At 44.3% G+C, this 136552-nt stretch overlaps 8 protein-coding genes and 1 long non-coding RNA gene across 11 annotated transcripts in view; 4 read left to right on the top strand and 5 right to left on the bottom strand.

Annotated features, from left to right (window-relative positions):
* The window catches only part of LOC147221261 (granzyme A-like), a 2582-nt gene extending 277 nt beyond the window's left edge, over window positions 1-2305 (top strand). The window contains exons 2-5 of the mRNA XM_086169699.1: window positions 1-92; window positions 1362-1497; window positions 1613-1888; window positions 1961-2305. The exon at window positions 1-92 is cut by the window's left edge and continues 50 nt beyond it. Of these exons, the coding sequence (XP_086025825.1) occupies window positions 1-92; window positions 1362-1497; window positions 1613-1888; window positions 1961-2122 (666 nt within the window). The 3' untranslated portion in view covers window positions 2123-2305. The remainder of the gene's footprint in view (window positions 93-1361; window positions 1498-1612; window positions 1889-1960) is intronic.
* Window positions 2306-14972: 12667 nt separating this feature from the next.
* LOC147221262 (uncharacterized) lies at window positions 14973-20454 on the bottom strand. Its single transcript, XM_086169899.1, has 5 exons — window positions 20312-20454; window positions 19823-19987; window positions 17911-18139; window positions 17663-17830; window positions 14973-15086 (listed from the first exon to the last, which is right to left on the bottom strand). Exons 1-5 carry the CDS (start codon window positions 20346-20348, stop codon window positions 14993-14995), a joined length of 693 nt encoding a protein of 230 aa, XP_086026025.1. The 5' UTR covers window positions 20349-20454; the 3' UTR covers window positions 14973-14992.
* A 4989-nt stretch (window positions 20455-25443) lies between these two features.
* Window positions 25444-30371, bottom strand: LOC147221263 (proepiregulin-like). The gene is made up of 5 exons (XM_086169890.1): window positions 30209-30371; window positions 27862-27939; window positions 26651-26771; window positions 26407-26553; window positions 25444-26034 (listed from the first exon to the last, which is right to left on the bottom strand). The coding sequence occupies exons 1-5, from the start codon at window positions 30246-30248 to the stop codon at window positions 25968-25970; spliced, it is 453 nt and encodes a 150-aa protein (XP_086026016.1). The 5' UTR covers window positions 30249-30371; the 3' UTR covers window positions 25444-25967.
* Window positions 30372-32982: 2611 nt separating this feature from the next.
* epgn (epithelial mitogen homolog (mouse)) lies at window positions 32983-35313 on the bottom strand. The gene is made up of 5 exons (XM_086169909.1): window positions 35163-35313; window positions 34922-35044; window positions 34520-34640; window positions 34229-34390; window positions 32983-33205 (listed from the first exon to the last, which is right to left on the bottom strand). The coding sequence occupies exons 1-5, from the start codon at window positions 35194-35196 to the stop codon at window positions 33097-33099; spliced, it is 549 nt and encodes a 182-aa protein (XP_086026035.1). The 5' UTR covers window positions 35197-35313; the 3' UTR covers window positions 32983-33096.
* A 133-nt stretch (window positions 35314-35446) lies between these two features.
* mthfd2l (methylenetetrahydrofolate dehydrogenase (NADP+ dependent) 2 like) lies at window positions 35447-46146 on the bottom strand. The gene is made up of 8 exons (XM_086169910.1): window positions 45989-46146; window positions 44168-44352; window positions 43839-43961; window positions 43450-43602; window positions 41679-41786; window positions 39355-39447; window positions 38166-38291; window positions 35447-36371 (listed from the first exon to the last, which is right to left on the bottom strand). The coding sequence occupies exons 1-8, from the start codon at window positions 46129-46131 to the stop codon at window positions 36256-36258; spliced, it is 1047 nt and encodes a 348-aa protein (XP_086026036.1). The 5' UTR covers window positions 46132-46146; the 3' UTR covers window positions 35447-36255.
* Window positions 46147-51143: 4997 nt separating this feature from the next.
* Window positions 51144-99424, top strand: slc20a2 (solute carrier family 20 member 2). Of its 2 annotated transcripts, none has more exons than XM_086169984.1 (11): window positions 51144-51507; window positions 78355-78946; window positions 80522-80662; window positions 81855-81940; window positions 83355-83451; window positions 83872-83991; window positions 85792-86025; window positions 87197-87833; window positions 88997-89182; window positions 94029-94113; window positions 97971-99424. In XM_086169984.1, exons 2-11 carry the CDS (start codon window positions 78658-78660, stop codon window positions 98133-98135), a joined length of 2040 nt encoding a protein of 679 aa, XP_086026110.1. In that variant the 5' UTR covers window positions 51144-51507; window positions 78355-78657; the 3' UTR covers window positions 98136-99424. The 2 variants fall into 2 exon arrangements, with proteins under 2 accessions (XP_086026110.1, XP_086026111.1); XM_086169985.1 differs by lacking the exon at window positions 97971-99424 and adding an exon at window positions 95307-95391.
* Window positions 99425-103035: 3611 nt separating this feature from the next.
* LOC147221267 (uncharacterized) lies at window positions 103036-103670 on the top strand. Its single transcript, XR_015107887.1, has 3 exons — window positions 103036-103155; window positions 103236-103323; window positions 103526-103670. It is a non-coding gene; the product is annotated as an uncharacterized LOC147221267 (long non-coding RNA).
* Window positions 103671-104908: 1238 nt separating this feature from the next.
* On the bottom strand, window positions 104909-112021 carry LOC147221268 (E3 ubiquitin-protein ligase KCMF1-like). Its single transcript, XM_086169988.1, has 7 exons — window positions 111867-112021; window positions 109920-110087; window positions 108036-108175; window positions 107063-107164; window positions 106551-106731; window positions 105875-106196; window positions 104909-105795 (listed from the first exon to the last, which is right to left on the bottom strand). The coding sequence occupies exons 1-7, from the start codon at window positions 111880-111882 to the stop codon at window positions 105468-105470; spliced, it is 1257 nt and encodes a 418-aa protein (XP_086026114.1). The 5' UTR covers window positions 111883-112021; the 3' UTR covers window positions 104909-105467.
* Window positions 112022-117173: 5152 nt separating this feature from the next.
* lipg (lipase, endothelial) lies at window positions 117174-121681 on the top strand. Of its 2 annotated transcripts, XM_086169987.1 has the most exons (10): window positions 117174-117616; window positions 118387-118568; window positions 118647-118826; window positions 119276-119387; window positions 119471-119689; window positions 119765-120007; window positions 120200-120320; window positions 120485-120712; window positions 120796-120900; window positions 120979-121681. In XM_086169987.1, exons 1-10 carry the CDS (start codon window positions 117397-117399, stop codon window positions 120989-120991), a joined length of 1623 nt encoding a protein of 540 aa, XP_086026113.1. In that variant the 5' UTR covers window positions 117174-117396; the 3' UTR covers window positions 120992-121681. The 2 variants fall into 2 exon arrangements, with proteins under 2 accessions (XP_086026113.1, XP_086026112.1); XM_086169986.1 differs by having other exon boundaries at window positions 117177-117616; window positions 119471-120007.
* The last annotated feature ends 14871 nt before the right edge of the window (window positions 121682-136552 follow it).

Genomic DNA, 136552 nt, shown 5'->3' on the forward strand with positions numbered 1-136552 from the left:
CCTTTCATGGCTCTGCTGGAGAACAAGAAACCCACCTGTGGAGGGACACTGATCGACCCCCGCTGGGTCCTGACGGCCGCACACTGCACCAAGTAAGTCCGCACAGAAAAATAATATCCATCATAATAAAATAATAATCCATTTTGGACAACCTTAATTCGAACAGCAGCTCTTCTATCCTTCAAATAGCTTTTCTAAAGCTCGGGAAAAGTCTGGATCAGTGGCCTGGTTGCAGAAATCAGTATCTAAAGCTATAACGTACCTTAATACCTCAATAACGTGCAAAGATGTGTTTTTTTTAAACTCATATCACTCATTCCATTGTGCTGTTCGCATCATAAGAATAAGAATAAGAATAAGAATAAGAATAAGAATAAGAATAAGAATAAGAATAAGAATAAGAATAAGAATAAGAATAAGAATAAGAATAAGAATAAGAATAAGAATAAGAATAAGAATAAGAAAAAGAATAAGATTCTAATTCTTATAAGAATAAGAACAACTTTATTTATCCCGAAGGAAATTGTTATGCCAGAGTAAAACATAACAATAATAAATAATAGTAGGAAATTTTAAAAACAGTAAAAAAAAAAAGGGGGGGGAGATAAGAAATACAAATAAAACTATAAAGTGTCAAAGTCAAAGGCTATAAAGTGTTTTAAGGTCTTTTAAGGTCATGTAGAGAACTGGGGAAATTCATGTTTTTATTTGTGTCCTGTAAATGCTCCGAGCCGGCAGCTCTCATTGCAAAATTTATTACATTGAATGAGAAAAATTGAAATACAAAAAAAAAAAAAAACATGCAAAAAAAATAAAAATAAAAGGAAAGAAAAAAATGTATTAACATTAAATAATGTATTTATTCATCAATTAATTAATTTAAATATGCATTTGTCGGAACCGCTCTGAGTTTTTGTTAAAAAAAAAAAGAATCTAAAGCAGCCACGCACACACTTAGGCTGAGTGGGCGAATCGTTTTAAATGGACAAAACAAACAAACACAACACTTTATAAAGAAGTGTCTTTTGACGACTAATTTACTCATTTGATTTGTGTCAAGTTGTGCGTGTGAATTTTCCCCCAAACCCCCGATCGTTTGGAGAAAATCATTCTCGGTACAAATTGTTTTTCTTTCATCAGACCTTCCAGATCTTATTTTGAAAAAAACGATAGTTTCCGCCTTCGCTTTTGTATTGTAATTGCCTGATATAAAGTGTAATCTTAGTATTCCGAATAAATACTGTGAACTCCATTTTCATGCATAAAACCGATCCCTGGTCCAAAAAAGGTTGGGGACGCTGCCGTATAGAACCCGTTGCTCTTATATCACTTGTGGATCTGCACGTCTTCTTCTGTTCCAGCATCAGCAAGGTGTTGCTCGGTGTCCATTCCATAAAAGCGAAAGAAAAGTCCCGACAGACCAGAAAGGTCAAGAAAGATTATCAACACCCGAGCTATAAGGGAACCAAGTACAGGAATGACCTCAGGTTACTCAAGGTGAGGCGTTTCATCCGACTTGTAAAAGTGTAAAAGCGTAAAACCTGAAAATGTAACGTCCGATGACGCCCGCAAAGACGGATTAACCTGCCTCTCCTTCGTTTTCACATCTCAGTTGGACAAATCGGTGAAGAAGAGCAAGTCCGTCAACTACCTCCCGTTGGCCAAAACCATCAACAAGCCCGCCGCAGGAAGCATCTGTCTGGTGGCCGGATGGGGAAAAACCAAATATGAGAACAAAGAAATGTCCGACGTCCTGATGGCCGTCAACGTGACCGTGATCGACAATAAAATATGCAACTCCAAGAAATACTACAACAAAAAACCCTTCATTATTGACAGTATGATCTGCGCAGGCTCCAGCGGGAAAAGTCACAACGACACCTGCAAAGTACGCACAATCGGAAGGTCGTTTTCGGCAAATGTTTCCGCCGCGCTGACGTTGTCTTCTTCCTCTCGCCAGGGGGATTCCGGCGGTCCGCTGTTGTGCAACAACGTGCTGGTCGGAGTCACTTCTTTTGGTGTAAGGTGCGGCGACAGGTTCAAGCCAGGGGTCTACAGTTTCCTCTCCGAGGAGCAACTTAAGTGGATCAGAACCACGATGAAGAAGTTTGAAACTGAATGATGTCATCCCATGTGTTTACCCAACAATTTTCTCCTTTTTTTTTTAGCTAAAATCTAGGACTGAAATGGTATAAATAAAGGAAGATTTAGAAACCCAACAGGTTCAGCTGGTAGACTGGTTTTTCTTTGGGAGAGATTCTCACAGAAAATGATCGTCTTCAATAAAGGACTTTTAAAAAAGTTTTGAAAGGGGAAAAAAAAAAACTGACAAAATTCCCATGAAGTCCAAAGAAAGAATGGATGATGTGAATTTTTCAAATTTCGAATATTTCCTGCAGCCTGAACGTTTTGCAGTTGAGACAAGGAGGAATAAAGTGCATGATATATGCGTATATATATATTTAATGTGTATATATAAATATAAATATAAATGAATATATGTATGTGAGTATATATGTACATACATACATATATATGTATATATACATATATATGTATATTTATATATATATACATACATATGTGTATATATACATGCATGCGTGTGTACATATCTATACATGCACACACACACACACACACACAAACATACATACATATATATGCACACCCTCCCTATGTATATATACATATAAATTTAAATACATGTATATCTATGTGTATATAGAAACATATATATGTGTGTGTATACACATATATATGTATATAAACACATACATATGTGTATATATACGTGCATGTATGTGTACATATTTATACATGCACACACACACACACACACACAAATACATACATACGTACATATGCACACCCTCCCTATGTATATATGCATATAAATATAAATAGATATATATCTATGTGTATATATAAACATAAATATGTGTGTATACACATATATGTGTATATAAACACATACATATGTGTATATATACGTGCATGCATGTGTACATATTTATACATGCACACACACACACACACAAATACATACATATGTACATATGCACACCCTCCCTATGTATATATAAACATATATATATCTATATATATATATATACATATGTGTATATATAAGTGGATGCGTGTGCACATATTTATACATGCACACACACACACACACACACACACACACACACACACACATACATACATATGCACACCCTCCCTTTGTATATATAAACATATATATATCTATATATAAACACATACATATGTGTGTATATAAGTGCATACGTGTGCACATATTTATACATGCACACACACACACACACACACACACACACACACACATACATACGTACATATGCACAGCCTCCCTGCAATGTTTCCTTTGCAGCCTTTTAATTCATGCATGTAAGATTATTTATATCACACATCTATTTTAAGCCCATTCGTGGTAACCCTGGGCAAAAACTAAACAGCTTTTCTCTGTCAAAAAAATGAATTTTCTAGATGCTTTAAAGTAAAATAGACACTTTGCGCTTGGTGTTTAACTGTTAAAATATACCAAAAATTTGGACAGTTAATTATAATTTTACAATGTTTTCAATTTTTTAATTTTTTTAATTTTATAATCATTCAGACACTCTTTTGTGCACACGGTCATCAGACTGTACAACAGCAGTCCGAACAGCACAAAACTCTGACTTGCATCATTTTTGTCATCGTATTTGTTTCTATTCTTCTGTTACTCTATTTATTTGTGAATGTCTTTAAATCGTCTCTCTATTTGTATTTGTAACCATATTTATTGATACTGTAAATACGGTAAATAAGTCCAATATGGCCATTTTTTTTTTGTCTCAAGACTATTTGCTATAAAGTGATGATGAACAACTGTCGCGTCAGAGAACAATACCCTCCAATTTAATTCAAAATCCTGTTTTCTTTGAAGGTGAAACCAAAAAAACCAAAGTAGCATGACTTGAGAAGTCAACCAGATGATTCACCACTTCCTCCACCCAAAGGCCACTTATGACTGCATGCAGAAATCCTGTGACGGGAGTAAGACTGCGTTATCGCCGCTGTTTTTAAACATCACGTATCTTTTTCAATTTTCACTTAGGAAAAGAGAAAAGGCGACAGAATGTCGTACAATTCCGACGTCTCCTTGTGCAAAACGAATCCCTTTTGTCTTGATGTCATTGTTGATGATTCAGAAAGCACTTCCTGTGTTCCAGCATCAAAAACGCGATGTTCTCAGCCCTTCGTGACAGAGGGGCTTCACACCTCACCTCCCTCACAGAAGACCACAGAAGACAAATTCACAGTGGGCGGGTCGACTCAACCAATTACAAGAAATGTGCAGGACGTCTGTATTTTCTCTAAGATGGCTCAAGCTGCTTTTACGAGAAGAATTATATACTGCGTTTCGGTGTACGAAGCATATTTGCGTCACAAGCCCTCTGAGGTTCACACTTAATACTAGATAAGAAGGAAAGAAGTAAGAAACATCAGTTGCACCCAGTCATTTTTTTTAAATAAATTCAGATACCAAGAACAGGCATTTTCATCTAGAAAGGCAAGTTATAGCTACAGTGAGTCAACCTTCTCCATCTAACCTCTGTATCCTCCTCTCTCACACCAACTAACTTCATATCTTCTTTCGCTACATCCATAAATCTTCTCTTTGGTCTTCCTCTAGACCTCCTGCCTGGCAGCTCCACCTTCAGCAACCTTTTAGCCAGATCTTCACCATGGTTTGGACATGAACAGAGGAGTGTTCATGTCACTTTGTCTCAGTCATACATGTCCTGCACCCCTGTGACAAATTCTTCTTTTCCTTTGGGCTTCTCCCTTCAGGGGTCGCCACAGCGAAACCACCTTTTCCATCTAACCCTATTCTGTTGATCCTCCTCTCTCACACCAACTACCTTCATTTCCTCTCTCACTACGTCCATAAATCTTCTCTTTGGTCTTCCTTTAGACCTCCAATTCCAGCATCCATCTACCAATATATTCACTATCCCTCCTCTGTACATGACGCAACCATCTCAGTCTGGCTTCTCTAACCTTCACTCAGAAACATCTAACATGTGCCGTCCCTCTGATGGACTCATTCCTGATCCTATCCATCCCGGTCACTCCTACAGAGAACCTCAGCATCTTCATCTCTGCAACCTGTCTCTGTCTCCTGTTTTTTGGTCATTGTCAGTGTTTGTAGAGCATCTCACCACTGTCTCGTCCACCTTTCCTTTAATTCTGGCAGATAGTCTTCTATCTTTTCGGGCCCCTGACACTTTTCTCCACTCATTTCAACCTGCTTGGACCCGTCTCTTCACCTCTTCTCCACACTCTCCTCTGCTCTGGACTGTTGACCCTAAGTACTTGAAATCCTCCAACTTCTTGATCTCCATTCCCTGTATCCTCACTGTTCCACCCAGCTTCTTCTCATTCACACACATATATTCTGTCTTGCTATGACTAACTTTCATTCCTCTCCTTTCCAGAGCATACCTCCACCTCTCTAGATGTTCCCTCACCTGTTCCCTACTCTCAATACGGATCACAATGTCATCTGCGAACATCATGGCCCATGGAGATTCCTGTCCAAGCTCATCTGTCAGCGTGTCCATCACCACTGCAAACAAGAAGGGGCTTAGAGCTGATCCCTGATGAAGTCACACCTCCACCTTGAACTTCTCTGTCACACCTGCAGCACACCTCATCACTGTGTCATAGTGAGCATACAAGTCCTGCACCGGTCTAACATACGTAACAGTTATTCAGATAACTATAGCATAAGCACAGCATAGCAAATTTACCAAACTCTCTATCTCTCTCCATATCACTAAATCCATTGAGTTCTTCATCCCTTTCGTCACTTCTGAGCAACTCCTCTTGCTGTAGCCATCTAGCTTTTAGCCCGCAATTAGCTCTTTTTGTTTTCTTCATTGCAGTTAGAGTATCCTCCACTTAGTAGTGGCAGATACTGGCATACTAAAATACTAAAAAACAGTAAAATAACACATCTGAGATCTGAACGAATGAAATATTCTTCTGAAATACTTTGTTCTTTACATAGTTGAACGTTCTGACAACAAAATCACACAAATCACGCAATGGAAATCAAATGTATGAACTCATGGAGGTTTGGATTTGGAGTCACACTCCAAATAAAAGTGGAAAAACACACTTATGTTGATATAATGTCCTAAAAGCAAGTCCAAATGAATCACTGTTGCTTCCTAAGTGGACAGTTTGATTGACTTGGAGTTACATTGTGTTTTTTAAGAGTTCCCTTTATTTTTTTGAGCAGTATATAAGTCGCACCTGAGTATAAGTTGCAGGACGAGCTGAACGGGAAGAAAAGTGTGACTTAAAGTCTGAAAAATCCAGTATTTTGCTTTGCATGCTTTCAAAAAAACCTTTTAGGATAATTTCTGGCTCATTTTGACATCATGTATTTTTTGGGGTTGATATTTGTTAGATTGAACTTTAATCCTCTGCAAGTGTTAATTCATTTAACACTTTTCCACGAGCCTCAAGATGGCGCTACAGGAAAGGCGAAGGTGAGAAGGACCTCTAACGTCCTGCGCCCCTGAGCAACGTTCCAGCGGAGATTTCTAAAGGTACATTAATCTAAAAGTGGTGTCTGAACAAGATCGCCGCTGCTGAGCCAAAATTATCCTGCGTCATTTCACTGGAGCAGAACTCCGTTTTGCAAATTACTGTCAAATAGAAAAGTACCACTTGGCAACAAACCTGTGTGCTCATAAAGGTGAAGAAGGGGGGAAAAAAAAAATAAAAGGAACCCGGACACACCCAGGAAATTCCAGCATGTCTTTTATTTGTGCGCCAGTGAATTATCACCGGCACTGACCAACCATCCACCAGTGTTTACTCGGTTTCCATGGTCGCCTGGAAACGCTTCCTGGCCCACCTGAAACAAGGAGAAGCTTACCACACCCTTGTAACCTCTATTTTGTCAAATGGGTGCTGCCCAAAAACACTGGTGTGTTCTTTCATGAAGATCTCACACACACACAGGTAAATACTTACCTTGACTTGCATCACCTGTGGGCCCCCATTTTGAGTCGCCTTTTCTTCTCTCACCTGCTGAGAATTCCAACCACACGTTTTTAAACAGTTGTTTCTTGCACGGTGACGCACAAAAGACATGTATAAACAGATTTATGTTTAGATATGCAAATAAATATACACTATATGGCCAAAAGGATTGGCTCGCCTGCCTTGACTCGAATATGAAGTTAAGTGACATCCCGTTTTGAATCCATCGGGTTCAATGTGACGTGGGTCCACCCTTTGCGGCCCGAACAGCTTCAACTTTTCTGGGACGGCTGTCCACAAGGTTCAGGAATGTGTTTAGGGGACTCTTTGACCATTGTTGCAGAGGTCACACACTGACGTTTGACGAGAAGGCCTGGCTCTCAGTCTCGGGTTGAGGTCAGGACTCTGTCGTCCATGTCTTATGGGATCTTGCTTTGTCGGAAAAGTTCCCACAACAATGGGAGTGTGGAATTGTCCAAATTGTCTCGGTATGCTGAAGCTTTCAGAGTTCCTTTCAAATGGCACTAAAGGGCCAAAAACAAGCTCACACCATAACCTCCCCTTCACCAAACTTTACACTTGGCATACAAGTCATACAAGTAGCGTTCTCTTGGGGACTGCCAATCCCAGACTCGTCCATCGGATTGGCAGATGGAAAAGCGCAACTCGTTACTCCAAAGAACGTGTCTCCACTGCCCTGGAGTCCAGTGTCCATGTGCTTTCCAACACTTGGTGACCCGTGGCTTGGATGCAGCTGCTCGGCCATGGAAACCCATTCTATGAAGCTCACCTGAAGGCCATGTGAAGTTTCTTTCGCACTCTGCGCCTCAGCATCCGCTGACCCCGCTCCGTCAGTTTACGTAGCCTAACACTTGGTGGCTGAGTTGCCGTCGTTCCCTAAATACTTCCATGTTCTTCTAATCCAGCTGACGGTTGACTGTGGAATATTTATCACCGCTGGATTTCTTGCACGGGTGGAATCCTATCACAGTTCCACGCTGGAATTCACTAAGCTCCAGAGAGCAGCCCGTTCTTTCACGAATTTGTAAAAACAGTCTGCTTGATTTTCTACACCTGTGGCCATGGAAGTGATTGGAACAGCCATTCTTTGGATGGGTGAGCCAATACTTTTGGCCATATAATGTATATAAAACTAACCCAAGGAGCTTCTCCCCCTCTAATATGCACACCACCAACTTCTCCAACTCCATTATATCAACAAAATCAATGGTCTTCACCAGCACCTTGGCTCAAACCGTCCATGTACTCCTCCACACTCTCCCAGAAATCTCAGACCTCATCCAGACCTTGTCCCCCCCTCATCCTTGCCATCATCCTCTCCTCTTGCACCCCTGGATCTGCCCCTGAAGCCTTCAAAACTGCACCAATTGTCAGGATGCGGCGCCTGAAGTCTTTGTGCATTTCCTTTCACCTCTTGTTTCCTCACCGGAGAGGCTGTTTGAGCGGCAGCCCTGCAGGAGGCTTGGTTCCAGCTGGGGGCGGCGCACACCTGCAGATCATCAGGCAAGCTACAGTGGCTACCTCCACATGGACTCGTTCTCATCTCCGCATCCAGTATCTCCTGTTTGTTCCTGAGTTCGGAGATCGACGTCTCGCTGGTTTCCTCGCAAGTTCCTCATTTCAGAATTCTATGTTAGACGCCTCAAATTTCCTCGTTCCCAAGTCCAGAAACCTACGCCTCTTCCTTCCTGAACTCCTGAGAGTCCCGTGACGTTACAACCCAGAAACAACCCGGACCCAATAAATAAACCCCTTGCGTTTGGGTCCGGTACACCCTCCGAAAACTTATCTTAAAGTCTCGATGTCGACCCTTCCAACCTCAGCGACGAGCGTCCTATCTCCTAAATCCTTGAAAAAACAGTTGCCTCCCAACTCCGCTCTCACATGTCCTACGATACCTTGTTTAACTCCTCACTCCGAGTGTCTGACACTCGGCGCCAGCAGGCTGTCGGAGTTATCGAGTGCAATAATTCTCCGTATGTGCAATACCGTAATTTCCGGACTATTGAGCGCACCTCAATATAAGCCGCACTGGCTAGCCAGTCGCTATCTCGGGCTTCCTCCCGCGCGCTAAAACCGCCAAAGTCGTCTTCTTCGGTGTCGGAGTTGAACGGACTCAGAATTTCCCGGTCATTTCATCAGTCCGATGTGACGAGGATAAACATTTTAGCGGCGTGAAGCTCGTTAGCGTCCACCACCCAAAAAAGTCCATATATCAGCCGCATCGTTGTTTACGTGAAAAAAGTTGCGGCTTATCGTTCGGTAATTACGGTAGTTCCATTGTCTTCTGTACAATAAATGTTTTGCCGTTCAACAACCACTATTTATACACACAATTACTACATGTACTTGTTCTGATTATTTTTATTTGCTATTTTACTCTTTATTTACATATAGAATTCTATTTTTGATTCTTCCCCACTTGACTCTGTAACAGAAGCTGCTTTCAACGAAAAGCAATTCCCCCCCCAGGGGATCAATAAAGGATTCTGAAGAACAGTTCCGGTCTGGTTTCCGCCGAAGGGAAGCAGATTCTGGACTCCTCACCGTCCTGGACCTCAGTGCAGCCTGGGACATCATCCGTCCCACATCCCTCCTCACCAGGCAACATCTTATCCAACATTCGAATCCGCCGCTATGCAGACGACACTCTCGTTTATCCGCCTGGCGACTTTTATTGTTTTTATTTTCATTGTTTCTTTCGGATGTGCATTTTATGTCTGTACCCTGTTCAACAAGACGCCTTGATGTGTTATGATTATATTCACTAATTCATAATTTATGCCCAACCTTTTCTTGTACCAGGGATCGATCTGATGCATGAAAATGTTCCCGCGGACCAGTTAAAGGCTGCGGGTTTAAACAATAAAAACTTTTGTCAGTTCACAGTATTTAATCTGAATACAACCATCATACAGTGATCCCTCGCTATAACGCGGTTTACTTTTCACAGTTTCACTACTTCACGAATTTGCATTGTGTTCTGCATTCTGATTGGCTAAAAAGTCACTCCGCTTCTTCTCTACCTGTGCGTCAATAACGTTGCAGTTTAATATGTACACGTACGTAAAACAGCTTGCCAAATTTACATTACATTACAAATTCTCTTGCAATTTCGAGTTTCTCTAAAACCCATAATGTCGACAAAATGCTCTGGACCGACAAAAGGGCCCAAAAGTTAGCGGAAGATGCTATCTATCGCAGATAAAGTTAAACTTCTGGACATGCTAAGGGAAGGTAATAGCTATGCGGCTGTAGGTCGGCATTATGGAATTAATGAATCTTCCGTTCGTTCCATAAAGAAGGAAGAAAAAAACATAAGGACGACAGCAGCAATGTATAATAGAGTATTTAATTGTATAATAATTGTAAAAAAAAAATAAAGGTTTCTACCTCAGGGATTTTGCCTGTTATGGGTTCTTTTTGGAACGTAACCCCCGCGAAAAACAAGGGTAAACTGTATTATATTAGGCAATTACAATAGTGGTCCTCACTTAATAGGGTTACGTTCCAAGGGCTCTGTCGATAAGTTCGTCCAAAACACCGTTTCTACGGTATGGTATTAGCATATATGTGTATTTTGGCCATTTGTATCGTGCTATTTTACCTTTTTTTTTGTCTAATGTTTATATTTGCATGAGTATAGGCCACTTATAAGCACGGGTAAGGGTCAGGGTTAGGAGACTGAATTGCTAAGTATATCCAGTCATGCTTTGGTTCACCGCAAATAATGCATAGCGGGCGCGGAGCTTGTGTATGGAGGAATTATTTTCTTTTAAATGCAGCTTTCTTTTTGCCAGCGTCGCTTCCGCGGTCTCATCCTTTGCTGGTTTCTTCCCGAAAAAGCTCTCCGGCGACTTTTGATTCCGGCTCAAGGTAGCTAGCTTGTGGTAGCTGATGTGTGAAATGGTGAAAAGTTGTTTTTTTTTTCAGAATAAGATCCAGAAAGAAAGATTTTGTATATAAATAGCAACACATATATACTGTATGTATCCGTTCCTTCATTCATGTATCACTTGTCGTGCAGTCGGGGTTATACAAATAAAATCATGACCTTTGGATCATAGTTACTCTCTCCCAGCAAACTTTGCAAATGACACCGCCGTCTTGTTCATTAACCACAAAACAACTCCTGTTCGGGTTTCGGGCGGAGAAATCAACGTCTTGACTGACTGAAGCTAAAAGGCAAGCAAAAGCTTCTTCTTCTACTCGGACTTGATGTTCCTGCTGTTCTTCCTTTTCCCCGGCAGGTTTCTCTCAGCTCACAAAAGACCGGTTTCCCCTCTTTCTCTTCGCCGTTCTTCGCTCGCCGCCTCCGAAACATCTAATTATCTTCAAGTCTTCCAAAAAAAAAACGGCGGACACAAAATGTACATTGTACACATGACGTCAACTCCACGCCGAGATAGAAGCGCTAGAACGTAATGATAGTGTACCGCAAATAACTTTTGCGCTTCTTGAATAGCTGACGTTGCACATGTCAATCTCAACTGATTTGTTGAGAACACCCTCAGGCGCCGTCGCTTTTGTGTTGATCCTTATGAGTTGCCAGTGTTTTCGTGATGGTCCTTGTCTGTACAATCTGTCTTTGGCGGTAAAGTGTGTGTGTGTGTGTGTGTGTGTGTGTGTGTGCACACTACAACAGGTGGCAGGAATGTAAACACTTCAACAGACCACTGACACTTTTTATTCGTGACAAAAGCTCTGGATCTAAAAATAACAGCAGTGCAATAAATAAAAACCGAAGCTACAAAATATCGTGACACCGAAACATTTAGCATTTACACATAAATATTTATACTAAATAAATTACAATCTATTCAGTTCGTGTCTCTCACGTGTTTTTAATGAAGCAGCCTATGGATTCTACTTCTTTCTTGCCGTCTTCAACTCATCCTTGCAGTTTATTTTTCTTTGGATCCTGTCGGGACAAGAGAGAAAAAACAATATTATTAGTATTCTGCATATATTCTGCAAAAATGTAGCCTTATTGTAAAAGTGTGGTGACGTTTTGCGCTAATGCTCTGCAGCGGTATCATCTCACAACAATATCACTTTCAACTTGGGTTTTACTTATTTTATTGCCTGTTTATATATTGTATGGTTATTTTATTGCCTATTTGTATATTTTATATATATTGTCTATTTGTACAGTTCTATATTTGTATTGTCTTCCCAGGACTACAGATGGATATTAGCTATGAGCTACAATCTGGTACAAAACATCTCTATCTCTGTGCTTAATGTGATTGTTCACTGTCCAAATAAACTTTTTAAAACAAACTAAATTCTAAATCACATTTTGGTCGTTTGTGGATTACAATAACTGGTAACACCCAAATGACAGTTGACATTTTAACCTTCCTCCTGTGTTAGCTTTCTGGTAGCATCCCCGGTGTTAACGGGTCGGTTTCGACCCGTGTCTTAAATTAGCTTTAAAATACACTAAAAACAAAAACTTAAATTCCAATTCTTTTTCTCATCTCTTGGTTACCTCGTTAGGCTTCCTTATCCATGAAAATATTGGGTTTAAAAATTTTTGTTGTGGTTCTCTGGGCCTTTTTATTATTAGTATACCTCTCGATTTCAATAAAAAACAGAAAAATGAACCTCAAGAGAATAATATAAATACGTGTCTGACGTGTCTGGACGTGCTCATTTTTGTTTTTTTTGCAGCAATCCTGGACAAATGAGCATCCCCAGAAGCTCACATGAGTGGGGGAGGAGTTGGTTGTCATTGTGTTGGCTGACAATACATTTAAGATTTAAATTTTGACTCTAATTATTGCTTTGTAATCTTATTTTTATACCCGGGTCGAAACTGACCCTAACACTACAAAGGACATAATTTCAACTGGAGCATTTTATAATGCAGTGAAAAAAAATGTTTTTGTTGAATTTTGTTAAAATCAAGGTTCCTTACAAAGTCAAGAAGCCTTGATGCAATAAAAAAAAAAATTTAAGTGATTATAAAACGGGTCGGTGGCGACCCGAACACAAGAGGAAGGTTAAAGGAATTCTGATTGGCTTAAAATGAGCACAATTTACGTTATTTGTTTTGGAATAAGGTCCAACTCTTGCAACTACCGACAAATTTATCAATAACACCGAAAATCTGCAGGATCAGAATGACGAAACATCTTCATCGTGTGTCTGAACACGCGAGGCCATTCACATGCATGTGTGTGTGTGTGTGTGTGTGTGTGTGTGTGGTCTGTCCAGCTAAGATACATTGAGTAATCAAGCCGTGACACTGAGGTGATGTTATGGTTTAAGTGCACGCATGAGCGTGACAACATTGCATTTTCTTCTACGCTGGTACGCGGCGCGGTGATGAAACAGGCCGAGGCGTCTAAAGTTCAATCAAACAAAGCTTAAATCCTGAAGTGGGGATTCCTCTTGGCGTGACGCAACCCTCCAAAATCAATAACAATTGCTACGTGAGGTGTTCAGTGACGCCCTGCTGTCACGGCGAGCGATGCCTTCGCTATCCGCCGGCTCTAGATTCATTTCCTGTGATTAAGATCATATTATAAAAGTTGTGTGTCAATATATACAAAAATATTAATTCATGTTAATATGTGCAAATACTGCTGCGCCAATGTGCTATTCCATGAAAATGGGCAAAATTCAGATGATTTGATTCACTGGATTATATGTGGAGGTTTTAAGCATGTCTCTTTATTTGAACTCTGTGTGTGTGTGTGTGTGTGTGTGTGTGTGTGCGCATATGCAATCGAGAGTCATGTGTATGTGCGGAGTGTGAGAGTGTACGCGCCTTAATTTCTTTAAGGCGTGTGCTTTACTAAAACAACAGGGTTAACCTGTTCGATTCGATACGATTCAATTCGTTTGGATTTGAACGGTTCGATTCGACGATTCTATTTGATTCAATTCGATTTGATTCGATTCGATTTGATTCCAAATGATTCGATTTGACTCTATTGCAGCGGTGGGCAAAGTACGGCCCGCGGGCCACATCCGGCCCGTTGGTCTTTTTAATCCGGCCCGCTAAAGATCGGTACAAAATTCATACTTGATGTGAATGATTAAATGTTTTTATTAATGAATGTTGGAGCAGGAGATAAACGGGGGATTATTTCAGTGTTGTAGCTACTTCAGAACACTTGAGAATCTTCCTGAGCTGAATGACACAGATGGGCTTTGTGATTTAGCCTTTACGTATCTGACACACATGAACAAGGTGCGCTTGAAGCTACAAGGGAAAAAAAACGGTTTGTGCATGAAATGCAAGCCAACGTCAGAGCCTTCAAAACCAAGCTGGTTTTATTTTCAAAGCAAATGTCAGATGAGTCTGATATGTACTATTAACAAATGCGTTTTTTTATTTTTATTTTTTTTTATGTGTATCGTATCCTTTGCCGACCCGGCCCATCTGTTACATTTTAAAAGTCAATGTGGCCCCTGAGCCAAAAAGGTTGCCCACACCTGCTGTATTCCATTTGATTTGATTCGATTCAAATTGATTCGATTCGACTCTATTCCATTTGATTCCATTCACTTAGAATTGATTCATTCAACTCTCGTTGATTGGATTAGAAATGATTAGATTCGACTGTGTTTCATTTAATTTGATTAGATGATTCGATTGGACTCTAGTCCATGATTTGATTCGATTCAATATATTCAAAGTGATTCATTTTAAATCTATTGTTTGAATCAGTAGATGATTCGTTTCGACTCTGTTTGAATCGATTCAGTTAGCAATGTTTTGATCCGGCTCCATTTGATTCAATTCGATTTAACTCCACTCCACTCCATTCGATTCGAATCCGATCCGATTCAATTCGATTCCGGACGATTCTGAGAACAAAACTTTTGCGCTGACATTTTTAAAAACATATTTACGGAAAGCGAGCTTACCTCCGATGCACATTTAGCCTCACACCACGAGGTCACCAGCAGGTTTCTGCAGCTTCTCCTGCTCAGCCCAGGTGCCCAGATAGGAGGCCAGGAAGTTTTTATGAGTCTTGTAACTGCGAAGGATACGTGAAAGCTGAGTGATCGGGTTCCCTCCTCTTCCGAAGCACTTTGACCCCGTCCGAATGTGAACGAACTCAACATGTGTGTGTTTTCTGGTATCCAAACCAGGACTTGCGTCACACTTATAAGCGGGGATAAAACTACACCGCGCTTATTCTTGACTTATCAACTTTGTGCCACATATTTGTCCTGGCGTGACCTGGTATCTCAGAGACTCCAGTGACACTTCTTCTCCCTTGATAAAAAAAAAGTGAGAATGAGTTCTGGAGTCCAACTCGTAGCGGAAGTGAGCAACACCTGCATGGAGTGGGTGCGTCCCGGCACGTTGTTTGCTTTTTGGATGTGTCAAGGGGAGGGCTGTTGGTTTTTTTTTTGTTTTTTTTTTCCTGTTTTGGGCGCAGTATGCCTGGCACGAGAATCCGTTAGCGGCTAATCTGATTCACGCTATCTCAGCAGCTATAGCAATCGCTTTTTAGCGGTGGTTCCAGAAGAAAGTAAAGGAGAGGTTGGGTATGTGCACGGAGTGATGATGTCTTTGAGCGGCGTAAAAACCAGGATTAAACAAAAAAATAGACAAATTATTTCTAATTTTGTGTACTTTTGCAATGTGAGTCTTAGAGAAACGCTATTTTAGCGCTCTGTATGTGTGAAGGGAGGGGATGGAAGGGGTTGACGTGACGGAAGCAACCCAAAGGAGAAGAAGAAGAAAGAAGAAAAGCTGCCGCAGTCAGACATTGAGTCAACAAAGATATCGCAACCCGTTTTTAATCTTATAAGTCGGACGCTGTCATTAAATGTTACTCACCCTCCTGCCGGGAAGCGACTTGTGTCATCATCTTTAACTACTTTATCTTCTAACCAAACATTCTGAGATCTGCTGACATCAGCATCGTATTCCGTCCCGCACAATTACGACACGTTACACCGGCGACTGTTTCCATGGTGATTTTAATCTCTGACCTAACTCTATTCTCTGGATCCTCCTCTCTCACGCCAACTAACTTCATGTCCTCTTACTATGTTCATAAATCTTCTCTTCGGCCTGTCTCTCGACCTCCTGCCTGGAAGCTCCACCTTCAGGAACCTTCTACTCAGATCTTCACCATGGTTTGGACCTGAACAGAGGACTGCTCAGGTCCAAACCACTGCAGTCATCACTCTGTCCTGGTCATACATGTCCTGCACTCCGGTGACAAATTTTTCCCTTCAGGGGTCACCACAGCAAATCAACCTTCTCCATCTAACCCTATTCTCTGGCTCCTCCTCTCTCTCACCAACTACCTTCATATCCTCTCTCACTATGTCCATCAATCTTCTCTTTGATCTTCCTTCAAGACCTCCAGTTCCAGCATCCGACTACCAATATATTCCCTCTCCCTCCTCTGTACATGACCCAACCATCACAGTCTGGCTTCTCTTATCCCTGATCCTCTCCATCATGGTCACTCCCAAAGAGAACCTCAGCATCTTCATCTCTGTGACCTCCAGCTCTGTCTCCTGTTTTTTGGTCATTGTCAGTGTTTGTAGAGCATCTCCCCACTGTCTCGTCCACCTTTCCTTTCCTTCTGTCTGATAGTCTTCTATCTTTTCGGGCCGCTGACACTTTTCTCCACTCATTTCAACCTGCTTGAACCTGTTTCTTTCCCTCTTTTCCACACTCTCCTACGCTCTGGACTGTTGACCCCAAGTACCTGAAATCCTCCAGCTTCTTGATCTCCACTCCCTGTAGCCTCACCGTTCCACCCGGCTTCCTCTCATTCACACACATATATTCTGTCTTGCTATGACTAACTTTCATTCCTCTCCTTTCCAGAGCATACCTCCACCTCTCTAGATGTTCCCTCACCTATTCCCTACTCTCAATACGGATCACAATGTCATCTGCGAACATCATGGCCCATGGAGATTCCTGTCTAAGCTCATCTGTCAGCGTGTCCATCACCACTGCAAACAAGATGAGGCTCAGAGCTGATCCCTGATGAAGTCACACCTCCACCTTGAACTTCTCTGTCACACCTGCAGCACACCTCATCACTGTGTCATAGCGAGCATACAAGTCCTGCGCCGGTCTAACATACTTAACAGTTATTCAGATAACTATAGCATAAACATAGCATAACAAGTTTACCAAACTCTCCATCTCTCTCCAAATCGCCTGTCCATCACCACTGCAAACAAGGAGAGGCTCAGAGCTGATCCCTAATGAAGCACCAACTCCACCTTGAACTTCTCTGTTACCCCTACAGCACACCTCCCCACTGTCTCGAGCATACATGTCTTGCCCCGGTCTAACATACTCACTAATGGTTATTCAGATAACTATATCTCCGATCTTTTCTCCAAAACTTCTTCATGTACTGCCCCTGATGGACTCATTCCTGATCCTCTCCATCCTGGTCACTCCCAAAGACAACCTCGACATCTTCATCTCTGCGACCTCCAGCTCTGTCTCCTGTACTTCTCAGCATTCAGGTGACAGCAAACATATGTTCAGTGACACGTATGTCCGCCCGTTTAGCTCACATTCACGCACAGGTATTCAGCTGATAGAAGTTGCGCAGATACTCACTGGGCGCAGGCCATGAGCAAGATGGCGGTGCAGCTGATGACCGACAGCACCACGGCGATGACCACCAGCACCGTCTGCACCAGCTCCGCATCGGCGCCGTGCTCCCTCTCCTTCTTGGTCCCCAGGGTTTGGATCCCGCAGCGCTCTCCGTAGTAACCCTTCATGCAGCTGCGGAGCGAACGGGCAGAGGCGTCAACGTGACGATAACTCGGCGGCCAACTCGCCATCCCGCCGGGCTCCGTACTCACATGCACACCGGCTCCAGCAGGCCCTCTATCTGCTTGCAGTAGCCGTGAATGCAGTAGGTGAGGTGGGTGGAGGCGCAGGGGTCCTGCGTGGTGCCGAGGGCGGAGGCGTTGACGGCGGTGGAGAAAGCGTGCTCGGGGTTGAACGCCGTCGTACTCTTGCCTTTGTGCTTGCTCTTCTTTTTGCCTTTGCCTCTCCGTCTCTTCTTGTCATCTTTGCTTTGATGGAGGGCTGTGGAGTACAGGAGATCAGTCCGGATTGCATTCATGAAGAAACCAGAAATTAGAAAAACTGTGTTTTTTTTATTTACTATATTACTATTTGTTGTTATACACTGCTAATAAAAAAATACTGGAAATACAAAAATAACACCATCCTAGAGGTGAATGAATGAAATATTCTTATTAAATACTTTGTTCTTTACATAACTGAATGTGCCGACAACAAAATCAAACAAAAATAATCCATGGAAATCAAATGTATGAACCCATGAAGGTCCAAATGAGAGTGGAAAAACACACTGACGTCGATGTAAATGTTCTTTAAACAGATCCAAATGAATCAGTGTTGCTTCCTAGGTGGACAGATTTCACACAAGTGTGGTTGACTTGGACTTGCATTATACATTTATTTTTTTGAGCAGTATATATTATTCATTTACATATTCTATTTGTTCCAGGGGGGCAACTAGGGGGAAGATGGGGTAGCAACATTGAAAAATTATATAAATATATACACATGCATTTTTATTTAATTATTCTTTTTTGTAAGATATAATTTTGGCAAAAAAGGTAACACTTGAAGTTACATTGTGTTGTTTGAATGTTGCCTTTTTTCGCAAAAATGTATATATATATATATATAATATATATATATATATGTATATATATATAAACAATATATATAATAATAAATAATAATAATATAATATAATATATAAAATTATATATATTATATATATACATATATATATATATATTAAAACATAGATTTTAATACAGCTTTTGCAAAAAAATGTAGGTACCACTTGGAGTTACATTGTGTTGTTTGGATGTTGCCTTTTTTCGCAAAAATGTATATATATATATATATAATATATATATATATATATGTATATATATATAAACAATATATATAATAATAAATAATAATAATATAATATAATATATAAAATTATATATATTATATATATACATATATATATATATATTAAAACATAGATTTTAATACAGCTTTTGCAAAAAAATGTAGGTACCACTTGGAGTTACATTGTGTTGTTTGGATGTTGCCTTTTTTCGCAAAAAAATATATTAATATTTATATATATATATATATATATACTCACTGGGCGCAGAGATATATATATATATATAAACAATATATATAATAATATATAATAAATAATACGTTGTGTTGTTTGAATGTTGCTATTTTTTGCAAAAATGATATAAATATATGTTTGAATATTGCTATTTTCTGCAACAATTATATTAATATATATATTAATATAATTTGTGATATATATAAAAAAATATATATAATATATATAAAATAATTAATATTATTCATTTATATAAAATAATTTTTTATATATATACATATATATATATATATAAATTTCTCGACAAAATTGTGCAAATTGTAGGTAAGCTCGCTCTGCATTTATACAATAAATAAATGATGAGCAGCCTTCCACTCAGCGGGGGGATTTAGTCTGGCGTGGTGATGATGGGTTTGCAAGGTTGCTGGAAATTGAGGAGTTGAAGAGTTGGACGTCTCTGGGGACAAAGGTTGCCCTCCTTTCTCCTCCGGGTTTTTCGAAGGCCCGGTTAAAGATGAGGAACTGATGCGCGAGGATATTTTTTTTTGTCTGTTTTTAATATTCGCAGAGCTGGGACGGGAGGGATTCCTTACAGAACAAGTTGACGTTCTCTTCCAGCCCTTCTTCTAGTTCCGGCTCCTCTTCATCGACGGTCGAACCGTAGAGGCCCTCCCCCGAGGACGAACCCCCGCTCGCTCTGCTCAGCTCACCCAAGGACGAGGCCTCAGCGCCCCGGGACCCCAGGACTCTGAAGACGACTGAGAGCGAGAGCCGGAGGCGGTCAAAGATCACGCTTTCGATTCGGAAAAGCATCAAGCGGGCGGCGGAATACAGATGCCGCGGGCGCTAACATTCCCAAACCGCAGCCCATTCACCTGTCACTCATCCATTCATCTCGCCGTTTGAAGCCGGGCCTGAAACCGGAGCGACCGGTTCGCGTAATCACCCGCGGCCGGGCCACGATCCAACGCCATCGGAGGAGAACACACACACACACACACACATCCCTGCTGTTTCACCCTTTCACCCCATCTGTCTCACAGATCCACAAAAGTTCAAGCTTAAAAAAAGTCAAGACTTACCGAAGCACAGGAGACAGGTGAGGATGAGGAGGTTCATATCACAGGAGGCGATTTTGTGTGTGTGTGTGTGTGTGTGTGTGTGTGGGAGGGGGGTTCTGCTCTAATCTGAGTATTTGTGTGTGTGTGTAAGTAGAGATTGAGCTTTGCTCCCTATGCTCTCTGGCAGAACTCGATGCCGCTTTTATAGACCTCTTGGCGGAGAAGGAAGGGTGTGTGTGGGAGAGAGATAGCGATAGAGAGAGTGACAAACAAGCTAGGAGTGTGTGTGTGTGTGTGTGTGTGTGTGTGTGTGTGTGTGTGTGTGTGTGTGTGTGTGTTTTCCATTATTAATCCGCCTCGGGCGACACATTTTGCATCTAATGTTCTCATAGATGCCGAGGCCCCTGCAGGAAAAACAAGATGCAGGTCATTTATTCAGACCTGGTTATCGTTAGCGTTCTTAGAAACGCTCCTTTCTCCGCCCTTTAAGTGTTATTGCTTCCGCCTGTCGCACTTTTAGGGCCACGAGGAAAAAAAATCGACTGATCGTTCCCAAGAAAGATTGAAAAAAAAAAAAAAAAAAGTAATTTAAAAATGTGGAAGTGGGCAAACGTTTATATCATTAAAAATGTAGGAAAAAAAATGAGAAGGAAAATAAAAAAAAAAAAAATTAAATTGAATTAAATTAAATTACATTAAATTAAATTAAATCAAATTAAATTAAATTAAATTAAATTACATTAAATCAAAATAGAATAAAATAAAATAAAATAAATTAAATTAAATTAAATTCATCATTACTCAGGGCAATCTGTAAAATATCATAGCATTATGTGATTCAATTAATACACTCTACTCTTATTATTGTGTATGATACTGGAGATATGCGTATTATGGCTGGGACTGAGATTAAGAAAGTGTCGTAAAGCGACATCCGTCATCCGTCTCATCCGCCCAGGTGGATTTTTACCCGCATCAACGCGTCCCGTTTCCGTCACGTTTCTGGTTTGTTTTGCCGGACCCGAGTCTTTTTCTATTTGTGTTTCGATCGGAGGCGTCCCTGATGTTTCTATTTCTGGAGTCGACAGCCTGGGTGGAGATGCTGCGGGAGGGTGTGTGTGTGCGTGCGTGTGTGTGTGTGCGTGCAGGTCGTGTTTTGTCTGCAGGCGGAGGCCGTATCGCTTTGCGTTCCGCTGGAATCCCAACAGAAGAATCGCAAGGAATGCTTGGAGCATCTTCCTCTGGCACGTGGACAACCTCTTGTTTTTGTTTATGACGGCCGTGGAAAGAAAAATGTCTGGATTATGTGTGACGGCGTCGGGAAACACAGCCTTCAGTCGCACGAAAGATGAATCTGCAGGAAAGGAGGGTGAATGGCTGTTAATGAGAGGGTGAATGGTTGCATGTCTGTAAAGATGTTGTGAATGAAAGAGTGAATAGTGGGGAATTTCAACCACTCGCAGCAGAAAGTGGACAATGCAAGAAAATATAAAAGATAAGAATAAACAATAAAGACTCTTAAAAGTATATATGAACAGGTAGAGATTGTATTAACAAGCTGCACCTTAACAATATGACAATATATAATCAGTAGAAACGTGCAAAAGCTGCAACAAGCGGCGTAAAACAGCAACACTTGCAGGCAAGTTGTGTGTATAAATGACGAGTGGATGAGAGGGTGAATTGTTGTATGAATTTATACGATGTTTGAATAAAAGAGTGAATTATTGTATGAATTTATACGATGTTTGAATGAAAGAGTGAATTATTGTATGAATTTATACGATGTTTGAATGAAAGAGGGAATTGTTGAATGAATTTATACGATGTTTGTATGAAAGAGTGAATTGTTGTATGAATTTATATGATGTTTGAATGAAAGAGTGAATTGTTGTATGAATTTATACGATATTTGAATGAAAGAGTGAATTATTGTGTGAATTTATACGATGTTTGAATGAAAAAGTGAATTGTTGAATGAATTTATACGATGTTTGTATAAAAGAGTGAATTGTTGTATGAATTTATACGATGTTTGTATGAAAGGGTGAATTATTGTATGAATTTATACGATGTTTGAATGAAAAAGTGAATTGTTGTATGAATTTATACGATGTTTGTATGAAAGAGTGAATTATTGTATGAATTTATACGATGTTTGAATGAAAGAGTGACTTGTTGAATGAATTTATACGATGTTTGAATGAAAGAGTGAATTATTGTACGAATTTATACGATGTTTGAATGAAAGGGTGAATTGTTGTATGAATTTATACGATGTTTGAATGAAAGAGTGAATTGTTGTATGAATTTATACGATGTTTGAATGAAAGAGTGAATTGTTGTATGAATTTATACGATGTTTGTATGAAAGAGTGACTTGTTGTATGAATTTATACGATGTTTGAATAAAAGAGTGACTTGTTGTATGAATTTATACGATGTTTGAATAAAAGAGTGACTTGTTGAATGAATTCATACGATGTTTGAATGAAAGAGTGAATTATTGTATGAATTTATACGATGTTTGAATGAAAGAGTGAATTATTGTATGAATTTATACGATGTTTGAATGAAAGAGTGAATTGTTGAATGAATTTATACGATGTTTGTATGAAAAAGTGAATTGTTGAATGAATTTATACGATGTTTGAATGAAAGAGTGAATTATTGTGTGAATTTATACGATGTTTGAATGAAAAAGTGAATTGTTGAATGAATTTATACGATGTTTGTATAAAAGAGTGAATTGTTGTATGAATTTATACGATGTTTGTATGAAAGGGTGAATTATTGTATGAATTTATACGATGTTTGAATGAAAAAGTGAATTGTTGTATGAATTTATACGATGTTTGTATGAAAGAGTGAATTATTGTATGAATTTATACGATGTTTGAATGAAAGAGTGACTTGTTGAATGAATTTATACGATGTTTGAATGAAAGAGTGAATTATTGTACGAATTTATACGATGTTTGAATGAAAGGGTGAATTGTTGTATGAATTTATACGATGTTTGAATGAAAGAGTGAATTGTTGTATGAATTTATACGATGTTTGAATGAAAGAGTGAATTGTTGTATGAATTTATACGATGTTTGTATGAAAGAGTGACTTGTTGTATGAATTTATACGATGTTTGAATAAAAGAGTGACTTGTTGTATGAATTTATACGATGTTTGAATAAAAGAGTGACTTGTTGAATGAATTCATACGATGTTTGAATGAAAGAGTGAATTATTGTATGAATTTATACGATGTTTGAATGAAAGAGTGAATTATTGTATGAATTTATACGATGTTTGAATGAAAGAGTGAATTGTTGAATGAATTTATACGATGTTTGTATGAAAAAGTGAATTGTTGAATGAATTTATACGATGTTTGAATGAAAGAGTGAATTATTGTATGAATTTATACGATGTCTGAATAAAAGAGGGAATTGTTGAATGAATTTATACGATGTTTGTATGAAAGAGTGAATTGTTGTATGAATTTATACGATGTTTGTATGAAAGGGTGAATTATTGTATGAATTTATACGATGTTTGAATGAAAAAGTGAATTGTTGTATGAATTTATACGATGTTTGTATGAAAGAGTGAATTATTGTATGAATTTATACGATGTTTGAATGAAAAAGTGAATTGTATGAATTTCTATGATGAGTGGATGAGAGGGTGAATGACTGCATGCATCGATTCGATGTGTGTCTCTATGAGATGAAAAGCGGCGACCATCTCTTGGGAACGTCTTCATGATGGAAGCCAAACCATGGCAACGTCTTATTATGCGACGTAGGAGAGCGTCCAGAACCCCAAAACCTCCCCCTGGAAACGCCGCCGTTATCGAACGACCTGAAAACAACCAAAGCGTTGGACGATAAACCGAAGACGCCTCTGGGATGACGGCTGAAACATCTTCAAGTGAAGAAACTCACGTCCGGTTGCCACCCGGAGGACCGAGAACCTCCAATGACACGACATCGGAAGAACATCCATCCACCCAATCATCCAAAACAAACAAAACGCGCGTCTGAATCTGAAAAACAAAAACAAAAAAACGTCATCGCTTACAAAAGAAGCATGTTTTGCCGATGAATCTAATTGCTGCTGAGGTGTGTTACCAGGACGCTCACGCAAGGAGGCTCGGATCAATATCTAAAACAAAACCGTGCACGTGAGAAACATTAGGGTTTCTGTTCACGCCCAGGAATGCAGCCCGAACTGAGACCGCATTGCATGAGTAACACCAAGACACATCCCACGCTAATACTTAGCGCAGAACGGGTCTCTTTAAAAGAAAAAGAGAACAGCGCCGGCGGGCGGGTTAATGTTTGTGCGATATTCACCGCTCGCTTTCACCCGGAGAACCCATAAAGACGCTTCGATGGCTCGTTAACAGGCGCTCCGTGCCTCGGACGAAGTTCTAATGGGAGCGCGGCGGGACAAACGGCGTTATCGATTAACTCGCCGCGCTGGAGTTTAAGGCGTCGAGACACGCGACAAACGCGTCGTGATCGTCGGGGGTCATGCCGGGTGAGATTTGGGACGGCTGTTTAGTTGAGTTACATAAACAACCTCCCACGTTCCCGCCATCATGTGGAAATCTCGGTTTTGGCTCTTTATATCCCCAGTTTTTGTTCTTATTATTCGAGATTACGATGCGGATTCCACCCGATCGCCGTCGTAAAAGCCCTACGACCACGTCTGGTGTCGTTTTCGGTGTTTCCGGAGCCTCTGCTCGACGTCGTCATCATCTTCCATCTTGAATCTTCCTGGCATGTTTTCGGCCGATCTGACTCTTGGTTCGACCCGTCTTTTTTTCTGTTTTTTTTTTTTTATGGGCGCCATTGAAACGTTCGGACTCATGCTATTAAATAATAAAGACTTCTCGATTATTTTATTTGGCGTCTGAGTCACCGGTGCGATAATTGTCATTTTCAATGTTGCTGAATATTCGTTAATTTATTATTTCTAGCGCTTCTGCATCGATCCCGGCTGCCATTGGGCGACGGAGGGTTCGCCAATCGATCTTTGACTCGGAGACAAAAAACATCCACTTTCTGATTCATATCGTCTTAGAGACGCGCTGGTGACGTGAAAACAAGAAGAGAAATGAAGGAAAAAGAAGGAAAACACTTGTTTAAAACACCAAACCGGCTGTATTGTTGTTTTGTGTTTTTGAAAAGATCTAAAAACATGATAAAACGACGACATTATTTCAACGGAGCAATAAATTATCAATCCAACCCCGATGTCAAACTGCAAGTTTTTACAACAGCGAATAATAAATTAACACTAAAAATGAAATATATAGGTATAAATAGGAAAAAAAAATAAAATAAAAAAAAATTTTGTAAGCGTTTCAGGTTCGTCCCGCGTCATCCTTCGACGCCCCATGTCGAAAACGTGAAATGCACTTTTAATTTAAATCTCCCGGCTGAGTGAGTCAGTTCTCTGGAAGCCGTTCTCGCTGCTCCTCCTCGGCTCGTCCCTGCATCCGGACAAAAAAAACTCCTTTCACCTTCTGAACATCTCCAACCCGTCGGTGCATCTCTGCCTCCCGGACGCCGAAGTCCCGGGACGTCCCGCGGTCTGAAATGTTCGTTTGCGTAGCGCTCCGCTCCTCGCGAAGAGGCCTCCGCTCGCAAGCCGGCGTGAGCGAGGCCTTCTAGACGTCCTGCACTCCTTTGTAACCCAGCTGCTTCTGCTGCGGCGCAAACCTGTTCTTCTTACACCTGCGATCACAACGAAGAACGACAGGATGAAGACACGTAGAAGATATTCACTCTCTCATTCCTGTCATACAGGGATATGTAACAATTCACCCTCTCATTCACAATTCCTGACAATTTAGGGTCTCTTGCATGTGTGAGGAACATGGAGAACATGGAGACTCCAACTCCGAGGACCTCTGAGATCAGCCTCGGACGGTTGTGAGATTCTAATCCCAGTTTAAGCCTGGATTTGTCTGAAGATGAGTCAGGATGGGAAAAAAACCCGACCTGCATCAAATGATGGGCTATTGTAGGACTAGGGATATCAACACCAAGTCCTACACAACAGACGTTATGACGGACACACACACACACACACACACACACGTTTACCATTTGTAGCAGAAGTAGAAAAGTCCAGCCAGGCCAATGATCAGGAGGGCGACGCAGAAAACGGTGACGACAATCTGCTCTTCTCCCGAGGGTTTGACCACCAGCTCCACTTTACTGCAACGGTTCCCACTGAACCCGATCCGGCAGCTGTGTGGCAGTGAAGAGGAAACACATCTCAGCACACACACACACACACACACACACTTGGAAATACGTGCAAAAAACACATGTAAAGGGGTCTCACGTGCAGTGGTGCTCCTGCATGTCCAGCAGGAACCTGCACTCGCCGTCGTTGAGGCAGTAGTTGTCGTAGGCGCTGCCGCAGCTCGTGGAGGAGCGTTTGGCCACAAGGGGGCGCTGTTGAGCTGCAAGGGGAACGCGCAATGACAATCATTGGGATTATTATTATATTATTATATTTCATAACAAATGTTTTCCACACAAAGTGTGGCGGCGGATTTCTTTAATGGATTTCAATGAAAGACACTAATTTACACTTTACAATTTTGATTTAGATGTGTTTTAACGATTGTAATTTCCTTACCGTAAGCCGCTACTTGTTTAACACGCTTTGAAACGATGATGAACAATTTATGCGAGCTTCACGCCGCCAAAATATTTAGCATTGTCGCATCGGAACAATGAAATGGCCGTGAAGACGACTTTTATGCTTTTAGCTCGCAGGAGGAAGACCAAGAGAGCGATCAGCTTGACAAAGCGAGGATAGAAAATGGATGGACTTCTCAAAGTGTTATTTACATATTTTTCATCAGTCCATGTTACAGCACTGTTTGGAAAAAAAAAAAAAAAAACATTTCCAGTATGTTTTTGTGGATGTTACCGGTAGGTACTTAATTAAAAGTTTAAAAAAATATTTCTGTTTTACACCATGGACATCTGTGGCTTGCAGACAAGTGTGTCCTATATGTGTACACATAGATTTATTCAGTTATTTTTAGCCGGTGTGGCTTATATGCAGATGTGCACAATAGGCCAGAAATGACGGTAATAATGAAAGATGTTACATTCAAACAGTGCAAAAAAAAAAAAAAATTATGGAAAATTACAATTTGGAGTGAGCATTTAGATCGTTTGGAAATTCACCCATTTCCAGATTGCTAATGAATTAGCGACCTCCAGCTCTCGGGGAAGGTTGTGTTCAAATCATGAAGATAAATGGTGTAATATTATTAATGGAAGAGAAAAATAGCTGCCACTGTTTCACGCAGAAATAACGTCAATCTAGAATCCAACAAATATTTTTATTTAAGCACGTCTGTGGAGGTTCTCCAGGTCATGGTGAATTCTTTTCATCATGGCAACTGGTCTTGAATTTCTTCACACTGGGATGAAGGTTGAAACGTCTTCAAGTGAAGAAATTCAAGTCCGGCTGCCACGACGAGAAGATTTCGACAAGAATTTTTATTTAAAAGTCAGCTTCTGGCGGATGGATACCTGCCGACAAGGGGTCTGCAGGTTGCGGCGTGGTCGGGACATTCTTGGAGAAAACGCCGGTCCAGAGCAGTAGAACACCTGAAGGGCAGAGAGGATTCGTCTGGATCACAACTTTGCATAAGTGTTTTTAAAAGGAAGTAGCAAGGCCGCGCCCGGACCTGCGTGTCTCAACAGATTCACCCGCCGCAAATCTTTTGCACCATTTAATGATTTTTAAGTCCCAAAACAACAGCTAGTATTCCAACAAACGTGGCGGAGGCTACCTGCCGCGCAGGCCTGTACCAGCCCACTCTGATTCAGAATCCACGGCGCCTGCAGACGCCCACATTCCTCGGGGCAGGACAGAAACATACAAGAATGTTGGGTGTTTCTGGCCACGGCTGCTTGCGGGTAAAGGCCGGAGCATTGTTGTCGTGGCTGAGAAGGGAAAGACTCCCGCCGGCAGGGAGCAACCGTTGAACCGCCGGCTCTGACGTACCAGAGTCCCTTTATGACCCGTCGTTTGTTCATCTTTCACCTCCTTCGGAACATCAGCGAATGAGTCACCGTTACCATCTTGATAGCTGACCATGCTGGCTGCGTTTTTTTAAGACACCTTTTGCCCAATTCATTAAGTCCCACATGCTTTTATACAAATATCGCAGTGCTGGTTTGTGGTTTTCACCGAAACCCAAACGAGCGGTGGGCGGAGGGTTCACAAGCATCAGTGATCGTACTGATTGTGCAAAACAGGCAAATGAACGGCAGCGGTGAAGATGAAGAATGAGAATTTTTTTTACAAGTGGTTCCAGGAAATGCTTTCATGTAGGTAAACCTCAATGAAGTAGGGTTTTCGTCATTTCAAACTCTGTTTTGTGTCTGGCTGTGACCCCTGAACATGTAGGTCGCGGTTAAAGAAATATTCTCACCCTGTTGGTCACAGGAGATTGAACATAAAACAGAAAAACGAATTCAGTAATTATTTAAGGAGACAAACAATAATTAATTTTTTAGATACTCTTGATAAATAAGTAGCGTTTTTACAACTATTGAGTTGTTCAAAGAGTTATTTTACTTTGAGAGGATATCGAGTAATTGCCATTTTTTATTTTAGATCAAGTATTTGTAGGATTCATCAAAGAAAGAAAGAAAGAAAGAAAGAAAGAAAGAAAGAAAAAAGAGAGTGAGAGAGACAATCTACTATTATTTATTGTTGTTATGTTTTACTTGAAACTCTGGCACAACAATTTCCTTCGGGATAAATAAAGTTTTTCTTAGTAGTTCTTATTCTTATTCTTATAATCATTTAGCATGTCAGCCTATCCCCATGAAAATCTGAGTTTTGGCGACACCTAGTGGTGAAACTTGGTATTGCACCCAGAGTGGCCCTCTGACCCCTCTCCCTCACAGCTGGCAGGGAGGCTCTCCTGCTCGGCACCTCAGATCTCCATCTTTCACCTTTCAAATGTTCTCCACCTGATTTTGTTTCTTGGTTGCTTCACCTTCCTCACGGAGGAGGACTCACACATCGCGTTTCTTGCTGCAACCAAATCACGGTCGGCTGTTTTGGCTGTTTGCAGCTTGGAGCTCAGAAGACCCGCTCTCTCTGTGACAGGCACAAAAACTTCATTTACCTCTAACAATTTGGTAGTCTTCTTGTTCTTCAGGTGTCAAACCCAAGTGTGTCCGAACCGTGTCAGAGATAATTAGCCTGCTGAATGTTTCTGGTAACAAGGAGGGAACCCGAGAACCCGGGGAGAACATGCAAAAATGATGAAAGTGCCACAGTTGGAGCTGAACCAGAGGACTTCTAGCCGGGAGGTGAGAGTGTTCGGCACACCCGAGAGCGCAGAGGATCGCTTTTTTGTTGGGACAAGTTTATGAAAAATCTAAGCTGAGCGTTTAAGCGTTTCGTCTCCAGCACCGGAATCCCTCCGACGCTGGACTGACTGACATCTCTTTCTGAATTAAATCCCCAAAACAGGCTCAAAATTTCACATTGGATGTATTTTACGCAGACATTTTAGACATGCAACGCTTGTAAGCCTTAAGGTCCTTTAAATGCAATTAATCCAAATGACTGCTGTGAAACACAAGAGGAACTAAAGACTTTATTTTCTAACAAACCCCCAACCTGCTCCAGTATCACACATTGTTATATTTTCATTTAAGTTAAATATTTCTTTTCCGAGTTGCAGACATGCTGCAGGAGGCCGGCCGTGGGATCATTTAAATAGAAATAACCCGTCAGAACCCGTACTTATTCGTCCGTCTCAGGTAAGAGTGAATTGTTTGCACGTCTGTCAGAAATTGGAAAAGTCTTCCAGATGACTCCCCGCTCACGCAGAAGAAAAGAAAAACAACTCACTGGCGAGCGAGAGAAACGTCGAGGGCTTGCCGGTCCGCATTTCTGTGGCTGCAGGGGGTTTCGACGAGGCTGAGAGGCTCCGGACGACGCAGGTAAATCGGCCCACCTGGACGAAGCGCCTCCGACTTGTGGAGATAAGGATGACAACCGGCGAGGGGGGAGGCGTCAGAGGGCGGGAGGGAAGGCCAATGGCTGCTCCACGTCTGGGGTGTGGTGGCGGTTTCCTGGTGTTTGGACACTGACACGTATCAGAGGAACGGAGCCTGCAGGCTGGAAGGAGTCATCGGAGGCCGGCCTGCATCCACCTGCATCCGATGACCTCCACCCATCCGCTGACGCATTCTGTACAACACAGCTTCTGGAGAAAAAATTAAACAAAAAATAAAGATCATTATAGGCGTAAGCCTGCATAAGTGTGTGAGAAGAACAAACACGCATACAAAGACACACATGTATACAAATAGAGTAAGTCATATTAAAAAGACATATATATATATATATATACACAAATATACATATATACATGTGTATGTATATATAAATATACATATGTACATGCATACATATATACGTATATATGTATGTATACATGTATGCATATATAAATATATGGTATATATACACATAAACACATTTATGCATATGTGTGTACATATATGTGTATATTTATGTATATATAGATACATATACACATATATTTAGGTATTTATGTGAATATACCAACATATATATGTATACACACATATGCATACAGACACACATAGATACAAGCATACATACATACATATATGAGTGTGTCTATAAATCTATGCATGTATATATACATAGAGATTTATACGTGTGTATGTATATATAAATATATATATGTACATGCATACATATATATCTATATATGTATGTATACATGTATGCATATATAAATATATGGTATATATACACATAAACACATTTACGCATATGTACATATATATATACACACACATATATATTTAGGTATATATGTGTGTATACCAACATATATATGTAAACACACATATGCATACAGACAAACATAGATAAAAGCATACACACGTACATATATACGTGTGTCGATAAATCTATGTATGTTTTTATACATATATATTCATACGTACATATATGTATAAACATATACATGTGTATACAGGTATGTATATGTACATACCCATTTACATATATACATACATATACATGTATATATACACATATACATGTATATATAGACACATATATGTGTGTGAATGTATATTTATAGATACATGTTTGGCCGTATTTTCATTCATTCATTCATGTATATATACACATATACATGTATATATAGACACATATATATGTGTGTGAATGTATATTTATGTATAAATATTTGGACGTATTTTCATTCATTCATGATCTACAGCGGTTGCAGGGTTGCTGAAGTCTGTCCCACCATTCAGCCTCTCATTCACGTCATACAGATAAACAATCATTCACGCTTTCATTCACACGTCCTATAGACACATATCATCATTCACCCTCTCCTATAAAGTTGTAAACACTCCTGAAAGCCTCCAGAATGTGGCCTGCTAATGAAGTTGCCGACTGATTTTTTGATCTTTTTAATGCAACAGGGTGCCGGACAAATAGACAGTCTGTCAAATGATGATCATTAGGAGTCGAAATATCGGAATTATTATCTCCTGAACGTGATGGACAATTATGGACGCATCGAAAACCCATTTCCTCATTTGTTACGCTTTTTAACACTTCCTGTTCTACTGCTCATCAATCAGCATGGCAAGGAAAAAAAAAAAAGAGGTCAGGCCTGTTGGGCCTCTTAGAAAGAAACAGAAGAGAAAATCCCCATTCTTTGAAGAACGTCTTCCGACAACAAGTTCTGGACAAACATGTGGAGAAGAAGTGGTTGAGTCCAGGCCATCGGTGGAACTCTGTGGACATTCAACGTGCAAATTTAGGCCACTGCTTTAAACCACTGGCCTCTCTTGACTGAAATATGTGTGTGTTTTTGTAATATCCGCTGTTGCTTTGTGCTGAGCCCGCAGGGAAAAACGCAACATTCCACAGAACCCATCTAACGAAACACAACAATGTGGAGAGCTCAAGTCACCGAGCCCAGGGAGCGCCTGCGCTTTCGCCGACCCGACTGACTTCGAGCTCGCTCGTCCGCTCTCCCCGGTCGAGAAGGACCATTACTCGTCAACGCCAGAGTTGCCATGGTAACCAACAAACCCACATATCTGATCTACGTGACGGCGAGCTCACGTTCCCTGCTGGAGCAGGTGTTCCTGCACGTCCAAACCCCGAGCGCCAGTGAGAGAAGGCACGTTTGCGTCTCTTTCACCTTCAAAACATATATCAATATTTGTTTATCCTTCAAATACTGCAAGTCCTATAATACTTCCTATAAATGAAAAAAAATCCATTTGCTTCCCTTTCTAAGTAAAATAGCTCCTTTAGATAATCAGTACTTGTCAGAGCACCACTTATTTACAAAGCATATTCTTTAAACCTTCGCCGTTTGGCGTCTTTTAATAACTTCTGATTTCTTTTATTTTTATTCCTGTCTACCAGGTGTGTGTGTGTGTGTTTCATCAACATGTGTCATCAACGTGTTTGATCAACATGAAACAAGAGATTTTTTTTTTCCCCTATTCATTTTATTACAAAAAAATTAAATAAATGAAAATGATTTAATTTAACTAGCGAACCGTAATAAATAATGAAATGTATAAACAGTTTTGACCCCCCCGCCCCCCCCAAGAGGATAACAGAATCATTAACATACAGGAGTGTTTGGTATAAAAAGCAATTCTGGTATTATGTTTTACATGAGGATCAAAACTGATGGTCAAGAACACACAAACTACAAACGCTCATACTACTGAATACTGGTATCCGTGGAATTGATGCTGCTGCTGAGGAGGAGCAGGATCCAACACCCCCGACAGTTTGGATTTCTCTAGCGAGGCAGATTTCTCACACCTGGAGACAAAAAAAAAAAAGAACATTATGTTGTTGGCAATACATGAAATGCTATAATTTTTGAAATATCCACATGACGAGCAGATGATTCATTTTGAAGTGCTTCTTGATTTCCCTTGGTTCACTGCTAATACATCATGGTGGGACTACTTACTGACTTTTGCACTAAACTGTATACAAAGAAACCCTCTGCTGCTGCTCCCCATGACTCCTACCTGCCAGAAGAACCTTTTAGCTGACTCACTTATTCACTTACATAAAAAATACACTGTAAAACGGTTGTTGCAACTGCACTTTCATACTGCTATGACTTTGTTTGCAAATTTATTCCTCTTCCCTCAGCCGCAGGGAATCTTCAAATCTTTGTAGTTACAGTTAAGACAATTTATATTTCATTGTATTTCTTATTCTTCCTCCTTTCTACTATTATCTATTATTGTTATGTTTTTACTTGAAACTCTGGCACATCAATTTCCTTTGGGATAAATAAAGTTGTTCTCATCTCTGATCTCAAATGCACCTTAGCACTCCTGTCACTTTAAAAACCAAACCCTAAAAGATCTACCTCAGCATAACATGTCATTGTTCTCTGTGACAAATTATTTCAAATTTTTTGTACTTTTGCAACGCGGGTCTCAGAGTAACGCTATTTCAATGCTCTGTATGTGTGAACATATGGCGGTATTGGCAATAAAGTTGAATTTGACTAGTTAAAGTCAGTTACCCGTGTTATGATGCCAAATATCACTTTGTATCTGTGTGTACTTTATACTTCATTGCTCATAGTTTAATGTTTACTGTTTAATGGAAGAGTGCATTTTACTGCTAATTTGCAACCTATTGTTATTGTATTTTGTTCATATCATGTTACCGTGAGAAACATCTTCTCCATTCTTGTACGTCCATGACGTGGAGAAACTGACAATAAAAACCGACTGTGACTTTAATTTAGCAAATGAGTGCGCACGTCTATACGTTGCTAAAAAAACATTCGAAATAGCAAAGCACTGTTTGACAACCGACCTCCTCCTGATGATGCAGATCACCAGGAAGGCCAGGAACAGGAGGACGACGGCCACCCCGAAGATGATGCCGATCACCTCCTCCACCTCCAGCTGGTGCCGAACGTGCCCGAGGATTTGCTTGTCCATCATGCAGCGAAGTCCACTGTACGAGGACGTGCAGCTGCAGACCGAACGGAGAAGGACGTGAGCGCATTCCGCGAGCTAACGTGAGCCGACACGCGGGGGAGAGGGTGAGATCGGGCTTCACCCCCGGCGTGTTCGTGCATGTGTACGAAATGTTATATCTCACATGCAAAAGGGCTTGTTGTTGTCTTGGGGGTACATGCACTGTCCGCCATTTCCGCAGTAGAACTGGTGTTCTTCTCCGCAAGGCCTGTGCGACTGCAGGGCCAGGGGTTGTAAGGCACTGACTGCAGAGGGAAGGAAGGAAATATCAGAAAAGCGGAATACACTAGGGGGTAGTATTGTGATATCCTATATACTGAGTACATCAGATGTGCTTAGTACTTGTCAAGTTCTTCCTGTACTTTGTAACATTGCTTTGAACTGCTATATCTTTGCAGTTTATCGTGTATTAGTAGTCCTAAGGGATGACAGTGTTTTAGCAGGAATAGATCCAAGTTTTGTCAGATACCTGCATCTAATAGATGCATAGGTGTGCAATATTCAAAACCTATTTTTGTAGACTTACTGTTGTACTGTTGTGTTGTCGTGGGACTGACTGATGGTGCAGGCGGTGTCGTGGATTTTGCGGGTTGTCCTGATGTGGTCAAGAGGAGCAGAAGTGCCGGGATGACGCCGGAGACGCATCTCACTGTGAAAAGAGCATTTTATGTTCCAGGTGTGCATTGGTTGTGCATTGGTTTGATAATTTAAATAATGCAGAAACCATATATATATATATATATATATATATATATAGCAGAACTCACCCCTCTTCAGATCGTTCTCTCTCTGTGCAAACATTTTGAGGCTCAAACCTGCCGCGTCTGTGCTACGCTACTAATTTGCAGTGCGTTTTATAATGCCACATTAACAACCGGAAATGCTTTGGCAGCCAATCGGTAATCCAAAAGGCCTTCATAAAAAAAAAAAAAAAAAAAAAAAAAAATTCCCCCCTCAGAAAAAAAAAACTCTTATTATCTTAACCCTGCATGCAGAGACAGAGTTAAGAAGTAGCTTCTGGTGGTGTGATTCCACGCAGGCTTTCCTCGGATTTTTGTGAACCCACGCAGGCCCCCGGCAGATGGATAGTTAATTCACATGCCTCAGTGGCAGTCAGGAGGTTACTCCATTGACGGCTACGGGTGTTGTGAAAGCCGCAGCTTTTGTCGCAGGGAAACGGTAAACGTGAGGGCCGACCGCACCTGGCAGTGATGATGACACAGTGAAACACATGGCGTTTGCAGGTGATCTTACAAAGGCTATTGAAGATGAAAGAGCAGTTTAAATAACAAGTAAATGGCCTGTTTATGCCTCAGAAATGACACCAAGTGTCAGTCATTACATGACGGCCTTTTTTTTAAAGAAAAGACTATTTCATTGTTTGTTATTATGATATAGACAAGTATTATTATTTCCCAACGCATTGTGATGTGATGTCCTTGAAAACGTCATCACTCCATCGGGCTCGCCTTAAATCGGACAAAGGCAAACAAACAAACGTGAGAAGGTTGCAGCACTGGCGCTGAAATCGCTTATTTATTTTAACAGCATGTTTTTCCAGCGACTCTGGATTGCGCAAAAAAATGGATCAAAATGACTAGTAGAAAAAATATTGATCTGAATTCATAAAAAGTGAACTCTGAAATAAATAAGCACGTGAAAATAAACAAATGAACAAAAGTACATCGCAAGTAACTTCCCCCGGGGGGGGGGGGGTGTCCAGTCTTGATGCTTTTGTTTTATCAAATAAAAATGTGTTTAAATATGCATACCTAACGGAAGTAATATCCTGTATGCGTGGTGATGCATATGCTATGTGTGTCATTCATCAAACCTAAGGGCTTTACGATGAGTGTGTGTTTAATGCATCAGAGCGTTTCTGGCAGCCGTCACAGTGTTCTTCATTAGCATAGCCACAGTCATCGGACCGACACCTCCGGGGACAGGTGTGATGAATCCCGCTTTCTCCTTCACGCCTACAACAAACCCAAAATGGGGGGAGAAACAAAAAAAAAATTGTGTCAGGACAGGTTATATTGTGATTATTTTTATCTGACAGTGATATTACTGAGCCTTTATGACAAGAGCTGTAGTCAGGCTTGGGCTGAATATGAGCAAACTCATCAAGTACGTTAACCTGGAACCACGGTTAAAAAACATAAATACTACAAAAAGGAAGTATAACAATGCGAAAGCACTTAGAACTTAGATTCTGGATCAATGAATGTGTGACGCGTGATAATAAGAATTCACCGGGACGTATAAACAGCAGCCCCTCCGTACAGAGAGCAGTGCAAGGGGTGACAGGGAGCGCGTTAATAACAAAAAAAAAAGTGGAATCTTATTTGTTTTGTTTGTTTCCAAGACATTTCGACAGACTCCTGTGCCCTTATGTAAGACGGTAGGTTGTTTTGGTTGGACCAGAACAGAGCGATAGCCTTCCACTGTGCGTCGGGCCAAAGGAATGGCTGACGGGTTCCGACGCGGAATCGAACGGAGACGCCAAGAAGGGCTGATCCCTTATGGACAAACTGGGTGACAGACACACTTCACTTCATGTGATTAGATTGACCTTAAATGCACTGTTATGCGATCCACGACTGTTGTTTGGGTGAGTTTCCAGCCGCTTCATGCTGACAAGCTGCAGACGTGCTTGGGCAGAGTGGGCAGGACAGGTAGAGATGAGGTTGGAGAAATCCAGACGGCGAAAAAGCAGGGTGTGACCAACAACTTAGAAATTCTTGGCCAACAATGACTGTCGGATTACTTTGATTTTGAAAAAAACACAATTAAACAAGTTCATTGGCGTATCGTTCAAATTTTCCGCATGCTAAGACACTGCGCTGCCTGCGTTGGGATGCTCTTCTGGCATGAACATAGGGAAGCCGATCCTCATAGCCGGTAGCCCTGTGGGTTTATGACTCCACCTTGCTTTGCTTTGCTGACCCCCCACCTGGCGTGAACCTTGCCACACATTTTCCTGAGATAGCTCATTGTCCAACAGGATCAATTATCTGGTGCTTTTCTGAAGCGGAGGTCGATTCCCCCGACAAAGGAGATGAGCTTGTTGTTCAAGCTAAAACTCCCAGTCCACAAATCTTCCATGCTACCATTAGCTCCAGGAAGGCGCCTGACACGAATGGAAGTGATTTAATTTACTTTCCTCTGCGGGCTTGACGGGACATTAGCAGGGAAGCCCTTGTTTGTGATGCTAAGAGTCCTCTGGGATGTTTGAGGTATCTCGTATAATTGACTACCGTGTTTCTCCCCTTGAGGGCAACGCCGCAGCTCAAGTAGGTCACCGGAGACGGATGTGTGGGTCAACTAATTCAATCTGCAACCGCCGAAGCTAGGTTCAGTTAAACACATGCAAATAATTGGTGGACTGACTCTCACATTATTTCACTTGTATTACTCATTAAGTATACTAAAATTCTATTTGCTTTCCATTTGGAAGCCATTGAAATAATAAGACTTTGTGAATCAGCCACAATGACTGGTATACACATTAAGTCGGAGTAAAACATGTGATGTGCATCCAAGTTTATCAAGAATCTTCCATTGATTCTGATTCTACATGCACATATACATACATGCATATTTATCAGAGCCGTGATTGGCACCATAACTGAAAAATAGATAAAAGAAAACACATCAGATGAATTGTGTTTCTACGTTTCAGCGTTATGCTGTCTGCGACCAGCTCATTCCTAAGTGTTCGATCGCTGCCGCCACTTGTTTGAAGTGACGATATGCGTCCGATGATTTACCCTCAAAGTCCACGTCCCCGATGAGCCGTAGTTTTCCTGTTTTCGGGTCGTGAATGCGGTTTATGCCCACGTCGATGACCGCCGCGCTTTCTTTGACCATATCTGCTGTGATCAGCCCGGGAACACCTACGCAAAGGCAGAATCGGATGGTGACTTAGAAGTACTGTCCACAAGAGGTGCGACAACATTTCCACATTTATTGGAGAAGAACTCCGCGTGGGAGGCGGAAGCCAGAAATTCAATTTCTAACTTTGCAGATGGCAACGGTTAGTTACCATCTGCAAAGTTAATTAAAGGTAGTTAACCACAGTTAACGGTAGCTACAGACTCCACCAACCAATTACCAGCCACCAACCAAAAGACCCTCAGAATGATGGAAGTGATTGTTTTCATCAACAACAATACACCCCCTTCAACATATAGCTACTAACAGGCTCCAGACAGAGATTTGAGCTCTGAAATCTTTGGCTGCCAGGATGTGATTACGCTGAACCACGTCACTTCATAGGAAATCAAAACTAAGGCTGCGAAAGGAGCGTTCTTGGTACCACCCAGCTATGTTTCCTTCTGTCTGTTAGCCAAACGACGATGTGGCATTCCTTTTATCATGAAAAAGATGGTACTTTAAATGGAAGGCTTCATCACTGCAATCAGAATCTGTTATCTTTATGGAAGTATTGGTGGTGTTGATAAACTGTATTATCCTGCAAGCATTTCCTCCCGTGTGAAACACAGCGTTCAGAGAACTCTCTTAAGCCTTCAAAATGCTCCAGTTCCATTAACTTTATTTCCAGGAAGATGAAATTGGATCTCGCATCCGCTATGCTTATTGTACATTTAATTAAAATGAATCATTGTGACGTATTTCCAGCAAACTTTCACACCGCAGTAGAATGCAAGTGTTGCAACCGAGATGGGACGATCAAAGACCGCAAACTATGCACGCTTTCTTCACTCCGTTCGTGATCACTTTTGATATTTACGACCACAACGAAGCAGAAAAACATTTCTGAATATAAAATCAAATGAAAAGCTCCCAAATTAAAAATACAAATAAATGAATTCAAAAAAAAAAAAAAAAAGATAGTTGACAAATGTCCATAAATTGCATCGCGGAGAAGCGGATTAATGTTTGATAGCTTCAATTGTAACAGAACTGTGGCGGAGGTGACAGAGGTGGTAAAGTTACCTGCAGCTGCAATGATGATGTCTGCCAGCCTGGTCAGCTCCTTCAGCCGCTCCCTCGGAGTGCATCTGTGAGCGATGGTCACCGTGGCATCACCTGAGGAGGAAAAAAAAAAAGTTTCTTTTTCAGCCCCTCAGACTCAGGTCACAGCGGTTTCAGCCACAGTAATACCTATGATGTTCATTTCACATTTTTTCTACTGTTGAATCATTTCATCTATGACACCTCTGAAAAAGTATGTTTAGTACTGAATGGTAAGGGTTTAATCTGTTACAGTGATCAGAAAGTTTTGGGGAGGATGACGCGAACCGATCTTGGTCATCATATATCTAATTAAACAAAACCCAGTAAGCTGTATGGCACAGCTTTCTGAGAAGCTACACGCTAAGTGGTATTTACTAGTCCAATACCATTATTTGCTTCTCAAGTATCTTTACAGGTGTAACTATTCCTTTGCGTAACTTGAACTAATGCTGCTTACATGATGGTTTGCGCAATATCCCCCCCCCCCCGTGCATTGAGTGGAAGCTGGTGGTGTCCAGGAATTCGACATCATTTCACAATAAGGGAAAGCACCGTGAAGATCGTTATCTTGAACATTTAACTAAAATTCTTCCTGCGCCATCAGTGCTAAACAGTGACAAAAGAAAAGGCGTGGACAGGAGAGACGTCACACACAGAGTCGGCTTCATAGAGGAATTACAGGGGCGGAAAGACGAGTTGTGGCACATCCAGCCTCCGCATACCAGGCGGATACATGAATGTGTGTGTGCATATGTGTGGATGTGGGTTTGATTTTTTTTCCTCCTCCATTAGGGACATACTAACCCTGTTAAGACAAGTCGTCCTCATGATGTTTCTGGTGCTATTGTATTACACGCTGAGACCACAGGTATGAATTAATGTTGAGGTTACAGTTTAACCTGAATAAGTTAAGCTTATGGTAAGGTTAAAATAGGCTGTCCATCATAAATGGAAGTTGAAGCAATGTCTTTGCACGTGCAGAGGGGATTCCAACGTGGAGATGTCCTCTCCAGCCTAGACTGTCCCTCAGGGTCGTCCCTCAGACTGGTGGGAAAAGAGGCCTGTTGTTGAATCTCTGACTCAGCAGATTCCCGGCAGGAATGTGTCTCGTCCAAACTGCGTGTGTTTGGTGGACATTTAAGAGGAATGACCGGGCGCCCACAGGTGTCCCGAGGGACGATGAGGGAACGGCTGGACGTCGGGCGCCGATGACTGACATGATCTTAAGGCACAGCTGGAACGGCGTGTGGGATCGCTTCTCTGTTTTTTGCAGGTCATGTGTTTCTGCTGGCCTCATGAAACACTGATCTCCAGCGGGCCTGCGGACAGTTTGGAACTCGGCGCTAAGCTGCCGGGATGAGTGACGGCACCTCCGGGTTAGAGGCCATGGCTCCCTTGGGTTTGGGAATGAGTTGCTGATCCCCGTGACGGAATTTAGGAATTTTGGAGTCTTCATTACAAGCAACTTTAACATGGCGCTGGAGTCAGAATGTGTTGCGGCAGCAGCATAGCTCGGTGATGGGGAGCAAGTCGCACTATTTGAGTTTACCAGCGTGTTTGTTCTGCAAACCCCCTACTTGTGGTTATATGGGCAGAGAAGTGACCAAAATAAAAAGAAATTGGGTTGAACTAACATGTTTCTTTTCTACATTTAAGAGGAAAACAAGGTGGAGGAGCTGCCGTCAAGATAAGGATGTGGTTTATTTCAACCCAACTCATTCCTAGTGCGGTGTTAAGGACGCACCGGTCCTTGCCAGAAGGAAAACCACGTGGCTTTCTCTGCTGTGGGCTTGGAATGTATGCCTTTACATGCAGGTGCTGATTCCTAGATATCATTGCACATACAGGCATACCTTATTGCTTCATCTACAGCGCAAATTCAGTGAAAATAACCTATAAAACCCTAACTTCCTAAGTCCTTATAAGGAGAGCTGATCTGTCAAGCAGTGGTGCACACTGCCAGCAGTCTCACCCAGTGCTTTTCCTCCACACACCCTGTTCACCCCCCACTTTTGCACCTCAGCAAGGACGCACGCAGCTTTTGTTGCTGAATAAAAGGGCCAAAAAGTCATCCCTACCCCGTAATGACAGGCAAATAAATCTTGATGAATGTCAGATTAATTAACAAGGCAAGCCATGATGAGAGAGTAGGGTGTAGCAATACTCCATCAAACACTGACTCAGTCATATATTAACCAAAAAGTGATTTATGTTTCGAAAATGCACATGTTTTCTCCGGACCTCAAGCACAGTATTTGTTTCCCAACATAATGATTGTGTTATAGTATTACAAGTACACTTACCCCCCGGGCGCTCATGGTTCCGATCAGTGTGCAGCAACATTGCAATGGGCATTCCCACATTTTTGGAGCGACCGGCAACCAGCACATTCCTGCCGACAGTTTCGATACCTGCACAGCACATTATCAAGGGTAAATTGAAAGCGTGACTGAATGCACGCCGTATATGCAAAACATGACCATGCAAGAAGGAATCTGCAAAGGTTATATTTTTCTCGGCATATCAGCCTCCATTTCAATGGCAGTGGAATACAAAGAGGCAAGCAGGGACAAAGCGGAGTGACCTGCAATGAACCACTTCTCTTTAGTTTAGCTCGACACACTTTTAAATTAAATGCTGTCACGTGGTTTGTTAAATCAATACCGAAGAAATCGGTGATGAAAGGTTCTTTCACCTCGCTGAAAACTCAACAAGATGTCAAATAAACTTTAGAATCTTTAGTTTATGAATGGGAGGAATTATATACGGACATTTCTCAAACAACATCAAGCAGAACTGTTGTCTCTGTTAATTTAGGAATTATAAATAAAAAAATAAACAAACACTTTTTCATTCTTCAGGTTCCCAGGAATACGAATAGTGAAACATGGTAGCTGGGCTGTTCAGTGCACCGGCTTTGTGAGAATTGCAAATATGCTCTGAAAAAAAAATGAAAACAGCCATCAAGGTCAGTCTCCCACCTCAATGGAGGCCAGATATTCAAACTATTTTCATACAAAAGATTCAGATACCAGAGCAACTCTGACCCCCTATGGGCCCAATATATATATATATATATTTGTGTGTGTGTGTGTGTGTGTGTGTGTGTGTGTGAGTAAAATTCTGTATGTTTCTAATCTAAAAATCTAATTTCTAGAGCAGGTTAGCATCAATCCCTGGTGTGTAGCATTGAATGGTTTAGCCATGCTCAAGGTTGACGCCATCAAAAGACAGGCAGTAACATCTGGGAATGACGCATAGCATTCTGGAGAAGAATTGACCTTTTGACTCCAAATTAACGGAAAATAAAATTGGGTGAAAGGTGGACCAATCTCGCTTTTGGATAAAAGGTCAGAGAGAGAGAGATGGCTGGGTCATATCCAGAGGAAGGATGTTGAATATGTAGACGGATGCTGGGGTTGGAAGTACAAGGCAGGGGGACAACAGGAAAACCAAACAAGATTTATGGAGGCAGTGAAAGAAGACACCAGGTTAGGTGATGTGAGAGAAGAGGATACAGAGAATAGGGTTAGATGGAGTAGGTTGATCTGCTGTGGCCCCTGAAGGGAGCAGCCCAACGGAAAAGAAGAAGTAGACTGATCTCGCTGCTGCTTCATTTTGAGCATATATTAAACCTGAGGTTTACTAATTGTGGATCTACTGTATGCGTGTCACTATGCGGGATGTCATTCTGCTAACATGTCCTCATTAAAAATGATCCAGTTATGAGGATTATAACATATGTACATCTCCCCACTTTACATTTGAACCCATTCTGCTACCTTTCATCCCTGCTCCAGTATTTATGTCAAGTAATGCGCTGCAAGCTGGCCAATCAATGTGACGCACTTGTGCACGTGCGCGGTCGATAGAAATGAAAAATGACTATTGACTGCCATCTTCTGGGCAATGAGGAGCAGAGCAGCCACTAAAGAAAGAGCGGACAGAGTCCACGTTTACTTCTTTATAGGATAAGATGGGGATCGCATTAACCATACACAGTGACAGCACAATAACAAAGTTGATTAAAACCAAGCTTTGGAGGACACTGATGTGAAATTTCCATCGCTTCACCTGTTCTTTTGATGATCTCCCAGACAGCAGCAGGGGTGGCAGGCACCATGGATCTCTGGTCAAGACACAGCTTACCGATATTCACGATATGGAACCCGTCCACGTCCTTCTCTGGAGCAATGGCATTACACACTGCTCTTTCGTTTATATGCTCTGCAGTGTGGGGAAGGAAAGCCGGATGTTTAGAAATACAGTGAGGAGTTCAATTTAGTTTCAGCCCTCAGTTTTAACTCATAAGGAAATTTAGCCAAATATCAGGACAGGACTTTTTGGCTAAGAAGCTAATGCTTCTATGCATAGATTGTGGATGGCAAGTGATCAACTGTAGATTTCAGAATTATTATTTTATTGATCCTACCATAGCCGATGAAACTGATATTTGAATTTACCAGGGAGAGGAAGCTGCACCAGCAGCCCGCTGACCCTCCAGTCACGGTTCATCTTGTCAATGAGATCCAGCAGCTCCTCTTGTGAGATGGAGCTTGGCCGCAACACCGTGTCACTGGAAATACCTGGAGGGCGCACACACACAACACGCACAGGCTTCATGGTTTGGAGGAAGAAATTACAGAATTTGGGTTGTGAAAGGAGCATATGTCACATTAGATTAACTTTATATCACGGTATTTAAAATAATGAACAAAAAAAACTGATCATTTTTTTGTCCATCATAAATGATATCCATGATTGAGAAATGCATGCCATGCTCATATCGCACCCAATATGCTGGCAGCCCGAGTCTTGTTCCTAACGTAGGTGCGACTGGCCGGGTCGTCCCCGACAAAGATCACTCCGAGGTGGGGTCTCATGTTGCCCTGAGCGACGAGCTCTTCCACATCCCGTTGGATTTCGCGGTGGAGCTGGCGAGCCAATGCCGTCCCTGAAATCACCACGGCGGCATGTCTGGACGGACAGAGGAATGAACGAATAAACGCACATGCAGTACCTAAATATACCATTTACTTTAATATACAACTACAAGGATATACAGGTGACGGAAATTAAAGACTGAAAAAAATGATGCCAAAAATTATTAACTGATGCCTGAATTTTAAATTTGGACAATTAGGGTAGCAGTGTATGTATTCGTATGCGTGAGGATTGATCCGCACGGCCATCTGGAGAGCGACAAGAGTGGCCTGACAAATTTACGTCAGCCTTCTCTGGTATTAACTAACTTACCTGACAAAATAAAGAGTGTCAGGAATATAATTGATGCTATATTAGAGTTACACCAAAAAGACTCAATGAATGTTGAGTTTTGACGATGGAGTTTGACTGTACTCTGCCAAAAACACTATCTGATGACACCATTTCTAAATAAAAATATTGCAGTTTCTTATCATTAAAAAAACAGCAGTTAAGAAACAGTAACAGCAGTCAAGTGTCATTGGCAGGCACGGGCGATGGTTGAATATATCTGTGACAAGCTCCATGAGGGCCGGGAGATATGCGTGGTTTCCACCCTCTCTGGTTCCAGCAAAGTCAAAACAGTGCAGGAGAGATAATTAGATTATAAATATTGTAGCCTTTTAGTCAGGGAAACGCCCGGGTGACGATAAAACATCTGTTTAATGAACAATAGCCATTGTTAGCCACAGCCACACCAAAAAAGCCTGCATTACAACTAACTGTTCCAGTTCAATTCCAAGTAAAAACAAAAACAAAACCCAAAATTGATTGCACCCCAAATCACACCCACATAATTCCCAGCAACCCCCAAATCACACAGAGAACGAGCATCAACATAAACCCCAACATTCGAGACTCACTACAATGTCACAAGTTAAAAATAATAGAAAATAAAAAATATAAACATTCATGTGCAAAAAACAGAAAACTACCAGCAGACATCAGGTCAATGAATGAATGAATGAATGAATGAATGAAGGCTACTGGGAGCAGCTGGAAGGGCAAAAATATATATAGAGACACATGTGAATGCCCAGTATATAATCACCAATATTACCACAATGAAAAAATACGGATACACGTTGAAGAGGGAATGTGAAATGAAATTAAGATTTGATTTCATTGAAACGTGTTGTTTTTAATTTCCCCATAGGATATATCTTTAAGTCGCCCACCAACGTCGCTCCCCGGCGGCTCCGCACGGTAAACATGGCCGCCGGGGACAAACAGACAGATTTATGGAGTGAAATCTTCACCGGCGGTTTGATAATAACTCATCGTCTTCCTGTTTGACGGGGGAAAAGACAGTAAATCTAACCCCAGCATCATCGCTTGGGGGATGAATGACCGTGCCGTCCCGTGGACGCACCGGGGGTCGGAGTGGGGTGGAGAGAGGAGAGCGGCGGGTCGTTGTCCGCCCAGCCGGGATCCGACGCTCCTCACCCGGACTGAGCCGACAACACCTGTCGGTCCTTCTACCCCCCGAGAACCGCTGTCAATCACCATCCCCCTGGCACGTGACCCTAGCAACGGCTGCTAGCTTAAAACCCACCCGCAAACTAATGTCCGGTTTCATTAAAATAAACAAAAAAAAACACCGAAGTCCCACTCTCCCCGCGCCACTCGCCTTGTCTGGGACTGGTACAAGTGTCTCCGCTGGCCGTCGCATTTTCTGTGTATCCGCAGTTTGGCCCGGCAGCCGGGATGGTCGTACACTAGCGGGCTACAAATCCTGAAGGAGGAGCGTAGCGGTGATACAGAGGCCGCCATATTTGCGCGCGTGTGTGCGTACGTCGCGCGCGTGCGTGTACGTCAAGGAGGTTTGGTTTGTTTTTATTTTATTTATTTTTATTTTTATTTTTATTTTATTGTATTTTTTATTTTCAAGACCTTTGGTGTTATGTAATTGTATTAAAATGAAAAATAAAAATAGGAAAAAACAAATTATGTAGTGTTTGGAGAAAATTTATTTTAACACAATTATATAGGAAGGTAACGTAAAGTTGACGCATTTTAATTGTTTTCCGTATATTTCACCATATGTTTACTTCCTATTATTAAAACATGTGATATGCCGACATTTCCAACCATTTTTACAGACAAGTATGATTTTCCCTTAAAAACGAGAATTGTGTGATCATTATTGCATCACTATCGCACATTTTAAACCAAATGTGTTACTGTGTATCATGCTATTATACAATATCTCTCCCCTTGAACCAAACGGGTACTTTACTTGTCGTAATCTGCCTCAAGCCTATTAAATAGATCGATTTAAATCCTATATAAAAGGGGATTTGTGTTGTCTGACGATAGAAAACAGTGGAAAGCATGTCTCTTGGATGATGGAGAGATAAAGCGCAGCATCAATGCTGTTGTTCCCTATTTGCCACTAGATAGCAGCAAACACCGGAAATGCCATGGGCCTTCCTTTGACAGCTTAGTTCGGAGAAATTTGGAAGTACACAGAGAATAAAATCTCAAATTAGAATATGAGCCTTACACCACCGCCATCTGCCTTCTGAAGCCCACGGTGCGGGGCAGTTTCCTTGAGACGTGCAAAGTTCAACTCTCACCTGTCCAAGTTGAAATGTAAAACAATTTAATGCCTCAAAGCTCACTTGGTCATCAGAATCAGAATTGTTTCATTCGCCAAGTAGTTTTACAACTACAAGAAAATTGCTTTGGTTTACAGTGCTAAACAAATAACATGTAACAGGCATTAGATAAAGTGAAAAGTGAAAGTGTAATCAGGGCGATCATGGTTGGTTGTGCAAAATGGCAAGTTGTGCAAAGTAGTGCAATAGAAGGGTTGGGACAGCGTCAATGGAGACCGGGGCATTATTTATGAGGTAGGCTGCCGATCGGAAGAAACCGTTTTTGTGGTGAGTAGTTTTGGTCCTGACCTCCTGCCTTAGGGAAGTGGTTCAAAAAGTCCAAGTCATAAGAATGATAGGGGCAGGATGAACGAATGGAGATAGGACAGGGAGTCAGGAAAAGTTACCTTTGCAATCATTCCGAACACATCACTTTCATACAATGGAGATAAAGTCCTCTGAGCTGGATGACTACACACATGTGAATGAATGAACATGATTATAGGAGATTATAGGATGAATTATAGGAGTGCTTCCATCCTCGCACAAACAGAGGTGCCGCAAAGAAAAATCTAAATTAGACTAGAGAGCTTAGCATTTCAATTTAATGACAGATTTTTTTTTTTTATTTAATTCCATTCCACAACTTCTCTGAAGCTGAAACTGCCCCCCTTATTCTTCAATATGTATTTATGTAACAACTGTTCATGATACCTTCAAATATTGAGTTAGTGGGAAGCATGTTAAACTTCACATTGACCCCTTTATTGGCCCTGATGTGTTTGTGTCATGTCAGTGTTTCTGATCTTGATGTGCTGCCAACAGTCATAATCAAGTTACAAAGGTTCACTAGTTCACAAATTAGCAGGACCCAGTGATTTTTTACAGTCATCATTAGAACATGGAGGCTGAGAGGTACATGCAGAAGAGAAAGGGGGTATGGAAGCTGTGCTCCTCTGGTTATGTAATGGCATTCTGGCGTGTCAGTGTTGACCAATTCAACACAGAATGTAAGAAGTATCCAGAGGAGACATTGAGTTAATTTGACAAAACCGCATCCTTAAATAGACCTCAGAAATGAAATAATTCTCTTATCGGACCCTTGCATGCCCCTTCCGTTCCTATCTCCACTCTGGGAAAACAAGCAGCTGATCTTATGAACCCTTGAAGATTATAGAACATATGACTGACAGAGTTTGTTTATGTGGCGAGGTTTAGTCAGAAAATGACGTGATAAGCGCCACGCCCAGCCTGTCTTGTCTGGACAGGAGAATGTACGCTTTTACCGAGCCGAGCTGCTGTTTACTAACTGAAAGACGTCTGCATACAAGTTCTGTTTGCAAAACTATTAAGTTATGCTGCAAGTTAAAAAAGACATTCATATGTTCTACACTACTGCATAGATTAAAAATACTCACATGTGATGTTTAATGACATTGAAAACAATCTTGGGACATTTGCAGAGGTGGTTTTTACAAAAATAGGGACCGTAATTGTGACCTGGCGGCCACTAGGGAACTCAGCGTTGTATGAAGACACTCCGAAAAAGGACGAACAAAGAAGATCAATTTCCTGTAACTGTGATGAAGCTGTGATATTTGTTGTGTGACTGCGAGAGAGTGTGAGAAGGACAGAGCAGACTGTTCATCTGAGGCACAAGATGTTGAACCGTCAGTGTTCTGTTGACACATAGTCAAAGTACTGTGTATATATATATCATAAATACACATGAATACGTTCTTTAGCGGGAGCGTGAACATGAAAGTGCAAAGTCTATTAACCAAAACCGCAGTGAAACTGTCTTTCAAACACTTTCTTCTCACTGTAAACACGCATGACTTTCGCTTATGTGAGCACGCGACAAATCCGTGTTCAATTAAACGTAGCTCCGTGATTATAATAATATCTACGTTTTAACCAATGTACATGTGGTCGTATGATCGCCCCCCCCCCCGCACAATCACGTGCGGGCTTATCACCGTTATGATTCTCTGCTCTCGTTGTGTTTGGCGGGGAAAGCGAGCACAATGTAACTCTCTGTCAAGTATTAGCAAATCAATCCTCTTTCGAAGAAACATGTCAGCTGAGTAACATTTGGCTACACAACAGTTGTTTTGCCTGGAATTTGAACAGCCAGGCGGGAACACTTTGACCGATTCTTCTATGTTTTTTTTTTTTTTTATTTTTCTAAAGCTTCTGTGGAGCTTCTGTCAAGTCCTCAATCTGAACCAACAAAAATACAGACCGATTCACCCCGGATTAACTATCAGGTGAACCTCACGTAGGATTTTTGTTTGGAATAGAAAAACAAAACATGACTAGTTCGTGCACTTATGCAACCGTGATTGCAGATGAATCCTCATGACCACGAAGAAAAGAAAATTCTCTATAAAGAGTCACCATTATCAAACTTTACAACTTTAAAGCACTCTTGTAATAAACCAGATTTATGATGCTATCACGAAGAAGACAGTCACTCACAGTCACTTTTTGACTTTGGACGAGACATTTTTATGCTGAAGGTGCCGTTCGAAAACCGATCATTTCCCCACACTTTCCACTGAGCTGCCCAATAACGGGCAGCATTTTAACAGGAAGGTGAGCTGCCCCTCCATGGATTAATAAAGAGCACAGGACAAAGCAGCGCAGGTGGGGCTTTCAGTTGGCAAGAGCTCTCTGCATTGTTTGACATTCAGAGAGGGCAATATAGAAAAGTGCAGATAAGCTTCAAACCTTTGTTAACTGGAATGGGGGTAAACTCATTTGATGTTAGTTCAAACAGCAAGAAGGTGTCTGATTGGATTTTGACTGGGGGCCTTTCTGTGTGGAGTCTCCGTGTTCTCTTTTTCACTCCCAGTCTAAAAACATGCAGGAGGTTCATCGGAGATCCTAAATTGGCCAAATAGTTGTATGTCTCTATATGTGGGCCTGCAATTGGCACCTGGGATTGGCTCCTGGTAACACTGAGTGCAGGATAAGTGGATTAGAAAATGAATGAATGTGGTAGGAATTCTATTTCAAGACACTAAATAGATTGATTTATATCTACTTTTAAAGCATAGATGTAAACATAATGTGTGTCTATCAGGAAGCTTGGAGGGGAGCCACTGCAGCTTTCCACACTGGACTCAAGCGACTCAGCAGCGCCCCTTGTGGTCAGATGTGGAATTACGTGCATGATCCGGTCGTTAAATAAATACTTGTAGCTTGAAAATAAAGGCATGTTGTCATTTCGGAAGACTGGTGCATAAATATTTAACCAGGGACTGAACAGCATCGTCTGAGAATGATGATTTTGGACATATCATACAAACATTATGTGCCTGTGTGAAGAGCAGTCCTTAAGGGGACGAGCACCCTCACCCCCCACACCCCTTTGCAGCTGTAGCTTGCAAAAAACCCTACGCCGCTTGATCCTGTGTGGAATTACAGACAAAAACAGGCGTGGGTGAAAACTACAGTCACTTCTTCCGACCCACCACTGAATAGTGCGCGGAGTCGTGTCTCAACAGGACAAACACACACCCTGAGCAAACAAACGCGTCCCTTCTTTTGTCTCGACGTCCTAAAGTAAAAGTGCATCACGTCGTGGAGTTGTGTTGGATTACCCTCCGGACGAACCCTCCCCGGGATCCGGCCCTCCCCTCCCCGGGCTCCAGCCACCCCTCCCCGGCCTCGGGCCCCCCTCCCGCCGCGGTTGTTGACTGGCTCCGCCGGTTACGTAACCCGGTTGGTCGCAGAGCACGTGGCCGCCCCACAATAGACGGCAATATTCCGGCGGATTAGACATCGACGCCGAGCAGCGAATAAAATAAAAATGTCCGCACGTAATAAAAAAATAAAATCATTAAAATGACAACTTTTCAGTGTAAAACAACAACATCCGGTCAAGTGGAGACGCATTCCTTTACGCCGGCGCGTGCCCCCCTCCTCCGGTCCGCCAGCGCGAACCACCGCACAAGACGATGTGGACAAATAATAATAATAATAATGATTTAAAAATATATATATATCAAGCGGGGGTTGAATATTGTGAAACGCAATTAAAAGTTAAAAAATGTCGAGATTGTGAGTGCTATTTTGTGCCAGAGGTTGTAATGCGTAATTAAGTAATTAACCCCCTCCCCCCTACGGAGGGATGTTCCATCTCTGATGTTTATTGGATTAGCCCGGTCTCTCCCGTTCGGTGTCACCCTGCCCTCGGCGGACTGACCACGGCTTCTCTCTCTCTCCCTCTCTCGCTCTCCCACCTCTTCCCCTCCACTCCTCCTCCATCCCAAAGCTGTCATGCCGAGCGGCGCTCGTATCAACCCATGAACGCCCGGGAGGAGAGCGGCAAGAGACGGTCGTTGAACGCGGTCGAGTGAGAGCGAGTACCGAGACGCGGGGGAGAGGGGGCTGTCGACGAGAGCCACCGCTGGAATCCGTGACATTTTCGACGCAACCCACGGGAAGAACCGGTCGGAGGGGGGAGGTGGGGAACACGGAGCGGCGGTAGAGGAGAAACACGGCGGCGTATTTCTTCCCCCTGCGGTGTCCTATTTCGTCGGTGAGTACATTTTGTCTGACTTCCCCCGAAGCCCTTTCACTACCGACCACGGGAGAGAAGGTCTATTTAGCTTCTCCCCGGGGTATTTCTTTGTAGCGCTTCCTCCGGGAGCGCCGCCCCCCCTTTCCTCCGGCGACTGTACGCGGTGAGACCGCGACGTGTCCCCGGTCAGCCGCCGTTCCGTGGGAAGCGAGACACGCTAGCTGGCTAGCTAAGAAACAGCCTGCTAGCTCCGGTGGCTAGCGCCGGTGTCGCGTGCGACCGGAGAGAACGACGGTTTAACGGAGCGTCGGCCCCACGTGTGAATTTCGCATCACGTTTCGGAGGAGTGACAATAGCGGCGGCGGAGAAATCACCGCCTCCGGTTTCCGCCACAGAAAGAGAGACAGAGAAAGAGAGTGTGTTCTTCCGACGACGTCTTTTCCACGGACGTCGGCGGTGAATCACGCGAGTTCATTCCACTCGGGTGGGCTTCTCGAGGCGCGAGCCCCACGGTGTTTGACGACAAGGCGGGCAGAGCGACGCGCATGCGCACTGAGTAGCGTCCGCTGCCCAAAGGACCTCCAGCCGTGTGTGTGTGCGTGTGTGGAGGTCTATATTAGAGCCCCCTCCAAAGTTCAGGGGTCGAGTTTCCTTCTTGATTTGCAGGAATCGGAGGCCTTGGGTATCATCCATAGTGTTTGCAGAGTTTGTCAAAAGAAGTCAAACCTGATGCTGCTGTTGTTGTTGTCGTGGTGTCAACATTGCCCCCGAAGTGACAGGCAAAGAATCAGGCTGTACCAGATTGCTCACAGAGTACAAACTAGCTACATGGCTCTCTTTTGACATTTTTTTTTTGTTTGTTTGTGAGGAATCCTTTTAAAGTGGACACTGGACTTGATTTGTCCGGGTGAGAGCCTTCAGGTGCAGCAGGTCTTCTCCCATGTTCTTCTGATTTAACATCGCCGTGTCTCTCTGACCTGCACGTTGCCTGCTATTTACATCTTCAAGCTGTCGTCTTATGTGAGCTAAGGAAATAGGATGGCATATGGATGATAAGTAAGGGACACGTCATTCTGGCTTGGATTGTTCGAATGGGAACACCACCCAGTATACTTTACAATCAGGCTGGGATTTTTCTTGGGCTCAGTGTGTTTACTATATAGCCAAGCCAGGATTCCAGTAGCTTATTTTTGATCGTGCAGCAGGAGGGCCATAATGTGGGATTTTTATGAAGAAATGTTCATGATATGAGCACACAGTAGTGTAGTCAGCTCTATCATAATTTGGGCACATCTTTTTTGGGAGTGTCCAAGAAAACACTTGTTCGATCTCAGTATCTATTTGAGTAGTTGCAACAAAGTGTCAGACCGCAGGTAATTGCAATACGAACTGCTAGCCTGCGATTTAAGTAACTGTGACTCTGAGTTGACCTTTGCTTGACTGATGAATGCCAGGATACATTCTTGCATGAAGTGGGATTGTTCAGGCCTACACAATGAAGATTTATTTACATATGGACATATTTAATGGGTGTGCAGACTGACGGGATGGAAAATGTATGGCTTTGAGTTTGACAGTTTAATTATTGTATTCTCTTGTTTTTTGGGTTTTCTCTGACAAGTGAAAGACAGTGCCGTCCTTTTTTGGGGGGGGGTGTACTATGTAGTTCTGGAAGTTGAGAGTAATCAGAAATCAACGTGAAAGTGAGTGGCTATCATAGAGAAGTTACTTCTTGTTTAATTCTAATTGGCCGAATTGCAAGTAACAACTTTGGCTGTGTTAGTCATAGAAACAAAGAGTCATTGAACAAGATTTTCTCTGAAAACAGGTGGTGACTCGGATCTGACATCGTTGATTGTTATTTTCACATACATTTATATAACCCTATACCATCGCTTCTGCAGTCGCCGAGAGTGTAAATATGGGTGTCACAAGATCCAATTACTTGTTATATCATCAGCATAGAATAGAAGTTTCCTCTAGTAATATAACTATTTCATGAAAACAAGGCTATGTCTGCTGTGACAGGTTCTGTAACATCCTCCATCACAGAGGCAATGGAAGTATGTAGCATTCAACTGTCCAAAGTGGGTTTTAAAAGTTAATGATTTATCTTTGTATGATCGAGAATCGGAAGAATGTGAGGGCCCATCCCTGCCTTAAACTGTTTTCTCTCCTAAAACTTTTGTGGTAAAACCCATAACTTCATGCCTTTTACTTATCTTCTAACTCAAAGAATCATATACACTGATTGCATAATCTTGTCTAGCTTTGAGAGGTGTTTGACAGATATGAAAGCATTTCATGATAAGATAGGCAGATTAATGACTTCCCTGTTTTTACCCACCTTTTTTTTTATATTCATGGAAACGCATAGACGACACTGCCTGAACTTCTGTTGACCGAGTGCAGTGATAAGGACTGTTGCCAGCCTCTCCTTCCCTGTGGCGAACATACATACCTAGCCATCTATGAAGAGCTGTTAGGTAATAACGCTGTGGAACAAGAGTGGTATTTTGTATCCTCGAGCCTGCGCTCGCAAACCGGAGATACCCCGTCTGCAGTGTAGCTCATCTCCAAATTTTTCAGAGGAGCTGATCATGAATTTCAATTTGATCGGAGTCTTGTTTCAAGGTTAAACTAAAGAAACACGGAATTTTTTTTATCTGACTGTGATCAGCACACCACCTTCTGACACCGAGGTCTATTCGGATATCTGTTAGCGGTGTTTAACAACAGTGACTTTAACATTTAGCGAATGAAGATGTTTCTTGTTGGCTGTTAAACCACTTTTTCATACATCCTTTCTTCTGTTTTAAATAGCAAAGGGCTGTTTTGCCAAGTTGAAGGCAGTATTGACAAAACAAGTCCTATGCAGTGCCAGCAAAACTATTCCAGATTGAATGTTTAATCACCGTCTTGTTCGGTATACGTGGATTCGGTGTCTTTAGGGACAGATTGGATTTGTATTTTGACCGCACTTCGACCGGCTCTTTGTGATCCTTGCACAAACAAAAACACCACTGAGGCCAAGTGGCTCGCGCCAAACTGCCAGCCTCGTGGCGGCAGGGTTCAGTCACAGCTTCAACCGCACCGTCGAGGCTCATCTTATCAAATAAATGCCGTTGATTCATAACACAGACGGCAGGGGTGTTTGGAGCAGCAGTCGCGTCGGCTTAAAGCCGTGCCCGACCCGCTCGTGCGAAAAGCAGGGGGAGGAAAGCGCCACGAGTATACAGTACATGGAAGAAGTATGTGTACATTGTGTAATGTTTCCATGTGAAACAGCACTCCAAGAGTGCAGCGTCAGACCAGTTTTCACGGAGGTGTGCTTTCCCGGTTCGCAGCTGTAGTCATTTTACATGTTCCGGGACATTTTTGCCGTCTTGACAAGTGTCGGGCTCACAGTCACACGAGAATGTGCTTACGAGTCGAGAGGTCAAGTATAGCTGATTACGAGTGTCAGGGACATTGAGGTTATGAAATGAAGGACAAAAAGGAATTCCTATTTTATTCAAAGTGACTTAAAACATGTAATCTGAAAAGCTAGATTTGGATTTCTGTGGCTTTAGACCAACAAATGGCATAGACTGCTCTTTGTTGAACAAACTACGGTTTGTGGTTACGCTGTCCATGTGCAATCCCAAACAGGTCGGATAGGTCTTGCTCAACCCTCCAAGTCACCTCCTCACAACATAAAAACTGCTAGAAGCTTTTGTCATGTGAGTCATTGCTCTCGCAGCTGTCGGTTTGACATAAACACGTGTTGTGATTGTGTCAGGTTGTCCCAGCGGAGCCTTCTCTCGTGTCCGAGGGGGAACCGATCTCTGTATCGGGCTTTGCGGTTTCTCATCGGGATCGATAGGTATTTTGCGGGACGACAACGATCAGATGCCCATATTCCGGCCGCAACGATCTCATACGCAAACAGTGCACTTCCTGTTTCAACCCTGTTGTTTCATGCAAGCAGGTTATTTGAAATTCACAAACAAGAGTTCAGACAAGCTTTTCGTACGAACCATCCATGCTCCATTGAGCGCAGACTAGCCAGTACAGTACACCCTTGTTTTTCGCGGGGTTACATTCTAAAAAGAACCCATAATAGGCAAAATCCATGAAGGAGAAACCTTTATTTTTTTTCTTACAATTATCATACAATTAAATACTCTTATTATACATTGCAGCTGTCGTCCTTATGTTTTTTTTCTTCCTTCTTTGTGGAACGAACGGAAGATTCATTCATTCTGTAATGCCGACCTACAGCCGCATAGCTTTTACCTTCCCTTAGTATGTCCAAAAGTTTAACTTTATCTGCGATAGATAGCATCTTCCGCTGCCTTTTGGCCCTGCCGCAGGTGCTTTTGTCGGTCCGGAGCATTTGGTCAACATTATGGGTTTTAGAGAAACTCAAAATTGCAAGAGAATTTGCACGTACGCCATGTAAATTTGGCAAGCTGTTTTACGTACGTGTACATATTAAACTGCAATGTTATTGACGCACAGGTAGAGAAGAAGCGGAGTGACTTTTTAGCCAATCAGAATGCAGAACACAATGCACGATGCAAATCCGTGAAGTAGCGAAACCGTGAAAAGTAAACCGCGTTATAGCGAGGGATCACTGTAGTTGTAATCGCCATGAATCACTGAAACTGTCTTGTTTTTTAGTATTTGGCGATGTTGGTTGCTCCAGTCTGTGGAAATGGAGGCCACTGACCGTTTCTGTGAGGCTTTATTTGTTGTGGATTTATATCCCAACAAAGGGGGAAAGGAAGTGACCTTGACAATAAAGAGGAAATGTATGGAAAGCGCACCGGAGCAGAGTGTGGTTTCCATGGCGGTAGGGCTACTAGCTGCTCGGTGCCTCTGCCATTTGGTGCGTCTGTCTCTGTGGGTGGAAGGGCAGTTGGCATCATGACTGGCAGCGTCACAGTCAGAACAGTCTGTCTCACTGATCAGCCCACCTTGCCCTCAGAGCACAATCACACTGTTATGTCTTAGCCCTTCTTCGCCATGGTAACATCACATGATAGCACAGAAACAGTGGAAATTTTCACGATGTGCGTGTTTGTTTGTTTGTTTGCTCGCTCATTTGTACCGGCATTTCTTTTTCATCCACGCAGCTTCAGCGAAGCTCCTAGAGCATGTCACCTATCACGTGAACCCGCCGAAAGAGGTCTTTAGTATTTCGTTGTTATTCACAAAGCTGAAAGCATCAATCATGTGCGAAAAGAGGTTTCAAAGCCAGATGCTAACGGTCTGTGTTTGGGGGAGAAGCCCAAAACATCGGAGTGAGTTCTTCAGACGTTGCAGTTCTGTGACGCTAATTCCTGAATTGTTTCAAAAACAGGCATCCCATTAAAACTTGTCAAAACCATTTCAGATAATGTGAGTACTTTACAACCACTGAGTTAGCTTTACCACAATATTTAACCAGAAGTGGTAAGGCTCTGAAATTCTTGAGGTGGAGTTTTACACGCTTGGGTGATTGTGGTTCGTGTACTCATGTATATATTTGCAGTTTCTCTTAGGGAACTCCCATGTTTTGTCAAACGACTAAACCGATAAAATTGCTCGCATCCAAACATCTTTGTTTTCCTCCAGGTTCCCACCGTCATGTAGGCCTTGACTCCCCTTAGACTCCAAACCAAAATCATAATTCAGACATATCTTCGCATAATTTGTGGTGGTCTTGAAAGTGTCTTTTGAAATAATGGAGCTATTAGTGCGAAGAATTACTCAGTTTTTTATTCAGACTGGCGTCAGGAGGTTTCCTGTTAGTTTCCTATCATGTTGCTTTGAAGCAAGAGACCTTCCCTTAGTAGGATGGGGGCGATACTTTTCCAGAGGATTTCTATTGCTGGTAGGCATCTCACTCAACAAACCTGTGCCGTCAGGCCCTCCTCGCAAAGAAAGTGTCGTTATTTTTCACAGTAAAAGTGTAGCTTGGGGCAATGTGCAAACAAAAAAAAAAAAAATCAATATAAAGGCTCGAACTAACACATTATACCTTTTTTTTCTGTTTTTAAGTTGTTTGTCATAACTTTTTCCTACAACTAAATCGCATCTCTGGTCCGCCTCATTCGTCACTTTCAAGTGATTCTGAGTTAAAGTCGTCAAGCATGTGTCAAAATGTAGGAACTTGGCTCGGGTCTTTCGGAGTTGTGGCAACCATTAATAGACAGTTTGTCCAAGCCGGGTTGAATCAAGGGCATTTGGATTTGACTGCAGAAACCCGAAGACCCCCTCCCCACTTAGGGCTTCCTTTAGTTTCAGACCGAAGTTCTCAGGAACACAGCAAACAAGCACAGCTAGTCTTGTGTTTGCCATTGGACAAGCACGACCTGGATAACTTCGAGCTGCGCTAATAGCGTAAATGCTCTGCATGCAGGTACGGCGACAGCATGTTTTTCTTGTTGCAGTGTTGCTTTAGACTCCAGAAGGTAGATCTTGGCAACTTCTGACTCAGCGCATACGCACGCACACACACACACACACACACACACACGCTTTCTTTCCACACCAAACACCAGCTAATATTTCCCACTGAGCCTGTTCATTGACTGTGTGTGTTGGAGTTGTAGCATGTATTCATCAACAAATAGCCTTAACTGTAAACACACAGGTCTGTGTTTGGCAGGGTTTTCCAAAGAAATTTGCTGATTGCAACCCATATGTTTTAAAAGCTTGACAAAATACTAAAAGCTACATACTGGCTGCTTTTTAATGGGTTTCTAAATCGCTCAGCATATGACTGCTGTACTTATTTAATAGTTTCACCTATTCAGTGCTTAAATTAAGTAATGATAATGATTAGCTTATGTCATCTATAAAATAATTGAGTAATGTGTATTAATAATTTACTTTTACATGTTTGTTTTTTTTTGATAATGATCTGTATTACATGTAGTGTATTTCAAGTGCACATAAACTATTTATACTTTATAAAGCACTCCAAAGCATAACTTGTTGTGTGTCACGAGCTACATAAATATATTTGTAAATAACTGCTTGTGAGAAATTAAGAGCTCACAGCATACCTTAAAAACAAACTCACCATAAAGCTTTGCTGTTTGTAAAACAGGTAAAAAATATTTATGCACACGTACACAAACCCTGCAGGCTTAATGGGTGACTGCTTTTGCCCATCACATCTTTTTCACTGACCTGTTGTGTGTTTTTGGCCGTCTTTGTCCTCTCCACTTGGGCTACGAGAGCTGTTTTCAGTGTTTACTGGCGGCCTTCTGTAAGCTGCAGGGTCCGTATCAAAGCGCCGTCACACAGAGCGCCTCTTGTTTGGGTAGCTGGCTTGGTGTTAACTATGCTAATGACAAGCTCATCCTAAACTGTGAGCCATTGTGTTTTAATATATGGAGGGCAGAATAGGCATGATCCCGTCTCTTTTCTCTCAAGTGTAGTTGTACGGGACTCACGGAGGGTTGTTTGGCATTAATAAGTCATAATTTGGTTCCTGTAGCCTGGGGTCATTCGAGGGATTTGGAAACCCTTTGATGGCAATGCATCATAGGAAACGCTTAGTAACGCCTGGGAAATGTTGTTCTTGGCGAGTCAGGTCACTGACAAATTTTCTCTTCATGTGCTGCGGTGAGAATCTCGGTCCATTTTATATCCATCCTATAATTTTCAAAGCGGTCCTTTTGTTTCTTTTAAGAAAGGACTTGTAAAACCGACTTATTTAAATATCTAGATATGATAACCTTCTTCCACCGATGACAGTCTGACAACCATTCAGTGATCTTCACGCGATGTAAACTTTGTGAATTCTATCCCGTCCGAATATGACACGTCTATTGACGACACACATGTTTTCCATTCTCCCTCGCGGGGAAAGAGCCTCTTCCGCTATTTGAAAACTTCTCCGACTTTGGTGTTTGAACAGGTGGGAGCTCACGTGTTCATCTCGGCTGCCGGCGCTTGAAGCTACGAGGGGCAGCGGACGGCCGGTCGCGACAAGGCTGCACGCGGAACGATCAATCTGCCCACATCGGTCCATACCGATCAGATGATAAAGTTACCTCCTGCTTGTGTTTGATTGTATGCATGTGGCAGTGCTCCATGTAAGGATGAGCAGCAGGATCACTGGTCACAGCTCGCACTCATGTGACACTGCTATTTCTAGCCAAATCATTCCCCCTTCCTGATGGCTTTAGCAACAAGAGCGAGTGGTGGATATGTGACACCTCAGAAAGCAGCAGCGCTGGAAGGTGGGGCAATTCATCAGATAGAGTCCGGTGGTATTTATCCCGAGGCCACCTTGGAGGTTGGGATTAGAGGCACAGAACAATGGCGTGTGGGACAAGCGAGTGGAAATGACTACGGTCAAGAAATAAACGCCAAAGTTATGTGAGACGAGTTGTCGTCACAGTTTGTTTCCACAAAACCGTCGTTTCTCAATAAAGAAAGGTCCGTGCACCTTTCAAGGCGGCAGACGGGATGCCGGGGGGGGGTCAGGTGATAGCGATCCAGAGGCAATTGTGTTGCAGTGCGGTGGCGTGCTTTGTAAACAAATTCTCCCGTCCTTCAACCCAGTGTGACGGGAATGTGGTCGTATAGTTTAGTATTACTTCGCCTGTCAAACAATCAGAGCTGCAACCCTTGGGAATCTCTTTACTCCTGTTTTCCCTCACTGATCTGAACCGCTGCTTATTTTAACTGCTTATCCAAGTCTCCCCACAATGTCCCTGGACTACATTTGTTGTGTGTTTTCTGAAGCGTCACCGCGACGGTTACCGTTTCGACGTGCGTAGCGGCCGAACAGTGAGGCGGCATTAATATCATTCACTGCCAATAAACTTGACTGAATTTCACACCTTAGATTCTTCTTTATCTGTGATGCATAAAGTATTTAAAATTCAAACATTTTCATCGAGTGTGCAGCAAATTGAAATTTTATTTACATATTTAATAGGCACTAGGGCCTGCCATTGTGAGCAGACATGATTACTGCATTAAATCATGCCATTAAGCATTAACAAGCAGTCTCCCTACTTATGTGAGTGCTTTTTTTCATTCATAGTATTAATCAGGGTGTGATTACAGGTCTTATGTGGGTACGTCTGTTGTTAATGGTGAATTACATAATGATCCCTTTCAGATCTCTGATATTCTAAACAGAGAAATGAGAATCATTTGGAAGGGAGTCAGCGAGATGTACCGTTACTCAGAGTACTTAACCACGATAGGAGACCCCGGAGAAACCGCCAAAGAGTGTGTGCCCGGGAAAAAAAAAAAACCCACAGGTCTTCTCCAATAAGTAAAGGTGCTATTCTTAGAAGAAGCCATGCCATGTCTGTAAACTATGAGAGACGAGGATTAAATGACTTTTAAAAATCTCCAGGGTTCCCTGTACTGAACAGGTGATGACATCTTCATAATGTCGCACACATTCCAGCCCCGCGATGGCTGGTCAGTAATTGACCCCCACCCCTCCACCCCAGTAATGCTGAGAAGGCTTACCCAGCTTCAGTCTGAGCTGAAGTCAACAAACCTGTCAACATACACTCACTAACGCTTGTGTTCAGGATACTCATAAACCAGTAATGCCCCGCTGTGTGTCTGAATTAGCTGAACCGTCTGATTTATCTTTTTGTCCGTAGACTTTTTCAGTGAAGCCTTTTTTGAATTAGTATGAATCAATCAAGTAATGGAGTGTTCTCCGTTAGGGATTCCAGATGCACGGATTGTCTTCATCTGCTTTGCCTTGCCTTTCACCGCAGAGGAGAATCAAGTCTTTATAAGCTAATTCGCTCGTGGCCGTGACCGTTGGAGAGTACGTCTTGATCCAGCGCGTCCTCAAGATTTTGATTTTGGATCAAGCTCTCTGTTTGTCACAGACCAAACCATTGTTTTTGACCATAGTTAAAAGTATGGTAATAATGATAAATCTGGATGCGTGCAGGTGCAATTGCATTCTCAGATCAACATCTAGGTGACAACACAATGTTTAGCTAGTTGGCTACCTCTGCTGTGTGCCATGTGAGGCCGAACATTCGCTCAGCTTGCTTGTGGAAGCGTATAAGTACTCACAAGGCTTTCAGTCTACCTTGTTTTCCCATGCAGAAATTTAAAATGCTCATAAAACAAGGAACAGGAAATGCAGTTTAGCGACTTCTCTCTACACCCAATTGATACCTTTTCATTTCACGGCGCAACACATCGGCGTCAACTCCCCCCTTAAAGGACTTCATTCAGTCGAAGTTCTTGTGGTATGCAAGTGAAACGGGTACAATTACCTTTCACTGTGCCCCCTCCTGGCCGCATATGACGTCTTGATTAGAGATGATTGGTGGAAAAGTGCTCGGAAATGAGCTCTTACAATAGGATTAGAGGTGACCAATGCAAATCCAACCCTCCCCATTTACCCTCCATCACCGGAACACCAATAGACCACTTGTCACACCGAGTTTCCTTCACCGACAGGCAAGCTGTGACAGCACTCAGACCCAAGGAAGGTTGCACATGTGACACAGGGCTACCAACTATGTCCAAAATACCTCTCCCCAAAGGCAGGGGAGACAGCTGCAATTAAAATGTTGTTTTTATAGCGCCGGATCTGTCGGTGTCATCATGCATTTTCAGGCCAATACAAGATTTGGTGCCATCTTGACACCCAGGTGCTGATTTTACTTTTCATAGCATGTTGCACTTTGTTTTGGTCAACTTTTTCCTTCGTAAACTATTGGAGACTTGACCCTCCTGACCCTTCTGTCTTCAGCCATTTATTTCCCTTAAATGCTGTATGTGATGGAGGGCAGGCGTGTTTATGATGCAGCCCTTTGAGCTTTTCTTTCCCCCCCCCCGCAGTATCTTAATTTTGCATATCGACCTTGTTGGCTTAGATTACTCACTTATTTATTTCAGTGTTTCTTTTTCTTTTCTTTTTGATTAGACAAGAGGATTTCGCTGTCACTCGCTTGTCAACTCAGAGCATTTTTTTGTTTTTGTGTTGCTTGCTTTACGCTGTGTCTTGGCACCGCACAGGTATTTTGTCTTAGAAAAAGGTGCACATTTGAATAAATTGATATTTTACGAGTAACAAAAATGTCACGAGAAAAGATTTTGAGAATCCAGTCGTTTTGTGAGTGAAAGTATTGACTCTCAAAAAACAAACCATAGCCATTCCCTTGCAGGACCCCTTGATGCGATTAAGGCCTACTGCTGAACTCGTCATGTGAAATTCCCCTCCCTATTGTGACCAGGGCAAGTGCTGTTCTTGCACTTCTTACTGCGGCTTAGCTAATGCTAGCAGCACGTTCAGAGGCATTACTCTTAGTTTTCACCTAGAATAACAGCGCGGGTAATCCGCTGACTCACTGACTTGCAAACGTAATCCAGCAAGCCTCGTGTCCCTCCTTCCGACGAGGGTATACCATGTGTATGTTGAGATTACGTGATTTCTAACGCGGCGTGACCGTCTGTCTGCGCAGAAGCGTGGCATTCTTGCAGAGCCGCGGACGCCTTGTTTCTCCACCGGCACTAGGTTTCCCACTACATGTGCACAGCGGCAGGCCTAATCAAAGCACTCCATAATACTGTTAGCTGGGTCATGTGCTGGAAGCCAAGATTAAGAGCAAGAGGGCACAGGCCATTGGATCCAGCTTAGGAGAGAGTGTTTCCTCTCCCTCTCGGTTTCTTTCCCCATCAGTCTACGTTGCTCTTTCTGCACCCCCCGCCCCCCCTGTCCGAAGCATTAAAAGTAAAATTACTCAAAGCTGATATGAGAAAAATGATTAATTTTAACATTTTGAAACCTTCCCATGTAACTGTAGAATAAGACTTCTCAGGTGTATAGTTGTTAACGGCAAAGCGGCTTGGTGACGTTTTTAATAATGCATTTATTTGATAATACATGCATTATTAAGTTCTTTCCATCCATGGTGGGGATTCCGTTTAAATATTATTTAAGGTCATCTGCTGCAACAACTGCGTCTCTCTCAACAAAGGGCACCTCTGCCCAGGGAGAGCGAGTAAGTGACACCAGCTAATGGAAATCAGAGCAAAAAAACTTGTGTGAGAACAAATGAAAATGTCAAAATGAATCCAGCGGGCGTCCCTGATGCCGGTGATGTGGACTAGATGATGAACCTAAACAACTCCTTTGAGCTTCTGCCAGAATAGGTCCACATTCTGCGGCGGGAAGGATTTTTGGAACCGGATTAGATAAAAGCCCAAATCATGCAAGTGCCGTTAGTCTGCCAAGAAAATATCAGCATAAGAAGTCCTTGCTGCCAGACCATCGGCCTGTCAGCGAGAGAGGACGGGAGATCCGAGTTGATTGTTTGCATGTCGCCTGTCAAATTAAGCTAAAAACCGGAGCCATCGGTTCGTGCTGTCCAAGGTCGATGTGCTGCTTCGATTGTCAGGCGTCATCTTAGTCCACATTTTGTTTTTTGGCGCATCGGAGTGCCTCGGATCTTTGTAAGATGATTAAAGAGAGACGGTTACTTGATTTCTAGTCGAGAAAAAATGTGATCTTTCTATGTAGCCGTGCATCCCCCCTGTAATTTACAATACCCTCGGTTATTTTGCATCTTAGCTCGTATGAAAGGACTAAATGCGTTAAACATCCTGAACATCCTCTGCCTACTTTTTGTACGGAATTCTGTATGTTTTCTGGGGGTTGTGGAAATGCAGCAAACTAAGTAGCACCACCAAAAGTCTAGGGAGGGGCGGCATTGTTGCGCAGCTAGCTCAAGTTCGACCGACGGAAGTAACCGAGGGACAAGAAGACTCCATGGCATCGGTAATACCTGGGAGAAGAATTCTCCCAAGTCGCACAGGTCACCGCTGTCTATTGCGCTACCTTTTTGCATCTCTTTCCGATTTCTGAAACAGAATGCGGAATTTAGAAGTGAACCTTGAACTCTGCACTGCCCTCTTGTGGATTCATTGCTTTACAAGCATGGCGATGTAAAGTTTGACGTCCCTGTTTATGGTAATGAGCAGGTGTTACACGTTTCCACCAGTGTGGGATAAAACATTATCTCTTGTGATTAATTCTTTTACATTGCATTTTCAACACTCACTAACACTGGCAACCATCTTGCCCCAGTAACACATTTTAATACCAACCACAGCAACACAAGATTACCAGTCTCAGCAGTGGGGAAAGAGCTCGGACGACTGTGCTGGCACCGCTTTATGAGCACAGAGGCAGATTAACATTTCGCTGTTTCTGCGTCCGAGAAGGTGAGGTCAGACACACCGGGCTGAACATTCGTTACTGTTGCCGATTCGTGGAAGGGAGTCGGAACTGTCCGGCCAATGCAAAGGAGGTCATGGCAGAGTAAGATGGCTCCGCTCTGCAGGAACATGGAGGCATTTGGCAGAACAAGATGAAGCTGGACTGCCACCTTTTCAAATGGCACCATAGCTGGTAGGTACAGATCCTAATTGTGTCAGGAGTCATATGACAGGGAAGGCTAGACAAAAGATCCCCCCTTCCACTCCTCCCCGCGATAACATACTTGGCCCTATATTTGTCTTTGGGCAATTTTATACAGGTCTATTTGGATTCTGGTTGGCAGCAGGGTTTATTCCTGGAAGTGGCTGTCATGGTTATGTGTCCTCCATCCTTTTTTTTTTTTTTCACGTTTCTTTTTTCCATTTCAAATCCGCCAACTGCCAACTTGCTGATTTTCGAATATCGAAATCTTTTTGTTTTGAACGATACCTATTTGTGTTTCACGTTTGCCCTATCACCATCTTTAATCGCTGTCCTTCGTCGGGTCATCTTAAAACTCCCGCTGACACACACACACACACACACACACACACACTGTGCTGTGTGTCTCAGTTACTTTAAACAGACAGTCAAATAAGGAGGCGTCTCTTTAGTCACTTTGCCTTTTCAGGGCGAGGGAGTCAAACCTGGGCTCCGGTCTCCACTGAAACCAGAGAGAGCTGACCTTAAGAGTATTTAAACATAAGGCTTACCCAACACTGTGAGCCAGAGGGGGTCTCGATTGTTTGCTGTTGTAACATGGCTCTCATTGCTGTTGCCAAAGGCTCGGATACTTGTTCAGTCTATGAGCCGTGAGACTGACAATAAACACACTGTTTTTCATCACTCAACAGTTTGTCAGTTGTATTTTTTTCTTTTCCTTTCATCGCCTGAGTTACGTAGCGGTTGGTGGAGAGATGATGGAGAAATCGAGATATGGGCAATAACAAGCAGTAAAGATACCCTGCCAGATAAAACTGTGATTGTGTACATGAACTTTAAATAAAAATGTCTCTCGACTGGAACGGTCTCATTCCGTTAAACCCCGGGGTCATCCTTTAAATAAGCTAGAAAAAGAAAATAAATATTCATTTATACAATTTCCCTTTTAAAAAAAAAAGGGGGGGGGGCGTGCTGCAAGATTTTCAATTTTTGCCTTAGGGTTGCAGTGATGTTGAGAAGACAGCTGGATGGTACCGTCTCATCTCAGCTATTTAAAATTTACTGACCCAAAAAAAGGATCAGGGAAAGCATGGCTTTTGCTGCTGGCGCAGAAGAAGTTTTAGCAGGTTTCCCGTGTTCTCGTAACGGCGGTCGGAAACAGTCCAAACGATTAGGAGTTTTTCCGGCTTCAGGACAAGGGTCGACTGTACAAGTGATCCTGCACCATATGAAGCTAAAAATAGGTGTGTGTGTGAACTGTAATATCCATATCTTGTCACGGTGGCAAACAAATAAGGAGTGTGACAGAATTCAGCCTGGAAGAGGCCTCCATTGTGTTTTTCTTTCTTCTGTTGTTTGCCAACAGTTTGCTCACGCGTAAAGTCAACAAAGATAAGAAGCTAATGTTAGCTAGCAAAAATATAGAAAGCACGGACCGATGTCTAAAAACGGCCGCGTGACGGAAACGGATAGTTCTGAAGTTGAAACCGAGGAGACGAGGTCGAGCCGGCCTCCGGGTCAAATAGGTGGACAAGCTAAGCTACGTTATGTAATGCCATCTTTGTGCGCTTGCTATTACTTGAAGATCAAATGAGCAACAAACCGAGAATAGGAAATCATCCGAATTGCGAGAGGCTGCAGACGTTTTCCTTGAATGGGTCAGTCGATGAAATGGATCACACGGTAATCATCCTAAAAGCTCAATTCCGATGAATAACAATCTTCAGAAAGGCTGCCCACACTCTCCTGAGATTATCCTCTCAAATCCCGGTCTGATGTCAAAATTAAAAATAACCCAGATTTTGCCTGTACATATTAGTTCACATCCCCCTTCTTTCGGTATGTCACCCATATCGTGGCTCCCATGAATTTGAGCTGAGAACCACATGTGTTCTGCGGGGGGAAAGAAATTGCTTCGCCCTTCACGAGCGTTACTGGTGCTGCGATGCAGAGCTGTGGGCTCGGAGGGGGATTTATGGAAATTTGTTTGAGGAGCCTTCACAAAGGCCGCTGAAACCGACATGCTTTATGCAGTCATGTGTGCTCTTGTTGTCATTCTTGAGCAACCACCCACCCCAGCCCCCCCGCCCACGGAGTCCGACTGATCCCAACACTGAACAGTCTTGTGCATGTGTGTGTTTGGGTTTTTAGCGGACAGCGCCTCCCCGCTGCGAAGCCGAGAGTCAGAGGCAGCAGGTGCAGCTGACGCAGATAGGGCTTTTTAGCAGGCAGAGCCAGTTGGGGCACAGAAAGGGAGTGAATGTGTGAGAGATGATAAGGGAGAAAGCCGCAGGAACTCAAACAAACACCGGATCAGACCTGCGAACGGCGCCCGAACAAATTAATTTACCCCGAAGAGTATGTGAGGGGGGGAAACCAGCCGATTTGGACGGCGTCGGGACCGCACCGTCTCTTCGGGGGTGCGTGTGAGTAACATCTGTTTGTAAGAGACTCCAGAAAGTGCACATATATACTTCGTCGGGGGCAGATTTGTTGCTTCGGATTCCTTTTTTTAAGTTTGAAGCTCGCGTTGCTAATTCCCAGGCTGTTTTTCCCCCCAAGACTCCACCACCTGCGTTTTTTTTTTTTTTTTTTTGCCCGCGAGTGTTAAGGAACTGCTGAAGGGGCCGGGACTCAGGCGGGGCTTTGTGCATCGAGAAGCAGTGACCCTGCAGATACTCCGGTCCACACGCTTCACTGGGCTGACGGGAGCCGCTGCCTCGCTCCCTCCAAAACCAAGTGACATAAAGGCATACTGTTCAGCATGTTTTTTGAAAGGGACAATTGTGGCGGACGGAGAAAGGCCGAGAAAGTGACAGATGGCTGGCGGCCAACTTTGCCAGATAGCGTGAGCTCTCGCGGGTGGTGTTGATCCCCTATTACATCGGGGAAAAAAAGGCCAGAAATCGGATGCTTTATTTACTTTGCTCTTTGTGCCTGGCAGTAACAAGCATCATGGGCGACCGTGACAAGTTTTTTTTTTTCTTTTTTCCCCTCTCAACGGAACACCCGTCCGATCCCGTAGAGGTCACATCGACCCACGAAAGCGTCTTTTTGGGGTACATCACGGTGTTCTAATTGCCCTTGAATCTTTGACATGCTTTATCTCCAGCTGTAAATCTGGTCCGTACACAGATTGCGTCCTCTCCTTTTCGTCCTGCTCGGCAGCGATTGGCTACATCGCCTCCGTCCGTCCGGTCTCTTCGCATGCTGACATCCATTCAGCGCGACACCTCAGCCGCTCCAACATTTGCCATTGGCTGGCGTCTGTTGTGAATGCGGATATTTTCCTTTAAGAGGCAGTCTAGACTCCTGGCTGCGCTTTTCCCTTTCTCTCTCGCGCGCCGTGTCTCCTTCAGCACTACCACAACCTGCTGATTTCCAACTAAGCCGCTCCTGCTCTCTTTCCTGTCATCGGCCATTCTCCTCCGCTCTATTCCCATTTCATTTCCCGTCAATCACGCGCTCGAGCTCGTTTCTATTCCCGATCACATTTCCGTCGTCCTCCATCTCCCCAATTTTTATCATCCGTGTTTGTCATTCGTTCATCTCCACCACTTTTCCCTGCTTCCACTGATGTGAGGAGGCATGAAGGTGAGTGGAGTTGATTTCCAGGCTTACGGGATTTTCCGACTCACGTGTCTCCGTCAATGTTTTTTTTTTTCTCTTCCCTCAATAATCATGTGTTTTTAACTCCGTAAGCCAAACCGTGCAGACGTGCTGCCTCCGTGCCCTTGGAGGCACGGTCTGTAGTTGCGTATGCTTCAGGTGTAACAATTAGCCAGCGCTGGCAGAACACTGTTGTGACTCATCATCTGATGCTGCATGTATGTTCCAGCTTTTTCAGCATTCGCCAAGAGACGGGTTAGTTGACAGGGAAAGGAGGAGGAGGAGGAGGAGGGGGGGGTTGAATCAGTGCGTGGATAGTGCAGCCGTGTGTCAATGCAGACTGTAGCTCGTGACAGTGTTTTTGCACCAGCTGTGGTGCAGTGGCATCTCGGGCAGATTAATGAGCATTGTACGGCGACAACGGCCGAACAGTTCGAGAAGTGATTACAGCAAGTACTTTTGCAGACTCTCCACAGCTCGGGGGGGCACGTCACGCGCTTCTAGAGGCGGATGCCGTATCGGGGAAATGCCCAGTTCGGGAGATGGAAACGATGACGAGCGGACGAGCGGCGGTCTGTGAATACGCCGCGTTTGTTGGCCGAGAGGAGAACAAGGACGCCGACAGAGCCTTGTTTCTCTACATCGTATCCTTTGTGTCGGTGTCCTCATTACTTGTGCTGCGTGCCACCTGACACCCACAGGAAGAAAATGTGTCTGCCAGAAATAATCCCCAAGAGCGCGTTGCCCTACAGAGCCGAGCCCGTTTGATTTGGCGGCGCTATCTGCCACGGGACAGCCGTTCACTTTAAGCCCAATATGTGGCGGTTTAGGTCAAGAGCTTTTACATAAGCTGGAAAAACAAAAGTTCTTATTTCATTGCAACATCTCCAAGTCAACACAATTAAAAAAAAACAAAACAAAACAAAACAAAACACACTGGAACTAATCCAACTCTATTATATGCAGCAGGTGGAGCTGCTCTGTATGTAATGAATAACAACTCGCTGTCACCTCCAAAATCTGACATTCCTGCTTTAAAAAATACTTTGTAAAATATTAATAACACAGGGATTTTTGCACAGAAGCTTAACAAAAATCCCAAAATGACTGAGGTCATTTGCTATTTTTTAATTGTCTCTATTTGTATTCATTTTTATTTATTGACTCTATCGCTGTTAAGCTTCTATGGGATCAATGAAGTTTCCTATGTCTGTGGTTGGATTTGGGAGTCTCTTTGTTGGGTTCCTCCGGGTTCTCCGGGTTCCTCCCACAGCCTAGAACCATGCAGGAGGTTCTCTGGAGACCTACAGTTGTGAATGGTTGAATGTGTCTATATGTGGTGATCATCCCGCCTCTCAACCAATGCCAGCTGACAACAACCTTTTTGACTGAAAGAGCCATAAAAGCCAAATATTACTTGACATGTTTCATCGAGAGCCATATAGTACTTTTAACACACAAAAAATGAAATACGTCTTACTTTTAAATGCGACCTCTGGTGCTGCAAGGATTTGCTCGAAGCGCTGTTTTATATTTGACCGTTTCGTCGATGCAATTTTATCATAGCATATTAGACGTACCGCGGATCGTCTTTTTTTTCTTTGTCGCCATCTTTTCCGTTACGAGGGTTGACGTCGTTGGCTATTTGATAAAATTAATTTCTTCACCTTTATAATGACTCATGACTTTCTGTTTACTTTAAAATCACACAGTATTATTATGAAGAAATCCTCTTCTTTCGGCTTTTCCCTTCAGGGGTCGCCACAGCCAATCAACTTTCTCCATCTAACCCTTAAATTATTATGAAGAAATATCACAAGTATTTTAAATCAGTTCCAAACTGATTTTTTTCTTTTTCAACTCAAAATTGTCTGGGAGCCATATGGCATCACCAGAAGAGCCATAGGTTCCTGACCCCTGCCCTTAGCGAGGCTTAAGCGGTCCAGATCATCAATGATTGAATGAATAAGAAGACATTTTATTGCTTCTCTGACTTGTTAGCCAAAGCTCTTTTATAGTTTCCCTCCTCTTTGCTCTAAAGCAGGGGTCAAGAACCTCTTTGACTGAAAGAGCCATAAAAGCCAAATATTTCTAAATAGATTTCATTGAGAGCCATATAGTGTTTTTAACATAAAATAAACGAAATACCTTACTTTTAATGCGTGCTGCATGGATTTGTTCGAAGTGCCGCTTTATATTTGACCGTTTCATCGATGCAATTTTATCACTGCATAGTAGACATACCGCAGATCTAAATGCAAATTCCTTTGTCCACGCAGCCTGGAATGCACGGTAATCATCGTCTTTTTTTCCCTTCTCGCCATCTTTTCCGTTACAAGGATAAACTATCAACTAAAATTGATTCCTTCACCTTTACGATGACCCGGACGTGCATGGAAACCATCGGCTCCCGAGCCGACTGACGGGTGACCCGTGAACTTTACCTTCAAATCAAATTTCTGTTTACTTTAAAATGACACAGTATTATGACGTAAATCACAAGTATTTTAAAATCAGTTCCAAATTGATCTTTTTTTTTTTGACTCAAAATTGTCTGGGAGCCATATGTCGTGACCGGAAGAGCCATACATGGCTCACGAGCCACAGGTTCCCGACCGCGGCCGATTCACCGGCTGACAAACTAGCTTCCATGCGTCGTCTAAATGTTGAATAACTTGGACGCAGTCAACGAAACTGATGCCATGATAAAGTGACGTATCGGTAGAACATGAAGATCTCATGTCTGTGGAGATTCTCAGTCTTCCAGGTCGTGGTGAATTCTTATCGAAATTTTCTTGTCGTGGCAACTGGATTTGAGTTTCTTCACTCGGAGAAGGTTCACGCCTCATCCGAGAGGCTTCTTCAGCTCAGAATTGAAGAAATTCTGTTGTCATGACAAGATTTGACAAGAACTAAGGTCCTAATGATGGTCTCTGCGGTTTCCAATCATGGTATATAAATGTCAGAATCCACGATGAATGCAAAGAAACTAAAATATGAATCCCATTTTGACGCCAAACACAGGGCTAGTATGCCAAAGTTAGTCATCTGGAGAAACACCAAATTGATATTGATATAAAATGACATTTTCCTTATTCACTTGGATAGTTTGATCATTGATTGTTTGATCATGTGGCTTTCTTAAACCTGACAAAATAAAAGGATTCATATCGTGACAGAGCAACAAGTAAACGTATATTTTTTGACATCCATACAAATGCATATGTAATATTTTAGATTTGAATGAGTAATAAATTCAGAGTTATTTAAAATGAAGGAGTAGTTACATTTCTTTTAAATTTATACTGTTACATCATATGTGATACAGAGACGTCAGACCGTGCACTCTCATTCACACGACCTATTTAGACATAAAATTTTTCACCCTCTCATTCAAACATCTGGACAATTTTGGGTTTTTTAATGGAACCTACTGCATGATTTTGGGCTGGTGGAGGAAACCCTTGCAGACAACCAGGAGACTCCAATCAGGGAGGCGCTGACCACTGTGCTGAAGAATTTTAGATTGAAAAGGTTTCCAAAAAAAAAAAAACATAAAGGGAACTCCAAGTCACTCACACTTCTATCCACTTAGGAAGCAATACGGATTCATTTGGACTCGTTTTAAGGACGTTATATCAACGTTGGATCAGCGTTTATTGTGTTTTTCCACTTTCATTTGGAGTGTGACCTCATACATTTAATTTCCTTTGTTTTTTTGGAGCAGTGTATAACTCGATCGATCATTTTAAAAAACAGTTGTGAATACATTTAAACGTTGTAAAAGTGTTAAGCTCAAGGTTTTCTTTTTTTTTTTTTCCTCCCCCAAAATAGGCCAGAGTGCAAACCTTCCAGCCCACTTGCATATCAAAAATACGACCACAGGTAAACACACATCATTGTGACTTTTGTTTTTTTTTGCACTTTTAACTCCCCATCTGAGTCACCGGGGGCTTTTCTGTCCGCGTTCCCAGCCCACAATAGCCATTGAGGTCTGTGTGAATGGTAGAATGTACCCCCTTCTCTCTTTTAAAGGCCGAGCAGCCTGGAACTGGTTGTGACGATGACCCGCGCTCCGGCCGACGAACCCCTGACTCATGCCGTTTCACCGGCAGAATTTTTCTCGATAACGGGATGGAAACATTGCTTTCTTTTAAATATCCCCAGCGGTTACCGCTCACTCGGAAATTTGCGGGTTCAAACGGATTATTTTTACATTCTCAAACCGGCCGTATCGCAACAGTCGCGTCTTCCAGGGGTGGTTTGCCATCAACAAATGGTAGATAATCGGAGTTGAAACGACATCTGCCTCCTTAAAAATCCCAAACGTGTAAATGGAATTGTGCTGGAGGGTCTAGGTTTCCACATCAAATTTACTTTTAAGAGCGCGCAGGGCCAGCGACGGCTGCCAAACTGGCCGTGATGTTGTAAATCAATATCTTAGGTAGAGTTCCATCACAGAGGTGAACGTGTGAACGAACCGATTTGCGCACGTGCACGCACGGTTCCAGACGGGGGAGGGCGGGAGGAGAAAGGCAGCCACGCTGCCGCTCCAAAGATTGAAAATGAGCGTGAAAAAGTAAGAAGTTCTCAAGGGCGTTTTGTTATTATTGAGATGCGGACAATAGCGATTGCCTCAAGCGGCTTCGGGGCCCTGGATCAGCACCTTGGACAGTGACCGTGACAAGCGCCGAGCGTGGATGGTAGAAACGTGGGAACTGAATGGGGTGTTTGGTAGATTGTACTCCTACAGACTGAGCCTTGGAAAGCATTTTTTGTCTCTGAATCAGCTTTTGAATCTGTAAAGTTCTCACTCCAACATATTAACCTGAGCTTCTGCCGCTCTGCAAAGGAATGCCTTCGCCATTCAGGGTTTCTTTTGTGTTTTGCGCGAGCGTGGGAGTGCTTTTGATTTTGCATTCAGCATCACCTACGTATAAGGGGATGCTCCCACTTCCTGTAGTCATGCTTTGTCCTTCCTGATTTTTCTGACTCTGATACATTTCTCCTGTGAGATATCGATGGAACGGAGATGAGTGTTTTTAAACCTCACATTCAATTCAGCAAAGCCTCTCCCTGTTCGGTTCTTCTCTGCGTTGAGCTGCTCGGCGACTAGATGTGAATTCATTTTTAAAGCTAGTGAAAGTTTAGTACATCGCTGGTGATTCATGCACCTTTTTTTTTTTTCTTTTACATGTATAAAATGCAGGTTGCGGCAAGCGAAAAAGTGTTTTTTTCTCTATTTATTTATTTATTTATTTATTTATTTATTTATTTATTTATTTATTTATTTATTTATTTATTTATTAATTAATTATTTTCTGCCTCAGGAAGGTGCAACTTTCACTACAAGATTTTGTTTTCAAATTCATCACCTTTCGGTGTTTTCATTCAAAACAGCCGAGCTCTCTGCAGTAACAAGATGTCACTAAATTCTTTTTTTTTTTTTTTTTTTTTTTTTTAATGCCAGAACGGCCCCGACCTTGTGCCTAAGATAGTTTCTTCTAACATATGAAACGCCACATAGCCGATCCATTATGTAGATCAATTTAATCCGTGGACCACATCACTTGCACCGCACACATTCATCTGTAACGGGATCCCTGGCAGACGCTGTATTCTGAGTGCGTGTGCAGTCTATAGCAAGGCACGGTGGGATTGTTGACATTGTATGCAAGGACAAAAGGTCATGCAGTTCTTTATCCGTGAGACTGTGCTAACACTCCGACGTGGTCCTTTACCTCGTGAAATAGATAGTTTGATCAGTTTCCACATTTCAGAGAGAGCACACCACACGTCTGCACCTGTCATGTAAATCAACAGACATGTTTGACACTCAAGTTTACTCTGGACATGCAGGTGTGTCTCTTTACAAATGTCTAAGTGCAGATACTGTGTGTGTGTGTGTGTGTGTGTGTTTGCATGACGTCTCCCCTGACTTGAGCTGGCTTCTACCAGTGGAAGCAGCGCTCTACTGTAGGTTTGCTGTTGTGCCATGTTGTGCTGAAACAAATACTCAGGCTGAGAAAAGGGACTTTCAGGCATTTTTCTGCTTCTCATCATAAAACAAAAACAAACAGTGGAGAGTGTTGTTTTTAATATTTCTGGGGGGAGGACCCTAAATATTTACATCATCCAAGGGCTAACTACTCACGACGGTATGAGAAATGATCAGACACTTGAGTTAAACTCTGTATTATCTCATGTGTTTTCACAAAACTGAGGTCGGCATACATACCGCACAGCGCTGTCTGAATGCTCTCTGTGCCCTCAAGGCGTTTATTTTAGATTTCACTGCATACATTAACTTTATCCTGTAACCCTGACAACGGCCGCTGAAGAAAACATTATTAATATTTTTTTCTTCTATTTCCTTCACACTAGTTCCCGCATTACACTCTGAGTTTGTTGCTCGAGAGCTAATGAGGGAACTGCAGGGGTTACCGCCATGGTTACATAATACATATGTTTTGGCAGTAGAGAAAATAGATTTTATGAGCACTGGGAGTGACGGTATGCACACTCGTATTTATGTGTTACATACAGCCTGACGGGTTCTTCAGAATGGACGGTGTTGGATGCAGCTGCCAGGGGCTTTTCCTGTTTAGGAAATCTTAGACCGGAGTACTAGAGCTTAGTACTTGTGTGAACGCCGAGTCACTTGCTGTCATTTCTCCTCTCGTCAGTGCTTGTACTTGCTGTACTGTCTGAAGTGTGTGTGTGTGTGTGTGTGTGTGTGTGCGTGTGTGTGAGACTAAGGCCATCAAGGTAAGAGGGGGGAATGAAGAGTGACCTTGCCAGGATAAACTGCGAAGCTCAAATCGACATTCTGTTCGATAGCAATCGACACCTATATGCTACATTTCTGTGCAAAATGTTTTTTTTTTTCATCTTCGACAAAAATGTTTACTGTGTGTGTAAATCCACGGTCTGCAGACGGGCGCGTCATGTGTTCGACACAAATAACCCAGCAGACCTGAGAAGACTCAAGGACATCTATGTGCACAGAAACCCTTCCCCCCCCCAATGACACACAAGATGCAACAATTGATACACAAAATAACTGGAGTTGTGTGTCAGGGGTCGCTTGGCTCTCGCTGTATTTTTATGCTCAGGGAGGGTGAAAATCATTTTGCCACGAGAGCATAAACGACTGTTCACCAAATCCAGAATAATGCAAAAGGATGAAGCGGGAAAGTTGCACTCTAATGTAATGTTGTTCATATTTGATCGTAATTCCAAATGTCTTGTTTCATGATGTAGTTCGTCTGTGATCGTAATTTCAAACCTCTTGTTTCTCCCTGCCTGGGCGTCCACACCAAGCTTATGAGTACCTGCAGAAGTGGACCAAACGCCAACATTGACGTTTTGAAAATACCCGTTTATGGCTGAAGCCTGGAAGAGATGAAGATCTTTGGAGCTCTGGAGGAAGAGCAGTGAGGAGATTTACGGATGGAAGGAAAGAGGACAGAAAGTTTGTTGTTGCGAGAGGAGAGAGTTTGATGGAGGAAACTCCTGCAGGGAGCAGCCCGAAGGAAAAGCGATTTCAAAACCCAGGAGCGCTTCTCTCTTAATACCCGACTTCAAGTCGTCAAACAGAAATAAGAGCCGACAGTTTTCACGGTTGTTTATACATTATTAAAACAGTTTTTGTCTCCCTCCGGGGAAAGGGGGGGGGGCAATTACCAGGACGTAGCGCGAGCGCGTGACATTGATTTCTCTCCTTTGCATATCGGTTGAGATGTAGACGGATTCCAGGAGGAGGGATTTACGCGTGAAAGCCAACCGCTGCACGGCATTAGGTGCATCTGCTCTGTTAATAAGGAGCGAATCCGACCGCACAATGAAGATGGAGAACCGTGAATATCCGTGCCTGGGGGGGATTTATTCAGATCAACTGCTGGTGCTTATTAGACAGCATTTAAATAACACGGCCTCGGGAGACGTTTAGTTGGCGGTGAGCAATTCATTGATTTGTTGTGGGTTTGGATTTTCCCAGCTCGGACCCACGGTGTCGTTTTGAGCCCTCCCAGCCCAGGTGTTCTGATTTCAGTCTTTTGTGAAAATGTAATAACAACAGTGAGGCGTCACACACAAATTTATATATAAATATTATTATAATTTTTTTTCTGTAATCCCCGTGAGAGCATCTTCTCCCTCTACATTCAAAGGGCCGCCCTGTGGTCTGTCGAGTGATACGTGAAAAACAAAACATCAGGCATTTAAAATGTAGCACGTCAATTTCAGCCTTGACACAGGGAGGTCTTTCCTCCAGGCAAATTATTCCAGCTTTTTATTGTTCGCTGTGGTTCGACCGAGGCTGACGGATTGTCCGCGACCTCAGCTGTTCCGGGAGGTGTCGGTCAAGGGAGGGGTGGCTGCAGGGTATTTACAAAAGATCTGTCTGTCCCCACATCGTGAGCAGCGTGGCGGGTTCACACGGACGCTCGTCTTGAAGCTGTTTGCATGTTCTCCTCCCATTAACAATTATCTTAACCATCCCCGGGAATTTGCTGCCATCGGCTGCTTTGAAACGACATCAATTACGCGCGACAAAAGAAAGGACAAAGACACGCCGGATGAAATATTTCGCGGTTGAGGGCCACCGGCGTTGTCGGTTGTTGGTGGCCCAAACCACGTGTTTCCAATAACGCCGTCGCTGTAGGATTTAGCCAGCCTGGGTTTGAGGCGGTCGCCATTTTGAATGGAATCCGTTTTCGAGTCGCCTCCGCGGCTTGTTCTGATCAGCTATAAACACCTCATTTGAGAGGGAACCCATCGGCCTGCAGCTTCGGACGCAAAGAATCATGGCCTCATCGGAACTGCGGTGACTGCTCATATCACACACACATGTGTGTGTTTGCGCCGGCTCTGAGAGAACGCTATCGGCCTGAAAGCCTTTACATGCTGTCCGGAAAACAGTTTGCTTTTTGTGAGGAGGTGTTATTTGTCCCGTCAGCGGATTCATTTGACAAAGCTAAATATCACAAAGAATTAACTGATGATTGTGCCTACTTTTTCGAAATGATGAAAATGTAAGCCGGGAACCCAGAATGCACTACTTAGGTGCATCCGGTGTCATTTTGAAGGACGCCGGATTAAATGTGACTTCTAAAAGAGAGAAAAGAGACATGAATGCCACAATATTTCCTGAATAACTTTCACAACCCCCAACTTTCCTACATCAGAATGCAGCAGCAGCATCCTGATGTTCTTGCTGCAATGCAGCGCCGTTCCTCATTTCTTTTCTTTTTTTTTTTTTCTCCCCTTTTTCTGCAAAGAACCCTTTTTGGTTTGGTTTGATCCTGCACTTTTGAAGCATGTTGCCGAGGAAAGATTAAAAAGTGACTGCAACGCGATCCGTCATGCAAACGCGCAGCTGCACCGTCTGCTCGCGTTTTTTTTTTTTTCACAAGAGCCGCTACTTTTTCATGACAGAATATTAAAACGTCAAAGATTAAAACCCCGTTTGATCCTTCCGCTCATCGCTTTTGGCATCTGTTCGTCAGCCACGGCGCTTCTAGAGAATCACCATGACTCTATAATATGGCCACTTAGTAAATCACGCATGTGCGGAAGAGGGAAAACCCGCAGAACAGGAGCGAGTTTTACAGATTCCCTGTCGCGCTGTTGTCTCCCGTCTACATCTCCTTTTTCTTTTTGTCAACGTACCGTGTTTTTCCAGTCCTCCATCGCTATGATCACACCCCCTCCTTTTACAGGCACTCCCCCTTTCTGTGTCCGTTATCTGAAGAAGCCACGGGAGTTTGTTCTCAGACGGGACGGTCCCCGACATCGTCTCGTCCCGCTCTCGTCCGTATCTGCCGTTCTGATTTTGTTTCTTTCTCCGGCAGGTGAGGGAGCGCGCAGACAGACCGCCTGGCATTGAACTATGGAATGCCCCCTGCACCCACCATCACTAATCTCCAATCTTTGGACTGAGCTCAAGACGCTTAGTTAGCGGCTGTGCTTCTCCCCTCGAACTCTTTACAACCAGGGGACGAAGAAAAGGAGCGGGCCGGTCAAGTCCTCCGCATCGAAACGCACAGAGCACTTCACTTTTAGAGTATTTAAGCTAGTTTTTTTTTTTTTTATTTGAATTTTTTTTTTAACGCTTTTCCCCTCTTGGTTTTTTCTTCGCGTGAAACCGTATCAAAATGGATCTGGATTCGTATCTGTGGATGGTGATTTTCGGATTCATCATCGCCTTCATTCTGGCTTTCTCGGTGGGCGCCAACGACGTGGCCAATTCCTTCGGCACGGCGGTGGGCTCGGGCGTGGTGACGTTAAAGCAGGCCTGCATCCTGGCGTCCATCTTCGAGACCCTGGGCTCCATGCTGCTGGGGGCCAAGGTGGGCGAGACCATTCGGAAAGGCATCATCGACGTCAGCCTGTACAACGACACCGTGCCCGTGCTCATGGCAGGAGAGGTCAGCGCCATGGTCGGTAAGTCGCACCTCGGTTTCTCACGGAAATGCCGAAAATTCCCCGTCTATTTTAATTTTCCTAATCGCTCCGTGACTTGGAGTGTAAAGCTGAAACAAACCGGATGATGGTCACGATGAAAAGGTGCGTATCCAGTTGCGTGTTTGGGTTTTTCCTTTTTCCGGCAGCTTCCCCTGTTCTGTTTGACACTCCGTTCGACCGTATTAAAAGAGCAAAATTTAAATATTTTATATGACCGTTTCCATTAAAATCATCCCTGATGATGTTGTTGTTGTGGTTGCAGCTGTGGATGTCTTGCTATCTTCCGTCTCTTTGTTTATATTCATATTTATTTGACTTTTTTTATTTTTTTGACATAACTGTTACACTTCTCTGACAAAGGAATTTCCCCTATGGGGATCAATAAAGTTTATCTTATCTAAAAAAAATAAAACAAACACCAGTGATTTACATTTCCCACAAGGGCAATAATTGTAAATGAGGGTCATTTTTCTTTCTCTTCTCTTCACAAAAAGACGAGAAGTTTTTTTTCGGGTGCATAAAAGTCACATAAAGGTCTAATTAATTAGAGATTCAGTTGATTCAGACCTTCATGTCATCGGAGTGTGTCTGGGAGATGTGTGTGGGCATCAAGGAGGAACGTCGGGGAAGAAAAGCCAGATGTTTCAGAAGGACGCTCCTGGTCGCTGCCTGGAGCGTCATGCAAACATGTAACACACGCATGTCACACACATCGCCGCCCACAAATCCTTGCAAGACCCTTTTTTTTAAGACAAACCAATTGTTAGCTAAATAAAAAAAATATCCAGAAAATATCCAGAGCCCAGTTGTCCCAGTTGTCTGGGATTCGGGTAACGCAGGTTAACCGGGAATCCTTCTCTAATTTGAATTCAAACACACCAACGGCAACACACACACACACGCTCATGCACACAGGCAGGAAATTGTTGCACATATCAGCCCTCGCCTGTAAATAAAGCTGACACGGAAAACAATCGGGCTCCTGGTGAGACAATGGCTGTTTAATGACGGCCTGATCACCGGGACGCAGCGATGAACGGCGTAGCAGAAGATTCTCTGTTCACGGCTCTCTGAGATGTTTTCATGGTTTCTGCATTGTTTAAACTTAGCACAATCTGCTAGTGGGGGTTAAAAGCTCTTTTTTTTTTTTTTTTTTTTTTTTGCTCAGAGGCCACATGAGCTACCTTTTTTTTTAAATTTAATTATTATTATTATTATTATTTTTTTAATTTTCATTTAAAAAAAAAAAAAAAAAATAAATTTTTTAATTAATTATTTTTTTATTTTTTTTATGCAAGGTCGATGTCTCACAGCAAAACAGTAGTTTTTTTTTTAAACAATTAAAATGGAACCGCCTTTTCAAAAATGTTTATTATTATCTAGATCGATGACGTCATGCATTGGTGAGTCATTGTTGCCAATCGCCTTCTTAAGATTGAAGTATGTTGAAAATAAAACATCGTCACTTTGACATGCTTGCAGACAGGACAAAAAAAAAAAAAAATGTGATTCAAAGACCGTATTAATGTAGTTTTTTCTCTGTTCTGGTCGTAGGGTCTGCGGTCTGGCAGCTGATCGCCTCCTTCCTCAAGTTGCCCATCTCTGGAACTCACTGCATCGTCGGCGCCACCATCGGCTTCTCCATGGTGGCCATCGGCACCAAGGGCGTGCAGTGGATGCAGCTCGTAAAGATCGGTGAGAAACCACAGTTTGTGTAAAGCCGCCACGTCCGTTTGTGCCATTTTGTGTGTGTGTGTGTGTGTGGGTGTGTGATCACAATATTTGTATATTTAATGACTTGAGAGTACATGTGCAAATCCATTACAATCCGAAACAGGAGCCAATAGGTTGGTAAATAAGAAGGACACTAAATGTCAACAGCGCAGGACTGCAAAAATTTTTTTTTTATTCACAAACTGTAGACCAGACACACTATTAGCTAATACTGATCTCCAGACCACTTTCCCCTCCTATGGGTTTTGTAATGACTCTGACAATAAATGCTAAGCAACAACCTTAAATGCGCGTGAACGACCGTGACCTGTAATTTGTATGGATGAAATAAACCCAGGACAGTTTTTTTCTCTTTGAATGTCAACATAATATTATCGAATATATAATACACCGCTCAGAAATATAAAGGAAACACATGCTAGATCTGATTTGATGAAATATTCTTATTGAACACTTTGTTCTTTACATGTGCTGACAACAAAATCACACAAAAATGATCAATGGAAATCAAATGTATGAACCCATGGAGGTGTGGATTTGGAGTCACACTCAAAATGAGTGGAAAAACACACGACAGGCTGATCCAACTTTGATGTAACGTCCTTAAAACAAGTCCAAATGAATCAGTGTTGCTTCCTAAGTGACTTGGAGTTACATGGTGTTGTTTAAGTGTTCCCTTTATTTATTTGAGCAGTGTAATTAACGTCCGTTTACCTATTCTGCCACAGGTTTTGCTATTTTCATTGTCTCATTATGATAAAATCCATTCAGGCTGTATTATTTCCATCTAGCTATCATGCACTTGTTGCTATATCTGTGTGTGCGTGACTATATATATATATATATATATATGTATGTTAACCATGTGACATTTTAACCTCTTCATTTCCATAATTATTCATGTTAGTTTTGGAAAACACACACAAGGCTCACCAGCTGGTCACCATAAGCGTGCCTTGGCGCCCACCTTGCCCAAACTCTCACCTGGACAATAGTGCCACCTCCTGTTTATCTCATTTAACAGGCTGCTAATATCCGCGTAACGGATGACAACAAATAAATAAGCAAACTTTCCTTTTCCTGACAAAAGGGATGTGAGGAGAGGATAACCTGACCGGAGTTTGTCTCGCTCTCTCTCTTCCTACGTCCCCAGTGGCCTCCTGGTTCATTTCCCCGCTGCTCTCCGGACTCATGTCTGGAATCCTCTTCCTCCTCATCAGACACACCATCCTCAACAAGGTGGGTGGCGTCACCGTCACACGTCCGGGCGTCGCGGGTTATAATTTTTAAGTTTATGTCTGTCAAACGTACACAAACATACCTGGCACGCGCAGACGTTTCCAAAGTACCTTAGCAGAGATAAAAATCCATTTGCTTTGGCAACACCGGCAGATGGCTTACGTAACAGGCAATCTCTGGCAGACGAGGAAGAGGAGAGTGTTGCGGATCATCCCGAGGTCACGGGTGCAGGATGGATGACTCACGGGATGATTTGTTATTCAGACTAGCGTTTTGTGCTCTGGGGTCAAATTTAGGATGAGTTCATCTCCGCCTCAGTGGGACGCTTACAGCATTCGAGTGGAACAAAGATGCTTTTATGGCTTATTGAATACCTGCGTTTGAATTTACCACACCGGCTTGATTGTGCCGTAATTTCCGGACTGTTGAGCGCACACGAGTATAAGGCGTGCCGGCGAAAAATAGCGAAATAAATATATGTGCACACAAGTAGGCCGTACTTGTCTATTAACCACAGGTGTCCATGTTGTAACATGAAATATTTAACAGAAAGATGTTACACAGACACGTTTTTTAGCTGTCAGCTGATCGCTACGTTTGTCTTCCTCTTGCGCACAAAAACCATTTAAGTCGTCTTTTTCGGTGTCGGAATTGAACAGCCTAAAAAATATCTCTGTAATTTCATCCGTCCGATGTGACGAGGCCAAATGTTTTGGCGGCATGAAGCTTGTTAACCACCTAAAAATCCATAAATTAGCCGCATCGTTGTTTAAGCAGCCGTATTCAGAGTTTTTTGGGGGGGGGGGAGTCGCGGTTTATAGTCCGGCAAATACTCCACTTCCTTTCAGCTTATGCCTCGACTGACTTTTGATGAACTGTTGCATCCAAATGCAGTGCATACAAATATTCCCCCGGACTCGTGAAAAATGTTTCCGTATCAAATGCGTCACGATTGTATGAATAAACCTTCCACACGTGGAGCGCCCAAACTTCCGCTGCGGCGCAATCATCGTCCGCCCGTCTTCCCCAGACTGCAACTCTGGCCATAAGCTCTTCACGCTTCGGTGGCGTCCCTAAATAAACATTCTCCTGCAGTGGACCTTTGCGTTTCGCCGCAGTCACAGTCCAGACCCCTCGCCTCCGCCGTGAACCCACTAAGGTGGCGCCGCTGTTTTTCCTCACGGAGTAATTAGAAGGTCACGCCGACTTTTACTCTGCAGCTTGTTGGTACAAGCGCGGTCAACGCCCCATCCAACGGATTTGGCCATTTGTATTCCCACCTGTTGTCCCACTTAGTAATCTCCACATCACATGGTTGTCACCGCACGCACGAAACACACTGATATAGTCGGGTCTCTCTTTTCCTGTAATTGCATCCGAGAACGCTCTAAAAGTCTACGTGTTCCTTCCGCAGGAAGATTCTGTTCCCAATGGCCTGCGAGCGCTGCCTCTCTTCTATGCCTCCACCATCGGGATCAACACATTTTCCATCATGTACACTGGAGCTCCGCGTAAGTGCTAGACGACCGCTGGCCATCAGGGACCGCTCTTATTTTTTAGACTCTCTCCTCAGCCCTGAGGAGTGACAGCGACCGATAGCAGTATTTGTGCAGGTTTAATGCCGGAGTTTGCTTGTGTAGGATGTAGAATATGTCCAGAAAGCTGCATTTCACAACGATTATACTTCTTTAATTATGTCGTAACTCCAGCGGCACCTCACGCAGTCCTTCGTTCTACTGTTTCTCAAACGGTTTACAAGCAGTACAAAATGTCAGCTTCCAAAATGTCAAGCGTGTTCGAAACTTGAGTTCCTAAATATGAAAAAATGTAAGACAGCAAATAATTGACTTTGAATGTTGTGTGAGAAAAGGACATATAATGTTCTCTCCAATGTGTTTTCATATGAACCTCTGTGTGTTTCTCCACTGCAGTGCTGGGCTTAGAGATGCTACCGGTGTGGGCAATCTTTCTCATCACATTAGCTGGTTCGATAGTTTGTGCAGGCGTGGTTTGGATATTCGTCTGTCCCTGGATGAGGAGGAAAATAGCAAGTAGGTATTTTGCGTGTGTGAGTGTGTGTGTGGTCGCACCCAGGCTTTGTCGAACCAATTGAAAGCCCAGTCCTTTGACTCCGGCCAAATGGGTCACCTCTCTGTTTGCTTTTGTTGGCCTCAATCATTTTTAGGGCATTTCTTAACTAACTTCTAGCTTCCAGCGAGCTTATTTCTCTGGCGCTGCTCCGGCCGCTTGTTAAAATAGCCGATTTAGATTTCTGGGGCGAGAAATCAAGTTGAACAAAAAAGAAACATCGCTAATAAACCAAGAATTGCAAGTGAAAGATAGAATAGCATGTGCCTTTATTCGTCCCGCAATGGGGATATTTCAATTCATGCAGCAGAAAATGGAAAGTGCGGTAGAGTTAGTTGAGTGAGAAATAAAGCAAAGCAGTAACATAGACAAATATCAGGAAAAAATAAGAAGTATAAAATGTAAAACTGAAAAAAAAAAAAAGTTTGACGGCTTATTGAATACCTGCATCAAAATTTACCGCACCAGCTTAATATTACAGTAATTTTCAGACTGTTGAGCGCGCCTAAAAATAACTATAAATGTGTACATTTATAGGTTACACTTGTCTGTAAGAAGCAGTTGTCCATGTCGTAACATGAGATATTTACATCGAAATATGTCGCACGGAAACATTTTTTAGCTGTTCCCTGATTGCTAACTTTGTCGTCTTCCTGCGCACGAAAACCGGTGTCAGAATTTTACGGCCTTAAGATTTCACGGTCATTTCTTTGGCCCGATGTGACGAGGCCAAATGTTTTGGCGGCATGAAGCTCTTTAACCCCCCAAAAATCCATAAATTAGCCGCATCGTTGTTTAAGCGGCAGAGTTCAGAGCGTGTGGAAAAAAATCCACACGCTCACAAAGCCTTTCAGCTTTGTGATAAATATCTTAACACAAAACAGTCACAGATAAATACCAGGAAAAAATAAGAATGACAAAATATATAAAAAACAATGCCTCATGCAGACAGAAGAGAAAACGTTATCATCATTTCCCATATAAAAGAATCCACAGCAGGATATTATAGTCCACATAAAACATCCCGCTATCTAGATTTTTGAGCATATTGATACTCAACTTGATGCCCAAGGACTTCCTCTTAAAGCTGGCGATGTGAAAAGCCTTCACGTGGAGGTAAAGCAGTGGCTCCTTAATGGCAAACAAAGCCCAGGGCGAAAAACCATGAAGCCTTTTGGGGAAAAGCCAGAAAAGAGAAGCAGGAGTGTCCGGAAAAGACGAGCCGACCGTCCCTCAAAGTCAAACAGTAACAGGTTCAATTTTTGTGATGAAGTTTCAAACTGAAATTCTTTTGAGAAACGGTCGAAAAAGGGGCGAAAGAAGATGAATTTACGCCTCCGTCCATCTCTGGACGAGTCGGGCCGGGCTCTCGCTCACATGTCGCAAACCCCGAAATGCCGGGAGGGATTACGGTCGATGTTATCGCTCTTAATCTGGACGTCGCTGCATCTGTCAAAGTGAAAGCGGCAAATGACCGCGTTTGTTTGTGTTTGCTCCGGGGGTTTGTTTGTAACGGGTGGATTAGTTTGCTCTGGATCAGCTGACGGTTATACGTGTCCAAGTGCCGTTTCAGGAACGCCGCCGCATACCTTTCCTTTTTCCGACCCCCTTCCGGGAGGCCTTCGCCTCTCCAAGCATGTTAAAGCCCTTCGCAAAGAAGGCCCATCAAGGAACTTTTAAAGAACAAGACGTTTGAGAAATATTGTCGCGCCGATGCGATGACGATCGACCCGAATCCAAAATGCTTTTTTCAACCCGCGAAGGTCGTCTGAAGAAAGAACAGGCTCTGTCCAGAATCTCCGACGAGAGCCTGGACAAGATCCCCGAAGAGGAGGAGGAGAGCCCCGTCTTTAAGGAGCTGCCGGGGGCGAAGGGCACGGACGAGGCCGTGCTGCCGCTGACCGGCGGCGGCGGCGACCGAGGCGCTCGCAACTCCAGCGGAGAGCTCACCAACCTGGCCAACGGCGGCAACGTCCTTCCAAACGGCCGAGTCTACGGTAAAAACCTTACTTGTCCTTCCTGGAAGTCACAACTGATTTTGAGGTATGTAGTTCACGGCGGACGTTTGACGGACGGACCGGAAACCTTGGTTTTTGTTATCTTCTGTGGAGGACGGCAGGAACTGCGGCTCCGCGGGCTCTCCGGGCTAAATTACAGACATTAATGGTGATTGAAACAGATTTTATGAAAACGAGAGGGGCCGTTTTCCAGTCCATTTGCGTCAAAATAAAACGCCTCTTCAGCTCGTTCGACTTCTCTCGGCTGCAAAATATTTTATGCCCTTTTTTAAATTTGTCAGAGACTGATTTCGATGGTATTTATGAAGAATGAATGAATCCACGGTATGCTTATATATATATATATATATATATGTGTTATTTATTTCCCAAGTATAATTACAGTAATACTTTGACTTATGAGTATAATTTCTTTCGTGACCGAGTTCGTAAATGAATTCGCTCGTATTTCAATTTATGTTTCCCCCGTTCAAATGAATTGAAACGCTATTAAACAGTTCCAGCCAGACAAACGTACTTTAAACATAAAAATAAAGCACACAATGAATCAGGCATAATAAAACAAGAATGTAAAGAAGTAAACTGAACCTTGAAGATCGGACGAAGATGCCAGCGGTGGCACAGGAAACGGTCGAAGGAGTTTTATCTCTATGGCTTTATCACTTAATGCTGCAATGTGATGCTAAATGTAACTCGCACACTTTGATACACTTTATGGCTAAACCTCTTTAGTAAATATCCCTCCTTTTGTTAAAACCATCAAACCGTCCCCGACCGGCATTGAATGACTCTTCCAATGCCGTTGACGTATCTACACACACACCTCACACGTTTTTTCCATGATTTTGGCTGGGATACCTAGTGTTGGGCGGCGTGTCCCGACTTTTTAAACGCCACGTCGGTGTCAAACGCTCATCTTGCTCGCTTCTAACTCAGATCTGGGGTTGAATCACAAAGAAAAAAAGTTCAATGCTTGGAAAATTCACAAGTTGTAAGTCGAGGTTCCTCTGTAGTTGTCATCCAGTGAAGGTACGCAAAAGTTGTTGATTATCAGGTAAAAAGGGAAATCCACCAGCACATTCCTCCTCTCCTGTATCCTATAAGAAGTAGGTTTAATTTCATGCTAGCCAACCTCCTCTCCGCGCTGCAGGGAGGACCCACTCAATGACCAACGGCTGCCTGAAATCCCCGGTCTCCAACGGCAGCTTCAGCTTCGACGGCCACATGCGCAGCGACGGCCAGGTGTACCACACCGTGCACAAGGACTCGGGCCTCTACAAAGACTTGCTCCACAAAATCCACCTCGGCCGAATGGACGACAGCGAGCGCGGCGCCTCGAACGCCGGCCCGCCCGACAACAACTACCGCTTGCTGCGGCGCAACAACAGCTACACCTGCTACACGGCGGCGATATGCGGGATGCCCGTGCAGCCGCTGATGCGCACGGAGTCCCGCGACGACAGCGAAAAGCTGGTCGGCGAGGGAGGCGGCAGGAGCAACAGCGTGTCCTACTCCAAAAAGCGGGTGCGCTACGACAGCTACTCGTCGTACTGCAACGCCGTCGCCGAGGCGGAGATCGAGGCCGAGGAAGGCGGCGTGGAGATGAAGCTAGCCACGGAGCTGGAAGGGGTGGAGGAGGAAGGGGCGCCGGCGCCGGTGCCTCTGGACGACATGGCCGAGGAGGATCACGAGGAGAAGGACAAGTCGGAGGTCTTCCTGCTTTTCCACTTCCTGCAGATCCTCACCGCCTGTTTCGGCTCCTTCGCTCACGGAGGCAACGACGTCAGGTGATCCGGGCGGGAATGATATCTCAGTAGGATCCAATTCAAATCCAGATTTTTTTTGTTCCATTTGAATTCCTAAATAATAACAACAATGACAATATTATTATTTTTATGATTAGTATTATTGTTATTTACAATTTTGTATTATTGTTATTATTTTTTATTTTCAATTTTGTAATATTGTCATTATTATTATTATTATTGTTATTATTATTTACAATTTTGTATTATTTTTATTGATTATATTATTATTATTATTCATTGTCGTTATTGATTATAATATTATTATTATTATGATGATCCAAATCAAATCCAAATTTTTTGTATAATTCTAATTCCTAAATAACAACAACAACAATATTATTAGTTTTATGATTATTATTATTGTTATTTTCGAATTTGTATTATTGTTATTGATTATATCATTGTTATTATTCATTGTTGTTATTGATTATATTATTATTATTATTATTGTTATTATTAATATGATCCAAATCAAATCCAAATTTTTTTGATTCCATTCTACTTCCAATATCTTTTTCATTTTAAAGTGAATACGCATGAAGTGAACATCTTTAATGACCCTTCACTTTGGTCATACATTTTTTTTCTGGTTGTGTTTGCAAGATACACCCAACTTGTCATTCCACCTGTAGTCAAGCCCAAAGTGAGATTAGATTCAGCTTTATTGTCATTACAAATATACAAGTAGACAGTGAAGAAATGCAGTTAAGCATATAAACAGAAGTGCAAAAAGAAGCAGCAGGTGCCGATATAATAAATAAATCAAGAGTACGTACATGGCATATTATGCCAATAATTTCCATGTGATTTTCCGACGGGGTGCGATGAACTTATTCTACAGATGAACTATGGACTTCATTTACAAGTAGAAAAGTTCAGATGACCATGCTTTACAAAAATACAGCTGAAATAGACTGTAGATAGCCCACTCAGCCAGGTGCAGTTGTTTTTCTTTCACTTTTGTTATATGCTTTTTAAAAAGACAAACACACACCTGACTTTTACCCACGTTTAGGCTAGTTACATATTATCTCACCAGTGCGATATAACATAGATCATCTACTAATTAGCCTTATTATTTCGAGTTTATTTTCCGAATTGGCTGGAAAGTAACTCCGTCATCTCTTCTCTCACTCCGGCAGCAACGCCATCGGCCCCCTGGTGGCGCTGTGGATGATCTACGACCAGGGCGGCGTGATGCAGGACGCCGCCACGCCCATTTGGCTGCTGTTTTACGGCGGTATAGGTATCTGTGCCGGCCTGTGGGTGTGGGGCCGCCGCGTCATCCAGACCATGGGGAAGGACCTGACCCCCATCACCCCCTCCAGGTGAGAGGCCGCCGGTGCGGAGAAGCGGGAAGATGTCTGTCCGTCTGTCCGTTACCAGATAGAAACGAGGAATCGGCGAACATTTAAATGTGCCTGATTTTTTTCAGCGACCTCCCGCCTCCCGAAGCCTTTAGATCAGTGGTTCTTAACCTTGTTGGAGGTACTGAACCCCACCTGTTTTACATGCGCGTTCACCGAACCCTTCTTTATTGGATGGAGGATCGTTTCGTGGATGGGTACAAAGAACAGGCAGAGTAGCCTTTTCATGGAATCTGGCTCCCTTCACCTTGAATCCAGCAAGCGCTATGTTCTTGTAGTTCCCATCTCCATGCAGCTGAAGGAAGCCTTCCTTTAGTTTTGCCGGTGCCGGACTACAATTGCTCATCTTGTCTTTGCAAATCATGCCGTTAGGACATCGATTCCAATCACGTTCCGTCATACATGTGAATCCGTATTGTACGTGTTCTTCCGACCGCTTTCTTCTTTTGCCCGACATAATTAGTATGAAGGGATTAAAATATTAAGAAAGAAATCACATGACGTACCATCACGACAGTCACAAGTTACTACAACCGAGCGCGCCAAAATCCCCGCAGCACGGATAGGCCGAGCTATGTAGCGTGATCACCTGCGGCCAGTGATGTCATCACCAATGTGTGTCTTGACCTCCGCCGAACCCCTGAGACTGACCCGCCGAACCCCTGGGGTTCCATCGAACCCAGGTTAAGAACCACTGCTTTAGATGCTGATAAAACACCCTCCCAATTCCACCGCTCTGACGGTAAGCGCAAACACATACACACGCTATAAAACACCGTCATTTGTCAAAATAACACAACATAATTAGCGCTCGGGCGCTTCTTTTTTATCTTTGTCAGGCCCGGCGTGGCGCTCCGTGTACATTTCCCGGAACTGTGGAGCAAAGTTTGATTTAGTTTTCATTTCAAGAAGCGGAGAGAAGAATCCATTCATTATTCATTTGCCAATCATCCTCATGCAGTCCTGCTTGAAGTTCTCTCACTGTAGCGGCCCCGCAGAATAGAAAATAAAGCACAATATTCTTTTTAGTCCTCCACTTTTAGGCTTCTTACATAATAATTATGCTCAACTTGCATTTTTTTTTTTGTTTGTTTCTTGAACAAAACACACAAAGCCCACAGGCACACTTAGTCTTGCATCCGACGACACGCGTCCTCGGCCAATAACCTCCTCTTCTGTCCTCGAGATCGGTGTGTCCACTGCAGTGCTCTCCCTTCCCTGACAGTGTGTCTGTGTGTGTGTGTGTGTGTGTGTGTGTGTGCCGGATTTGTGAATGGCGTAAACTTGAGAAAGCCAGGCTTTGTGCCTGCGGGTCACTATGCGAGTTTACATGCAGGTACATCAAGTTCAATGCACATTTTTGTATGTGTGTGTGTGTGTGTGTGTGTGTGTGTGCCTTGCAGGATCTTTATCACACAGGGTGACAGGAGGTTTTTTTTGCCATTGTGGACCGAGAGCAGTCCTGCAGGAGGGGTGGAGGGGGTGGCAGAGCCTCAGTGGGAACCCTGGCTTCTCCTCTCCAACCGCGAGGAGAGACGCCAGCCTGACTCGCTCGCTCGCACTTCCCTTTTTTTTTTTTTTTTCCCCCCCTTCTGTCCTCTTCTTTTTCTTGCATATCCCTTCATGTCCTCGCCAGTAAATCTTTTGTCTTTTGTAGTTAACCCTTCTTTTTTTTTTTTCCACCCTGTTTTCTAAGCCTCTCGCTTCTAAATCTTTTTTTTTTTTTTTTTCTCTCTTCCGTCTAGTCCCCTCGTTCGTTCTCACGGTCAGTCCGTCTAATTATTTTCCTCTCTTTCTTCATTTCCCCTCTTCCTTTGGCACGTCTGCCTCTTGTGTGCCGTCTTTTCTTTCCTTAAGCTGCCCTCTTTCCAACACCAGCGCCAGCCTTTTTGCCAGAGCTCAAAGACAAATTTGCTCTGGTTCGCTCCTGCTAAGGCTCTTTCCTCCAGCGTCTGTTTCCGTGCATCACTCCCGACAAAGACGTCTGCGTGGGAGCAAAGACGGGACTGTGTTTGTGCGGCGCCGTGTCCTCGGTGGCCTGACATGTGTACGCCAGGCACTGCGAACTTAAAAACCGTGATGGATGTCAACAGCATATTTGAGGCCCAAATGTGGATTTTCATCATTCTGTCAGGCTCCTGCTGGGATGCCGCAGCCGCAGATCCAACTGGACTCGCAAAGCTTTTGTCCTAAGACGCGCAAAAATTGCTCCCGAAGCGCCGCAGGAATGGTCCAACTTTCCAGCGCTGTTTGCTTATCAGCACAGTTTCATAGTTTATTTATCCTTCTAACTACCAGAGCTGTGTATAAACAGCCCAACGACACCACGGTGTAGAACAGAGAGCTCCCAAAGTCCTTATCTGTGTCGGCTTGGTGACAAAATAATCTCGAGAAAGAGCCTCCACGTTTCCCTGCGCTCGTCCTCGCTTGTCTGACAGCCCCGTGCTTCACCTGCATCGCGTTTCTGATCGCTGTTGCCACAGTTACAAGCAGATCAGTGTGTGTGTGTGTGTGTGTGTGTGTGTGTGTGTGTGTCGGTTGAGCCCGGTGCCCTCGCTCCTCTGCTGGGCCTCATTAGGACCCATAAGTTTTACCCAGAAGTGAAGAAGGTCAGACTCAACCGCTCCCAAATGCCACCTTCGCGAAACCCTGAGCATCACACACTTTGTCTATTTAACACGTGCGCGGCCACGAGAAGGGTTGAGTTTCAGCAGCTTGTTTGCAAAACCTGGCCAAAACTGTCAGTTTCGAACGTGAGAAACACAGATCCTGTTAAAATATTTTGTTCTGAAAAAAAGCAGCATCTGAGTGGTTCAGTAGTCAAGGATGTTAAGTGTTTACTGACATACGCACTTATCTAGCTGTCCGTCGCAAAGTTGCATTGGTGCCAAAAAAACAAACAAAACAATAAAAAGTAAGAATATTTTTGCTGCAAGATGTAAACAGTGCAAGGAAATGTCAACATTGTAAGCAGGATGTGCAAAGAATATGGAGTTTTAAACCCATGCAGGCTGTTCGGTGTGAGACTCCGCCACGTCGTCCTGCGTTTAATCCCAGGCAGCTCGGAGGTTGGAGTCGCAGTCCAGACTGCGCCGCTGTGAAAGTGACTCATTTTTAAATGCATCCGGATTGGGAGGCATCCTTCATGCTAACAAAACAACACCCTGACTTCAGCTTCTGTGCTGCTACACAGACTGCAGCACAATTCATCAACTTGTTGTTTCGTCTCCAGCTGTCTGCCTTTCTCGTGAGAGGCAGGAAGGGCAGCTCCAGTACCCATTGCTTTATTTCCCGCCATCTCCGCTGTAAAAATTAACCCTGCGTTATTTTAAAAAGTGACGTGTCCTCCACTTTGAAACAGCGAACTCGCTGTACATTCATTTTGGCACCTTAACACTTGGAGGTTGAAGTCTAGTTTTTTGAGAGCAACCGTCTGGTTTCATGCCTAGATTTGTGAGCAACAGCATGGTTTTATAGCTAGAAAGAGTCCTATAGATGCAGTGTTTGCCTTTAAGAATGCTGAGATGTACCCAGAAGATCAGGGGGAGCTACTTTGAGCCTCTGTAGATCTAGAAAAACCATATGACAGGGTGCTGAGAGAGGAACTACTGTATGAGGAAGACTGGAGCGATGGAGAAGTATGTCAGACTGGTGCAGGACATGTATGCCCGCTGTGATACAGCGGTGCGGTATGCTGTAGGTGACACAGACGTTCAAGGTCGAGGTGGACATCAGGGGTCAGGCCCTGATGAGGATGGATAGAATCAGGAATGAACCACACATGTTAGAAAGGCCAGGCTGAGATGGTTTGGTTGTGTACAGAAGAGGGATAGTGAATATGTCGGTAGAAGGATGCTGAGATTGGAACTGCCAGGCAGGAGGCCTCGAGGAAGACCAAAGAGAAGATTTATGGATGCAGTGAAAGAGGACATGAAGTTAGTTAGTGTGAGAGAAGAGGATACAGAGAAAAGGGTTAGATGGAGGAGGTGGACTCGCTGTGGCCCCTGTGGGGAAAAGCCGAAAGTAAAAGAAGTAATCTTATCGTTTCCAAGAAACCAACCTGTTTTATCTGCTCGGGCTGCAAGTTAGACTGAAAACGCTGACATTAATGTACTAGCGGTTAGTACAAGGAACGGGTTCTGCTCTTTATGGCAGCACAGTTCTGCACCGCAGAACCACAGAAGCACCCACCCTGGGCAAAGCAGCCATCTGTTTCCCCACGAGCTTCCCGAGCTCTGAGGAACCACGACCTCCAACAGCTTCCCGAACGTCGGTGGTCCTATTTCGGTGGAATAGTCAAATAGGAGTTCTTAGCGCTGCCTGACAGAATATTACAGAGGGAGCAGCAGTCACTGGGTATGAAATTGTCATCGCTGTTGAAAGAGATAATAGCTCATTAAATCAAAGCACACACACACACACACACACACAAACACACACATGTTGCCTTGTGGATGTTTAGAAAAACAGGAATACTGCATACTGTATCTCCTCGTCTTGTAGCGGTCGTACGACATTGGAGTGACTCATTCGGTATCAGGGTGCAAGTGGGATTGGTTGCACACAAAGTGTATTACTGACACACACACACACACACACTTTTCTGTATTGTGTGGAAAAGCGTTGAATAGCCAGTGTGTGTGTGTGTGTGTGTCATGCATCATTTGTGGAGCTTGCTATTGTTTGCCATGCTGTGTTTCTTGTGTTTGCTGGAATATGGTCACACGATGCCATCAGCAGCACATCCGGAGCATTACAATGAAGAATGTCTCTTTGCTCCCCCCTTCCTCCCCCCCCTCCTCCACAGTGGATTCACTATTGAACTGGCGTCCGCGCTCACAGTCGTGTTGGCTTCCAATATCGGAATCCCTGTCAGTACCACACACTGCAAGGTATGACTGAGTGGCCCTCGCGTCCGGCCACTCGACCACCCCCGGGTATCTCCAGGGGACGGGGAGCTCGCGCTGCCGCCCAGGGGGCCAAAATCACACGGCTTGTTTTTGGTGCTGATTTGTTTTTTGGATTTTATCCCTGTCATCTTTTTTTTTTTTTTTTTCAGCAAGACAGGGTACGGCATCTTTTTTTTTTTTTTTTTTTTTTTGCATGTTTATAACGATGCCTTTATGAAATCCATCAAACGGGTCACGGCGAGGGCAAGGCTCATGTTTGCGTATATATTGCAATTGGGGTTTTCTCATTTCGGAAACGATTACAGTAAATCACGACTATGGACGAGCAAATTAGAAAAAGTACTAATTGATAATAAGTCCCACCCCCCATAGTATTCTTTATGCTAATCGAGCAGCGGCGGCATCACGCATTCTCTTAAAGGAGTCCGTGAAAACCGTCAGTAGTCCTATTTATTTGCAGATTCAAATAAAAAGATTAAACATTAAAAACATTATTTGCACAGCAGCATGACATCAACCAAGAGTTATGTAGCATTCGGTTGTTACCCGAGGGAGGAAATCACCCACCCGCTAAACAATAATTTATGTTTTATCTCTCATTGTGGCGATAATAATGATTATAATGACGAGCTAAATCTCTCCCTTTGAAAACGCCACCTCCCTCCGTACCTTCTGTTAGAACTGACAGCGCAGGATTAGCCGGCGGCTTTTTTTTTTTTTTCGGGAGGGCTTTTTCCGAGGATAAATTTCTAAGTGGTGTTCGGGGGGGATGAGCGATTCAATAAAAAAAAAAAACCAAGAAAGACGTGATTTGGCCCGTGAAGGCAGCAGCGTGCAGCCTCTCTCCCCGGAGCTTTGCAGGAACGACGGATCCAGGAGACAAGATAACGTGGTCCTCCTCCTCCTCCTCCTCCTCCTTCCCATCAAACACGATGTCTCGTCCTCTGTTTCATTCCCACCGATTCTCTTCCATTTTGCCCTGTCGGCACTGGCATGGTTTGGTGTGTGGGTCCTCCCCTCCCCTCCCCTCCCCTCCCCTTCCCTTCCCTTCCCTTCCCTTCCCCGCCACCGTCCCGCTCCCGCCTCACCTGTCACAACTTGTATTCCACTTTTTTTTTTACCCTCTCCCTTTTCTCCATCTTTCTCTGTGTCTCTCCACTCATCTGTCTTCACAGCGGATTTTGCATTGAAGTAATGAGTGCGCTAACAGTGCTTGTTGCGTCAAATGTGGGCATCCCAATAAGCTCCACCCACTGCAAGGTATTGGAGTCGTTGGTAGTGAAGCTGCGCTTTTTCTTTCTTTTTCTTTTCTTTTTTTTTTTTTTTTAAATTTCCGAGCTTTTCCGGAGCTCCACTTCATCGCTTCACCTCTAGCTGTCAGTTGCCAAATCAGATCTCAACTCCGGAGTTGCAAGTTTTGATCGCTCGTGCCGTTTTCCTTCGAAAGAAAAAGTGGAAGTGTAGAAAATCAGGGGGGGGAAACTGATAAGAATATATTGCGTTTTAATCCGCGGAATATGTGTGGAGGAATCTGTTCTATCTTACTATCATTTCTGACTGATAATAATGGCAAAAATATAGAAAAAAATATATAATTCACCTTTTTTTTTTTTCTTTTTTTTTTATCAGTAGTTAGATAAATACTGCAGCGGCGGAGACAGATATCCCAGAACTCGGGAACTAAAATGAACAACCACGTCGTGGACGATTGACTCGCTCATCAAGTCTGATAAAAGATCAAATCGCATTTCCAGAGATAGTCATTAAGAACTCTTTATATTTTCAATCGCTGCGCTTTTTTTTTTTTTTTTTTTTTTTTGAAAGATAAATTAGACTCTGACAAATTAAACTACCTTCCACTATGAGAGCTGTATCAGTAGAAATCAGGGGTCACGCGTTAAAGCCGTTCCCCTTCCTAAACTCCGACCATCCACTCGAAGGGAAACCGCACGAGACCGAAAAACTGGAATTTAATATCTGATCATTAATTGTCAAAAACATCAGCGTCGCCACCCATCGCTCTCCTTTTCTATCCTCCAAATACCCTGGTTTCCTCCCTTAAACCCGTTACCATCAACTGCAATGCTAAAATCTAAATCCACTGACGTTTAAGGGTGTGTGTGTGTGTGTGTGTGTTTAATCGATGCAGTGATTTGAAGGTTTTCTGTCCAGAGAGGCTGCAGACGTTGTTGGATGAACCTCAAATATGGATACACTTGCTAAAACATTTTAGGCTGTTTGGAATCTCCAAAATATACATGTTAAAAATGTTCACGGAAAGAATCCAGCAGCGTCTGCTCGCGTCTCTCAGATGGAAGTGTGTTGGTGTGCAGCCTCGAGTCGCACCGTGGTGTGATTTTGTGCAGCGACTTTTTTTTTTTTTTCCTCCTCCGACGGGCGGGAGGAACAACTCAGACGCTCCAGAGGTCACGCAAAGTTCAGCTTGGTTGCTGCTAGCCTGAAATACCTCAAGTTGCTAAATGCGAGGTTCAGATGATCTCCAAGACAGACATAATCTGATAATCTGCGGTTCTCCAACCCGTCAGCTAAATGTAGATTTGTATCTGGGTGATTGATAGCGAGCCCAGAGGGAATTTATGCATTTCCACCCAGTCGCTGCACATGTTGGTCACGTGATCTCGAGGCTGCGACTTCCAACCCACCGACGTGTTGGATATAATTGGTTTGTTTGTTTGTTTTCCCCTGATTTTGATTTTTTTTTTTTTTTTTTTAATTATCACTTTCCTCCCCCTCCTTGGATGCAAGGTAAGTAAATACCGCCGGGGTGGAAGTTTAAAACGAGCAGGCGAGAAAACACCAATTAAAGAGGTGTGAACACGTATTTTGTAAAAATTGACCCCATTATGTAATGCGCCCCTTTTTTTAAAACACAAGTCACACCAAATCAAGCAGAACATGCATATTCATACAGACACGTCACACTTTGGATTATTTTCAGTAAAATAAACTGGAGCTGACAGAAAAACCTGCTAGGAGGCATGAAGAAATTGTGTTTGATAATTTTGCAAACAGAAACAGTTTATGATGAAGATAATAGAAGACAACGTTAACCAATGTAAAAAGAAATAACATCGCGTAATAAATCAGCCGCACTGTTTTGTGAATAATTTCAAACAAAATTCAGGCTGTTTTCATTTTTTTTTTTTTTTTTTTTTTTTAAACTATTACATTAAGTCAAGTCCGATTTTATTTATTCAGCAGCAAAACCAAGCCCAGATGTCGAATGACGCTAAAAGCAACACGCTAATAGCTGGAATGATACAAGGGTAGCTTGAATATTAGCCCGGGGGAGAAGATAGGAGGTTCCTGTCATGCAAGGATGAAGACACACGAGTGCAAACGGAAGACGAGGAGCAGGAAGAAGGAGAGGACGCCATCATTACACATTTACGTCGCACATAATTCCATTTCCATGCTATTGTTACCTGATGGGTCGTGTTCAGTCAGACTTTTGACTCGGGGTGTCGCACCTGCTGACCTTAGACTTCCACACGCTCTTCTTAACTCGGTGATGCCTTTCAATCCGCTTGCTCAAACCTAACACCGACATTAGCGGACCCCAGAGGAGTCTCAGTCCGGATCCAGGCCTTCCCTTTTGCAAAGTTAATCTCTCGCCGTTCCAGCGGGACGTTTAAATCCTCGCGGCAAACTTGACACGCCGCGATAGTTTCCAGCTAGCTGTTAAGTAGCTCACGCCGGAAGCGCTGACTTAATGACGTCAACAAAAGTGACGGAGGGAAAGCCTGATCCGCCTGAAGCTCCTCAGAACGACGTGATGTTCCGTGCCGCCACTGATTGTCCCCCCCGCCGTTCTCCAGGTGGGCTCGGTCGTGGCCGTGGGCTGGATCCGCTCCAGGAAGGCGGTGGACTGGCGTCTCTTCAGGAACATCTTCCTGGCCTGGTTCGTCACGGTGCCGGTGGCCGGCCTCTTCAGCGCCGCCGTCATGGCCCTGTTCGTCTACGGCATCCTGCCCTTTGTGTGAGGCGGCTCGGTGCGGTGGGAGAATCGGAGGGAAGGTGGGAGAGAGAGAGAAAGAGAGGGAAGGTCAAAACGATCGCTTGAAGGTTCGGGTGCAGGTAAAGGAAAACCGAGAAAAAGGGAAGGGGGACGAGGAAGCCGCAGAGCTTTACCGAGGGACTTGGTTGTACTCTGGTGGTGAAGAGGGTTGGTTCACCCGCTGCCTGGCTCCGCAGGCAATAATAACAACAACAACAACAACAACAAAAAAAAAATACAATTTTCTGATCCCCCCTTTTTTTTTTTTTTTTTTTTTTTTAAAACCCGCATTCGGTCGCTCTCCAAACTATTCGACCCGCTCGACCGCGAGCTTCGGCTCGACTTTAAACGTCGAAACAGGGAAACCGCCCGCGCTAAAAAAACAAGCGACACCCTCCCGGGGGTCAGTCGCTATTCCCAAAAAAAAAAAAAAAAAAAAAAAAAAAACACCCCAAAAAAGTACCTGTACATATATCTAATATTTCATTCAGTAGGATTAACTGTTATCGCGGCTTGCTTAAGAGAAAGAAAAAAAAAAAAGTGCATGTGGTTAACCAACCCGTCCATCATCTCATTTCTTCCATCCTCGCCAGGTGCAACTGGGGCCAAAGGAAAGAGAAAGAGAGAAAGAAAGAAAGAAAGAAAGAAAGCGAGAGAGAGAGAGAGAGGAAGGGTAGGCCGCCACTCTTTTTATTTCCCACCTGATACCATAGAAACCTGATTTTGGTAAAGAGTTGATTTTTGTCCAGAGCTCTTGTATGTTTGTATGGATCTCATATTTTTAAATGATGTATTATACTGTAATTTGTACTGTAAATACTGTCCTCGGAGTGTCGGGGGGAGGGAAAAAGAGGGGGGGGGTCATCTATTTTTTTTTTTTCTTTTTTTTTTTTTTTTTTTAATGTCGTCGAGGCGGTGGGGGGGGGGAGACGGGGGTCTGCACCTTTTCATGTTTTTTTCGTCCCCGTTGGGATTCAAGCGAACACACCGGCAGGCCGCTGTTTTCCTCAGAGGTCGTCGGGATTTAATTGACTGGAAAATGGCGTTTCGATTGGACGCGGATATAATCTCAAAAAAGGAGCGGGTTGTTTTTTTTTTGGGGGGGGGGGGGGATAATCCCGCTAATTTCATCACATCTGCCAGCTTCGACTGTTTTTATTACACGGAAAACGCCCTCCTTCTTGAGAGAAGCGTTTCCAGGCGGTCTGCAGGTGGCTCCCACGCCGGCCCAACATGCCAAAGTAAAAAAAAAAGAAAAAAAAACAACAAAAAAAACCTGTCGCCATAGCAACATGCCAATTTTTCATTCACTGAGAGAAAAAAAAATGCAGTTATTCACCGTGTAAAAGTCTTACTGACTTTTTCCTCGGGTGGGGCGGCGGTGGGGAGGGGGTTCCCGCAGCCGGAACCGAAACACGACGCTATCGGCGTGAATTACCTTCCAGCCAATCGGAAACCCCCGCCCGCCACCAACGCCACCCTGGATATTTCGGACCTCATCTTTCGCGGCCTGTTCTGGTCTCGCCGTGTCATATCGAACCCCAAAAAATCAGCGTTCCAGGGTGCAGAGGTGAAGGGCTGAGCCCGGCCTGGACGTGGAAATGTGGAAATATCATAGGACTTGGGATGTTTGCGTTCTTAATGATATCGGGGGGGGGATTCTGATCATCACCAGCTTTTTAACAAGGTCACCTGACCTGTAGATGAACAAAGTCTAAGCTTTTTTTTTTTTTTTTTTTTTTGGTTTGAACAAACTGGATGCCTGGTGTTGAAAGATTTTTTTTTTTTTTTTTTTTTTTTTGGTTCTTGTGGTGTGTTTTCACAATTTCTCTTTATTTTATTTTATTTTTTTCTTCTTCTCATGAACAAATCTATGCTTCAGTAGCCACTTGCCTTGTAACATTGTGTTTTTATTTCGTGCAGAAACGGTAAATAACTAAGTACTGTGGTGTTTACATTGTAACCATATTGTAGAGTATCGGAGAAAAAAAAAAAAAAACGTTGCCTAACGATGCCAATGACAGAGGAAACATTAACAAATTTAAAAGTGTGTGTTGGGAGAGACGAGGAATGACCAGGAGTGTGTGTGTGTGTGTGTGTGTGTGTGTGTGTGTGTGTGTGTGGGGAGGAAGACGAGGAGCGAGCGTGCGAGTGATGACTTCAGTTTCTTAGCGTAGCAGCGGCGTCGACCACGACCCCTTCCCTCCCGTCACTTTACACGTTGACACGGCGTGAACGGGTCGCCATGGGAGCGACCCGGAGAGCTTCATCCAGACGATATATATATTTTTCTACCATATCCTAGTTTTAACCTGGGCGGGCGTCCGGACACGCCGGGGGAGGCCTGGCGTGGGCCGCGCTCCTCCCGACATATCGATTGCCGTGTCGGTCACCATTATATCAGATTTTTTTTTATTTTATTTTTTTTTTATAAACTTCCGTTTTTTTTTTTTTTGGGGGGGTTGGGGGGGGGATTTCAGATGAAAAATGCTTTGTAATTTTGTTTCCCTACCGCTTTAATCGTGGGTTATCGGGGGCGTCTCCCTGGAAAAAGGTCAAATCCGACCGGTAAACTTGTCTAAGGCCTTCAGATGGAAACTTAGAAAGCGGTTACTTGAGGACTTCAAGTTTCCCCTCCGGGGCAGGCGACCAATCCGAGCTCATACTTCCCAAATCCCGCGCGTGTGTTTGGTGGCGAGGTGCGCTCGCACTTTTTGGTGTGTGATCGTCACCTTCTCCGCTTTGAGATTGGCGTTTATTTATTTTTTTTTTGCAGTTTTCCGGAGATTTTTCGCATGATGCAACTCTTACCCGAGCCCTAGTTTGGCCATTCCCCGTCCGGTTTTAACCCAAAACTGCGGTTTTATCCGTGGAAGCTGTTGCAGAGAATGCGGCGCGTTAGTGGACCGCGGGAAGTAACTGGACAGTAGAATCGGGCCGCGAGCGGCGGCCGTTTCCGCCGTCCGTGCTCATTTCCCCCTCCGTCCCTCCCGGCCCAAAGTTAACTGCCCCGCTGTCATTATTTTTATTTTTATTTTTCTATTTCCACGCATTCTCAGTCCTGATAGGCCAAACGGGATGCACTGCTCAAGATGAGGAACGGAAAGTGACAGTCGCCCCTCTGGTGGCAACATGTGACTGACAATAAGTTTGACAAAAATGGGTTTAAATGCATGTAAATTGAATTTGATTAACCCTCGTGCGATCTTAACATTGTGTTTACTCCCCTTGTCCTACAGGTCAAAAATGACCCATAAGACAATCTCTGTACCCTAGTGGTGTACAGCCCACATGGAAACATAAACAAAAAAAAAGTATCACCTTTTCTAATTATGGGGTCTCTTTACGAAAAGTCATGAAATTTCAAGTTGGAAAAAAAATAGTTCAAGGTGTTTTTTCGACAGCTTAACATGGTCGTGGGTCACTTTTGAGCCGCAAGACAACACAAGGGTTAAATGACTTAATTACAGATTTGACTGAAGATATGCATTAGCAACCGTGTAATGCACATGTCCTGCCACTAGGGGGCGCCGTTGAGCACCTTCCTCTCCCCGTAGAGGGACAGCGTTTTTCGACCGGCGTGTCAACCGATCGTGAAAAAAAATCAGTTCAATCTAAATTGCCATCTAGGGAGTCGCTGTTTGATAGCATTTTATTCAAAAGAAATAGACGCCAGAGAATCAAAACGTGCCATTTTCTTCTCCCTGAATGTGCAATACGAGCTGTTACTCTGTAGCTCCGCCCACCCCGAGGTGTGTGTTAGCGCCCCCCTGCCGCCCGAGCGCGGAACGGCCTCGCCGAGGCGGAGGGGGGGCATCGGGTCGGATCTTCATCCGGACGTGCTCCTCGGCTGGCCTGCAGGCTTCTCGCGGCTTTGTGTTGTCTTCTTCCTGTTAACTGCTCTTTAACTGTCGGGTCCTTTAAATAAAAAAAAAAAACAAACAAAAAAACAACGTAGGAACAAAAGAAATAGACGAAGAAACCGTAGCCTGCTTCTACACACACACACAAAAAAAAAAAAAAGATCTTAAAGCTCTTCTGATTTGCATATATTGTACTGTAATGTTTTATTTAAGATTTTAGTGAAAAACAAATGTCTGCATTTAAAGTAAATTATGGGAATTAAAATTACAAAGAATACCTGCATCTCACCGGCTGCTGTGTCTTATTTCCAAAGGATTCGCGTGAACAAAGCGAAACAGTACTTCTTCTCTGACGCGTCAGAATGTACATTTATTACAACCTTTGCAAATCCCTTTATTTATCACGTGTTCTTTGCTTCCGAGGAGCTTCTCTCTCTCCGCGCACGTGTTCTCCCCAGTGCTTCAGCTGCTCGGCTAACGGTTTCTAACAGCAACCAGGACTCTGTGAATCTTCCAAGTCCTTTCAGGCTGCAGTTATTCCGGGTTTTGAACCCAGATAATAAGTCACTGACTCTGCACTTCGGGTTCCCGGCACCGCGGCCGCTTTAATTTTGCAGAGTTGCTCCAGTAACGCTGGGAAAATGCCGGCTTTTTTCCCGGCGGCGCGCAGCGAGTGACACCGTCGGGCCAGACGGGATAATGGTTTCCATTTCTCCTCGGTTGAACCAGTAACATGATTGGAAACCGCCGGCTCCGCGGCGAGTCTGAGACCCAGACGTCTCTCTTGTCTTTCGTTCTTTCTCAGGGGGATTTTGGAAACTTGACCCCAAAGATCACCCGATGAGCGTGCAACCGAAAAAATTTTGGACACCGGAGCCCGAAAGTGTTGGGGTGAAAAAAAAAAAAAACACAGTATTTTCCTTCTTTACAAATCCTTGTGTTTGGGGGGGGAAGCCGAGGTTCGTTTGCTCTTTTTGCTTCAGTTCCAGATACTAAAACGACCATAGACGTTTCACGCGGGGACGTCTGGAGGTTGTTCCGAAGCAGCTCGGGGTCTGCAGACGGACTCCATCACCTATTATTCAAAACGCGTGGTTGCACCACCTGACATGAAAAGTCACGGACTTTTTCAGGAATTACAATGTAAGACTTTCGTACACTCGATAAGCACTGCACTCTGGGTCGCCGCAATATTTACTCTTTCACACATCTGGACAATTTAGGGTCTCCAGTGAACGTCCTGGGTGAACATGGAGAACAGGAATCCCACCAGGGACCTTCTCGCTGCGCCGCCCACATTTAGAATTAAGTGTAAGACTTCACATTTTCAATAACGCACAAACCGATATCCAGATCCGCTTGTGTAGAAATCATTTTCTCAAAGCGATAAAACACAAATTCACAGATGAATTTGACGGATGACTTTTATACCTTTTTTTTTTTGTTTGTTCAGATTTTATTTGGATATTATGACAGTTAATTTTTTTTTTTTTTATTATTTTGACCACAAAAGAATGTAGTGACAACGGTCGTCTGAACGTCTGTTCACGGTGAAACCCTCAGCGGCGGCTGTGAGATACAGATGACAATGTGGACACTTGAACGTGCCGTGATTGCTTTACATCCACTCGAGAAGCAGGGAAATCACAACGTCGGGGAGAGAAAGAGAAGTGGCTGAAAGCGCCGACAAAGTAAGTGGATTTGTTCTGTCTTTTACCGTCGCGGGTTTAAGTGTTTTATAAAAGCCTTCCCAGCTGGTCATGTCAGAATAACCTGGCAAAGAGACAAATTTCTTTCGATTTCAACCCCGATATATGAGATTCGATCTCGCCAAAAAATCCAATTTGTCTGATGTGTTTGCGACAGCGCCGGGCGAGACGCTAATTGGGACCTCCGGTGTAGCGTGACGCTCCGGCGTCTCCGAGCAAGACGGACGTCAAACCGGCCAATTGGGAGTTTAACCAGATCTTGCCTGCCGCCGTCGGGCCTGGAATAGCGTCCTCTCTGATGCCACCGAGTGCATCTGATGACAGAACCAGCTGGGACTACCTTGCAGGACTGATTTTAAAAAAACAAAAACAAAAAATAAACAAAACAGCAGGATTGGGTTCGATCATTTCCATTCAAAACATTTTATTGTCCCCCCCCACCCCCCCCCAAATTTAAAGATTCACCCTGTCATTTTGGCCCTGTTTTCAGGTCCAAAACACACATTGCACTTCTTCGGGTATCGTTGGAGGCACACCGAGATCTTTTTTTTTTTTTTGGGGGGACCGAGAGAAAGTAATGGATTCCAGTCCTTGTTTCGCTTCGTATGAGGGGGAGTTTCCAAAAGTCTCATCCGGTCGTCCAAAAAGTGAGGGGGGGGTTGATGACCGTGAGAGAACAGGGTTGTTCCCTCCAGGTCATAAAAGGCCCAAAAACGGTCAACGCTGAAGATCCCACCAATCTCCGTTCTGTTTCTCCGTGATAAGAGCATCTGTAGTGTACGCCGACGGACAGCGGATATGCCATTCAGAACCAAAGTGCCCACAGTCGATATAAAGCAAGGTCACATGACCCAAAACAGGAGATGTCACACAAGGGGAGAGTAAGGGGGGGGGGGGGGTTGGAGCTGGCGGTGAATGGAACTGAGCGTGGCCATCAAGACGGTGTGTGTGTGTGTGTGTGTGTGTGTGTGTGTGTGTGTGTGTGTGTGTGTGTGTGTGTGTGTGTGTGTGTGTGTGTGTGTGTGTGTGTGTGTGTGTGTGTGTGTGTGTGTGTGTGTGTGTGTGTGTGTGTGTGTTTTGGGGCGTGGGAACGTCACTGGTGTAGCCCGGCCCCCTTCCAAAGTTACTCAGGTGTCGAAGGAAAGGCTTCCCTGCCGGTGACTGTGCAGTTAAAAATGGGCACGTGGTGTTTTTTTTTTTGTTTTTTTTTTTTTTTTGAAGTTCATGCTTTCGGTGGTGGAGAACCGTCCCGTCTTGAATTCATCTCTATAAATACACAGCAGCGACGGCGCCGGGGGTCCCTGTCCGCCTCCTCCCCTCCCCCGGGGCGAGTGTGTGACGTCTGTTCAAAACTACGCTCTGCTCGTCCGCTAAGAGGAAACACCGGTTACGTGGAATTGATTATCGACTTTCATATAATTTGTTTTTTTTTTCTCTATATAATATATAGATATTTGTCTCTCGCGCACCAGGCTCGCTCGCTCGCTCGCTTTCACATTCTCTCGTCTCACTACTTTTATTCAATGTACACCATGTTGTGAACGGGGGAGGAGGGAGGGAGGAGGGAGGGGGCGAGAGCTGAAATGACAAATCACTGAGAGGAGAAAAAAAACAAAAAAAAAAAACCAAAAGCCAAAAAGAACTGCGGTCTCTGTCGTCGTCCGTTGGCGTTGGGCCGGACGCTGCAGTCGGCCAGATATGACGGTGGCGTGGGGTCGGGAGGGGGAGGGACGGGGGGCCGTGTCATCAAAGGGACGGCGCCGGGGGCTCTTTCTTCGTCGGTGCTGTTTTAGTCACGGTTTTCGTCGTCTTAGTGGCCGGGGCCGTCTCCTTGAGATTGAGGTTCTCCAGCGCCACGTCCAAGGTCATGACCTCTACACAGCCCATGGCCTCGAAGTCAGCGAAATTCCGCATCAGGCCGTGACAGTCATCCTCGTCTTCCGAGGAGGAGGCGGAGGCGTCGGCGTCGGGCAGCAACGTGGACAGCAGCAGCTCCGTCACGAACAGACTCCGGTCGGCCCACTGGGCCTCGCACACCTGCCGCTCTGCCTCCGACAGCCGCGGTTCGCTCAGCCTGCGGGGGAAGGATTCCGCGGTGAGGCCGAGGAGGCGACGGCGAGGACGGCGAGGACGGCCGAAGCGGCGGGCCGTACCTGCTGAGTAGAAACTGGGAGCTGTGAGCGGCGTGCTGCGTGTTCGCCTCGGCCGGGCCCGGGTTGGGCGCGGGGTTGGCGTTGTGGTTGGCGCTCTGGTTGGGGTTCGCCGCCGCCGAATTGGTGTTCAGGATGGCGTTGGCGCGGCCGCCGCCCCCCCGCGTGGCGTTCCTGGCCGTCTCCAGCTGCTGCCGAGCCGCCTGGGCCTGCTGGCGTTCCAGCTGGAGCTGCATCTGGAGCTGCTGGAGCTGCGAGGCGGACGGGCCCGAGCTGAGCTGGCCGCCGGCCGAGCGCCGAACCCCCGACAACTGGGATAAGAGCTCTGGAAAGGGGAGCCGGACGACAGACGCACAAGAAGAAAAAAAAAAAGTGAACTAAAAATGTAGTTTGATATTAGGAATCACAACAAGGTAGTGGGCGGAGCTCCGACTGACAATCGGGAACACGCGCCAGAGCCGACATCAGAATGTGACGCAGGAGGCGCGGCGTCTCCGCCGGGGTGAAAGCCAAGCAGACGGATCGAGGATCCGGCAGGAGCCGTCGGTCTCCGGAGGACGGAGCGAACACGAAAAGTCACGGACACCGAACTGAAAGGCCGACGTCCGCGGCGACGTTCGTTCCGCCCGCCCGACGTCCTCCCCGCGCCCCCGGCTGGGCGGCTCTACTCGGGACCGACCTGCTATGGGGTCCATGGCCTCTCGACTGTAGTTGGAGCTCTGCGAGGAGCTCTGGCTGGTGGAGAGCCCCCCGGTGGTGCTGCTGGTGAAGTGCATGTTTGACCTGCGGGCCCGCGGACCCCCGAGGCCGCGGCCGGGGTGGAACATCCTCCTCACGTGCCGCACCCCGCTCGACTCATCGTGATGGCGCCCGTTAAGGATCACATGACATGGAGCTCGCCGACGACCGGTCGCTTCTGTACCATCGGTTTACCGCGACCGCGTCTCGGCGGCTAATTCACTCGTTACGACTCGATCGTTCCGACTCGTTTCGCTTTCATTCCGACGGCAGGCCGGGGTCGAGTTCCCGCTGAGGTCTGCAGCCTAACCGTCACTCTGGAGGCCCCACGCTCGAGCATGAAGAGGTGACGCCTCGTGAGCGCTCACGCCGGCAGGCCGGGAACGGAGCAGACAGTCTCCCTGTCTGAGTTTAAGGTGTGTGTGTGTGTGTGTGTCTGTCTGGAAAGGATATCAAATCTCTGGGCGCTCTGTGTTCAAGTGTGAGATGAGCAGCGAAGTCGTCCGTCACGTGGTTGGGGTCGCCACCTGGCAGCGCCGCACATATCGGGCAAATCTGTCGGACGACGGCAGAGCAGAGGCGTCAGTGTCAGCCGGCCGTCCGGCACAAACACCAGAAATACAAACAGAGGAGGAGGAGGAGGAGGAGGTGACGTATGCAGAGCTCAGACCCGGAAGGGAGGTGGGACACAGCGGAGCATTAATTTTTGCACAAACACAAGCATGCATGTGATCCCGGGGAGCAAAGAAGTGACTTAGTTCAGTGTTTGTATTTGAGACGGCTGTGAAAACCGTCTGGCTCGTCTCGCGGGGTTTATTCGGTCGAGAGTGGAAAGCCAAACGTGTCCGGTTCGGTCTCAGACCCGAGTCAGAACCGCAGTTCCGCCACGGGTTGATTCCAGAACACCTCGGCGGGGCAGAGTGTGTTTGCGACGGGGTAAAACACAGTTTCCGCGGCCAAGGAGACGTTGGAACTGTCACAGCGGCCGCACTTGTTTTTGCAGCGGAGGATTCGTGGGAAGATATCGGCGATGTATCTCAGAGAGTTTAGTACCTCCGGAAACAACCGCATCTTCAAGCAAAACAGCACCTATGGTATTATGTTAATTATGTTTCATGCGAGTTGTGCGGTCGGAAAACAAAGCTCTCTTTGAGGCTGTCGAAACAAAGCCTATAAATAGTGCTGCGGTCCGTCTACCTGCCACCGCCGGCATTTCAGTTTATCCGCTGCGGATTCAGACGCTGACATCGAGTATTAGGCCGGACTTTGACATCGCCGGATGCGACAGCGCGTCAGGAGCAAACGCACAGCGGACGGCGGCGCCGCGTCGAAAGAAGACATTTCACCGGTCGGTACTTAGCGTGTCCGAGCCCAAAGACGCGGACGCGACGTCAACTATCCGGCGAGCGGACCGGCGCGGACCTACCACTTCTGTCGAGGTCTCTGTGTGCTCTGCGGCCACGTGCTCCTGCAGGGAAATCTCCGTGTAGCCCATCCTGCCGCAGTAGGGACACGTGAAGGCCTGGGGCTGCTCCACCGAGAAGGCTTCGCCGCCGTAATACAGGTCTGGAGGGGGACCAAAGTCGACACATTCGGCGTCACAATCTTTTCTCAAACACGCAGGTGCGTCTGTGTGGAGGAGGGACTCCTCGGAACATCCGTCTCCGCGCTTCCGTCGCCCGATTCGACCGTCGCCAGTTTCCGAAAGCCTTGTGGAAAAAGAAGGGTGGTGAAGAGAGCCTGCGAATCCAAGTTGTGATACGTCCATCCGGAGAGATCAACTCAAGTTGGCGAGATCCGCTTTCATCGAGCACGTCTTGGCGCAGACACATTATTAAGAAACAATTCTAGCGGCGATAAATCAAAACGGCGACCCCTGACCGTCTTGGCAGCGACGGAGAAATGCCGACACGTCACCTCACAGCCACCAGAGATGAACATAAACCAACTGACTGGGATCTTAATACAATATGGAACTCTAGAAGCTACAGATAAGTTACAGCACAAACATCAGTTGTCGCTTGACGACGACAAATCTGCAAGAGTGCACTTTCTCACACTCACACGTATGCAATCTTCAGTCCTTTTTTTAAAGTCAATTTTTGTGTCACCGAACAGAAAAGCATAAGCATTGAAACCCACAGTATTACTGTGGCTCTCCGTTTCAGAACACAACACAAAATGCAAGGGTGGGTAAGCTTTTTACACGGCCGATCGGCGGACTATTTAAACCGGGCGGTGTCGCGTCTTCTCAGAGGCTGCGGAGCCTGGCGGACACTCCCTTAAAGTCCCATCCGTCACTGCCGAGCCCGCTGGGAGGGGCATTCCTGTCCGAGGCCGAAGCGAAAGGCAGCAAAACAATATGTTAATAAAATGACGCCACCGGAGGATGGTGGAGGGTGGAGGGTGGAGGGTGGAGGCGGTGAGTCAGGACGTGCGGGAGAAAAAGTCAGATCCTTCCAGCGTACTTGCCACATCAACAAGTGTTTCGAGACGCAGCGCTTTCACTCAGCCTCTAATGACGTCAGATGTCGGGAGAGTGTCGGGGTCGGCCTCTCAGAAATAAGGACAGCGGCTACATCACTATTTCTGCTGGGCAGACGGGAGGCTCTGCCGTGACGGCGCACCGTCCGATTCAAAAACCAAAGCGAAGTTTGACGATGTGAACAGGGTCGGCGCGCGGCCCGGCCAAAACGGCGGATTAGAAACCAACAGATTTCGGCTTTGTAATTTCGTCATCTGAATTAGCGCTTGGGCCCGGCGTGGACCCCTCGACACCACCGCTGCTGATGGGAGCATCCACACTCCTGCTCCGCTGCCCCAGTACTCTGAGCTCACAACACTTTCCACCAGAATGCACGGACGTATTCGGTATCCTATTGCAAATGACGATGGGTGAAACTGAATGAAACAGACATTTGTGAGGCAAAGACCGTCAGACCAGCTGTTGTTTCAGCAAGGGGGGCGAGTTATGAGACATTTCAACCCATCAGTCTGAATTTGGAGGGACGGCGTGGCACGTCAAGGCTCTCACACAGGGGGCTGTTTGTTTTTTCCTCAGAACGATACCGGAGAAGAACGTCAAGGAAAGTCAGTCCGAGAATGAGGACAAGCAAATGTTGTGGTTTAAAAATTAAAAAACACCTTATGAGTAATTTACAACGTAGCCGGTCGTAGAGGCATTAAATACACTTCCATAACGATGTTGTAACCTTATTACGGTTGACACTCAAAACCTACTGATACATATCCAGTCTATTCATGATCGATCTCACAGTGTCAACAAAAGGCGAATATCGGCGCTACTTACCAAAATCAACTCGAGTCAGTATGCACTGCATGGGATGCTCTGTGGTGTGTCTGGTCGTGGTCGCGCCGCTCTCGTAGCACGATGCGCACAGATCGTAGTCGTAGCAAATTAGACATTTGTACCGTCGACCTCGGAAGTTGCCCTTCAAACACGCATCGCAGCTGACACCTTTGGAGGGAGGGAGGGAGATATACAGCGTGTTACATTCAAACGTCTCACTTTTGATCGTCCAGGCAAATTTTATTGACATGGCGCCGAGTCAAAACAGAGTTGTCTGATGGCACTTCCCGTGTAGACCTGGTGTGACGTGCACTCTTCAAGATCATCTACAGCAACCCGACATTCCCCATGAACACGCACTTGGCGACAGTGGCGAGGAAACCCTGCCTTTTACCCATGAAGAAACATCTGAGCTCAATGCGCTGCCTCGACCGGTTGAGGTAGAGAGAGCAAGAGAGGACAGAGCCAGAGAAAGCAAGAAGGTTGGGAGGCACTGAGGATCTCATACTAATGATAATATTAGTGAAGACAGTTGCATGCTTCTGGTGATGTTATAACATAATGGTTTCAATATTAATTAGAGATATGATAATGACAGACGTGTTATTAAAAGCCCGCTTTTCTTCTTTGGACCACCTGATCTGGGTCATTTGCAAATGACCGAGGTGAACGTTGCCGCAAATGACAGACGTTCTTGCCCGCTTTCTACAAAACAGTGACACTCCTTTGTGGGAATACCACTCCAGCCCTACAATCAGAGGTCTAAAAATAACCCCCCATCATCATTTCCCCCTGGATTTAAACAAGTGTCACCAGATTTGCATGTATTGGGAGACCAGTGCTGCTCCTCGGGAGCTCCTGTCCAGCAGCAGCAGCCGCTGCAGCAACAGCGGCAGCCACGCCATCTCCGACATTGACTATGTGTTTTCTTCTATTTAACAAATTAAATAATGTGCACAACTTAGCGAGTCGGGGGTTTGGAGGGGGTGGGGGTTCAAACATGCTCTTGACAGACTCGAACAGTCGTCCTGGGTATTGAATGACAGCAGGCAGCCTGAACTTCCCCTTCGCATCTCCATCCCTAGCTAGCTCAGCGTCAAGCCGATCCTGGACGGCCAGCCTTTTGACAAGTAGCCGGCGCGGCAGCGACTCCGCTGAGACGTCAGGGCGAGAAAACACGTCACGCCAGCGTCTTCTAGCTAAATCGCCTGAAAGTTTAAGTTTGTAGCCACAGGGACGTGGAAATAAAGAGGCCGCTCAGGCCTGACTAACCTTCGTTACAACCCCTGGCCGTGTAACGAATAAACCAGCTGCCGTTAGCCGCTTAGCATGCGAGCTAGTCGGCAGCCGCTAGCATAACTTTCAAGGCAATTCTGGGTCGAAAGCGCGGCGTTCGTCGGTGTAAACAAACGCGACGGCGGATTTCTATCCCGGCAAGGTTGGCCGCAAGGACGCGGTGGATGTCGGTGTGGCTTGTCGCGTAACTAGAATTCGCAGGCCAACTTTACACCGGGAAGGAGGCTAGAAAACTGGTGATCGCCTCATCCGCCCCCCCAACCCCGGCTCACCAACGTTAACATATATAACCTGGCGCCGGTTAGCTCTAAGCTAGCGACGGGGCGAGCAGACGTTGAGCAACGTTAGCTTCTTCCGCTTGTTTTGGGTCAACTAACAGCTAACCCTCGGGTGTCGTACGGCTGCGAAAAACGCTCGTCAACCGCGGGGAGCGTTAGATTAACCGCCATTCACGTTTTAGCGGTCGCCGTGACGCATTCCCGGCGAGCCTCCCCCCTCCTCCTCCCCGCTAACGTTAGCTAGGATGAGCCGCAAAATAAGACATTCCTGGCTAGCTCGGCTAACGTTAGCTAGCAGTTATCTTGTCAACGTTTTTTTTTTTTGGTCCTTTTTCCCGGAACGCCGTCGGTTCCGCGTTGAGGTGGGCCTTACCTTCATGACGGGACATCCTACGGGTACTAACGCAGCCCCTCGTTCGGGCTCCCTGGCTTGAAATAATAGGGTATTATGAGTGGAGAGAGGAGAAGCCGGGGCTGGCTGGCTGTCCCTGGCCTCTTCCCTCATGAAGGATCCGGTGCGCCCCCCGCTCCTCCGCCTCCTGCTGTGTCACCGTTCCAAGCGTAGACCGCCAGGCCACAAGGGGGCGCTGTTTCCCAACTTATCGACTTGTCCCCCCTTGTGGTAACACAGGACCTCCAAAGCAACACAAGTAGTTTACACTTTTTTTTTTTTTCTTTCTAGGCAGTCATTTTATTTACTGTTTGACTCTTTAATTCCTCTTCCTTCAGGCACAGGGAATATTCACATTTTTGTACTTTTTAAGACCTTAAAACACTTTATGGCCTGACTTTGACACTTAATAGTTTTATTTGTATTTCTTATTCTCCTTATACAATTTCCTACTATTATTTATTATTGTTATGTTTTATTTGAAACTCTGGCACAACAATTTTCTTCGGGATAAATAAAGTTATTCTTATTCTTATTTGGATGTATTGTGGTGTTTTACGCAGGGAAACACCTGGATGACGATAGCCGTTGGTCGGTCACAGCCACCCCACACAAGCCTGCAAAACAACTAACTGTTGCTGCTCAATTCCAAGTAAGAAAAAAAAAAAAACCCAGAATTAATTGCAACCCAAACCACACACGTATCATTCCCAGCGATCACACAGAAAACAATCAACATAACATCAACATAAACCCCGACATTCATGACTATTTTTGAGGAGGTGTAGGATTTTAAGTACCTGGGGTCAACTGTCCTGAGCGATGGAGATTGTGGAGAAGAAATGTGAAGAAACAGTCCAAACTGAGATGGTTTGGTCATGTACAGTGGAGGGATAGTGAATATATTGGTAAACAGATGCTGGAATTGGAGGTCTAGAAGAAGGCCAAAGAGAAGATTTATGGACGTAGTGAGATAGGATATGAAGGTAGTTGGTGTGAGAGAGGAGGACATGGAGAATAGGGTTAGATGGAGAAGGTGGATTCGCTGCGCACGGTTTCATAGCCAGAAAGAGTTCTATAGATGCAGTGTTTGCCTTAAAGAATGCTGGTAGAGATGTACCAAGATGGTCAGAGGGAGCAGCTTTGTGCTTCTGTATCTCTAGAAAAAGCATACGACAGGGTGCTGAGAGAGGACCTTCTGTATGAGGAAGTCTGGAGTGACAGAAGTATGTTAGACTGGTGCAGGACATGTATGCCAGCTGTGATATAAGTGGTGCGGTATGCTGGAGGTGACACAGACGTTCAAGGTCGAGGTGGACATCGAGGGTCAGCCCTGAGGTCCTTCTTGTTTGCAGTGGTGATGGAAAGGAGAGGAATGAAGGTTTGGCACCGCAATACAGAAAACGTGTGTGAAGGAGGAGTCCAAGTGGAATGGAGAGGCTACGGGGAGTGGAGATACAGAAGGTGGAGGTTTTGAATTACTGTGGATCTACTGGAAGGTGGAGGGTGTGGAAAAGAGGTGAAGAAACAGGTTCAAGCAGGTTGCAAGCGGTGGAGAAAAGTGTCAGGGGTGATGTGTGATAAAAGAGGAAAGGTCTACAAGAAGCTGTATGGTTTGGATACAGTGGCGTTGAAGAGAAGGCAAGAAGCAGAGCTGGAGGTGGCAGAGATGAAGGCGTCGCGGTGTCCTTTTGGAAAAGATCAGAGTCCATCAGAGGGTCGGCACAAGTTCGATGCCTTGTAGATAATATCGGAGAAGCCATGGAGAGTTAGATGGAGAAGGTTGATGAGGTCAGAGAAAAAAAACAATACAAAAAGCCTGTAATACCTGTAATACCGACACGATGATTCCCAAATAACAAGTGAACATGTAGTCGAACGACGGAACACTCATTTTAAAGCACTAAACTTTTTTTTTGCTGCGTATGAAGCCTGTCAATTTATAAATTTTCCTCCACGCTGATGCTGTCACAAGACAAGCTCTTTGAAGTATAATTGTACGTATTAGGACGGCGTCTCAGATGACTGCATTTTTAAAAAATTGAGAAAAAATAGCAAAAGATACGGGGAGGTTCTAAAACCCTCCACAACAAGAAATCCCTTTGTGGCTTATTGTTTTCGTAAGAGGGGAGCCAGGTGACAGCAGATAAAGGGGCTGAAAATTGCACCCCTCGTGCCTGGAAACCATCTTGTTTCCATTGAAAAGCTTGTGCAGGTTTTTCCTCGGGTGTTTTAATATTTCACAGTGCCTCATTGTTGGGTATATTTAGGCAGAGCCACGTTGGACCAAATCAGGGCAAGTCAGCACGATGAGGATTAAAAACCGGTGCTCCGACCAGCGGGCGAGTGGATGGAAAGAATAACAAAATAAAATAAAAAGGTCTTCCACCTTGACATAAATGAAAGTGCCAATGTCTGACGGGAGTTCATCATTCTGAAGCTGCTTTGTATTTCACTTCAGTATATTTTGGGACGTGCATTTTCTTGTTCCTTTCTGAAGAATTCTTGCTTCCATTAAAAGGGAACAGAGATTTAGACTAAATTTACGCTTTTAATCAAAGATGCGTCAGAGTGCCTCACAGAATCCATCTCTCCACCCACATTAGCATGACCTGCATCAGTGTACACTTCCACAGAAATTGTGACATATTAGAGATACAGTGGATCCTCCCTTTTGCGTGAGCGATGTTCTAAAACCCCCCCCGAAATGGGAATTTGCACCAAGTAGAGACTTGATGATTTTGATGGTATTCACAGATTATATCGACCCTCAACGAATGTCACTCGACCCTTTACTAACTGTCCGCAAACTGTTACCAACCCACCATCGACACTCTTATAAAGTAAATGAAACACTTTTGGATATTTGTTTTATTTTTTTATTTTATATATTATTTATTTATATATATATTTATTATATATTATTTATATATCATATTATATATATATATATTATATATTATTTTATATATTGTATTAAGCTCTTTCTTAATGTAACGAATTGTAGATTGGTCAATGCTGTAAATAGCACAAATTGGACAGTATTCACGTTTAGCCAAGTGGAGCAGGACATGTATGCTTGACACAACCTATGAGTAGATCAGACGCTTCTCGCCATGAACCAATCAACACGAGAAACTGAACAACATGCTCAATAAGCCAATAGCATGCAAGTACAGATCTGCTTAGCCAATGATATTCCGTATTAGAGGGGTAGGAGCGAGAGTTCACCATGCTGAGTGTCCTTGTTTAGCAAAGGAGATTTCATTTTTTCTTCTTAGGCCACAATATGGCTATTTCATCACGGAAAAAATGTTAAAATCTGCGAAGTAGCGAGGGTCCGCTGTACCTCCTTTAGGTTCTGGGGTCCCTTTTCCTCTGCATCCTCTCCACTCAACTAACTTCCTGTCCATCCTTAACCTCTCGACCTCCTGCCTGGCATTTCCGACCTCCTTCCACCCAGATCTTCACCGTTCCTCCTCTGCCCCCAAACCATCCCAGCCTGATATATATCTCCAAAACATCTGACTCCGAGGGACTCGTGCCCGATCCTCTCCGTCCTCCTCGCTCCAAAAGATTGTCTCCAAACCAGACAATAACCCTAAATCACCTTAAAAAAAAAAGGAGCTCACAGGGTTCAGTCGTCTAGACGGCTGGAGCTTTCCCAACCTCTGGCCCGGCTCGCTGGATGTCACCTCCCTCCCCCTCTGGAGACCCTCTGGAGTGAGGACAAGGCGCTCCACTTCTCTCCGGCGAAGGAATCCGAAGCAGTAAGTCTAAATCTAATCGCATTCCTTCGCCGATGTCCATGGAGGAACGCCACTCTCGGAGAGAGGAAGATGGATTTCACGCCACGTTTCCATCGCGGGGCCCAGTCATTTTGAACTCCAGTGCCCTCTTTGAGATTCCGCCTCGTGCACCTTCTGGTTTCTTCTCGCGCCCGTTCACGCGCAGGCGTCCGACCTCCTCGCGCTAAAAACAGAACGGGACGATCGTCTCCGCTCCCGGCTTTCGGTGAACCTACATATCGCTAATTTGCACGGCACAGTAAGTCAGTCGCTGCACGTTCGTCATCCCCATGTAGCATCATCACCGGGGTGTGTTATTTCACGCACGCACACACACACACACACACACACTCGGGGGTTGTGTCGTGCAACTGGTGGTTTAATGCGGTGTGTAATGCTCTACGTCCAAGATGTGCCCGACTGCGACACACACACTTGCATGTACAGTACATGGGGAATGTGTTACATAAGCTGGAAGTAAAGCAGGGGTTTCTCTTTTCTATTTATTTACCCATCAAATTGTGCACTTCACGTGCACGCCGTCTGACCCCGTGCACGGCAGGTTCGATGAAGGTGAACACACAGTACGGTGGAGAAGGAGTGAGTGGGTCGGGGGGGGCTTTCTGCAAGCTTTTCATGCACACACACACACACACACACACACAGTGGTGTTATAGTTGCGCCCCTTGTGTGTGTGTGTGTGTGTGTGTGTGTGTGTGCTCCTATTCTTCACCCCATCGGTGGAAAGTGGCCGGCGAGCTAAGCTGATTGACTGGCCGAGGGCCAAGCAGGAGGTGGACTGGGTGTGTATTGAGGAGGGGGTGTGTGTGTGTGGAGGAGGGGTCGTGGCGCGTGGAGGGGGTGGAGGGGTGTGTTGAGACGGAGGGGGTACTTCGGGGTGTGTGTGGAGGGGTGTATGGAGGTGGAGGGGAGGCATAGGGGTGTGTGTGGGTGGATGGGGTGTGTGTGGGCGGTGAAGGGGTGTATGGGGAAAGGGGGTGAATGGGGTGTGTGGGGAGGGGTGTATTGAGGCTGAGGGTGTGTGTGGAGGGTGTGTGTGGAGGTGTGTGTCCACCACCACCGGCCTTTTAGATCTTCATATCAGGGTGATTTGGAGGAAAGTGAGATTCTTAATTCGCCCGCTCTTATCCGACCTTCTTCCTCGTTCCCACGCTTTACCATCTCAGGGGGGAAAACAAACAAACAAAAAAAAAAATAAATAAAAAATATAAATAAAAAAATAAAATAAAATAAATAAATAAAATAAATAAATATAATAAATAAAAACAAAAAACAACCAAATCCGCGGAGCTTCGTTCGCGGTCCTGGGGAGGCGCTTTTCTTCTTCAGACGCGCGTCGTGCGTCTCCCACTAGAGCCTCCATTCACGCGTCGCCACGCCTTTTCAACGTAAACAAACGAAGGTTTGACCAATGGGAGGCGCGGCAGATCAGCCGATGATCAGATGACTGAGGGGGGAACTATTTAAAACTAACGAGGGAGCCGGTGGACGGAAAGACGCGGGTGTTTTGTCCACGATTACGCACCGGACGCTCTTCGCCACCGGCGGATCTAAGAACTTCCCGGCGGACGCGGTCCGGTCCTTCTTTTTTCCATTCTAATCCATTTACGACAACCATTTAAAACACACACTCACACTCACACACACACACACACACACACACTTGTTCTTCCAATCCACGCACGTCCGTGTGAAGTGGAGCCATGCACTTTGTAGCCGTGCACCGCGGAGCCACGCAGCGCAGAGCCATCCGCGATGGAACGACGCACCGCGGAGCCATCCACGGGGGAACCACGCAGCGCGGAGCCACGCACGGTGGAACCACGCACCGCGAAGCCATGCACGGTGGAATCACGCAGCGTGGAGCGGAGCTGCTGTGGATCCTCCTCCCGCTGCTGCTCCTGCAGCTGCCGGCCGCCGAAGGTAAGACGCGGCTCCGCGTCCATTGTTCATTGACGGCCGCTCCGCTCCTCCGGGCGCCCGGATCCCCGCCGCCTCCCTTCACACCTCCGCTTTTATTTCTAAAAACACAAAATGACATAGAGGTGCAATAAAAAAAACAAAAAAAAAACGGGGGTGGATTTTTTAAATGCCGAGAAGGCGACGTGTCCTTTTTTGGATGGGTGGAAGAGGAGGAGGAGGAGGAGGAGGAGGAGGGTGGGGGCGCACGGAGACGCCACGTCCGACCCACCCGTGGAAAGGGATGTCCTGCCGAATCCGCATTTTCCTGCAAACCTTTTTTTTTTATTATTATTACTGCATTTATTTATTTTCTGCTTGCAGTCACGCCCCTCCTCCTCCTCCTCCTCCAGGAGCCGCGTCTGCTTTTTTGAATCCCCGCAAAAACACGTGGATTTGACTTAAAAAAACAAAAAAAAACCCGTGTCTTCACCCAAACCCTCCTTCCAAAAAAAAAAAAAAATAAAACATCTGCCACCCCCCCCTTTTTTTTTTTTTTTATAACGCGTAAAATTGCGTCTTGCATCAGTCATGTGAGTGTGTGTGTGTGAGGATATAATTACACGGGCTCAGGTTGCAGCTGTGTGAAAGCCATGGAGTCAAACGAGATGTGACACTTTGGCTCCTGGTCTTGGGAGCAGATGTTGGAGCCGCAGAAGCCGGACGGACGGCCTCATCCTTTTTCCCCCCCCCCCATTTCCTGATTCCCACCCTCTTCTTCTTCTTCCCGCCAGGAACGGACGCGGGGCTCAACGAGCCGGCGACCGAAGAAAACGCCATCGTCAAGTACAACATGAGGAAGAGCCTGGATCTGGACCAGGAGGGCTGCTACCTGCAGACCGGGAGGAAGGAGTGCCTGGCGGAATGCGGTTTCAACGCCTCGGCCAAAACCATCTTCATCATCCACGGCTGGACGGTGAGGAGGTCGATCCGGGGAGACTCCGGGTTGGAAACGAACGATCGGAGCTGATCGGTCCCGTCGTTGTCCCTCCAGATGAGCGGGATATTCGAAAGCTGGATGCACAAGCTGGTGTCGGCGGTGATGCAGCGAGAGAGCGAGGCTAACGTGGTGGTGGTGGACTGGCTGTTCATGGCCCAGCAGCTCTACCCGGACGCCGTCAACCACACCTACAGCGTCGGCGTCCACATCGCCGAAATGCTCGACTGGCTTCAGGTTCGCTTTTCTTCTCCTCGCCCGAACCGTCTCGGGAGGCGTCCGACAAAAAAAAAAAGACACCCGCTAATCCGCGGCGTTTTCAAAGTAGCCCTTCCAGACCGGATGGGTTTTTATTTCTATCCTCGCCGGCGGGCCGGAAATAGACGTCGCGAACCGAGGCGCCCCCCCGCTTAGCCCGTGCCGCCGCTGAACCGGATCGGCGCACGAATAGCAAGCGAGAAGACGTTCGGGCCGCCTGCCACGGAGTTGTAAAGATAGACAAAGAGCGTTTCACGGAGACAAACCGAGACAGATGGCGGAGGTGATGTAGCATGGAAGGGCCTGTCAGTAGATTCAGTGCGGGGTTAGCGGACTAAGGCTCGGTTCAGGCATGACTGATCAATCCTGGCCGCGACCCAGCGTTTGTTCGGCTCGGTTGATTCACCCCCCCACCGTTTCCCCGGCAGGACGAGCAGCAGTTGCCCCTGGAGAACGTGCACCTGATTGGCTACAGCTTGGGCGCTCACGTCGCGGGTTACGCCGGGTCGTACGTCCGAGGGTCCATCGGCAGAATCACCGGTATGTTTTAAGAGGACTCGAACAGATGGCGCGGAATTTAAAGTGGTCTTAATCTGTTTTGTTTTTTTTGGCGCCTCAACCAGGCCTGGATCCCGCCGGGCCGATGTTCGAAGGGGTGGAAGAGGAGAACCGCCTCTCTCCGGATGATGCCGACTTCGTGGACGTGCTTCACACCTACACCCGCGAAGCCTTGGGCGTGAGCATCGGGATCCAACAGCCCATCGGGGACATCGACATCTACCCCAACGGGGGCGAAGTGCAGCCGGGCTGTACCATCGGCGACGTCCTGGCGGTGGCGGGAAGTGAGTCGGCCGGAATCGTCTCGGGGCGACTCGGCGGTCGGTTTGGTTTGTCTAATCGCCCCCCTTCCTCTCCAGACTTCATGGAGGTGATGAAGTGCGAGCACGAGCGGGCCGTACACCTGTTCGTGGACTCCTTGATGAACAAGGACCATATGAGCTTCGCCTTCCAGTGCACCGGTCCGGACCGCTTCAAGAAGGGCATCTGCCTCAGCTGCCGCAAGAACCGCTGTAACAACATCGGCTACAACACCAGGAAGATGCGTAAGAGGCGGAACACCAAAATGTACCTGAAGACACGTGCGGACACTCCCTTCGGAGGTGAGTCACCGAACCCTTTGACTGCAAATGTGCTTTTCCTTCTGACCGTAAACACCCATAAAAATGAAGCCCCCATAAAAACCGATAATCTTTAGCTTCCGCGTTGTGACGTTTTCCTTTCTCCCCCCTTTCATCGCGTATGTTTTTACAACCGCGTCCTGTCAACCATTAACCGTCCGACTCCTTCCCAAGGCTACCACTACCAGATGAAGATGCACGTGTTCAACAGGAAGCAGTCGGACAACGCGGATCCCACCTTCTACGTCCAGTTGTTCGGCGCCCACAACGACACGGAAAGCATATTTGTCGACGTGTAAGTATGAGACTTGTTCCCTTCTTCAGTAGCCCGATAGCTTTGGCATCTCTTTGCAGAAGTTCCCAAATTTGCCAATGTACCTTTTGTATCCGCGGCTTTTTGGGATGAAGAAAATCTGTCCGAGAGCTCCACTCATTGATTCTCCTCTCCTTTCCTTGCAGCTACGAAGAGACGGTCGGTCTGAACTTGACCAACACCTTCTTAGTGTTTACCGAGCAGAACATCGGGGACCTCCTCAAGATCCACCTGACCTGGGAGGGAGAGTCCGAATCCTGGAGCTCCGTTTGGAAGAACATTAAAAAGACCTTCTGGGCTTGGAATGTGAAACCTCCCAAACCTGTGCTCGAAGTCCGGCGGATTCGCGTGAAAGCTGGTGAAACGCAGAAGAAGTAAGTAGGAAGTAGGAAGAAGTCGGTCTGTGGCCACGCCGTTACGCCGTCGTTCCTCAACGTTGACTTTTCCCGCCCCGCAGGTTTACCTTCTGCGCCCAGGACCCGTCGAAAACCGAGATTTCTCCGGGAGAAACGATAACTTTCGTGAAATGTCGCGACGGCTGGGAGGTCAAACCAAGAAAACGGTAAGGAAAGGCGTCCAAGGAAAGCATACCGAAAGACTCCGCCCGGCCTCATCTGACCGCCCCTTCCTTCTTCCGCAGGCTACCCATGTAACCGTCGGGCACTTTGGACGACCGATGCACCGTCACCATGGGGACCCGGCACGGCAAAGTGAGAATCACCGCCATCTCCGTTATGAGCACTTTTCATTGGCGCACGGTGGGAGGGGCTTGAGGTCTCGGACGCCACACCTGGACGCTTCCACTCGGGTCCTCCACGGCCAGAACTTTGGGTTTCCCCCGACGCCGGGAGGCCGGGCTGCGGGTTGCGCGGCGTTCTTCGTCGCGTCGCTCGCCCGAGGAGGCGCCAAGACGCTCCCCTCTTGTACGGACTAGTGAAGTAGAACCCGTCGGCCGGCAAACACCAGCATTTCTAGTCGCGGTACTGTAAATTTTTTAACTTTTTTTTTTTTTTTAATTTATGGAAAGAGATACAGAAGCACTGCAAGACCAATGTTATTTATCAGAGCACATCCCATAATTTAAGCGTTTCGTCCCGTAGATTTCTCCTCTGCAGTTCTATACATGTGACTGTTGTGACCAATCAGAGTGCCTTCCTGCTGAGTGAGATTACCGATACACTGTATAACTGAAGATGCCGATCTCATCGCACACGGCTTGTTCTGTACAAAGTGTTACTGTAAGTGGCTTTTTTTGTGGGACTGTGTTTTATGTACATTATGTAAATAGTCTTTTTGGGGCAGGGGGGGGTTAAAAAAATAAATTCACGTCTTTATTTCTAGTACGTCTGGTTTCGAAGTTCATTTTTCCTTTTATTTGAAGCGGGTGTCATCTTAACATCGAGTCCTCGAGGGACTCGATGTTAAGATCTGGAAAGTTAACGTTCTACAATCCCGATTGGGGTTGATAGCAGTTTGAACTCTTGAATATCCATCAGACAGTGATAACTTTCAACGACAAAACTATATAATGTGCTTTTTAGACCAAAAGCATACTGCTAGCGCTCCATACCGTGATCTTCTGTGTCCCTGGACCATCATTCAGCTTGATGAGGTTGATTTACGTCAGCGACGGTCATCCAGGTCACGGTGAATTCTTGTCGAAATCTTCTCGTCTCGGCAACTGGACTTGAATTTCTCGACTTGAAGATGCCTCACCCCTCTTCCGAGAGGCTTCTCCGCTAGGAAACACCCGCCACCGGAACCGTCCATGTAGACGTCGCGTTTCCTAGGAAACCCAAGGGGAGAGAACAGGAATTCGATGTTGATCTATGTTCTGGTAAGCGCAAGTTCCTGGTTTCACGGCGCCGAGGCGGCAGGTGATCGATCCGGACAGCGGTATCCCTGCGGGTCCAGACTCGGCACTGCTGATCTAAACCAGATGTTCTCAAATGTCAGTGGGTTCCTGGTCCAATTTGAAACGGGAATTTCAGCAATCTGCCTCAATATCGCCGATATCTTTTGATTTCCTCCACAAGATCAATGTCTGTGCAAAGCAAACAAAGAGGCGTCCCGTCCGTGGGTCGGCAGCGAACTCCCGTCAACCGGATATTGTCGTGCGAACGGAGCTCCACTACGAGTTTCCCAACACGTGAAATCCGGGTTTTTGGTCTTTTCATGAGTTGTTGTTTTTTTTTTTTTTTTCCTCCCCCCCCCCCCCCAAAGCTGACAATGCTCTCTATTGTCCGTGTTGTGACCTGGGGGGGCTTTGAGTTTCCACTTTGCACCGCTGACTGCTAAATACCACGCCGGTATTTACATTTTCTTTGTGTGATGTCGGTAATGGTGCCAGCGAACCCCTTTCATACCAGAGATGACGTCTCCTATGTGCAGCATCACGTGCCGATAGACCACGTGATTCCCAATCATCTGTAGACTCCGAGGACTCCGGGCGACCGCTCGGTTTTGGTTTTAATCACCAACTTATCTGCATTTTACCGGCATGTGTCTATTTTCTCCTCGCATCCCGGCACCGTTTGGGCTTCGTCCTTCCCCGTGACCCATTTTTCCCCCCAAGGAGCGCAGAGACTCTTTTCCCAATCCAGTGCCGGTTTGGTGACTCACCGCTTCGCAGTCACCGGGTATCGTAACCTTGGAGTCGGACGCGTCCCAAACCACAAGCGTAGCCGTCATCGCCTGCTTTTAAGTGGCTATGTGGAACTTTTCTGTGTAATGTCTTGGCCGCAATTTTTGATTGAACCTTTTCTTTTTTTTTTTTGGGTGCCTCAGCGCTGCAATGGAAAAGAAAGGGCTTGAAAGGTTCTCCCTTTTTTCCCGTCAACGTCCCGAAAGAGGGCGTTTCCGCCTCTCAGCAAGGAGGTCGTTGGTTGTATTCCCACAGTGGCCAGGCAGAGTTTCCCATGTTCTCATTGTGTCTGGGTGGGGTTCCTCCAAGGTTCCTCAGTTCAAAAACATGCGGGAGGTTTCGGACTATTCACTGGTTACCGGAGTTGTATGCCTCTAAGTGGCCCCCTGATCCATAACGTTCCTCTGGCCTTCCCAAATTAAATCATTGCTCCTTTAAAAAAGAATTTATTATGCTTTAGTCTTTTGAGAAGCAGCTTAAGAAAACTGAAGTTGAATTAAAGTGCTTTTATTAACAATAAACCAGAGCTGGGAACACATGGAGACGTACAGTTTGAGCTGCCGTCGCCCCGGGTTTCCAGGTTTGTGTACATGGGTCACATGCAGATGGGTTTTGGGCGGGAAACCTAGACCACCTTTCACTCAACAGCTGAAGAGTTTCAGAAAAATACATATCCATGTAATAAACCTGTGTGTTTGGCCAAACAAAGTTGTGAATAGAAATGATTGGCGCTGCGCCTCTGGTATCTCGTCCGGATCGTTGGAACCGAGCACGGATTATCCACCGGGACGACTGGACCGGATCCCAGAGGCCTCTGACCTCTCGGGGGCCCCCCAGAGATTGGCCTCATTCTGTCTCCTTGGTGCTTCCTTAACTTGTCCCTTTGCATCTCATCAAGAAGAGAAAGGTGGGGGCGCCATTTTCAAAGAAAGATATGTTGCAGGTTAGAACCCCTGATTTTACCGTTGCCGTGATCGAGTATGGAGTCGTCTTCAGCATTGGGGTCAGGGTTGGAAGTATCTCTGATGACCGATGAGTCCCATTCAGGGTCTGAAGAGTCGTCATCAGCCATCCCGTGCTGATGGGGTCGTTGCTGCTGCTTTCCTCGCAGCCCAAATTGCGTCGACTTATTCTCGTCCTGTGTTATCGCGTCACGATGGTCAGACTCCACTTCCGTCCAGTCAGCAGCCTCCGCTGGTTCTTCCCAGTTTGCATCAGGGGCATTTTGAGGAGATCCTTGAAGTGGTACTCCAGGTGGTGTCCTCCATGACGAAAGCTCAATAAAGAGAATTTATTTGGGGAGGTGTTGATTGAGCATACGAGTCTGGAGCCTGGACTGATGGAGGCGATGGCACATTGAGCATCTATTTTTGCACGGAGGAGTACGCCATCATTTGAGACCTGGTTCTACCAGCTTGCGAATGTCCTTACAGTATCCTACCCAAGTTTGCCGCGCAATCGGCAAAGTAGAGCCGACAACAGCCCAAGAGACCATTAGCTTGGCGGTTCGAGTCGAGCTGTCAATGTCGCTTGCTATCAGGATACCACATGAGCTGAGTCGACTCTGCTTTTCGACGTCCTCCTCAGCAGTTGGCCGAGACGTTAGGACGCTGCTGACGTAAGGGTGTGATTCCGCTGGCTCGGCTTCGATTCTTGTTATCCTGGGTTCGGTTTGGTATTGGAGACCTTAATGGACGAATCGAATGATTCATGTGCTTTTGAGTTCTCCACAGAGGCCTGAAGGTCCACCGGTTCACGGGCTGGGCTGTTATTATCAGCGTATTGGAATTCATCGACTTAGGTGGTAGAAGTTCATGACTTGACAAAGGTTGAAAAGTCCACTGTTTCTTTGGAATTCGATTCCTGCCATGGAGTTTTTGCAAATCCTTCCCTGTCGCTCTCGGGATTTTTCTCAAATTTGACAGGCGCGAATGTTCGTATCTGTTGGAAGACACTCCAGCTTTCGGGGAGTATAGAAGTATGTCTTCCCCGTGGTCGAAAACGAGGAAGATCGCGCGTATTGGGTTTGGCATTTAACTCTTGGAGATGGCGATGCATCGGGATAAACCATCCAGCTATTCCAGCATTCATTCCATGGATTAAAATAAACATGAATAGTAAAATAACCTCCATTTGATTTGCAGGGCTGGATTAATTTCTTCAGAAAAGCGAGGATTCTTTTTCGCGGCGTGGATTAACGCGAAGAGAAACCAGGTTGAGTATTTATCTCTTCTTGGGGGGCTTCTAAGATCCCGTGCCCGGGGTCCTCCGTGACTTTTAATCCACGTCTGCCGGTGCCACGTGCGCGACAGATTACAGGGTGGAGTCGCGCAAAACCGCCGCATGTTAGGACGCTTCTCCTCGGATCAATTGCGAAGAGCGGGCGGGAGGTCACGTGATCCCAGCAGATGTTTTTTTGCGGACGTCTTGATCGGTTCGAGGAGCCTCTCGAAGGATGTTTCTCCGGGGTTTGGCCAGAGCTGAAAGCACCGGGGTCACATGGTCGGACCGGCTTTTCCTAGAAGAGGGCCTGCAACGTTTCCAGGAAGGTGAAGGTCCTGAAGGTGGACCCTGCTGTTTTCAGGCTTACATATGATCATTTAAACAAATAAATCGCTGGATGTTTGAGCGGAGAGGCTCGTTTTAGACGGTAGGGTTGCAGGATTACCCCGAATTGAAGGTGCCTCGATAAGCTCGGAGTTCTTCTCGGGATACAGAAGTCAAACGGAGTGAAGCTGTGTTTATTTTCCAACCGGCTCGGACTCGTCTCGCGCGCCGTTCGCCGGTGCCCTTGTACACCCGTGACGTGTCGGCGTCCAGGAATGTCATGACGTCCAACGGGGGCAAAGAATAGAAGGGGCGTCATAAAACCACAACAAGGAAGGTGAGGTATTATTATTATTATGATTATTATTTTAGCCCTGTCGTAAACTAGCGGGTCGTCGCGCTCGGCCAATCGGAGGTCGCGGGCGTCGGCTGTGTTTATGTTGTGAAAGGAAACACCTGAGGCGGCTATAATTACTCGTGTACGGTACATTCAGTACGTAAGGGCTCGCGTATGTTTGAGGGCGGCTGACTTTCCGATGCAACCTGACACTTTTGTTCGCTTTGTGCATTTGTTGGTGTCTCTGTTTGGGATTGGTTCTGCAGGAACCCACATGGGATGGTTCTTATGAGATACAAAATAACTTTTGATATGATCAAAATCGTGTTTTCGCTCCATATCTTCGAGGGGTTCCTCCAGGTTCAGGTCCAAAAAACACCCAAGAGGTTCATCGGCGGCCTTAAATTATCCAGACGTATGAACGAGACCGTGAGCGAATAGTCAAATATCGCCAAATATTGACAAATATTGTCAATCGTCCGAAGTCAATCGTCTTTGGACCCGAATATTCCTGGTTTGATTCCCTTTAGAATAAGAATAAGAATGAGAACAACTTTATTTATCCCGAAGGAAATTGTTGTGCCAGAGTTTCAAGTAAAACATAACAATAATAGATAATAGTAGGAAGGAGGGAGAATAAGAAATACAAATAAAAATATAAAGTGTCAAAGTCAAGGCTATAAAGTGTTTTCAGGTCTTAAAAAGTACAAAGATTTGAAGATTCCCTTCGGCTGAAGGAAGAGGAATTAAAAAAGTCTGATAGCCTCAGGTAGGAAAGCCCTTAGCTTAGCTTAGCTTAAATAGCTAGCATCAAACGTGTTACAAATTGTGATTTTTAAAGAACTAACAATTCTTCATGCCGTTTTAACAACACATTCTAGTACGAGACGAGCATCTAAGCATGTTCATGCCCGCAAGTCCTCCATTTGGACTAAACACTGGGAGCCGCAATTACTTTTTGACGTCTAAAATAAAGGTACCACTGTATAAATTGCTTTTAATTACCTTTACACTTTGTATAAACAAGTGTGTAGTGTGTTGCTTCTGTAATTCACAAAGTATTACGGAGAAAATTACATTTTATTTATGTGATGAACTCATTTCGAGCTTTGGGCTTTCAGAGCGTGTAGCGGAGCCTTGACCTGAATTTTAAAAATAAATCGGGAAAAAAAATCACTGTGTCAGTAAACAATAAAAAAAATACATTTTTGCAAAATATCGTCATAAATATTTATTTATAATATTTATTTATTTATATATAAATTTAATATATTAAATTATATTAAAATATAAATATAAAAATATAAATAAATATTTATTTTACCTGGTTTATGAGAGCATCTGCAAATCGCGACTTTACCGGCTCCCGCGAGTGTGAAGTTGTTTTGAGCAGCGAAAAATGATAAATATAATTTTATTTAATATTTCAAGATCACAATAATCTTTTAACTTAGAACTAAAAATTGAAAAAAAGGAAGTAACACAAATGAAATACACTTCAATTAAATATTTATAATATATTTTCCCAAGCCAACCGGAGCTGCAGTCGAAGTCATGTCGAGCGAGACACTAAACGGTTCATCCATGATGGATAAAATGCAGAGAACGAATTTCCCCATGATGGATTTATAAATTATCATCATTATTATGACGTGCGAATGGTTGCGTATTTCCAAATGTGGCGGCGAGTTTCATGACGAAGCCGCCGCTGGAACCCTAAAGCGAAAAGTTTAATTTCATTCCCTTTAATGTCCTGTTTGAATAATGGAGTCACGAGCTTCTGTTGCACAGCCACCGCTTTGTTTGTGTGATTCTTTCTGCTGCGCTCTTATAAAACCGGGCTTCAAACCGCTTTATCAAGCAGAAGCCTTGAAGGGGGGAGGTTTTTGCTCGGATGACGACGGGCCAAGTTTATGTCAGCGACCCGATGAGCGTCTCGCACAGCCGCCCCTCCACGCCGTCGCCCGTCTCACAAGGAGTCGCTTGTGTCCGTTGGCGTTCGAGTGACGTCCGTCCGGGAAACGCAGCTGCCTCCGTTACGATGCGAAGCCGCATCTGCGGATTTGGAGATTTAGCCCTGGATGGAAATCACTATCCGTTGTTTTTCGGCACCGCTCCACCTCCTATCCATTGACGATCATAACGTTTTGAGGATATTTCATGTCACTCTTTATCGTTCTTTGAGAAACTATGCTTATTATCTGAACATGTCTTTCATGGACAAACACACACACAAACACACACACACACTGATAAGTCAAAATCGTAGCTGTCCTTGGCCTCGCTGAACAAGATGTCCTCGCTTAATCAACTATCCTTCTTTATCCCATAAAAAAAACATGTAATCACAAAAGCACACCTCCTAACTGATGGAATGTCCTTCGTTTTGAGAGCTAAAAATAAACACCCAAAGATCATTCTGACCCTTCTTTGTGACTCGCCGACTTTCTTAAAGAAGCCTTCAAAAATAGTCCGCAACAATAACATGTCGAGTCTGATAGGATTTTATCGAATCACAAACCGGCTGATGACGCGTTTGGCAGGTCTGGAACACAACTGTTTGTCTTGTTTGTACCAGCTGTAGAAAACGCTAATAATATATTTCAACATATCTCAGTTTGTATAAAACTGTATGTTTCCGTCGTACCGCCGAAGACAGAAGTCCAAGTGAGCTTCGAAAGGACGACGAACAAACGCGTGCGGCGAATTGCGTTGCTATGCTAACAGCTAAAGCGACCGCTGTGAGGAGCTACACTTTTTGTCATGGGTTGTAGGTGACTCGTCAGCTTCCTCCATGTTGGTCTTGCGTCATCAGGTGCTACTTCTGCGTTAGCGTGTCGTTGATCTCGTCTCAGGAGAACGTCCAGGGTCTCCTGCCTGTGGCGGGATTTCCAGCGGGCTTCACATGTTTCCCGAGGTCCTGTCATATGCTTGTGAAAGAAAACTGTCTGCGCTGCATTTCCTGTAAGCGTCCGCTTAAAACCAGCAGTAGCCGTGAGCTCTTTCACCAACTTAGCTCAGCTCGGCTAAACACGGTGAATAGGACGTGAACGTCCACAAGCAATGTACGTGTAGCCTAGCACCACTCCCTTTGTTTGCCTTGGACTGGAGATTGCATCCAATAGCAGCGCAGTGGGGCGTTATTACCGCCGGGCGAAAGCTAAAACTAGCAGAAAGCCAAAGCTAACACAATGCAACCATTGTGCTAGCAAAACAACGTCTGCGCCCGTAGCTTAAAACGTGTTACCAATTGTTGACAAACATTTAAGCATACTGTATTGATGCCCTTTAGTTCTCCCGAGCAAGTTCCCTTTGAGATAATCTACAGAAACCCCGTGAGCGAGCGCTCGGTGGTAGCGTCGAAGGAACGCTGCCTTTTACCGGTGCAGGAATCTCGGATGGATCCGAGCTCAACCAGGACGGCCTTCTGCCTCGGCCAGTCTGGAACCCAGAGAGATAGCTAGCAAGAGTGTGATAGAGACCCGCTAACGATGTCATGCTAAGAATAACAACAGCAGCGCTAACAGCTAGCTCTGGTGACAATAATACCGTCAATATTCATACCTGAATGAACATGTAGATGATTTTGAGAACACGTTATTGATATTTGGACTTTATGCAAAAAAGGGAGTTTTTCCTCCAGTTTCTTCAGCGCTCCCTCTGATCCAGGACCCGAACCTGGACTCTGGCACCCGGTCTGGCGGTGAAAGCAGGACAAACAGCTGGCGACGGATCAGACAGTCATTTTACGGCCATGACTTGTTGTGCGACCTGACTGGAGGTCGGAGGTCAGAGATAAACGGCGGAGTCACTCGGGGTCCCCCCCCCCCCCCCCGCGATCCGTCGATATCTGACGTCGGGAACGCGTCCAGAGATGTTTCCAGAACGATCCGTGAACCTGCCGGTGTTTGCTCTGCCTCGGAGAAACGCCGGAGGATGCGTTGAACCCGAGATACATTCAGAACGTCGGGCGGCTTCCTTTTTTTTCCTTTTAAAATATTGACTGTTCAAATAGAAGCGCTGAAAACATTTGATTATTTTATCATGGAGAATAAACTACTTTTACAAAAGTTTGCTGTTTATTCATGACTTATGTTGATAAGTTTTTTTTCCTCTTCTGGTTATTAGATAATACATTCATTTAATTATTTTGCCTGCCGCTAATCCTGCAACCGTTCAAGACTTTTTCCTTGTCACTGTGTAAACGTAGTGAAACTCACCGAAACTTACGGCTTAAAGCGTCCATGCAAAGAGGAAACAAATATTTAAATAGACAGAAAATACACCAGGGGATAAAATATATTAAAGCGGCATATAAATATATACACTCTGTTTATGTTCCTAAACAGAGTAACTATATGTTCATATTCAATTCTATTATCATATTTAGAATAATGTGTACACTCTTCCTATCAGCACATAGCCAAATGCACTGCGGACAACTAAGTAGGAATTTCACTGTAGCGGGAAACTGTACATGTGATGATCTTCTTCTTCTTCTTCTTCTTCTTCTTCTTCTTTCGGCTTTTCCCGTTAGGTGTCGCCACAGCGAGTCAACTTTCTCCATCTAACCCTATTCTCTGTATCTTCCTCTCTCACACCAACTACCTTCATATCCTCTCTCACTACATCCATAAATCTTCTCTTTGGTCTTCCTCCAGACCTCTTGCCTGGCAGCTCCAATTCCAGCATCCGTCTACCAATATATTCACTATCCCTTCTCTGTCCATGACCCAACCATCTCAGTCTGGCTTCTCTGACCTTCTCTCCAAAACATTGAACATGTGCCGTCCCTCTGATAGACTCATTCCTGATCCTCTCCATCCTGGTCACTCCCAAAGAGAACCTCAACATCTTCATCTCTGCAACCTCTAGTTCTGCCTGCTGTCTTTTGGTCATTGGAACAGTTTCTAGTCCAAACATCATCGCTGGTCTCACCACTGTCTTGTACACCTTTCCTTTTATTCTGGCCGATAGTCTTCTATCACATAGAACCCCTGACACCCATTCCAACCTGCTTGGACCCGTCTCTTCACCTCTTTTCCGCACTCTCCGTTGCTCTGGACTGTTGACCCTAAGTACCTGAAATCCTCCAGCTTCTTGATCTCCACTCCCTGTAGCCTCACCGCTCCACCCGAGTTCCTCTCGTTCACACACATATATTCTGTCTTGCTGCGACTAACTTTCATTCCTCTCCTTTCCAGAGCATACCTCCACCTCTCTAGATTTTCCTCTACCTGTTGTCTGCTCTCACTACAGATCACAATGTCATCTGCAAACATCATGGTCCATGGGGATTCCTGTCTAACCTCATCTGTCAGCCTATCCATCACCATTGCGAACAAGAAGGGGCTCAGAGCTGATCCCTGATGGAGTCCCACCTCCACCTTGAACTTCTCGATTACCCCTACAGCACACTGTACCAGTGTCTCACAGCTAGCATACATGTCCTGCACCAGTCTAACATACTTCTCTAACATAACATAACATAACATAACATAACATAACATAACATAACATAACATAACATAACATAACATAACATAACAGAACATAACATAACATAACATAACATAACATAACATAACATAACATAACATAACATAACATAACATAACATGTGATGATAAACACTTTAAATTTTGAATCTTGAACCCTTTTTGTTGTTGTTTTGTTTTGTTTTTTTCTCCAATCTGTTGTCCATTCTTATCCTTGAGACTGTTGTTTCTCACTCTGCTGTCTATTTATTTGTGTTTATTTGTCTTGTCCTGTCTTTTAATTGTCTTCTAATTGTCTCTCTATTTTTAGTTATATTCATATTTATTCATATTTATACTATAACTGTTATGCTGCTTTGTTTGACAAAAGAATTTCTCCATGGGGGTTGATAAATTTTATCTTATCTTATCTTAAAAAATCACTCTTTTCATTCCCAGGTCATAGAGACATACAACTTTCACGTAATTGTCAATAGCTATCTTTAATTGTCTCTGTTATTAATATTTACACAAAATTACCACACGTAATCATATACATGTACTCGGAAATACACATGTACAGGACTGTCTCAGAAAATTAGAATATTGTGATAAAGGTCTTTATCTTCTGTAATGCAATTAAAAAAACAATAATTACTTTTACATGATATTCTAATATTTTGAGATAGGATTTTGGAGTTTTCTTAAGATGTAAGCCATAATCAGCAATATCAAAATAATAAAAGTCTTGCAATATTTCAGTTGATTTGTAATGAATCCAGAATGTATGACATTTTTGTTTTTGTAATTGCATTACAAAAAATAAAGAACTTTATCACAATATTTTTATTTTCTGAGACAGTCCTGTATATGTTGCATATATTTTTATAGATTTATCTTATTTTTATCATTTTTTCAAATCTTTACTGTTCTTCTTATTTTATTTTTATTATTCACTATTTTTATTCTTTATTTTTATCCAAAGTTCCATTTTGATTCTTCCCCACTCGACTGTCGCAGAAGTTGCTTTCAACAAAAAGCAAGTTCCCCCCCGAAGGATCAATAAAGTATTCTGATTCTGATATTTTTATTAATATTGTCATAATTACAACTTTTACTATAGAATTTTCCCTATGGGGATCAATAAAGTATATATTATCTTTAAACGGTCACAAGTCATCCATCATCTTCCAAAATTAATCCATCATCTATTGTAACATTGCATTTGTGCAGGAAATATACAAGATGCATCATTTCCTACCATGTAAATCCTCTAAAAACATCATAAATATGGATATTAAAGAATAATTTCTTCGGCGACTGATTTGCTGCGAAGACACGGGTGGCTGTTGGGAAAAGGAAGGGGATCGTGAGTGAGCGGAACAGGAAGTGACAGAAACAGGAAGTGACAGAAACAGGAAGTGACAGGAACAGGTAGTGACAGAAACAGGAAGTGATCCAGGCAACCAGGTAAGGAAGGTGTGCACTTTGCTTTGCTTTTGTGTTGTAGATAATATTTGTACATTTTGTGAGGATAATATCGAAACCACAAACCACATATTTTTCTCATGCGAAAAAGTACAAGGCTTTTCAAATTTCCATCGTCACCAATTTCTTTCTCAAGAAATAATATAACATTTGGTTTACTTTTAAGCAACAAAAGAGATGAACTCTGTGTCAATGTTATTTTAGGCCCGGCAAAGTTTTTCACAAACAAAAACCGAATGCAAAAATGTTCCCTCAATTTTACATTCAAAATAAATGATTATGAATTATATAAAAAATCCTTAAAACTTAAGGAAAAGTCCAAAAACCAAAAAATACAGTTTTATGACTGAGACTCCTTGTGAACCTCCAAGTTAAATACAGATTATATTCCCCTTGCCATTTATTTTATTTATTTGTTTTTTTAATTTATTTTGTGTTCTTCTTTTCTTTAATACTGTTAACTCATACAGTTAAGTGATTACATACAAAACAAATGTCTTTGTGTCCTTATGCTTCCTCGTCCCCGGTTATATTATTGACATTTGATTCTACTTTGCCATGTTTGTTTGAACATATTTACATCTGTTTATACTATTTGTGTTCAATAAAAGAAAAAAAAAAGTTAAGGAAGGTGAACACTTTGTTTTGCTTTTGGGAAAATTTCAAATTCAAAAAAGGAAATGGATGAACGGTAAATTAATTTCAGTCTTTTTACAGGAAATGGATCAATACGGTGCCGCTATTAATGGACTTCAGAACCCCAAGGCGGTAAGAACTTTTGGAAAATGTGCTTAATATTTGTGTGTACATGCATAGAAAGTGAGTGTAGTTACACTATTTATATGTTTGTTTTTTCGATTGTTGTATATCCAGGACTGTCTCAGAAAATTAGAATATTGTGATAAAGTTCTTTATCTTCTGTAATGCAATTGCAAAAACAAAAATGTCACACATTCTGAATTCATTACAAATCAACTGAAATATTGCAAGCCTTTTATTATTTTAATATTATTGCTGATTGTGGCTTACATCTTAAGAAAACTCCAAAATCCTATCTCAAAATATTAGAATATCATGAAAAAGGTTATTTTTGTTTTTTGAATTGCATCACAGAAGATAAAGATCTTTATCACAATATTTAAATTTTCTGAGGCATTTACTGAAACAGATTTGCTGTGTATATATTTATGAATTAAAAAAAAAAAAAGGTCAGGAAGATCATAAACTTCATGACGCATGAATGTTTTATTTCTTATATTTGATAGCGGTCTATATTTACATTTCATGCATGAGGTTCACAGTGTGACCCTCGTGTGTCTCCATATGGAGTGTGTGTGAAAAGGTGAACACTGGAGTGAATGGTTGGATGTCGCTAAATCATTTGTGAATGAAAGGGTGAATGATGTACGTGTGAATATTTCTATGTGACACATGAATGAGAGATTGAATTTGCATTTATCTCTAAATGAGAGGGTGAATGTTGGATGTTGATATCAGGGGTGTCAAACTCAAATACACACTGGGACAAAATTCAAAACGGGGACAAAGTCACGGGCCAACATTGATATTTATTGAAAAAAAAATTATCCTCCAGATATAAAAATGAACCAAAAAAAGTTTTGCTTAAAACTAAATATGGAACAAGCTTAGCTTAAAACTATACAATATAAAACTTAATATTACACACATGCAAACACCTGTTTTCTGCCCAAGTAGCAGGGTGCTAGTGTTAGCATAAGGTCGCTATGACTACAGAGGAAAGGGCGTTCATGGGTCCTGTTGTGATTTTTGTGCCAAAAAAACACTAGAAAATTCTTGGATTTGTAGAACTAGCGATACATGTACTGTAGACCAGCTCTAAAAATTATTTGGTCTGGCTTTTTGGGCCAAATATAATTACAGTGCGGGACAAATTTGGCCCGCGAGCCAGAGTTTGACACCTCTGGTTTACATCAACGCTTGACAATTTTAACCGGGCAAGCACACGTAGATTGTTTATATTGTGAATATGATAATATTCCGCGTAACATTGCGCCAACAACATGAGTTTAACACCAAAGTCCCTGTTATAAATAAATGATAAAAAATAAGAGCCGGTTGCTGCATAGAATGCAGAGCGTCTCGGTTTGTGATAAATCAATATTTCAAGTCGAAATTTTCTTCGGGCCTTTTCTCCGTCCAAAAGAAACTTTCCAAAGACGTCTTTTTGACTCATTTTTGCAAATTTGCGTGTTCACTTTTTGGCGCTCAAATGACCCGGATGTAACCTAGAAAATCCCGTCATTTCCGGCGAAAGCGAACATTTTTAACCGTCACGGTTCACGTGCAGAAGGTGGTCCGCTGGTCTGCACGTGCACGTCCAAAGAGCCTCCCTTTCCTCTTCCTCTCCGGCATCACACATTCTGAAGTTCTCCCACAGCTGCTACAGAGAACATCACTGTTTGCAGGACAACACCGGACACACACACACACACACACACACACACACTGGTTGAGGCATTGTCGTTTCTTCCACGGCCGCTTTTTGGTTTCAAAAGCTGAGACTTTCTCATGGGAACAAGCTGGAGAAAATAAGGAATGCAAAGAAATTCCCTTATGAAAGAAAAAAGGGGGGGTGGGAGAGAAAAAAAAAAAAAACTATAAACTGCCGGGAATGGGATTTATGTAATTCTCTCATGTAACAATGGACACATTTGGGTGTGCGTCCGCGGCGGGGTTGATTCGGCTTAATTTCTGTACCTCGCAGTCTGGGTTGGAATAAAACAAAAGAGTGTGTTTAATGTATTTGTCTGGATCGGCGGGCGGCAGCTCGTATTTAAGAGCGATCACAGGGAAATACTGACTCTTCTCTGCGGCGCGGTTGGAGGTCCTGGATGGAGGCCTTTCTGTGTGGTCCGGGTTCTTTCGGGTTCCTCCCACGCTTCAGAACCGTGCAGGAGGTTCATCGGAGACGCTAAACCGGCCCAGAAACGGGAGCGAGACGGTGAACGGTTGCACGTTTACGTGATTTGTGAATGAAAAGGTGAATATTGATTTTTTTTCTTCACGACGTGCAAATGAAAGAGTGAATAATTGTACGTCTTTTTGTGAATGAGAGGGTAAACGGTCGGATTTGGGTGTGAAAGGGTGAAGAGTGAATCTTGAAGAACGAAGGAGTGGACGAAATGACGTGGATGAAAGAGTGAATCTTGTGAATCGTTCATTTCTTATTGGATCTTTCTATATGACGTGCCAATGAAAGAGTGAATAATTGCATGTCTTCATATGAGTTGTGTGTAAAAGAGTGAACGGTCGGACGTCTCGAAATAATGTGTGACTCTTGTATGTCTCTAAATGATGCGAATGAAGGAGTGAATCTTGTGAATCGTTCATTTCTTATTGAACGATTCACAAGATTCACTCTATATCTCTGTGACTTGTGAATGAATGGATGTATATTTCTATAAACACAAATGAAGGAGTGCATGTTGTGATCGGTCAATTCTTATTGAATGTTTCTAAACGAAATGCGAATGAAAAAGTGAATAATTGTACGTCTCGAAATGACATGTGAATGAAAGAGTGAATCTTGTGAATCGTTCATTTCTTATTGAACGTTTCTATATGAAAGAGTGAATTATGCTATATCTCTGTGACTCGTGAATGAGAAAGTGAATGGTTGGATGTGTGTAAATGATTTGTGTGTGAAAGGGTGAATATTGTGTGTCTCTAAATGTTGCGT

The sequence above is a fragment of the Fistularia commersonii genome, chromosome 22, assembly GCF_037954325.1.
Source record: "Fistularia commersonii isolate RoL2024-O1a breed Wild chromosome 22, RoL_Fcom_v1.0, whole genome shotgun sequence".
Lineage (NCBI taxonomy): Eukaryota > Metazoa > Chordata > Actinopteri > Syngnathiformes > Fistulariidae > Fistularia > Fistularia commersonii.

What these genes read in the sequence shown, in the direction of transcription:
- lipg (XM_086169986.1), top strand. Translation starts at nt 117,397, where the DNA reads ATGCACTTTGTAGCCGTGCACCGCGGAGCCACGCAGCGCAGAGCCATC. An exon ending in GCAGCTGCCGGCCGCCGAAG is followed by an intron (nt 117,617 to 118,386) that starts GTAAGACGCGGC and finishes TCTTCCCGCCAG; the next exon opens with GAACGGACGCGGGGCTCAAC. An exon ending in GTCCATCGGCAGAATCACCG is followed by an intron (nt 119,388 to 119,470) that starts GTATGTTTTAAG and finishes CGCCTCAACCAG; the next exon opens with GCCTGGATCCCGCCGGGCCG.
- mthfd2l (XM_086169910.1), bottom strand. Translation starts at nt 46,131, where the DNA reads ATGGCGGCCTCTGTATCACCGCTACGCTCCTCCTTCAGGATTTGTAGC. An exon ending in GAACCATGAGCGCCCGGGGG is followed by an intron (nt 39,448 to 41,678) that starts GTAAGTGTACTT and finishes TTTCCTCCTCAG; the next exon opens with GTGATGCCACGGTGACCATC. An exon ending in CATCATCATTGCAGCTGCAG is followed by an intron (nt 38,292 to 39,354) that starts GTAACTTTACCA and finishes GCCTTTGCGTAG; the next exon opens with GTGTTCCCGGGCTGATCACA.
- LOC147221268 (XM_086169988.1), bottom strand. An exon ending in ACTGACTCGAGTTGATTTTG is followed by an intron (nt 108,176 to 109,919) that starts GTAAGTAGCGCC and finishes GTCCCCCTCCAG; the next exon opens with ACCTGTATTACGGCGGCGAA. An exon ending in GGCCATGGACCCCATAGCAG is followed by an intron (nt 106,197 to 106,550) that starts GTCGGTCCCGAG and finishes TCCCCTTTCCAG; the next exon opens with AGCTCTTATCCCAGTTGTCG.
- LOC147221263 (XM_086169890.1), bottom strand. Translation starts at nt 30,248, where the DNA reads ATGCGGACCGGCAAGCCCTCGACGTTTCTCTCGCTCGCCA. An exon ending in GACGTTTCTCTCGCTCGCCA is followed by an intron (nt 27,940 to 30,208) that starts GTGAGTTGTTTT and finishes TCTGCCCTTCAG; the next exon opens with GTGTTCTACTGCTCTGGACC. An exon ending in TTCTACTTCTGCTACAAATG is followed by an intron (nt 26,035 to 26,406) that starts GTAAACGTGTGT and finishes TTGTGATCGCAG; the next exon opens with GTGTAAGAAGAACAGGTTTG.
- epgn (XM_086169909.1), bottom strand. Translation starts at nt 35,196, where the DNA reads ATGTTTGCACAGAGAGAGAACGATCTGAAGAGGG. An exon ending in GACAACACAACAGTACAACA is followed by an intron (nt 34,641 to 34,921) that starts GTAAGTCTACAA and finishes TTCCCTCTGCAG; the next exon opens with TCAGTGCCTTACAACCCCTG. An exon ending in AACAACAAGCCCTTTTGCAT is followed by an intron (nt 34,391 to 34,519) that starts GTGAGATATAAC and finishes TTCGGTCTGCAG; the next exon opens with CTGCACGTCCTCGTACAGTG.
- LOC147221262 (XM_086169899.1), bottom strand. Translation starts at nt 20,348, where the DNA reads ATGAACCTCCTCATCCTCACCTGTCTCCTGTGCTTCG. An exon ending in CTGCTGGAGCCGGTGTGCAT is followed by an intron (nt 17,831 to 17,910) that starts GTGAGTACGGAG and finishes TTCGCTCCGCAG; the next exon opens with CTGCATGAAGGGTTACTACG. An exon ending in TTGCTCATGGCCTGCGCCCA is followed by an intron (nt 15,087 to 17,662) that starts GTGAGTATCTGC and finishes TATCCTTCGCAG; the next exon opens with TTACAAGACTCATAAAAACT.
- slc20a2 (XM_086169984.1), top strand. Translation starts at nt 78,658, where the DNA reads ATGGATCTGGATTCGTATCTGTGGATGGTGATTTTCGGATTCATCATC. An exon ending in AGAGGTCAGCGCCATGGTCG is followed by an intron (nt 78,947 to 80,521) that starts GTAAGTCGCACC and finishes TTCTGGTCGTAG; the next exon opens with GGTCTGCGGTCTGGCAGCTG. An exon ending in ACCCCCATCACCCCCTCCAG is followed by an intron (nt 89,183 to 94,028) that starts GTGAGAGGCCGC and finishes CCTCCTCCACAG; the next exon opens with TGGATTCACTATTGAACTGG.